At 46.6% G+C, this 144,179-nt stretch overlaps 1 protein-coding gene across 1 annotated transcript; it reads right to left on the reverse strand.

Annotated features, from left to right (window-relative positions):
• Positions 1-15,837: 15,837 nt before the first annotated feature.
• LOC137523127 (protein RoBo-1-like) lies at positions 15,838-89,620 on the reverse strand. The gene is made up of 4 exons (XM_068243361.1): positions 89,471-89,620; positions 88,086-88,241; positions 41,326-41,472; positions 15,838-16,803 (listed from the first exon to the last, which is right to left on the reverse strand). The coding sequence occupies exons 1-4, from the start codon at positions 89,529-89,531 to the stop codon at positions 16,682-16,684; spliced, it is 486 nt and encodes a 161-aa protein (XP_068099462.1). The 5' UTR covers positions 89,532-89,620; the 3' UTR covers positions 15,838-16,681.
• Between the last annotated feature and the right edge of the window lie 54,559 nt (positions 89,621-144,179).

Raw genomic sequence — 144,179 nt, forward strand, 5'->3', positions numbered from 1 at the left:
CAGACACAAAACCTTCACTTTTCTCACCATAATAATTAATAAATCCTTCTCTATCCTTTCTCAGAAAATCAAACAAATCATCAATCAGTTCAGAGTCAAAAATAAAATTAAATTCTTCCTTGCTGGGAGACTGACATTGGAGCTGTTTAACTGCAGTGGACTGGGAGTGAGTGGTATTCAGAGGGTTAACAGAAGGAATATCTAAGGGCAGGATCTCTGAATAGGCAGCAATTAAGGCAGCAGCTGGTTCATGCTTACAACCTTTCTTATGCATTAACTTTTCCACGCTATTCTTACAACCTGAGACAAAATCAGTAGATTGTCTGGAATAGAATTCAAAGAAAGCACTTCTATCCCTCTTCAGATATCTATAGTACATATCTACCTGTTCAGATGTGAAATCAACATTAACTGGGTTTTTAGCAGGTAAAGCAGAAGCTACAGAACATGATGCAGAGACAATTCTCTGCCATGCAGTCAGCAAGAAGGAGGCTTTCCCATACTTGCATATTCCCTGATTGATCAGAGTCTGGAGGGAATCTATGCAAGCTTGAACAGTCTGCTTGTTTTTGTTTGAATAATAATCAAGAAATCCTGCTCGGTCACTCTCAAACAAATTAATCAGAACTGTTATCTTTTTATTGGTAAATGGAGGCAGGTAGTGGTCTCCTGGAGTGGGGAATGCAAGATCATACCACAGTTTGATTATGCATTCAAAATCAGGTGCATAAAAAGCTCCATCTTTAATATAACCATACACTTGGCTAATAAACTTTAGCAACTCTTCTCTGGGGTAGTTTGCAAAGAAATCACGACATTCATCCTCTGCATCCTCAGCCAATAATGCATAATAATCCAGATCTTGCGGACTCATTCTGACAGACAACAGATTCTCAGTATCCTGTATAACTGCAGTGGTCAGTAAATGTATGGCCAGAACTTTCTGTCAGGGGCCTGAATGGAGAAACAGGGTTTGACCACAGTTTGCAGTACACAGACACTGGAACCAGGAATTAAGGTGCAAAAAATAATGATTTATTGCAAATGCAATGGAGCACACATACATGCAAGCGTAATGCAGTATCACACAAACATATGTACAGCACACAATATATACAAATAACCCGGGAAGCAGTGATAAATATGTGTAACACCTAACTATCTATCTATCTAAAGTGCACAATAATATATACAGGAAATATATTCACATCAATCGCAGTACAGACAGGGATCAGGCAGAATATCAGAGTCAAACAGGAGAGCAAAGTCAGCAACAGGTTATCAGAAAGCACATACCAGGGATTAGACAAAAGCAAGGTCTCAGACAGCATAAACAGGTTTGGCAACAGGAAGGCATACATAGGAATCAGGGTAAGGAACAGGAACCAGGGTGTCCAGAACTCAGACCTGGGAACATAAAGTTCTGGCAATTAGCAAGGGGAAAAGGCAGTCCTTAAATAGTCCAAGTGATCAGCAACCACAGGATGCAGCTGGTGGTGAACAGTTTTAATGAGAGCTCCCATGAAGCCATCCAGAGGCCAAACAGGGAACTGCAAGTCTTTGTGAAGGCAGTAACAGGCCACCTGCTGGTGGATGGTGGAGGTTCAGGATAAGGCAAAGTCCTCAGAGCCCTCTGCTGGTGGAATAAAAGGAGTCCAGGACAGTCCTGTTCCATGTTGCCACCAGCAGGCAGAAAGTGACAATACAAGGTTCCTGACAGTGCCGCCGCCTACTGGTTCGCCCCCTCTCCCCGCCCCCTCTCTCCCTCTCTGTTTAGAGCGTGCGGCCGCCGCACGCTAGTTTGTTTACACGCCGCGCCGGCGCCGCCCCTAACTCCGCCCCCCGCCTGTCACACGTGCTTGAAGGCACCGTGTGTGACGCCAGACGGAGGGACCAGTGCTACCGCCGGCTGACACCTGACCTGAGTCAGTGTGCACACAGCGCACAAACTAGCAGAGCCTGAGAGACGACACACACACAGACAGTGAGTGCCAATCCTCAGATCTGACTGCTGCTCTTGATAATTTTTTTATATGCATCCTGGCTGGCTGGCCGGCCCTGATTCCGCCCCCCCGCTCGCCCATATCCCCCCCGCTCGCCCAGTGGCTCCTGGGAATGGATATTAAACACAGGCATATATAGCATCATGCCTGCTGCTGTGTGGGTCTGGGCAGGACTCGGAGGGAGGGAGACACACTTGCTGCGCAGTGTACAGAGCAGCAGAGGGGACACCCTCATAGTGAGTGGCGTGACCCCTCTTGATATTATATGCCCCACTCTCCCCTGGCTGGCCCTGAGATTTGAGTGGGGGGGGGGGGCGCCACAGGTTTTCTTGCCTGGAGTGACAAAGTGGCTAGAAACACCCCTGCTCTGGACCCTCTTCGAGTCTTTCTGAAGATTCCAACAGACTTAAGTAGAATTACTGTTGATTTGTCAGTTGGATAAATATTTCTTGGTTGGTATACAGCGAGAAGTGTCTCTGCTGAATACTGATGTTTACACACTAGAATGGACAAAAGAGACGGCTTTGAGCTGGAGGGACAAGCGGGATTTGTGCATCCTCAGCACTGTGCACAATGCAGAGACTGTCCGTACCACTACCAGGAGTCGACAGGAGGTTGAGAAGCCAAAAGCAATCTTGGATTATAACAAAATGATGGGGAGTGTGGACAGGGCTTTTGGAGCAATGTCTTTTTATCCGGCTGTCCGCAAACAGCAGCGGAAATACTACAAGAAAATGTTCCGCCACCTGCTGGAACAGTGTTTATGGAACTCTTATGTGCTATACAAAGAGTGACAGTCCTGTACCCCAGCACGACTTTATCTGGAAGCTCACAGAAGCCATCTGTGTAAAACACCCCCCATCGGTGTCAGCAGCTAGACCGGGGCGCAGGGCGTCATACGTCGTGAACCAGGCACGACTTTTTGGACGCCACTTTCCTGAACATTTGCCACCGACCGCACTGAAACAAGCCCCTACAAGGAAGTGTGTGGTCTGCTGAGCAAAAAAAGGGCAAAGACGGCAAAAAAAATGCGCAAGGAGACCCGTGTCTATTGCCCGGACTGTGATGTAGCACTTTGTGCAATACCATGCTTCAAAGTGTATCATACAAAGGAGGTGTTTTAGGAGTATCTGTACTGTATTTTTTATTTCTTTCTTAATTATTTATTTCTGCTTATTTCTGCATATTTTTGCATTGATTAAAAATGCAAGCTATTTCTGTTTGTCAAATAAATGTTATTTTATTTTTGACAATAATTTGTGTTTGACACTTTTATTATACTCATGATGTATACTAGACTCTTGCTTGACTCATTTTGGTAAGTTACAGGAAAAAGGTTCTGAAAATTCATTGTACCACTTTTTGCACTGAAATCCTGGGGAATCAGAACGCCGAGGTGGTTAATAAGTATCTTTATGGATGAAAAAATTAAGCAAATGCACTATTTGTACCTTATTAGGTCCTATATTTTTACTTATTTTCACTTATTCCCGTTGTCTCTTCCCTATTCCCAATCCCAACAGATAAAGAAGAACAGATGAAGATTTGTAAAATGAAACATGGATGTCAATGTTGAATTTTACCGTAATAAAAGTTATTTTACCAACTGGTACTGAATTGGACAAAAAATGAGAGGATCAGTGCTGCTGTTATCTAAATATACTGTATCTTGTACAACCCCTCACCCCAGAGGCGTCACTAGGGTTGGTGTCACCCGGTGCGGAAACTCATGGTGTCACCCCTCCTACCCCATGAACCTCCAAACTTCACCAGGTAGTAACGTTGCTTGTTATAGGGGGGTATTAAAATGATCACCACATGGCCCTGTTAGCCTCTGAACTCTGTTATAAGCTCGACAAGGAGCAGCCAGACGTGAGTAGAGCAGGAGAGAAAAGTCTATCAGACAGTAGCCTAGTCAGTATTTACATAGCCTTCTCCACTCTCCCTTAGCCTGGAGCTTGGTGTCACCTCTGCTGGCGACACCTGGTGAAGTCCGCACCTACCGCACCCCCCTAGTGACGCTACTGCCTCACCCCTAAAACTACAACCATATATATGAGCTCAAACACAGGGTCTTTCTGTAGACAGGGTCTCCCTTATCACCAGGCCCGGATTTACTTCACAGAAGCCTATAGGCACTCTAGACTCCGCCCTCCATGAACCTACCATCCCCCACCGAACCGTACTACAAATGTGCTGTCACTCCTCCCTTACTTCCCCTGCCCAGTGTAGGCAGCTACAGGTGCCCCTTAGTATTAAGTAGAGATGAGCGTAATGACGTAATTACGATTTCGCGAAATTTCGCGTAATTAGTGTAATTACGATTATGGACGTAAGTACATAATCGTAATGAAGAAGGATTTCGCGAAATTTCGCGTAAGCGTAATTTTCGCATTGCAGAGGGTATTACGAAATTAATGCGTATGGCCATGCTCCCAAGCGGAAAAGTTGACGCATGTATCAATGTTAGGTAGCCGCCGACTTTAAGGGTTAATAGCAAAGCCCCCTTAAATGCTAAGAGCCTCAAATTTGGAGAATATATTTAGGAGATCAGAAGGAATAAGAGGAAAACATTTTTTTTCAAAAAGACCTTATAGTTTTTGAGAAAATCGATGTTAAATTTCAAAGGAAAAATGTATACATTTAAAAACCCGCCGACTTTAACGGTTAATAGCAAAGCCTGCTTAAAGTTTAGGAACACCAAATTCCCAGGGTATATTAAGGGGATCAGTGGGAATAAGAGGAAATTTTTTTTTTTCAAAAAGACCTTATAGTTTTTGAGAAAATCGATGTTAAAGTTTCAAAGGAAAAATGTCTTTTAAATGCGGAAAATGTCAGTTTTTTTTGCACAGGTAACAATAGTGTATTATTTTCATAGATTCCCCCAAGTGGGAAGAGTTTTACTTACTTCGTTCTGAGTGTGGGAAATATAAAAAAAAAACGACGTGGGGTCCCCCCTCCTAGACCTCTTTAACCCCTTGTCCCCCATGCAGGCTGGGATAGCCAGAATGCGGAGCACCGGCCGCGTGGGGCTCCGCACCCTGTCTATACCAGCCCGCATGGTCCATGGATTGGGGGGTCTCGGAAGGGGAGGGGCAGCCAAGCTTTCCCCTCCCCCTCCAAGCCCTTGTCCAATCCAAGGACAAGGGGCTCTTCTCCACCTCCGATGGGCGGTGGAGGTGGAGGCCGCGATTTCCTGGGGGGGGGGGTTCATGGTGGAATCTGGGAGTCCCCTTTAAAAAGGGGTCCCCCAGATGCCCACCCCCCCTCCCAGGAGAAATGAGTATAGAGGTACTTGTACCCCTTACCCATTTCCTTTAAGAGTTAAAAGTAAATAAACACACAAACACTTAGAAAAAGTATTTTAATTGAACAAAAAACATAACCACGAAAAAAGTCCTTTAATATTCTTAATTAACCATTAATACTTACCTGTCCCTTTAAATAAACGATCCCTCGCAATATCCTCGGAAATGTTCTATCAGTTACAATGTAACAAAGTTATTTACAATGTAACAACTTTGTTACATTGTAACTACGCCGCACCCGACGTCACTCGCCGCTCAGCCGCCGCATACCCGTCTGCGCTGCACAGACCCGACAGAGCTCTGAGCTATATAGCTCAGAGCTCTCTAAGCATCTTTGTATTTGGGCTCCAAGGAGCCCCATTGGTCCTTAGCAGACCAATGGGGTTCCTTTAAATCAGCAGGACGCTAAGTCCCCGCCGGCCCCGCTGCCCTCCCCGCCTCTCCCACATGTCACCCACATGTCACCCACATGTGGGTGACATGTGGGTGACAGATGTGGGCGGGGTGACAGCGGGAGCCGGCGGGGACGTAAGTGTATGCTGCGGCGGCTGAGCGGCGAGTGACGTCGGGTGCGGCGTAGTTACAATGTAACAAAGTTGTTACATTGTAAATAACTTTGTTACATTGTAACTGATAGAACATTTCCGAGGATATTGCGAGGGATCATTTATTTAAAGGGACAGGTAAGTATTAATGGTTAATTAAGAATATTAAAGGACTTTTTTCGTGGTTATGTTTTTTTGTTCAATTAAAATACTTTTTCTAAGTGTTTGTGTGTTTATTTACTTTTAACTCTTAAAGGAAATGGGTAAGGGGTACAAGTACCCCTATACTCATTTCTCCTGGGAGGGGGGGGGGGGGGGGGGCATCTGGGGGACCCCTTTTTAAAGGGGACTCCCAGATGTCACCATGAACCCCCCCCCCAGGAAATTGCGGCCTCCACCTCCACCGCCCATCGGAGGTGGAGAAGAGCCCCTTGTCCTTGGATTGGACAAGGGCTCGGAGGGGGAGGGGAAAGCTTGGCTGCCCCTCCCCTTCCGAGACCCCCCAATCCATGGACCATGCGGGCTGGTATAGTCAGGGTGCGGAGCCCCACGCGGCCGGTGCTCCGCATTCTGGCTATCCCAGCCTGCATGGGGGACAAGGGGTTAAAGAGGTCTGGGAGGGGGGACCCCACGTCGTTTTTTTTTTATATTTCCCACACTCAGAATGAAGTAAGTAAAACTCTTCCCACTTGGGGGAATCTATGAAAATAATACACTATTGCTATCTGTGCAAAAAAAACTGACATTTACCGCATTTAAAAGACATTTTTGCCCTTGAAACTTAAAAATCGATTTTCTCAAAAACTATAAGGTCTTTTTGAAAAAAAAATGTTCCTCTTATTCCCACTGATTCCCTTAATATACCCTGGGAATTTGGTGTTCCTAAATTTTATGAGAAAAATATATATAATACCTGCGCCTTTACATATCAATTATGCAATTTGGAGTTAATAAAATGTAAATTTATTCAAAATACACCAGTAGTCTTAAAAGTTAATCTCAATAGATCCCACACATAAATTCATACCTATTCAATAATTGCACTAATCAATACTGGCCAGTATCAAAGAACTTGCTGTGCACTGCAGTGCTAAAATATGAAAAAATGACTAAAAAATGCCTAAAAAATGCCTAGAAAATGACTGAAGTCTCTTCCCTTGCTGACATACAGCTTCTTCTGAGAGTAATCAGTTTGGTATTATATATTTCGCTGACATACAACTTCTTCTAAAAATGATCAGTTGTTCCAATGGTAGGGTTAAGGAAGATGAAAGATGAAAAAATGACTAAAAAATGCCTAGAAAATGACTAAAAAATGCCTAAAAAATGCCTAGAAAATGACTGAAGTTTCTTCCCTTGCTGGCATACAGCTTCTTCTGAGAGTAATCAGTTTGGTATTATAATTCGCTGACATGCAACTTCTTCTAAAAATGATCAGTTGTTCCAATGGTAGGGTTAAGGCTTTTGATAGCCCACACACTCACGGTTCCGTTGCTTAGCTTGGATACTTCCTTTAGTGTTCGTCCACTCAAGTCTGTAGCAGTTTTCTAGACTGGGGAGGAGTGGGTCAGGCTGCGTTCCCAGCAACTAACGATCGTTGTTACACAGGTCCCGGCCGGAGACCCGCTGCTTGAGGTTCGTGCAGCACACGGGGAGAGCTCCGATATGCGTGTTTGGAGTTGTGGGTGACGTCACCACTCTGCTTCCAATTGCCGACCGGTTTCAGTAGGCACGCCTACCTTCGTCAGGGCTTGCTCTATTGGATACTCCCCCGCTATTTCATAGCCACTGGGACATGCCTCCTCCTTCAACTCCTCACATAGGTACCGCCTTGTTTGCTAAAATGCAAACAATTCTATGTCCAGGTTTAACCCTTTCGGCGCTAGACTGTCTAGTGTGAATATCCATTGTGATTCGGCTCGGGACATTTTTTTAATATAATCTCCTCCTCGCCAGTCCTTCTCTACTTTTTGAAGCGCATAAAACTTCAAGGTATTTAGTGTACCCAAAGGGCAATCTTTAAAATGTTTGCTTAGCGGATGTTTACTTTTACCACCTTTAATGTGGCTAACGTGTTCTCCAATTCTTTCCAATAATTTCCTCTTAGTCCTCCCCACATACTGTTTTTTGCATCCACATTCTATAACGTAAATTACACCAGATGTTTCACAGTTCAAATTTCCGCTTATCTTAAACTCCTCCCCAGTAACATTGGATGTAAAACCACTGATTGGTGCTGCTTTTCTCGTGTTCCTGCACGGAAAACAAAAGCCACATCTCTTAAATGTCCCATCCTTTTTCACCACTGTTGGTTGTATTTCAGTCACCGTTGGGGCAATCATATTCTTTAAATTAGAGGCCCTCTTAAAAATCAACTTCGGTCTCTCTGTCAGTATGCCATTTAAAGTTTTGTCCTGCTGCAATATATGCCAGTGGGTTTCTATTACCTTCCTAATGTCCCTCGATTGATCACTGTACTGCAGTAAAATCCCCAATGGAGGTGTGGATTCAATTTTACTTTTTTCTTTCAATAAATCGTTTCTATTCAGAGTTCTTACATTTCTTATATCATCCTGCAGCCTTTGCTCATCATACTTCTTTTCAGCGAATCTTTGTTTCAATACATCAGCCTGTTCATCAAAAATAGATACATCAGTACAGTTCCTTCTTATTCTAGTGAACTGATTCCTCGGCCGGGACCTGTGTAACAACAGGAGGCATGTCCCAGTGGCTATGAAATAGCGGGGGAGTATCCAATAGAGCAAGCCCTGACGAAGGTAGGCGTGCCTACTGAAACCGGTCGGCAATTGGAAGCAGAGTGGTGACGTCACCCACAACTCCAAACACGCATATCGGAGCTCTCCCCGTGTGCTGCACGAACCTCAAGCAGCGGGTCTCCGGCCGGGACCTGTGTAACAACGATCGTTAGTTGCTGGGAACGCAGCCTGACCCACTCCTCCCCAGTCTAGAAAACTGCTACAGACTTGAGTGGACGAACACTAAAGGAAGTATCCAAGCTAAGCAACGGAACCGTGAGTGTGTGGGCTATCAAAAGCCTTAACCCTACCATTGGAACAACTGATCATTTTTAGAAGAAGTTGCATGTCAGCGAATTATAATACCAAACTGATTACTCTCAGAAGAAGCTGTATGCCAGCAAGGGAAGAAACTTCAGTCATTTTCTAGGCATTTTTTAGGCATTTTTTAGTCATTTTCTAGGCATTTTTTAGTCATTTTTTCATCTTTCATCTTCCTTAACCCTACCATTGGAACAACTGATCATTTTTAGAAGAAGTTGTATGTCAGCGAAATATATAATACCAAACTGATTACTCTCAGAAGAAGCTGTATGTCAGCAAGGGAAGAGACTTCAGTCATTTTCTAGGCATTTTTTAGGCATTTTTTAGTCATTTTTTCATATTTTAGCACTGCAGTGCACAGCAAGTTCTTTGATACTGGCCAGTATTGATTAGTGCAATTATTGAATAGGTATGAATTTATGTGTGGGATCTATTGAGATTAACTTTTAAGACTACTGGTGTATTTTGAATAAATTTACATTTTATTAACTCCAAATTGCATAATTGATATGTAAAGGCGCAGGTATTATATATATTTTTCTCATATATTGCTCGAAGGGGATGAGAGTGTAAAACCCCAATTAATTACCTTGCTGCCAATTAAGTGGAACTGTTTCATATTGAATTACAGCGCGGCGACATAACATTTTTATTTTTATATTTAGTTTGTTCCTAAATTTTAAGCAGGCTTTGCTATTAACCATTAAAGTCGGCGGGTTTTTAAATGTATATATTTTTCCTTTGAAACTTTAACATCGATTTTCTCAAAAACTATAAGGTCTTTTTGAAAAAAAAATGTTTTCCTCTTATTCCTTCTGATCTCCTAAATATATTCTCCAAATTTGAGGCTCTAAGCAATCAAGGGGGCTTTGCTATTAACCCTTAAAGTCGGCGGCTACCTAACATTGATCCATGCGTCAACTTTTCCGCTTAGCAGCATGACCGCATTAATTGCTAGTAGGAATTTACGCGTAAGCCAATAACGTAACAACCTGAATTACGGTATTCTTACGCGTAATTGCGTAAGGGCTATGCGTAATTACAGACATGAAACGTAAATAAGTGTCTACGCCGTAAGCGTAATTCCGTAATGCGTAATAGCGTAAAATTACGCGTAATGATCCGTAAGCGTAGCTTTTTCCATTACACCCAGCACTGCCCTTAATAATAAGCTAGAGGTGCCCCCAAGTATTAGGTAGCTAGAAGTGTCCCTGACTGATGGGAGATCTGGTCAGTGGAATGCCAAATAACCTCTCATTTACATTCTCATAGGTAAGGCAGGAGGGAGGCGCTCGGGGAAGGGATTGAGCTCCCTTTCCATCAGGCGCCTGTAGGTATGTGCCTACACTGCCTTATGGTAAATCCGGCCCTGCTTATCACAAAAATGACCAAGCCGTAAAGTGTGTATATAAATGGAAGTCATTTGATAAAACATGAATTTTAATACATCCTCGTTATAAATGCAACAAAAAATATTTCACAATTCACTATGCATCATACTGCACATATTTCATTTTACAACTAAAGTGTACCTGTAGTGAAAAAAGTGCCCCAAATGGTTACTTATCTAAGCAGAGGGAAGAATGTGGATAATCCAGACTCCTCCCCTGTCCCCCACCTTCTCATCATTCCAGTGCTAGGACCACCCCAGATCCATCCACAAGGGGTGATTGATGAAGCTCGGCTGCCCTGCGCAGGTGCACACGGCTCGCGTCTGGCCAGTATCAGCTCCTTGCTCCTGCACAGCGTGGCCACATTCCTTCCCGTACGGGAGCTTCTCAGGGTCCCAGCGATAGATCTGTGGTCGGGAGGAGGACCTGGGCAGCTTCTGGAGCCTCTACAGAGGTATGCATCATGATTATAGACCTGTGGATTGCACAGGTTTGCCTTAAAAACATACAAATCCAGGAAGTGGTGTAGCTAAGGAGCTATGGGCCCTGTGCAAGTTTTACATGGGGCCCCCCAAGCAGTCTATATATAAAAATTGATACGGCGCACCAAAACCTGCCAATCAGCCATCTGCATTAAAAGGGCTCCTCCATAGACTTCAACGTTATTTCTTCAAATATGGGCTACAAGGTGGTGAAAAGGGCTCCCGAGTTTTCTTTTGGCTACAAGGTTTTTGATTCGGCTACAGAACGGCGCCCCTTTGTAGCCCGTATTTTTGATTCAGCTACAAATAGGTGCCCCTTTGTAGCCCATATTTTTGACTCGATGGCTACAAGGTTTTCGGTTACCAGGTTTTTGATTCTGCCACCAGAGGCGGCCTTAGAGCATGCGGGGCCTGGGGCGAGTGTCATACGCGGGGCCTAGAGCCATAAGTGTAGGTCATGTACCGTACCACCCTGCTCACGGGCTTGTCCACCTCTAATGCACTATGCCTTATTATTGTTTAAAAACAATTACGTTTGTTAAAGGCCACTAAGCCAACCAATATACTAGGGATGGGTACTAAGCTGGCTGGGGAGCTAAGGATAGGTAAAGGCTGGCTGGGGAACTTGTGATAGGTACAGGCTGGCTGGGGAGCTAGGGGTGTGTACCTGACTGGCTGGGGATGGGTACTAGGCTGGCTGGGGAGTGTGTCTGGATAGAGATACAAGATTTGGAGACCAAAGTTTGTATCTCTAGCCAGACATTCTCCACAGCCAGCCTAGTACCCATCCCCAACTCCTCTGTCAGCCTAGTACTGATCCTCAGCTCCCCAGCCAGTCTAGTACTCATCCCCAGCTCCTCAGTCAGCCTAGAAACCATCCCAAGCTCTCCAAGGTAGCCTAGCATCCATCTCCAGCTCAACAAGAAGAACGGGGTTCTCAGTGCGAGCGCAGCAAGGCATGACTGCGGGCAGGGGTGCCTGCCTGAAAATAATTGTAATGCAGATATTATGCCCCTCAGAGGTAAAATGCAGATATCATGTCCCCCACATATCAAATGTAGATATCATGCCCCACACAGATCAAATGCAGATATCATGCCCCTCACAGGTCAAATGCAGATATCATGTCCCCCACATATCAAATGTAGGTATCATGCCCCACACAGATCAAATGTAGATATCATGCCCCACACAGATCAAATGCAGATATCATGCCCCTCACAGGTCAAATGCAGATATCATGTCCCCTACAGATCAAATGCAGATATCATGCCCCACACAGAACCAAATGCAGATATCATGCCCCACACAGAACCAAATGCAGATATCATGCCCCCCACCGAACCAAATGCAGATATCATGCCCCACAGATCAAATGCAGATATCATGCCCCACAGATCAAATGCAGATATCATGCCCCACAGATCAAATGCAGATATCATGCCCCACAGATCAAATGCAGATATCATGCCCCACAGATCAAATGCAGATATCATGCCCCACAGATCAAATGCAGATATCATGCCCCACAGATCAAATTCAGATATCATGCCCCCCACAGAACCAAATGCAGATATCATGCCCCACAGGTCAAATGCAGATATCATGCCCCACACAGATCAAATTCAGATATCATGCCCCCCACAGAACCAAATGCAGATATCATGTCCCCACAGATCAAATGCAGATATCATGTCCCCACAGAACCAAATGCAGATATCATGTCCCCACAGATCAAATACAGATAACGTTATACAGAATATGCTTTTCCACATAACAAGCCTAGAGTGAAAACATCGCACTATGGCTATGATAGTCATTGGACTAATATCCTCTTTAAAGGAATGATCCGCGGTAAAAAAAAAAACCGTTCCACTTACCTGGGGCTTCCTCCAGCCCAGGGCAGCTGTCCTGTGCCTTGCCGCAGCTCCTGCATCTCCCGGTCCTCTTCGCCGGCGGAGCCGACCTCGCCAGGTCGGGTTCCGGGTCGGCTTCTCTACTCCACCACGGGGATCACGTGGTCCGACTGACGTCATCTGGAGGCTACTGCGCAGGAGCAGTAGCATCCAGATGACGTCGGCCGGACCACGTGACCCCCGTGGTGGAGCGCAGTAGAGGCCGACCCGGAACCCGACCTGGCGAGGTCGGCTCCGCCGGCGAAGAGGACCGGGAGATGCAGGAGCTGCGGTGGGGGCACAGGACAGCTGCCCTGGGCTGGAGGAAGCCCCAGGTAAGTGGAGCGTTTTTTGTTTTTTTTTACCGCGGATCATTCCTTTAAAGAAGCTATTAGTCCAATGACTAATATAATGAATAATAACAATATGGTAGGACATTTGACTGTGAAGGGATTAGATTGTGAGTTCCACAGGCACAGTACAGCTGTGTGAAGAGGAGCGGGGTCTGCTCAGATTTCTGACAAGCCCTTGTCGGAAATCTTTAGGTCGGAAATCTTTGGGTGTCCACAGCGACAGGGGACCAAAGGACGCAATGGGAAGCCTCTATAGAAGGCTTCCGTCTTGTTAGGCAAGTACTGTAAATTTTCCACATTCCAACCAGCTGGCTTGAAACTGAAACTAGCAGATTTTCTCAGTGCTGTTTCCTATATACATGAGTGGTCTCAGTGGGGAAGAGGGGATTTCTGGGGCCATAGCATGATATTGATAAGCAGGCAGCTTATCAATATCATGCTGTCAGTCATATTTAGCCCCAGAAATCCCCTCTTTTCCAACACCACACATGTATATAAGGGAAAACCACTCAGAAAACGACTAACTTTATTTTAAAATCATTAAAAAAAACAGCACTCAGAAGCAATGCAGCAGCATCAGTGTGATTGTGCCATGCTCATCATTTATTCCTACTGCTGACGCTGCTGCATCAGACACACAAGCAGTGTGTATGACACTCTGACCCATGTGTTGTCACCTTGTCTATGTCCACCACGGAGCCCTGGTAATGCTGCAGCTGCTGCTGCCTGTGTCCTCAGAGCTGGCAGACTGTGCTTGTCTCTCTCACACACACACACACTCTGGTGTGTGCCTTCCTGCCTGTGTCCACTCACTGCCTGCAGCTCCTGCTCGAGTCTCTCTGTGCCTGGGGGTTCAGGGGGGCACAGCCACGCAGGGGAACAGTCTCTCTGTCGCCCTTATGCCTGGCAGAACGAGCAGGGGGCGGGGTTAGAGGCGGGGCCTCACGAACATAGTAAACCCTACTCTGGAGGCTGTTGGCTGCTGCTATGAGGAGGGGGCGGGTTTAGAGGAGGAGGCTGAAGCAGAGAGCAGTGTTGACTGCCTCTATTGGCCGGGAGCAGAGGGGGGCGTGTATGGAGGCAGCGTTGGGCTCTCCTGAGCTCATAGCAGGGTTGCAGTAAATTAAACAAATGCACGGAAGGTATTTCCTATACTGTCTGACCGCGGGGCCTCCTTCAGATGCGGGGCCTGGGGCGACCGCCCCAGTGGCCCCCACCAAAAGCCGCCTCTGCTGCCACAAAAGGGCACCCCTTTGTAGCCCACAGTGATACCCCCAATCACGATTCAAAAGATCACAAATTCGACTCCATCCACTTTTGAATTGACTCATGATCACCATCACAAATGGAAACAGATATCCGTCTCGAGTTCGGTTTTGAGTTGAATAACAGCATGTAATCAGGAATCACGAGTCGAGATTTGTGATTAAAAACCTGCCGAGTTTAGCAGTTAATAGTAAAGGTCTCTTACATGCTAGAAACACCAAATTTGCAGGAAGATTGCAAGATTAGAGGATATTGGCATGGGAACATTTTTTTAAAAGGTACAGGTAAGTATTTCTGGTTAATTAGGAATATTACATAACTTTTCTCGTTGTTGTTTTTTTATTTCATTTAACCCTTTATGGAAACCCCCCCCCCCCCATGGAGTCATTGCCCCACCTCCTCCTGGGGCACCGGAGGTGGGGAAGAGCCCCTTTTCCATGGATTTAACAAGGGCTCGGGGGAGAGGGGAAGGCTTGGCTTCACCTCCCCCCCCCGGAGCCCCCCCATACTATGGACCATGCAGGCTGGTCTAGTTCGGGGTGCGAAGCCCCACTTGCCCAGGGCTTCGCATTCTGGCTATCCCAGCCTCCATGGGGACAAGGGGTTAAATATGCTTTGTAGGGGGGACCCCATGTCATTTTTTTTTAATGTTTAATTTCTCACATTCTGAACATAAAAAAATGAAAAAAAAAAAAAAGAGAAATAGGAAAATAATATTTTTTCCGACTATCTTTGTAACATATCCAGCAAATTTGGTGTTTCTAGGATGTAAGGGGTTTTTTGCTATTAACTGCTTACGTTTTTTAAGGTTTTGTTTCATTAACAAACTGTCAGTTACCGCATTTAAATGTATACTTTTTTCCTTTGAATTTTTAAAATCGATTTAAGGTCTTTTTGAATTTTTTTTCCTTTTGTTCCCACTGTTCTTCTTACCTTATCAGACAAATTTGGTGTTTATAATATGTAAGGGGCTTTGCTTAAAGGGGAACTGAAGAGAGAGGTATATGGAGGCTGTCATGTTTATTTCCTTTTAGACAATACCAGTTGCCTGGCAGCCCTGCTGATCCTCTGCCTCTAATACTATTAGCCATAGCCCCTGAACAAGCATGCAGCAGATCAGATGTTTCAGTGGTTCAGACTTATAAGTCTGATCTGACAAGACTAGCTGCATGCTTGTTTCTGGTTTTAATCAGATACTACTGCAGAGGAATAGACCAGCAGGGCTGCCAGGCAACTGGTATTGATTAAAAGTAAATAAACATGACAGCCTCCATATACCTCTCTCTTCAGTTCCCCTTTAAGTCGGCGGGTTTTGGCGGTTAAATCACTGCCGAATCCGGATTCGTGATCATGGGTTAACCTGTGATCACGGCCACATTTTTTGTGCAATCACGGGTGCACTCGAATTCGGATCTATGATCACAGATCTGAATTTGAGTGCCTGAATTTGGGGAACCCGGGACACCGGAGCTGAGGGACAGATCGGCTGCCTGGGGCTGGACTAGAAAGCCCCAGGTAAGTAGGTCTTCTTTTTTTTTCTCCTCGAATGGGTCCTTTAAATATCAGACACAGCTCTGGCATTGCAGCCTAGTGGAGAGCAGAGATATTGCAGACAGAATAGCAGAAAATAACAGTGTGAAATCCAGTCTGTTTCATTGTGAAAATCGTGGCTCACTTGTGGTATTCTGACTCTTCTGTGCTTTTATGTTGCTTACTTATCAGTTTTATTGTTTGCTTGCCTTGCAAAGCTCTCTTAAACCAAGTTACTCACAATCCAAGGTTTTACCGTAGTTATCAGTTATCGATTGTATCCCTATTGACCATCATTGCCAATTAAATATAAAATTACTAAAAACAAACAAACACAGTTTTACCTCCTTCTTCCTACCTCATGAACATTCAGTAGCTCCGCCCCAACCACCCCTTTATTCTGAGGCAGACCCCTAATTTAATCTCTGGAGGTGGTCCACCACATCATCACAGTGGTCTCTTCTCCCATGATAATCACTTCAAACCTCGCAAGTTCTCATCACTGCCCTCACTGCTAGAGTCTCCACAGCATGGGAAGGGTTGTAAAGAGTGGGGGTGCAGCGTTAGTTGGGGGGGGGGCTGTTATATTAGTTAGAGAACATTTTAGAATTGAGGTTATAAGGACAAAATATCAATCCAATAAGCACAAAGGGAAACGGGACATATTGCCAAAAATAAGAGATTTACAGGGGAAGAGTGACAAGCCTGGTGTTACGTACTGAAGTGATATGAAATAATGAACATGAAGCTAGGAACATCCACTGTTGGACGGTATTGTTTGTTTCAGCTCCTTCCCAGATAAATGTATGTGAGATGAAACGACGTCCCTCATGGTCTGGTGCAGCTGTAGACGACATTCTTTATCTTCATTCCTGGTAACATGCGGAGATCCACAAGACATGTTCCTCTGGTGGCACAGCCAGAAAAATTATAACTCGTGAAATTTGCACCTGTAACGAGAATGAACATAATCTTCTATAGATATAAAATTGGACATATATGTGTGTGTGTATGTATGTATTTACTGCGATCACTCGAAAACGCCTTGATCGATTTCAATGAAACTTGGTATACAGATCCCTTACCTGGGATGATATGTTCTGGGGGTCTTGTGCCCCTCCCCCTGCACACCTGGGTGGAGCTACAGACAGAAAATTAGATTTTACTCATTCACCTCAATGGAAAAAAATGTAAAAGGCTGCCATTCTCACAGCATTAAAGCCAGAGTCCCCATACTTGGCACAGTTGGTCACTTGGTGACCGAAGTTAAAAATTCAAGAAAAAGTGGGTGGAGCATAAAACAACCGATTAAATTATAGCCATTCATTTTAAATGAGAAAATGTAAACTGCAGCCATTCTTACACTAGCAGTGTTCTCAAACTTGACACAGTTGTTCACTGGGTGACTGGGATTAATATTCAGGAAAGTGGGTGGAGCCTACAGCAATGACCACACCTTGAGCCATGAACCCAGGTTCTGCATATGCATGGTTTTTAATTTAGTTGGAGGGTAGGGTCCCTAGCGCAGAGGATGACCTCATTGTGGTGGGAGGGTCTAGTACTTGTTAATATGCATGCAAAATATTACGCAAATTAACATCTTCCAAAAATGGCAATTTGTTGCATCTGGTTTGAATGCAAGGTGTGCACGCTGCCTATAAGTAGGATCAATACACTCATTCAGCTAGTCATACGAATGTAGCTTGTCCTAAGAAGTGCTGCCTTTTTCTGCTGTGTACAATATGTAAGTATATTCTACTGCCAGCTGCTCCCATTTATATGTGTGCAACTAGTGCATATGCAGAGCTTCTGTTTTGGATTCAAGGTGTGTTTTTAGTATCTGGGGGGCTCAGCACATTTCTGGAGGTACCCAATCAAAGGTGGCCTGCGGTTGCGCAAATTTTTCACTTTATGTAAGTTTTGTTGTTGTTTTTATTCTGTTTGGAAAAAGGAGAAAAATGTTGCAATTTTAGAGAAGAAGTTTCTCACAGGTTGCAACATTTATCCCGATTACAACAAAGAAGAAATGTGTGCATAAAGTTAAAACCTGATAAATCTGGCTTTGCAAATTTGGCCTAATTGGCTTAATCACGAGACATTGCTCATGCAAATATGCATTTGCTTTCCCATGCCAAAACATGCAGGGTCAAAAACTAAGACCGCAAAGCGGTTGCCCTGCAGGGATTAATTCATGCTACGCTTTGCGGTTTTTGGTTTTTGACCCTGCATAATTTGGCATGCGAAAGCAAATGCATATTTGCATGAGCAATGTCTTGTGATTAAAGCAGAGCCGGATTAAGGCTAAATGGGGCCCTAAGTAAAGTAACTGATTTGGGCCCCCCCCACCCCCCCATCATGTCGTAATAGAATCAGAAGATGCAGCACACACCGGGGCAGCCGAGCCACTGGTTGCTATGGGCAACAGCCCGCTTTCCTCTGTGGGTGCACAATGCTGGGAATAGCAGCGGCAAAATGCAGAGTGAGAGATGAATGGCTGGGACATTTGCACTCAGAGGCTGGGGCACCCCTGTGAAGAGGGCGCCAGATATCACAGCAGCAGCACTTTCCCCCTGCATCTCCAGCCTGGCAATAGCAGAAAGCTCTGGACACCGCCAAACCGGAAGCCGTTCCCCAGACAGAATTACATAACCACCCCCACCACCGAACAACCAATTTCCTCCCAAACTAGACAGCCACCATGCAGCCTCCATCCCAGTGAATACGATAGTCCAGCAGAGAAGGCAGCGGGGGAGAATGACAGCACCAGCTGACTCACATTCACCTATTGCGATCCAAACAATAGAGGTCCCGTCATCCGGAGCCCATCTGTCTCCTCTAGAGTGTTGCCGCCCTGTTACTACTACTATTACTACTTCTTACTTCCTGTCTAATCTGAGAATCAGGAAGTTCAGAGTGAGGCCGCTGCACTGTAAAAGAGACAGATGGGTTTCAGATGACGGGATCTCTATTGCTTGGATCATGGATAGGTGAGTGAGCGTTTGCCATCTGCTGCTATCATTCTTGCTGCAGCTGTGATTCTCTGTGGGAAGGGAGGAAGGAGTGGGCAGCGGCAGAGCGCACAGTAGCAGGAGGGGGACCTAGGAGGAGAGCCTGGCTCTGAAGACAATCAGCAGCTCACGGCATCATTTGACAAGACAAGACAAATAACATTTATATCGCGCTTTTCTCCAGACGGACTCAAAGCACCAGAGTTACAACCACTAGGACGTGCCCTATAGGCAGTAGCAGTGTTAGAGAGACTTGCCTAAGGTCTCCTACTGAATAGGAGCTGGCTTACTGAACAGGCAGAGACGAGATTCGAACCCTGGTCTCCTGTGTCAAAGGCAGAGCCTTTAAAGGGACTCCGAGCAGTGCCTGTGGGTATGCCTTTAAGCATACCCACAACTAATTAATTACATCCTCACACCTACCAGCATGATGTTTGTAATTATATCCCCCTGGGTTTCTTATATTTCATTGCATTGTGCTGAATCGAGCTGCCGATTTTGGAGAAAAGTCGTCCTGTGTAATACAATGTAACTATGGAAAGATGCATATCATTTTGAAGCTCTCTTTCTCCTCTTTCCAATGATATATAAACTGCCACCCTACGCCTTCTAGTTTTCGAAATTTTCGCGATCGAAATTGCTGCGGCCGCGATTTCGATCGGGAAAATAACGAAAACTAAAAGGCATAGGGTGGCGGTTTATATATCATTGGAAAGAGGAGAAAGAGAGCTTTAAAATGATATGCATCTTTCCATAGTTACTGCACTGCTCAGAGTCCCTTTAACCACTTGAGGACCTAGGGCTTTCTACCCCTTAAAGAGACTCCGTAACAAAAATTGCATCATGTTTTTTATCATTCTACAAGTTCCAAAAGCTATTCTAATGTGTTCTGGCTTACTGCAGCACTTTGTACTATCACAGTCTCTGTAATAAATCAATGTATCTTTCCCTTGTCAGACTTGTCGGCCTGTGTCTGGAAGGCTGCCAAGTTCTACAGTGTTGTGGTTCTGCTTTGCACTCCCCCCTCAGGGGGGAAAGAAACACACAAATGATCTCTTGAGATTCAAAAGGAATTCTGTATACAGCCTGCTTGTGTATGGATGTATTTTCTATGTGTGGACATACTGTACATCAACCTACTTCCTGTTTTGGTGGCCATTTTGTTTGTTTATAAACAAACTTTTTAAAACTGTTTTTAACCACTTTTAATGCGGCGGGGAGCGGCGAAATTGTGACAGAGGGTAATAGGAGATGTCCCCTAACGCACTGGTATGTTTACTTTTGTGCGATTTTAACAATACGGATTCTCTTTAAGGACCGGCCACTTTTTTTCCATTCAGACCACTGCAGCTTTCACGGTTTATTGCTCGCTCATACAACCTACCACCTAAATGAATTTTGGCTCCTTTTCTTGTCACTAATAAAGCTTTCTTTTGGTGCCATTTGATTGCTCCTGCGATTTTTACTTTTTATTATATTCATCAAAAAAGACATGAATTTTGGCAAAAAAATGATTTTTTTTAACTTTCTGTGCTGACATTTTTCAAATAAAGTAAAATTTCTGTATACATGCAGCGCGAAAAATGTGGACAAACATGTTTTTGATTAAAAAAAAACCCATTCAGTGTATATTTATTGGTTTGGGTAAAAGTTATAGCGTTTACAAACTATGGTGCAAAAAGTGAATTTTCTCATTTTCAAGCATCTATGACTTTTCTGACCCCCTGTCATGTTTCATGAGGGGCTAGAATTCCAGGATAGTATAAATACCCCCCAAATTACCCCATTTTGGAAAGAAGACATCCCAAAGTATTCACTGAGAGGCATAGTGAGTTCATAGAAGATATTATTTTTTGTCACAAGTAAGCGGAAAATGACACTTTGTGAGAAAAAAAAAAAAAAAAAAAAGTTTCCATTTCTTCTAACTTGCGACAAAAAAAAAATGAAATCTGCCACGGACTCACCATGCCCCTCTCTGAATACCTTGAAGGGTCTACTTTCCAAAATGGGGTCATTTGTGGGGTGTGTTTACTGTCCTGACATTTTGGGGGGTGCTAAATTGTAAGCACCCCTGTAAAGCCTAAAGGTGCTCATTGGACTTTGGACCCCTTAGCGCAGTTAGGCTGCAAAAAAGTGCCACACATGTGGTATCGCCGTACTCAGGAGAAGTAGTATAATGTGTTTTGGGGTGTATTTTTACACATACCCATTCTGGGTGGGAGAAATATCTCTGTAAATGACAATTTGTTAATTTTTTTACACACAATTGTCCATTTACAGAGATCTTTCTCCCACTCAGCATGGGTATGTGTAAAAATACACCACAAAACACATTATACTACTTCTCCTGAGTACGGCGATACCACATGTGTGTCACTTTTTTGCACCCTAACTGCGCTAAAGGGCCCAAAGTCCAATGAGTACCTTTAGGATTTCACAGGTCATTTTGAGAAATTTCGTTTCAAGACTACTCCTCACGGTTTAGGGCCCCTAAAATGCCAGGGCAGTATAGGAACCCCACAAATGACCCCATTTTAGAAAGAAGACACCCCAAGGTATTCCGTTAGGAGTATGGTGAGTTCATAGAAGATTTTATTTTTTGTCAAAAGTTAGCGGAAAATGACACTTTGTGAAAGAACACAATTAAAATCAATTTCCGCTAACTTGTGACAAAAAATAAAATCTTCTATGAACTCGCCATACTACTAACGGAATACCTTGGGGTGTCTTCTTTCTAAAATGGGGTCATTTGTGGGGTTCCTATACTGCCCTGGCATTTTAGGGGCCCTAAACCGTGAGGAGTAGTCTTGAAACGAAATTTCTCAAAATGACCTGTGAAATCCTAAAGGTACTCATTGGACTTTGGGCCCTTTAGCGCAGTTAGGGTGCAAAAAAGTGCCACACATGTGGTATCGCCATACTCGGGAGAAGTAGTACAATGTGTTTTGGGGTGTATTTTTACACATACCCATGCTGGGGGGGAGAAATACCTCTGTAAATGGACAATTGTGTGTAAAACAAACAAAAGATTGTCATTTACAGAAGTATTTCTCCCACCCAGCATGGGTATGTGTAAAAATACACCACAAAACACATTATACTACTTCTCCTGAGTACGGCGATACCACATGTGTGTCACTTTTTTGCACCCTAACTGCGCTAAAGGGCCCAAAGTCCAATGAGTACCTTTAGGATTTCACAGGTCATTTTGAGAAATTTCGTTTCAAGACTACTCCTCACGGTTTAGGGCCCCTAAAATGCCAGGGCAGTATAGGAACCCCACAAATGACCCCATTTTAGAAAGAAGACACCCCAAGGTATTCCGTTAGGAGTATGGTGAGTTCATAGAAGATTTTATTTTTTGTCAAAAGTTAGCGGAAAATGACACTTTGTGAAAGAACACAATTAAAATCAATTTCCGCTAACTTGTGACAAAAAATAAAATCTTCTATGAACTCGCCATACTACTAACGGAATACCTTGGGGTGTCTTCTTTCTAAAATGGGGTCATTTGTGGGGTTCCTATACTGCCCTGGCATTTTAGGGGCCCTAAACCGTGAGGAGTAGTCTTGAAACAAAATTTCTCAAAATGACCTGTGAAATCCTAAAGGTACTCATTGGACTTTGGGCCCTTTAGCGCAGTTAGGGTGCAAAAAAGTGCCACACATGTGGTATCGCCATACTCGGGAGAAGTAGTACAATGTGTTTTGGGGTGTATTTTTACACATACCCATGCTGGGGGGGGGGAGAAATACCTCTGTAAATGGACAATTGTGTGTAAAAAAATCAAAAGATTGTCATTTACAGAAGTATTTCTCCCACCCAGCATGGGTATGTGTAAAAATACACCCCAAAACACATTATACTACTTCTCCCGAGTACGGCGATACCACATGTGTGGCACTTTTTTGCACCTTAACTGTACTAAGGGGCCCAAAGTCCAATGAGTACCTTTAGGATTTCACAGGTCATTTTTGTTTCAAGACTACTCCTCACGGTTTAGGGCCCCTAAAATGCCAGGGCAGTATAGGAACCCCACTAATGACCCCATTTTAGAAAGAAGACACCCCAAGGTATTCCGTTAGGAGTATGGTGAGTTCATAGAAGTTTTTATTTTTTTTGTCACAAGTTAGCGGAAATTGATTTTAATTGTTTTTTTTTCACAAAGTGTCATTTTCCGCTAACTTGTGACAAAAAATAAAATCTTCTATGAACTCACCATACTCCGTACGGAATACCTTTGGGTGTCTTCTTTCTAGAATGGGGTCATTTGTGGGGTTCCTATACTGCCCTGGCATTTTAGGGGCCCTAAACCGTGAGGAGTAGTCTTGAAACCAAATGTCGCAAAATGACCTGCAAAATCCTAAAGGTACTCATTGGACTTTGGGCCCCTTAGCGTACTTAGGGTGTAAAAAAAAGTGCCACACATGTGGTACCGCCGTACTCAGGAGAAGTAGTATAATGCGTTTTGGGGTGTATTTTTACACATACCCATGCTAAGTGGGAGAAATATCTCTGTAAATGACAATTGTTTGATTTTTTTACACACAATTGTCCATTTACATAGAAATTTCTCCCACCCAGCATGGGTATGTGTAAAAATACACCCCAAAACACATTATACTACTTTTCCTGAGTACGGCGGTACCACATGTGTGACACTTTTTTGCAGCCTAGGTGCGCTAAGGGGCCCAACGTCCTATTCACAGGTCATTTTGAGGCATTTGTTTTCTAGACTACTCCTCGCGGTTTAGGACCCCTAAAATGCAAGGGCAGTATAGGAACCCCACAAGTGACCCCATTTTAGAAAGAAGACACCCCAAGGTATTCCGTTAGGTGTATGGTGAGTTCATAGAAGATTTTATTTTTGTCACAAGTTAGTGAAAAATGACACTTTGTGAAAAAAAAACAATAAAAATCAATTTCCGCTAACTTTTGACAAAAAATAAAATCTTCTATGAAATCGTCATACACCTAACAGAATACCTTGGGGTGTCTTTTTTTCTAAAATGGGGTCACTTGTGGGGTTCCTATACCGCCCTGGCATTTTACAGGCCCAAAACCGTGAGTAGTCTGGAAACCAAATGTCTCAAAATGACTGTTCAGGGGTATAAGCATCTGCAAGTTTTGATGACAGGTGGTCTATGAGGGGGCGAATTTTGTGGAACCGGTCATAAGCAGGGTGGCCTTTTAGATGACAGGTTGTATTGGGCCTGATCTGATGGATAGGAGTGCTAGGGGGGGGTGACAGGAGGTGATTGATGGGTGTCTCAGGGGGTGGTTAGAGGGGAAAATAGATGCAATCAATGCACTGGGGAGGTGATCGGAAGGGGGTCTGAGGGGGATCTGAGGGTTTGGCCGAGTGATCAGGAGCCCACACGGGGCAAATTGGGGCCTGATCTGATGGGTAGGTGTGCTAGGGGGTTACAGGAGGTGATTTGATGGGTGTCTCAAGGTGTGATTAGAGGGGGGAATAGATGCAAGCAATGCACTGGCGAGGTGATCAGGGCTGGGGTCTGAGGGCATTCTGAGGGTGGTGGGCGGGTGATTGAGTGCCCTAGGGGCAGATAGGGGTCTAATCTGATAGGTCAGCAGTGACAGGGGGTGATTGATGGGTATTTAGTGGGTGTTTAGGGTAGAGAATAGATGTAAACACTGCACTTGGGAGGTGATCGGACGTCGGATCTGCGGGCGATCTATTGGTGTGGGTGATCAGATTGCCCGCAAAGGGGCAGGTTAGGGGCTGATTGATGGGTGTCAGTGACAGCGGGTGATTGATGGGCGGCAGTGACAGGGGGTGATTGATGGGTGGCAGTGACAGGGGGGGATTGATGGGTGATTGATAGGGTGATTGACAGGTAATCAGTGGGTTATTACAGGGGAGAACAGATGTAAATATTGCACTGGTGAATTGATAAGGGGGGGGTCTGAGGGCAATCTGAGCGTGTAGGCGGGCGATTGGGTGCCCGCAAGGGGCAGATTAGGGTCTGATCTGATGGGTAACAGTGACAGGTGGTGATAGGGGCTGATTGATGGGTGATTGATGGGTAATTAGTGGGTGTTTAGAGAGAGAATAGATGGAAACACTGCGCTTGGGTGGTGATCTGATGTCGGATCTGCGGGCGATCTATTGGTGTGGGTGGGTGATCAGTTTGCCCGCAAGGGGCAGGTTAGGGGCTGATTGTTGGGTGGCAGTGACAGGGGGTGATTGATGGGTGATAGGTGATTGGCAGGTGATTGACAGGTGATCAGTGGGTTATTACAGGGAAGGCCAGATGTAATTAATGCACTGGCGAATTTATAAGGGGGGGGGGGGGTCTGAGGGCAATCTGAGCGTGTGGGCGGGTGATTGGGTGCCCGCAAGGGGCAGATTAGGGTCTGATCTGATAGGCAACAGTGACAGTTGGTGATAGGGGGTGATTGATGGGTGATTGATGAGTAATTAGTGGGTGTTTAGAGAAGATAACAGATGTAAACAATACATTTGGGAGGTAATCTGACGGCGGGTTTGCGGGCGATCTAATGGTGTGGTGTGGGTGATCAGATTGTTAGGGGCTGATTGATGGGTGGCAGTGACAGGGGGTGACAGGGGTTGATTGATGGGTGATAGGTGATTGGCAGGTGATTGACAGGTGATCAGTGGGTTATTACAGGGAAGAACAGATGTAATTAATGCACTGGTGAATTGATAAGGGGGGGTCAGAGGGCAATCTGAGCGTGTGGGCGGGTGATTGGGTGCCCGCAAGGGGCAGATTAGGGTCTGATCTGATAGGTAAAAGTGACAGGTGGTGATAGGGGGTGATTGATGGGTGATTGATGGGTAATTAGTGGGTGTTTAGAGGAGAGAATAGATGTAAACAATGGATTTGGGAGGTGATCTGATGTCGGATCTGCGGGCGATCTATTGGTGTGGGGGGGTTGATCAGATTGCCCGCAAGGGGCAGGTTAGAGGGCTGATTGATGGGTGGCAGTGACAGGGGGTGATTGACGGGTGATTGACGGGTGATTGACAGGTGATGGACAGGTGATTGACAGGTGATCAGGGGGGATAGATGCATACAGTACATGGGGGGGGGGGGTCTGGGGAGAATCTGAGGGGTGGGGGTGTGATCAGGAGGGAGCGGGGGGCAGGGGGGGGGATAAAAAAAAATAGCGTTGACAGATAGTGACAGGGAGTGATTGATGGGTGATTAGGGGGGTGATTGGGTGCAAACAGGGGTCTGGGGGGTGGGCAGGGGGGGGTCTGATGGGTGCTGTGGGCTTTCTGGGGCAGGGGGGGGGGGAAATCAGTGTGCTTGGTGCAGACTAGGGTGGCTGCAGCCTGCCCTGGTGGTCCCTCGGACATTGGGACCACCAGGGCAGGAGGCAGCCTGTATAATACACTTTGTAAACATTACAAAGTGTATTATACACTTTGTATGCGGCGATCGTCGGGTTAACATCCCGCCGGCGCTTCCGTATGGCCGGCGGGATGTTGCGGCGGGTGAGCGGCGCCAGGCGGAGGCGGAGGATCGCGTCACGGATGATTATCATAATAAATCTTCCTCTACGCTTCTCTTCAGAGCAATGACGGCGCCCTCCTCCACCAGCATATGTTTACGTTGTGTAGAAACAATCACGCAGCTCAGCACAGTCTCCTTCAGGCTAGGAGTGAGAGAGGGCTCCTCTCAGTAACTCGTGTGCTGCATAACTCACTGCTGTGTGGGGAGCATCGATCAGAATAGAGTAAACTACAGCTATACTCAGCAAGAGGATTCCCCTCTTGCAAAAATGAACTGCCCCAATTCCCCGTCGCCGTCAGTTCTCAGGGGACGCCGACAGTAAGTTAAATAAAGACAAAGACAGGCTGCACAGCAAAAATATATGCTGTGTTTATTCTTACTTTTGTTGGCAAATTGATTTATAAAGCTTACAGAAATAGAGAAAGTTTGATAGAATTCCTTTGAGGCAATTAGGCCAAATTTGCAAAGCCAGATTTATCAGGTGTTACTTGGTTGATGCACACATTTCTCTTGTTGTACTACAGCAACATTTATCTCCCCTCTTCTAGTATAATCAAAACAGGAATTGATGTGAACTCACTGACTAGTCATTTCTGTGCAGGGTTTTCAGCAAAAATGCCAAGCTGGACAACTCTGTCCTGTCAGTCGGGTGTCTTAAATAGTTTCCCTACCGAGAAAACAAGGAACACTACTTTAGACTGTAGAGCCATATTTCACCCTCCCATTGAAATGCATGAGATATTACTCTTCCGTCCACTTTTCATGTATAATCATAGTAACCGGCTGGTTGGGTTCTATAGCTGCTTTTACAAAAGAGATGACAGAACAGAAATTTGTCTCGAAACTCCCCACTATACCAAAATCACCTTAACCCATTCAGGTTCCGTCGTTTTCACGTGAGAAATGTTCACCTCCCATTCATTAGCCTATAACTTTATCACTACTTACCACAATGCACTGATCTATATCTTGTTTTTTCCGCCACCAATTAGGCTTTCTTTGGGGGGTACATTTTGCTAAGAGCCACTTTACTGTAAATGCATTTTAACAGGAAGAATAAAAAAAATGGAAAAATTCATTATTTCTCAGTTTTCAGCCATTATAGTTTTAAAATAATACATGCCTCCATAATTAAAACTCACGTATTGTATATGCCCATATGTCCCGGTTATTACACCGTTAAAATTATGTCCCTATCACAATGTATGGCGACAATATTTTATTTGGAAATAAAGGTGCATTTTTTCCATTTTGCATCTATCACTATTTACAAGTTTAAAATAAAAAAAATATAGAAATATTTCATCTTTACATTCATTCATCTTTACATTCAACAAAAAGTTTAGACCCTTAGGTAAATATTTACATGGTTTTTTTTTTATTGTAATGTTTTTTTTTTTATACTAAACATTTTATTAGGGTACTTTTGGGAGGGTGGGAGGTAAACAATAGATTTATAATGTAAATGTGTGTTAATTCTGTTTTTTTTTTTTTTCAGGTGTAGTATTACTTTTTGGCCACAAGATGGCGGCCATGAGTTTGTTTACATGACGTAACTCTAAGCGTAGCACGCGCTTAGAGTGACGCATCAGGAAGAAGACAGCCAGAAAAAGCTCAGCTTCCGAGAGAAGCTGTTGCTTTTTCAGCGGGGGAGAGGAATCAATGATCGGGCTCCGTAGCCCGATACATTGATTCCTTGGCTACCGAATCCGCGGCCGGGAGTGCGCGTGCACGCGCACGATCGGGCGCGGGGGCGCGCGGTAGCGCACATGGTTCCTGGATGTAGAAACTACGTCCAGGAACCAAAATAGCTTAATGATGTAGTGAGGAGGAAGCTGTGAGGGGGCAGCAGTTACTCTCTCCCAGTTAGCGCTGGAAGGGATAAGCATATCTGATCTGTTGGTTTTTTATATTAAATTGATAACTTTTCTAGGAGTGTTGTTTAAGCTGTGTGTATGCTAAACGGCCACAAGATGGCAGTGTGTTTACATAAGTTCATGCTCTGCATGATCTGCTTGTTTGATCATCATAAGGACCACATTTACACAAGGCTGGATTTATTATTTTAGAGCCCCTAGGCTAACTTTCTTGTTGCTGCCCTTCCATGAGCAGCAGCTCCCCCCCCCCCCCCCATTCCATGTGCAGCCTGTAAAATCCATGAATAGCAACCTCTCTCTTTCATGTACAGCTCTCTTGAGCAGCAGCATTTCCTTTCCATGTGTTGTTCCACGTTTGTAGCTTCCTTTTTCAATTTGCAGCCTCCTCCATTGTATGCAGCAACCCTTCTTCAATGTGCAGCCGCCCCTTCAGTTTATGCCGCCCAAGGCCTGGGCCTTTCCAGGAATCCGGCCCTGTGTTCACACTGAGTGTGCATGTCAGCTTCTCATTCACTATTAGTGAACATCTGCACAGATCTCAACCATAGCGATACAATAAGCTGCAGTCTATAAAACGTCCCCACGGTGGTATATAGCTTCATAAAATCATAAAATACCCAGACACCCAGAGAAAGAGGAGGGGCTTACCAGCTGAAAACAACCCACATTATAAGGTTGTATGTATTGCTTATAGTGGTAAGAAGGGCGGAACACGGCCTTCAAAGAGTCCACGTGTCCCCCACTCCCCAATCCTAGCATGTGTAGCAGTGGTGTACCTAGGGAATTTGACACCCAGTGCTGATTATTTACAGAACCCCCCCCCCCCCCCCCCAAAAAATGATGGGACGGTCGAGGGGTTGGGGTGCTGAGCGTGTCGCTGACTCGCTCCAAATTTGGGTATTTGGGGGGGGGGGGGGAAGTCCTCAGGATCTGGACAGAGCTAACTGTTATGAAACTCTGTACTGTATGCAATGCTGCAGAAGATGTCAGTGGTATATTAATACACAGAAATAATATAGTGGGACATTAGACCATGTCTATGGTCACGGGGGAAGACAACAGGGTGGGAGCTGGGAAAAGCGATAAGATTACCTGCAATCAAGTTCATCTACAATGCCTAGAGCTTGCTTCTCTGCTCACTACAGAAGTCAGCTGTCAGCACCTGTATCAATGACTTCTGCAACAGCAGACTGCCCTGCATTATTGATTAATTACACTGATCAGGATATATAATCAATAGTCCAGGGCACTCTGGTATTACAGCAGCAGCCAGTGCACATGGCTACTAATAACAGGCAACTTCTGAATAACTAAACACATCCTGTCACTGTCACCTCTCCCTGCTAATCTCCCAGCTGCAGCACAGCAATCCTTCTCTCTACTCACCCTGCTGCTCTGCACATTCACTCACTGCAGGCTGTGTGTAGAGAGCGAGGATACACATTGCCCACAGGAGCACTAAACACATCCTGTCGCCTCTCCCTGCTAATGTCCCAGCTGCAGCACAGCAATCCTTCTCTCTACTCACCCTGCTGCTCTGCACATCCACTCACTGTCTGCAGGCTGTGTGTAGAGAGCGAGGATACACATTGCCCACAGGAGCACTAAACACATCCTGTCACCTCTCCCTGCTAATGTCCCAGCTGCAGCACAGCAATCATTCTCTCTACTCACCCTGCTGCACTGCACAGTCACTCACTGCCGGTTGTGTGTAGAGAGCGAGGAGACACATTGCCCACGAGAGCACTAAGCACATCCTGCCACCTCTCCCTGCTAATGTCCCAGCTGCAGCACAGCAATCATTCTCTCTACTCACCCTGCTGTTCTGCACATTCACTCACTGCAGGCTGTGTGTAGATGGTAAGTACACCACTGATGTGTAGCATCCAGAATATAAGCATAAAAATATAAACAAATCGCAAATCTAAGTGTAAACTGTTTATTTAAAATACACAAATGTAGACCTCAAAGGTACAAAAGGATAAAACATAAGACTTACATACAGAACCCAAAGTATGGGGGCCCCGAGAAGAATTAGCGCTTGTGTGTTGATCAATAGTCGATGGGACATTAAAGGTGCCGCCTGTCTCCTTCCCAAAATTCACCTCATTCACTATTAATCTTCCCAAGTGAATCTTAAAGTCCCATACTTACCTTGGTAGAGCCTCTGAATAATCCAAATCGTCCACTAGTGATGGTCAAGTAGATGCAAATAACTTTGAGTTGATGCAAATGTGTGCAAATTTGTATGCAAATGTATGCAGCTTGAAAATTAACCAATCACCTTTTACCTCAGCAGGATCTGATTGGTTCATTTTCAAGCTGCATGGAAATTTGCATACATTTGCATCAGCTCAAAGTTATTTGCATCTACTTGACCGTCACTATCGTCCACCACACTGCTCCACCATCGATCGGACCCCCAAAGTTTGCAGCTTTGCTCCCGTATGAGAATGGACGGGGCTGCACTCAGAACCGGATCATCTACAAGGCAAGACATGAAACAGAACATTTATATGGCGCTTTTCTCTTGGTGGATACAAAGCACCAGAGCTGCTGCCACTAGGGTGTGCTCCATAGGCAGTAGCAGTGTTAGGGAGTCTCGCCCAATGTCTCCTCACTAGTGTTGGGCGAACACCTGGATGTTCGGGTTCGCGAACGTTCACCGAACATGGACGCGATGTTCGGGTGTTCGCGCCGAACTCCAAACATAATGGAAGTCAATGGGGACCCGAACTTTCGTGCTTTGTAAAGCCTCCTTACATGCTACATACCCCAAATTTACAGGGTATGTGCACCTTGGGAGTGGGTACAAGAGGAAAAAAATGTAGCAAAAAGAGCTTATAGTTTTTGAGAAAATCGATTTTAAAGTTTCAAAGGTAAACTGTCTTTTAAATGCGGGAAATGTCTGTTTTCTTTGCACAGGTAACATGCATTTTGTCGGCATGCAGTCATAAATGTAATACAGATAAGAGGTTACGTAAAAAGGGACCGGAAACGCTAACCCAGCAGCAGCACACGTGATGGAACAGGAGGAGGCGCAGGAGGAGAAGGCCACGCTTTGAGACACAACAACCCAGGCCTTGCATGAGGACAAGAAGCGTGCGGATAGCATGCATTTTGCCGCCATGCAGTCATAAATATAATACAGATAAGAGGTTCCAGGAAAAGGGACCGGTAATGCTAACCCAGCAGCAGCACACGTGATGGAACAGGAGGAGGCGCAGGAGGAGAAGGCCACGCTTTGAGACACAACAACCCAGGCCTTGCATGAGGACAAGAAGCGTGCGGATAGCATGCTTTTTGCCGTCATGCAGTCATAAATGTAATACAGATAAGAGGTTCAATAAACAGGGACCGGAAACGCTAACCCAGCAGCAGCACACGTGATGGAACAGGAGGAGGCGCAGGAGGAGAAGGCCACGCTGTGAGACACAACAACCCAGGCCTTGCATGAGGACAAGAAGTGTGCGGATAGCATGATTTTTGCCGGCATGCAGTCATAAATGTAATACAGATAAGAGGTTCAATAAACAGGGACTGGAAACGCTAACCCAGCAGCAGCACACGTGATGGAACAGGAGGAGGCGCAGGAGGAGAAGGCCACGCTTTGAGACACAACAACCCAGGCCTTGCATGAGGACAAGAAGTGTGCGGATAGCATGCTTTTTGCCGCCATGCAGTCATAAATGTAATACAGATAAGAGGCTCCATAAACAGGGACCGGACACGCTAACCCAGCAGCAGCACACGTGATGGAACAGGAGGAGGCGCAGGAGGAGAAGGCCACACTTTGAGACACAACAACCCAGGTCTTGCATGAGGACAAGAAGCGTGCGGATAGCATGCTTTTTGCCGTCATGCAGTCATAAATGTAATACAGATAAGAGGTTCCAGGAAAAGGGACCGGTAACGCTAACCCATCACAGATGGTCATTGTTCATGTTACTTGGTTGGGGTCCGGGAGTGTTGCGTAGTCGTTTCCAATCCAGGATTGATTCATTTTAATTTGAGTCAGACGGTCTGCATTTTCTGTGGAGAGGCGGATACGCCGATCTGTGACGATGCCTCCGGCAGCACTGAAACAGCGTTCCGACATAACACTGGCTGCCGGGCAAGCCAGCACCTCTATTGCGTACATTGCCAATTCGTGCCAGGTGTCTAGCTTCGATACCCAATAGTTGAAGGGTGCAGATGGATTGTTCAACACAGCTACGCCATCTGACATGTAGTCCTTGACTATCTTCTCCAGGCGATCGGTGTTGGAGGTGGATCTGCACGCTTGCTGTTCTGTGGGCTGCTGCATGGGTGTCAGAAAATTTTCCCACTCCAAGCACACTGCCGATACCATTCCCTTTTGGGCACTAGCTGCGGCTTGTGTTGTTTGCTGCCCTCCTGGTTGTCCTGGGTTTGCGGAAGTCAGTCTGTCTGCGTACAACTGGCTAGAGGAGGGGGAGGATGTCAATCTCCTCTCTAAAGTCTCCACAAGGGCCAGCTGGTATTCTTCCATTTTGACCTGTCTGACTCTTTCTTCAAGCAGTTTTGGAACATTGTGTTTGTACCGTGGATCCAGAAGGGTATAAACCCAGTAATTGGTGTTGTCCAGAATGCGCACAATGCGTGGGTCGCGTTCAATGCAGTCTAGCATGAATTGAGCCATGTGTGCCAGAGTCCTGCCAGAATCCTCATCATCCTCTTGTGAGCATTGTGATAGTTGTTGTGATGCATCATAGTCGTCACCTTCTTCCTGGTCTGCTTCTACTGACCATTCGCGCTGAATTGTGGAAGTCCAACGTGCACCGCTCTGGCCCTCGTCAGTGGTGGCATGAAATTCCTGCTCCAACTCCAGCTGTTCCTCCTCCTCTTCTTCGTCATAGCTGCTGGGGCCAGCGTTTCCTGAGGCGGATGGCCTGATGTTGGTACCATCACGCTGATCGTTTTCTCCTTCAGATTCCCCCAGTTGCATCATGACAGCTGTTTCCTTGATTTTCAACATTGACTTCTTCAGTAAACACAGCAGTGGTATGGTAATGCTGACTGAAGAATTGTCACTGCTCACAAGCAACGTGGATTGCTCAAAATTTTGGAGGACTTGGCAGAGGTCCAACATGTTGGCCCAATCGGATCCACAGAAGCTTGGCAGCTGTCCGGATGCGCCTCGGTACTGCGCCGTCATGTACTGGATCACTGCACTCTTCTGCTCGCAAAAGCGGGCTAGCATGTGCAGCGTAGAATTCCAGCGCGTAGGGACATCACACAGCAAGCGATGGTGGGGGAGATTGAAGCGCTCCTGCATCTTGGCGAGTGCCCCCGAAGCAGTACTGGAATTTCTACAATGTTTGGCCACTCGTCGCACCTTCAACAGAAGATCGGCCACGCCTGGGTATGTCCTCAGGAACCGCTGAACTACTAGGTTCATCACGTGCGCCAGGCAAGGGATGTGTGTCAGCTTAGCCAACCTTAAAGCGCGAATGAGATTACTCCCATTATCACACACAACCATGCCCAGTTTCAGGTCCAGCGGTGCCAGCCACAAATCCGTCTGTTTTTTTATTCCCCTCCAAATTTCCTCCCCTGTGTGCTGCTTATCCCCAAGGCAGATCAGCTTCAGCAACGCTTGCTGACGCATGCCAACAACAGCTGTGCTGCACTGCTTCCAGTGCTTTGGGTTATTTTGCTGACCACGTGCTCATGCAACTCAGGCACTGCAGAGCGCGCAAAGTGGTAGCGGCTGGGAACCACGTAACGTGGGATGGCCACTGACATCATGCCCTTGAAGCTGTTTGTCTCCACCACTCGATATGGCAGCATTTCGCAGGCCAGAACTTCAGAAGCTTGGCTATGCTGGCTGTTAGTGCCACGGCCCGGGGGTCATTTGCTGGCAATTTCCTCTTGCGCTCAAGCATCTCCGAGACAGACAACTGAACCGTAGGGCTGCACACTGAACGGCTGTTGGTTGTTGTGTTTGATGACTGGGAGACCTCAAGAGCACTATTCCGGAAAGTGACAGTGTCAGCGTCGTCTGATGTTTGTGAATGTTGTGAACCACGCAATGGCTGGGCTACTGCTGCTGCTGAGTAGGGTCTGGTGGTGAGTCTGGTGACCCCAAGGGAGGCAGTGTTGCTGGTACCCTGTCCTGGCGGCCACAGAGTGGGATGTTTGGATACCATGTGGCGGGTCATGCTGGTGGTGGAGAGGTTGTTAATATGTTTCCCCCTGCTCAGGCGGGTCTTGCACACCTTGCAAATCACCATGGTACCATCCTCACTGCAGTCTTCAAAGAAAGGCCAGACTTTGGAGCACCTGCCTTGCTGGCGATTTCTGTTTGCGCCTCTTTTTTGTCTCACTTGAACTTCCACGCTTGTGGTGCCTGAAATTTCGCGCCGCCTACCTTGTGGCACAAGGCGAACTCGTGCAGCAGTGGGTTCTTCAACAGACTCATCTGTGCTGCTGCTACGACGGCGATGTTCTCCTTCACATACAAAATCTGGGTCTCTGTCAACATTGTCCATACCCTCCTACTCTTCCATCTCCTCAAACTCGTCATATGTGATTGTGGGCCGCTGCCGTGGAGTAGAGCTCCCCACAACAACCTCTGCGCAGCACACTCCAACGTCGTCTTCAAGATCTTCTCGGCCGACCTCCTGCAATTGAAACCCCTCCTGCCCAACTTGCTCTGGGATTTGGGTTTCAAAGTCCTCGGACTCGCCTTGCATTTCAGCGCGCGGTGCATTTCCCACAGTCAATGGTTGTGAATCCGGGCACAACATTTCTGGCTGTTCCATTGACCTTTGAAAGGTGGAAGTTTGTTGGGCTGGGAATAGCTCCTGCGAATACCCCATTGTGTACTGAGGAAATTCTTCGGACTGGTTATTTGGCAGTTGTGTGCGTGGTGTCGCTGCTGGTTGTGTCAGCTTTGTGCCCACTGGCTCCTTGTAACTGGCTGAGGACTCGGACCTCATGCGTAATGTGCTGGTGCTGCTTAACCCACTGCTGGACGCTTGAGAGGTCATCCAATTAATTATCTGGTCCTGTTCTTTTGGATTTGTGAGGGTTGATTTCCTGGACAACATGGGCGGTATTGAGTGGGTTTTCTTCGGTGCTCCACTGTGGCCTGTACGTGAACCGTCAGGGGGAACACCTCTTCCCTTGCCCCTCCCTCTTTCACAGGATTTCTTCTTCATCTCACTTATCCTTAAAGTACACGCTGACTGGCAGCAGTACAGTGGCAGTACAGAAATGCTATACAGTGGCGGGTGAGCGGTGTACTACTGTTCCCAGCAGAGACACAGAGTGGCAGTAAACACAATGCTATGCAGTGGTGGGTGAGCGGTGTACTACTATTCCCAGCAGCGACACAGAGCACAATGCTATACAGTGGTGGGTGAGCGGTGTACTACTGTTCCCAGCAGACACACAGAGTGGCAGTAAACACAATGCTTTATAGTGTGGGTGAGCGGTGTACTACTATTCCCAGCAGCGACACAGAGCACAATGCTATACAGGGTGAGCGGTGTACTACTGTTCCCAGCAGACACACAGAGTGGCAGTAAACACAATGCTATATAGTGTGGGTGAGCGGTGTACTTCTATTCCCAGCAGCGACACAGAGCACAATGCTGTACAGGGTGAGCGGTGTACTACTGTTCCCAGCAGACACACAGAGTGGCAGTAAACACAATTCTATATAGTGTGGGTGAGCGGTGTACTACTATTCCCAGCAGCGACACAGAGCACAATGCTATACAGGGTGAGCGGTGTACTACTGTTCCCACCAGACACACAGAGTGGCAGTAAACACAATGCTATATAGTGTGGGTGAGCGGTGTACTACTGTTCCCAGCAGCGACACAATGACTGAGGGGACCCTGGCTAGCCTGGCTGGAGAGAGAACTACCCTGCCTGCCTACCCAAAGCTAAACCCACAGACAAATGACGGAGAAATGACGTGGATCGGGTATTTATTTACCCGAACCACGTGACCCGTTCGGCCAATCAGAGCGCGTTTGGGTCCGAACCACGTGACCCGTTCGGCCAATCACAGCGCTAGCTGAACGTTCGGGTAACGTTCGGCCATGCGTTCTTAGTTCGGCCATATGGCCGAACGGTTTGGCCGAACACCATCGGGTGTTCGGCCGAACTCGAACATCACCCGAACAGGGTGATGTTTTGCAGAACCCGAACAGTGGCGAACACTGTTCGCCCAACACTACTCCTCACGGATAGGTGCTGGCTTTCTAAACAGGAAGAGCCGAGTTTGGATTGTGATGCACTTACCTCAGTGACGTTCCTGCGGCGACTCCGGGAACTTGTCCGGATGACCATCTCCTTCCTACACTGGCTGTGACTCCCCCAGAGGCCATGTACATCTGCAGGCGGGCACGCACGGCTACACCCCCTTATTATGCACTCCAGCGGCACTATTAGCTGCTGGAGTGCAACGTTCAATTAAAGGGGCATAGTGACTAATGGGTTGCTCTCCCCTTGCGGTGCAGGGACTGCTGGGAATTGTATTTGAGGCATAATTAAGCCTCAGGGTATATAAGCCTGCCCCTCCCAGAGCCCCTCGCTCGTGATAGCGATAGCTGCCTTCCTTGTATGACCTTGCCTTGTCTCTTAACCTTGTTATTGGATTGTACCCTAGACCAACCTTGGAACCATTCTTGACCTGCTTCTGTCTCATCCCTTGGTACCATTATATTCTCATCTACCATGTATGACCCCTGGACTGTTACTGGATTGATTACAATTTGTGATTCTGTACTGTGTTTTTCTGATCACCTGTTGCTGACATGGACTGTCTTACTTCCCCGACTGTAACTGCACAGTGTGGTTGTGTTGGTACCTCTGTCTTGCCCATTTCAGTTACTATACCTTGTGCACATCAAGGCATGGAAGTAACTGGTTGCTGGGACGACACACTTTGTAATTCCTCGGCTGGCCAAGCATGCGCTATACACAAGCTGAAGACTGCGAAGGAAGTTGTGGCATATGAACTGATGTAAGGATCCAGCAGGCCTCACGTTCTCACAAGTCAAAAACAAGATGGAGGATCTTCACCATCAAAATCTATTGCTGACTGGGGCTGTGAATCAACTCATGCAGTTGATTATCACCCAGCAGAATCAACAGCCTCAGTTAGCCAGCCAGTCACTTCCGCTGATGAGATTCCTGTCCTGTCCAAGCTATGGGGTCAGTTGTGGAACCTAAACTGCTCTTTCCAGACAAGTTTTCTGGTTCCAGAAATCACTTCAGCAACTTTATGAACAGTTGTTTGATGTACTTTCAGGCAGAGGCGTATTTAGAGAGGTGCAGGTATGGCTAGTGCCATGGGCGACATAGCACCCATGGGCGCCATGCCTGCCCCATTCTGTGCTGCACGCTATCTCCTTATTGCTGCTCTGATCAGCGCTGCCCGCTGTCCCTTGCTGCCTTCCTATCAGAAGCGTCATTGGCCAGTGAGTGCATTGGGTGCAGGGGACGCACCACTTTTACCTGCACGGAGGGGGGAAGTTGCTACTTGTAAAATTGAATATACTCAAAATTAGATCAGGCTGGAGCCTGATCTACATTACCCTCTTGCTCCGAATTTATAGCTTCAGCTATGCGCATTGCTGAGCTGTTTACACAGAGAGGAACTGGAGAAATGTGAGCCCGTGACCCGTCCACCTCCCCCCTCCCTCGGAACATGAGGAAGCCTGGAGGAGAAGAGATACACAGACACGTGCAGGGGAGACAGCGTGACCGACACAGAGTGCTGTGAGACTGAGGTGCTTCTTTTATGTATGTATTGTGTGTGCTGTCACTGTGTATGTGTGCTGATGTATTTGTGCATATGTATGGATCTGTGTAAATGGCTGCTGGTATGTGTGTGCATGTGTGTGGAGCTGCGTGTAAATGGCTGCTGCAATGTGTGTGCATATGTATGGATCTGTGTAAATGGCTGCTGGTGTGTGTGTGTGCATGTGTATGGATCTGCGTGAAAATGGCTGCTAAAATGTGTGTGCATATCTGCGTGTGTAAATGGCTGCTGCAATGTGTGTGCTCTATTTGTGCATTATGTATGGATCTGTGTAAATGGCTGCTGGTATGTGTGTGCATGTGTATGGATCTGCGTGTAAATGGCTGCTGAAATGTGTGTGCATATCTGCGTGTGTAAATGGCTGCTGCGATGTGTGTGCTGTATTTGTGCATTATGTATGGATCTGTGTAAATGGCTGCTGGTATGTGTGTGCATATGTATGGATCTGTGTAAATGGCTGCTGGTATGCGTGTGCATGTGTATGGATCTGCGTGTAAATGGCTGCTTGTATGTGTGTGCTGTATTTGTGCATTATGTATGGATCTGTGTAAATGGCTGTTTGTATGTGTTTGCTGTATATGTGGAGTATCTGACTGTGCGTAGTATAAATGTATGTTGTGTGTATGTATGTGTGTCTTTGTGATGTGCATGTACACAAATTATATATATTTTATATACTTATAGAGACGTTTTCCCCCTCTATGGGACCCATCCCTTGTATCTAGTGTTGCACCCCTCCTTTACCCCCATATAGCATGGCCAATAAACCCCCTCCTCCCCTTCAAGAGCAAAGTGTGGTTAATATAATCACAGAAGTGGGCTCCCATGTGCCTGTACTGTACTGACAGTAAGCTAGCTGCAGTGTGTGCTGATCTCTGCTACCTCCAGTATGTATTATATAAGCTGTTACTCTGTGCCTGTACTGATAGTAAACTAGCTGCAGCGTGTGCTGATCTCTGCTACCTCCAGTGTGTGCAGTATAATCTGCTACTCTGTGCCTGTACTGATAGTAACCTAGCTGTAGCGTGTGCTGATCTCTGCTACCTCCAGTCTGTATTATATAAGCTGTTACTCTGTGCCTGTACTGATAGTAAACTAGCTGCAGCGTGTGCTGATCTCTGCTACCTCCAGTATGTACAGTATAAGCTGTTACTCTGTGCCTGTACTGATAGTAAACTAGCTGCAGTGTGTGCTGATCTCTGCTACCTCCAGTATGTGCAGTATAAGCTTTTACTTAACCAGACAACAATGAAAGTGAGAAAGGATGCTGTTTTTACAGGGGAAGGGTGCTCTGACCGCGTGTGTGTGGGGGGCGCAATTTCAGTGTTTGCCATAGGCGCTGTTTTGCCCAGATACGCCTCTGCTTTCAGGTGCGGCCTAACACGTCCGGAATAGAAGCTCAGAGCGTCGCCCTAATTATCTGGTTACTCCAAGTGGACTCTCAGTCCAAGAATTTGGTCTACCTCAAGGACATCCAGCACTTTCCTCTGTGGTAAACCCGGTTCCTCATCTACTTCAGTGGAGCCCATGCAAATTGGCTCCTCCAAATTGTCCTCTACACAGAGAAGTTGAGGAGATCTGAAGGGTTATGTCTGTATTACAGTGATAAAGGACACCTGTCCAAGGTCAGTGCCTAAGTGGGGTCTTAAGTCTGAATGGGTATTATTACCAGTAGTAATTTCTTGAGTTTACAAGTGAAATAACTGAAGCTTTTCTTGATAGCAGTGCTGCAGTTGATTTTCTAGATGTTTCTTTGGCCCAGGAATTAGGCATCCCTGTCATGTCATTGTCTGAGAAAGTATGTGTTACAGCAATTGATGGTTCTCCTTTACAATTAGACCAGTTAGTCACGGATGCTCTGGAGGTCTTCCTAAAAGTTGGAGCCATACATGCTGAATTGCAGAAGTTCTCTTTGCTTAAATTGCAGTCGACTACACTGGTTTTGGTTCTCTCTTGGTTAAAAAAAGTAACCTGCAGTTTGATTGGCGGTCTGGTCCCACCTATTGCTTAAAAGTAATTCCTTTATGTGGGGGGGATGTTGTGTTAGAGGGGTTACCTGAGCCATACAGGGAATTTGCTCATGTTTTTTTCTCCTCAGGCCACTGATAAGCTTCCGCCACATAGGTCTTATGATTGTCCCATAGACTTCCTGCCTCGGACCATGCCTCCTAGAGGACAATTTTTTAATCTCTTAGAGCCAGAAGATCAGGCTATAAAATCCCATATAAAGGAAAATTTCGAGAAAGGATTTATCCATACCTCCCTCCCAGCCCTGTATTGATCCCAGAGGGTTAAACAAGATTACGGTGAAGACCGGTATCTGCTGCCACTTATTGATTTGCTTTCCAAGTGGCAGGAACCCAGATTTTTACCAAGTTAGACTTAAGAGGAACTTACAATTTAATATATATCTGGCAAGGAGATGAATGGAAGACAGCCTTTAACACCAAGAACATTACAAGTATCTGGTCAATCCGCCCCTGTCTTGGCACATCCAGACATCCAACAGACCTTTATTGTAGAAGTTGATGCATCAGAACCTGGTGAATAAGTGGTTCTCTCTATTTTCAGGGAATAAAGAGCGATTCCATTATTGTGTTTTGTTTTTTTTTCCCAGGAAAATCTTGCCTGCTGATTGCAATTATGACATAGATAATCGAGAGTTTCTTGGAGTAAAATTGGCCTTTGAAGAATGGAGACCTTGGTTGGAAGGTGTCACTCATCCTGTAATGGTATATACAGCTCATGAAAATCTTGAATATATTGAAAAGGCCGAGAGACTTCATCCTTACCAGGCTTGTTCTTGCCCTATTCTTTTCCCGTTTTAACTTCAGTATCACTTACAAACAGATCAAAGAGAGAAAGAGAGTGGACTGGAGGAGAGGTCTTGGGTTCCCGCCCACCAAGTGCATGCAGATGACCTAATTTCAGAGTTTCACTCCAACCATCCTGACAATGTCACAAACTTACCCCAGCGACATTCCCGTGGTGACTCCGGGGCTGGTCTTGTCGACCGCCTACTTCTTCCGCCGGCCCCAACACCCCCAGAGTAACCGTTTTAAGAAATGATGGATCATAAATAGGATTACATACAGAAATAAATTGGCAATAGATTGAAATTCCGCATTAAAACTTTGTATCATAATTCTGAATTTCACTGTGAAATTACTTGTGTGTAAGTTTCAGCCTATCACTAGTGATGCCTGCAGACCGCCCAATGTAAATCTTAAAAAACGATTTAATAAACATTGACACCCCCGGGGTAGATAAAGGGGATCATTACCTAGTCGAGCTGCTATGCCTTTCAAGAAGAAGCATTCGAACTGGTTGCCGGTACACGGAACATATCTGTAGTCTTTGCACTTCAGGCTTCCTTCAATGAAACAAGATCGACATTGCTTGCCATTCCTTCTGATGTCTCGTTGTGGCACTTGGTAATAAAAGCAGTTTTATTTTCAGTAAAAAATACAGTAAGCAACAAACAAAAATCAGACGGCTCTATATCAATACATTCAGTTAGTCCAGCCAGTACTTACGTATTAGCCCATCAAACTAACAGCTAATAGTATTACATATCGGAGAAGTAGTAGCAGTAGGGTATTGTACCGTGTTAGCCATCAGTAAAAGCAAGACGTTTTAAATCAGGATGATACCATTTATTGGCTAACTAAAAATGAATAAAAATAAGCAAGCTTTTGGCCTTGCAGCCTTCGTCGGGCTTATATCCTGTTAGTTTGCAAACTGGTAGTAAAGACAGCTTATATACATGCAACATCAAAAGGGAAAACAGATATTTTTTCAAGCATAAAAACATGTCATTAAGATGCCTTAATTCACACAGACCATCGACCTGGGGTTAGAGGTTATTAGCTAAGATAAGGATCCTTTTTTACGCCATGCTCACAGACCTGGGATTAGGATTGACCCAGAGGTATCGTAAATTCTTAGTTCACAAGTTCAGCTAGAATGGCTAAGAAAGTTCAAATATCATCAGTCTCATACCAATATAAGAAGTTGTTGTCCTTATTCAAACCGTTCTGCACAGCTTTGAACCAATTTATACATTTTGGTAGGTGAACAGAGGCGCCAGAAGGATAAAAGTACATACAATTTTTAAAAAATTGCTGGGAGGAAGTGGTGGACTCGCCTCCATTAAAGCAGACACCAAGGACTGTAAATGTATAGATATACACATTTATTGAAAATACCCCAAAGATGCAATGCGTTTCGCGCGCACAGCCCACTTCTTCAGGCAATAAGCAGGGGATAAACAACTGTAAACAAAAGACAGAGGCATAGCTATAAATGTTGCCATAAAAAGATACAAATGGATTATTATTTAGTGTAATAAGAATAGTATTTCAAACATAGTGTTTAGTGATATGTTATAGTAGGGGGGTGATTGCAAGGAATGGGTCAGTGTAAACTACATAATGTGTATAGGGGAATGGACTAGATAACAGTGGTAAAAGGTAGTTAGTAAATCAGATTAAGTTGGTATCAAATTGACCGCTTTAGGTATATTTCAGTAGAAGGTAGGGAATGGAATACGTTGTAGCTGGCAAGAGAGAAAAAAAAGCATGTGTAGTGGTTAAAAATAAAGATAAAGACTTACCAGCAATTCAGTTATAGCAAGCAGAGCACCTCTGTACTGTTGTGAGGTCGCTTGCTGCTTTAAATGTGTTAATGCTGGCAGCTCTGGCCTATCCAGAAGCTGCTCCAGTGTGGGTGGGTGGAGTCAGTGGCCATGGTGACAGAGAGTCCTCCAATCAGCTGCTGCCAGCTGTAAGGAGTAGATTGGTGTGCATGTGGTCTTACATAATATGCATGCTTTCTCTGCATGCACAGGGCGGTGTTGTAAGTGGGTGGAGTCAGTGGCCATGGTGACAGAGAATCCTCCAATCAGCAGCTGCCAGCTTTAAGGAGTAGATTGGTGTGCATGTGGTCTTACATAACATGCATGCTTTCTCTGCATGCACAGGGCGGTGTTGTCAGTGGGTGGAGTCAGTGGCCATGGGGACAGAGAGTCATCCAATCAGCTGCTGCCAGCTGTACATAACATGCATGCTTTCTCTGCATGCACAGGGCTGTGTTTAGAAAGGGAACATGGAGCACAGTGGTGTGTTTGCTGCCATCTAGTGGTTCAAAAGAACAAGTACAGTGAAGAGACTTCAAATGTCATTATACATGCTGAAAGATAATGAAGATAAAAGCATGAACAATGTCCGACTTTTTACAATTGGTAAATAAAATAGTGTATACTTCTGAAATAATAATAATAATAATAATAATAATAATAATAATAAAATATATATAAAAAATATGATAAAGATTATAAAAAAAAATAACAAAAATGTATAATAAAAAATAATGTGAATATGACATGAAGATATAAGCATAAAATCGAAGAACACATAAAAAACATAAAAACAATTGTAATATATCCAAAATATGAGGAGGCCATTGGCAAAAATTGTCCAGGCCTGGTAATATATAGTGTATAATCCCGTCTACGGTTTTGATATCGTAGACGAATATATACATACACATACACACACATATACACACACATATACATAAAAAAAATATATATTTTTTTTCCCTTGGGGGGGGGGATAAAAGAGAGCGACCAAGATAAAAGCAAAACTTTTGACAGGGATGGTTAGTGGATTTTTTCTATAACTTCGTTAAGGCCCTCCGGGGATAGGGTTCTTAATGTCTGTATCCAGAACATTTCGTGTTTTTTGAGGAGATCAAATGCATTTGGTTTTCTTGTATCCACTGAGTCATTCAGTGTAATATTGAATAGCAGCGGATTGCTCTTGTGATGGGTGCTGAAGTGACGTGACACGCTGTGAAGGGGAAATTGTTTAATGATATGTCTTTTATGTTGTCCGATTCTGCTGCGTACTAATTGGGTGGTTCTCCTCACATACTGGAGCCGGCACGGACAGGAGATGAGATAGATGACATATTTGGAGTCGCAAGTAAACCGTTTTTTCAAAGGGAAATTGCAGTTGGTACTGGTAGAAGAGAATGATACACTAGTGTTGATGAATTGGCAGGCTGTGCAGCGGGTCTTGTTACATGGAAAGCAGCCTGGTTTGAGTGGTTCTGAATGAGTGGGCAGGGGCTGTGTGGGCGGACGCAGTTTACTGGGTGCAAGAATGTTATTATTATTATTATTTAGTATTTATATAGCGCCGACATATTACGCAGCGCTGTACAGTGTATATATATATATCTTGTCACTAACTGTCCCTCAAAGGAGCTCACAATCTAATCCCTACCATTGCCATATATCTATATTATGTAGTGTAAGTACTGTAGTCTAGGGCCAATTTTTTTTAGGGGGAGCCAATTAACTTATCCGTATGTTTTTGGAATGTGGGAGGAAACCGGAGTGCCCGGAGGAAACCCACGCAGACACGGAGAGAACATACAAACTCTTTGCAGATAGTGCCCTGGCTGGGATTCGAACCAGGGACCCAGCGCTGCAAGGCGAGAGAGCTAACCACTACGCCACCGTGCTGCCCACTACGCCCAATGTTGCGGAGATTGGGAGCTCTCCTATATGTGATGGATGGTACTTTGGGTAATAGCGGTCTTAAGAAGGGGTCCTGCATCAGGATCTCCCATCTGTTGGTTAGAATGTCACGAATGTGCGAATGCTGGGCATTGTATTGAGTAATGAACCTTGGAGGGCCTGTGTTGTTAGTTAGTTTTGCATCAGTTGATAAAAAAATGCTAAATTTAAAGCCAAACGCCCCAACTCCCCGAGTACTGATGCAAAACTAACTAACAACACAGGCCCTCCAAGGTTCATCACTCAATACAATGCCCAGCATTCGCACATTCGTGACATTCTAACCAACAGATGGGAGATCCTGATGCAGGACCCCTTCTTAAGACCGCTATTACCCAAAGCACCATCCATCACATATAGGAGAGCTCCCAATCTCCGCAACATTCTTGCACCCAGTAAACTGCGTCCGCCCACACAGCCCCTGCCCACTCATTCAGAACCACTCAAACCAGGCTGCTTTCCATGTAACAAGACCCGCTGCACAGCCTGCCAATTCATCAACACTAGTGTATCATTCTCTTCTACCAGTACCAACTGCAATTTCCCTTTGAAAAAACGGTTTACTTGCGACTCCAAATATGTCATCTATCTCATCTCCTGTCCGTGCCGGCTCCAGTATGTGGGGAGAACCACCCAATTAGTACGCAGCAGAATCGGACAACATAAAAGAAATATCATTAAACAATTTCCCCTTCACAGTGTGTCACGTCACTTCAGCACCCATCACAACAGCAATCCACTGCTATTTAATATTACACTGATTGACTCAGTGGATACAAGAAAACCAAATGCATTTGATCTCCTCAAAAAACACGAAATGTTCTGGAAACAGACATTAAGAACCCTATCCCCGGAGGGCCTTAACGAAGTTATAGAAAAAATCCACTAACCACCCCTGTCAAAAGTTTTGCTTTTATCTTGGTCGCTCTCTTTTATTTCCCCCCCCCCCCCCCCCCCCCCAAAGGGAAAAAAAAAAATTTTTTTATGTATATGTGTGTGTATGTGTATGTGTGTATATGTATATATGTATGTATGTGTATGTATATATGTATATATATATATATATGTGTATATATATATCTTATCTTCTATTACTGATGTTTATTATTATCTTCATTATGACTATTATTATCATCCTTCTAATACAATGATAATTATTACAGCTGCAAATATTCGTCTACGATATCAAAACCGTAGACGGGATTATACACTATATATTACCAGGCCTGGACAATTTTTGCCAATGGCCTCCTCATATTTTGGATATATTACAATTGTTTTTATGTTTTTTATGTGTTCTTCGATTTTATGCTTATATCTTCATGTCATATTCACATTATTTTTTATTATACATTTTTATTTTATTTTTTTATAATCTTTATCATATTTTTTATATATATTTTATTATTATTATTATTATTATTTCAGAAGTATACACTATTTTATTTACCAATTGTAAAAAGTCGGACATTGTTCATGCTTTTATCTTTCAGCATGTATAATGACATTTGAAGTCTCTTCACTGTACTTGTTCTTTTGAACCACTAGATGGCAGCAAACACACCACTGTGCTCCATGTTCCCTTTCTAAACACTGCCCTGTGCATGCAGAGAAAGCATGCATGTTATGTACAGCTGGCAGCAGCTGATTGGAGGACTCTCTGTCCCCATGGCCACTGACTCCACCCACTGACAACACTGCCCTGTGCATGCAGAGAAAGCATGCATGTTATGTAAGACCACATGCACACCAATCTACTCCTTAAAGCTGGCAGCTGCTGATTGGAGGATTCTCTGTCACCATGGCCACTGACTCCACCCACTTACAACACCGCCCTGTGCATGCAGAGAAAGCATGCATATTATGTAAGACCACATGCACACCAATCTACTCCTTACAGCTGGCAGCAGCTGATTGGAGGACTCTCTGTCACCATGGCCACTGACTCCACCCACCCACACTGGAGCAGCTTCTGGATAGGCCAGAGCAGGGGCGTAGCAATAGGCCCTGCAGTGCCTGCGCACGCGGGGGGGCCCGCCCCCCCCCCCCCCTGGGGCCCGCTCGGGGCCGTTTTTTGGGGGCTGGAGGGGTGGCAGCATGAGGGGAAAGCCTTGCCCACAGTCGGCGGGGAGAGGGGAAGTTCCCCCCTCTCCCTCACCTCGGGGCTCTCCCCTCTGCGCTCCCTCTCCAGCTAGTGAATGTGTGTGGGCAGCGGGCAGCGGCGGCGGGATACATACCTTCTTCCTTGAGTTCTATCGCCACCTTCTGGCTGACGTCACTTCCGGTAGCGGAAGTGACGTCAGCCGCTAGAGCGAGAAGGCGGCGATGGAACGCAAGGAAGAAGGTATGTATCCCGCTGCTGCCCGCTGCCCACACACATTGAAATTCTGCAGGGGGATTTTCAGGTGACTGCTGCCCACATTGTGATTTTCTGGTAACTGCTGCCCACATTACGATTTTCAGGTGCCTGCTGCCCACATTACGATTTTCAGGTGCCTGCTGCCCACATTACGATTTTCAGGTGGCTGCTGCCCACATTACGATTTTCAGGTGTCTGCTGCCCTCATTACGATTTTCTGGTGTCTGCTGCCCACATTGTGATTTTCAGGTGTATGCTGCCCACATTACGATTTTCAGGTGTCTGCTGCCCACATTGTGATTTTCAGGTGTATGCTGCCCACATTACGATTTTCAGGTGTCTGCTGCCCACATTACGATTTTCAGGTGCCTGCTGCCCACATTACGATTTTCAGGTGTCTGCTGCCCACATTATGATTTTCAGGTGTCTGCTGCCCACATTACGATTTTCAGGTGCCTGCTGCCCACATTACGATTTTCAGGTGTCTGCTGCCCACATTACGATTTTCAGGTGTCTGCTGCCCACATTACGATTTTCTGGTGACTGCTGCCCACATTACGATTTTCTGGTGTCTGCTGCCCACATTACGATTTTCTGGTGACTGCTGCCCACATTACGATTTTCAGGTGCCTGCTGCCCACATTACGATTTTCAGGTGCCTGCTGCCCACATTACGATTTTCTGGTGTCTGCTGCCCACATTACGATTTTCTGGTGCCTGCTGCCCACATTACGATTTTCAGGTGCCTGCTGCCCACATTACGATTTTCAGGTGCCTGCTGCCCACATTATGATTTTCAGGTGTCTGCTGCCCACATTACGATTTTCAGGTGTCTGCTGCCCACATTACGATTTTCAGGTGCCTGCTGCCCACATTACGATTTTCAGGTGCCTGCTGCCCACATTACGATTTTCAGGTGCCTGCTGCCCACATTACGATTTTCAGGTGCCTGCTGCCCACATTATGATTTTCAGGTGTCTGCTGCCCACATTACGATTTTCTGGTCACTGCTGCCCACATTGCGATTTTCTGGTCACTGCTGCCCACATTGCGATTTTCTGGTCACTGCTGCCCACATTACGATTTTCAGGTGTCTGCTGCCCACATTGCGATTTTCAGGTGCCTGCTGCCCACATTACGATTTTCAGGTGTCTGCTGCCCACATTACGATTTTCTGGTGACTGCTGCCCACATTACGATTTTCAGGTGCTTGCTGCCCACATTACGATTTTCAGGTGTCTGCTGCCCACATTACGATTTTCTGGTCACTGCTGCCCACATTGCGATTTTCTGGTCACTGCTGCCCACATTGCGATTTTCAGGTGTCTGCTGCCCACATTACGATTTTCAGGTGTCTGCTGCCCACATTACGATTTTCAGGTGTCTGCTGCCCACATTACGATTTTCAGGTGTCTGCTGCCCACATTACGATTTTCAGGTGTCTGCTGCCCACATTGCGATTTTCAGGTGTCTGCTGCCCACATTACGATTTTCAGGTGCCTGCTGCTGCCCACATTACGATTTTCAGGTGTCTGCTGCCCACATTACGATTTTCAGGTGTCTGCTGCCCACATTACGATTTTCAGGTGTCTGCTGCCCACATTACGATTTTCAGGTGCCTGCTGCCCACATTACGATTTTCAGGTGTCTGCTGCCCACATTACGATTTTCTGGTCACTGCTGCCCACATTGCGATTTTCTGGTCACTGCTGCCCACATTACGATTTTCAGGTGTCTGCTGCCCACATTGCGATTTTCAGGTGCCTGCTGCCCACATTACGATTTTTAGCTGCCCACATTACGATTTTCAGGTGCCTGCTGCCCACATTACGATTTTCAGGTGTCTGCTGCCCACATTACGATTTTCTGGTCACTGCTGCCCACATTGCGATTTTCTGGTCACTGCTGCCCACATTACGATTTTCAGGTGTCTGCTGCCCACATTGCGATTTTCTGGTCACTGCTGCCCACATTGCGATTTTCAGGTGTCTGCTGCCCACATTACGATTTTCAGGTGTCTGCTGCCCACATTACGATTTTCAGGTGCCTGCTGCCCACATTACGATTTTCAGGTGTCTGCTGCCCACATTACGATTTTCAGGTGCCTGCTGCCCACATTACGATTTTCAGGTGTCTGCTGCCCACATTACGATTTTCAGGTGCCTGCTGCCCACATTATGATTTTCAGGTGTCTGCTGCCCACATTACGATTTTCAGGTGTCTGCTGCCCACATTACGATTTTCAGGTGCCTGCTGCCCACATTACGATTTTCAGGTGCCTGCTGCCCACATTACGATTTTCAGGTGTCTGCTGCCCACATTACGATTTTCAGGTGCCTGCTGCCCACATTATGATTTTCAGGTGTCTGCTGCCCACATTACGATTTTCAGGTGTCTGCTGCCCACATTACGATTTTCAGGTGTCTGCTGCCCACATTATGATTTTCAGGTGTCTGCTGCCCACATTACGATTTTCAGGTGCCTGCTGCCCACATTACGATTTTCAGGTGCCTGCTGCCCACATTACGATATTCTGGTGTCTGCTGCCCACATTACGATTTTCAGGTGTCTGCTGCCCACATTACAATTTTCAGGTGTCTGCTGCCCACATTACGATTTTCAGGTGTCTGCTGCCCACATTATGATTTTCAGGTGTCTGCTGCCCACATTACGATTTTCAGGTGTCTGCTGCCCACATTGCGATTTTCAGGTGCCTGCTGCCCACATTACGATTTTTAGCTGCCCACATTACGATTTTCAGGTGCCTGCTGCCCACATTACGATTTTCAGGTGTCTGCTGCCCACATTACGATTTTCTGGTCACTGCTGCCCACATTGCGATTTTCTGGTCACTGCTGCCCACATTGCGATTTTCTGGTCACTGCTGCCCACATTGCGATTTTCAGGTGTCTGCTGCCCACATTACGATTTTCAGGTGTCTGCTGCCCACATTACGATTTTCAGGTGTCTGCTGCCCACATTACGATTTTCAGGTGTCTGCTGCCCACATTACGATTTTCAGGTGTCTGCTGCCCACATTACGATTTTCAGGTGACTGCTGCCCACATTACGATTTTCAGGTGCCTGCTGCCCACATTACGATTTTCAGGTGCCTGCTGCCCACATTACGATTTTCAGGTGCCTGCTGCCCACATTACGATTTTCAGGTGCCTGCTGCCCACATTATGATTTTCAGGTGTCTGCTGCCCACATTACGATTTTCAGGTGTCTGCTGCCCACATTACGATTTTCAGGTGTCTGCTGCCCACATTATGATTTTCAGGTGTCTGCTGCCCACATTACGATTTTCAGGTGCCTGCTGCCCACATTACGATTTTCAGGTGCCTGCTGCCCACATTACGATTTTCAGGTGTCTGCTGCCCACATTGCGATTTTCTGGTCACTGCTGCCCACATTACGATTTTCAGGTGCCTGCTGCCCACATTACGATTTTCAGGTGCCTGCTGCCCACATTACGATTTTCAGGTGCCTGCTGCCCACATTATGATTTTCAGGTGTCTGCTGCCCACATTACGATTTTCAGGTGTCTGCTGCCCACATTACGATTTTCAGGTGTCTGCTGCCCACATTATGATTTTCAGGTGTCTGCTGCCCACATTACGATTTTCAGGTGCCTGCTGCCCACATTACGATTTTCAGGTGCCTGCTGCCCACATTACGATTTTCAGGTGCCTGCTGCCCACATTACGATTTTCAGGTGCCTGCTGCCCACATTATGATTTTCAGGTGTCTGCTGCCCACATTACGATTTTCTGGTCACTGCTGCCCACATTGCGATTTTCTGGTCACTGCTGCCCACATTACGATTTTCAGGTGTCTGCTGCCCACATTACGATTTTCTGGTCACTGCTGCCCACATTGCGATTTTCTGGTCACTGCTGCCCACATTACGATTTTCAGGTGTCTGCTGCCCACATTACGATTTTCAGGTGTCTGCTGCCCACATTACGATTTTCTGGTGACTGCTGCCCACATTACGATTTTCAGGTGCCTGCTGCCCACATTACGATTTTCAGGTGTCTGCTGCCCACATTACGATTTTCTGGTCACTGCTGCCCACATTGCGATTTTCTGGTCACTGCTGCCCACATTGCGATTTTCAGGTGTCTGCTGCCCACATTACGATTTTCAGGTGTCTGCTGCCCACATTACGATTTTCAGGTGTCTGCTGCCCACATTACGATTTTCAGGTGTCTGCTGCCCACATTACGATTTTCAGGTGTCTGCTGCCCACATTGCGATTTTCAGGTGTCTGCTGCCCACATTACGATTTTCAGGTGCCTGCTGCTGCCCACATTACGATTTTCAGGTGTCTGCTGCCCACATTACGATTTTCAGGTGTCTGCTGCCCACATTACGATTTTCAGGTGTCTGCTGCCCACATTACGATTTTCAGGTGCCTGCTGCCCACATTACGATTTTCAGGTGTCTGCTGCCCACATTACGATTTTCTGGTCACTGCTGCCCACATTGCGATTTTCTGGTCACTGCTGCCCACATTACGATTTTCAGGTGTCTGCTGCCCACATTGCGATTTTCAGGTGCCTGCTGCCCACATTATGATTTTTAGCTGCCCACATTACGATTTTCTGGTGACTGCTGCCCACATTACGATTTTCAGGTGCCTGCTGCCCACATTACGATTTTCAGGTGTCTGCTGCCCACATTACGATTTTCTGGTCACTGCTGCCCACATTGCGATTTTCTGGTCACTGCTGCCCACATTGCGATTTTCTGGTCACTGCTGCCCACATTGCGATTTTCAGGTGTCTGCTGCCCACATTACGATTTTTCAGGTGTCTGCTGCCCACATTACGATTTTCAGGTGTCTGCTGCCCACATTGCGATTTTCAGGTGCCTGCTGCCCACATTACGATTTTCAGGTGTCTGCTGCCCACATTACGATTTTCAGGTGTCTGCTGCCCACATTACGATTTTCTGGTGTCTGCTGCCCACATTACGATTTTCAGGTGTCTGCTGCCCACATTGCGATTTTCTGGTGTCTGCTGCCCACATTACGATTTTCTGGTGTATGCTGCCCACATTACGATTTTCTGGTGACTGCTGCCCACATTGCGATTTTCTGGTGACTGTTGCCCACATTGCGATTTTCTGGTGACTGCTGCCCACATTGCGATTTTCTGGTGACTGCTGCCCACATAAGGATTTTCTGGTGACTGCTGCCCACATAAGGATTTTCTGGTGACTGCTGCCCACATTAGGATTTTCTGGTGTGTGCTGCCCACATTATGATATTCTGGTGACTGACTGCTGCCCACATTGGGATTTTCTGGTGACTGCTGCCCACATTACGATATTCTGGTGACTGCTGCCCACATTAGGATTTTCTGGTGACTGATGCCCACATTGCGATTTTCTGGTGACTGCTGCCCACATGGCGATTTTCTGGTGACTGCTGCCCACATTGCGATTTTCTGGTGAACTCTGCCCACATTACGATTTTCTGTCCCACATTACGATATTCTGGTGAACGCTGCCCACATTACGATTGTCTGGTGAATGCTGTCCACGTTACAATTTTCTGGTGACTGCTGCTCACGTTACGATTTTCTGGTGAACTCTGCCCACATTATGATTTTCTGGTGAACTCTGCCCACATTATGATTTTCTGGTGAACGCTGCCCACATTACGATTGTCTGGTGAATGCTGTCCAAGTTACAATTTTCTGGTGACTGGTGCCCACATTACGATTTTCTGGTGAACTCTGCCCACATTATGATTTTCTAAAGGCCCACATTACGATTTTCTGGTGAACTCTGCCCACATTACGATTTTCTGGCCCACATTATGATTGTCTGGTAAAATGCTGCCCACTTTACAATTAATTTACAGTGAAACGCTGCCCCATTACGATTATTTGGTACCTATGGGGGGGGGGCCCATCCAAATATTCGCAGGGGGGCCCAGTGATTTCTAGTTACGCCCCTGGGCCAGAGCTGCCAGCATTAACACATTTAAAGCAGCAAGCGACCTCACAACAGTACAGAGGTGCTCTGCTTGCTATAACTGAATTGCTGGTAAGTCTTTATCTTTATTTTTAACCACTACACATGCTTTTTTTTTTCTCTTGCCAGCTACAACGTATTCCATTCCCTACCTTCTACTGAAATATACCTAAAGCGGTCAATTTGATACCAACTTAATCTGATTTACTAACTACCTTTTACCACTGTTATCTAGTCCATTCCCCTATACACATTATGTAGTTGCAGGCCCGCCATCAGGGGGGTACAAGCGTGACTGCCGTCACGGGCCCGGGGCGGGCCTAGGGCCCGCAGCCTCGGGCCCCCCCCCCCAGGCATTAACCTCCTGAGAGGTCTTTTCCCACCTCCCCTCCCCCAGCGGCCGCCGCTGTTAATACCTTAGCAGCAGCCGCTTTCCCCTCTCCGCTGCGCGTACTTTCCAGCAGCATCTCCCGGCTGCTCTGTGTGTGTGAGGCGGCAGGAAGCATGGCTCGGTTCCCATAGTAACGGCGATACAGATCGCCGTTACAGGAAGCCGCTGCCATGCTTCCTGCCGCCTCACACAGAGCAGCCGGGAGATGCTGCTGGAAAGTATGCGCTGGAGAGGGGAGAGCGCCGCTGTTAAGGTAACAACAGCGGCGGGGACGAGCACCACCTACCCATACTGGGGCACTACACTGACTATACTGGGGCACTACACTGACTATACTGGGGCACTACACTGACTATACTGGGGCACTACACTGACTATACTGGGGCACTACACTGACTATACTGGGGCACTATACTGGCTATACTGGGGCACTATACTTGCGCGCTATACTGGGGCACTGTACTGGCTATACTAGGGCACTATACTGGGGCACTATACTGACTATACTGGGGCACTATACTGACTATACTGGGGCACTATACTGACTATACTGGGGCACTATACTGGCTATACTGGGGCACTATACTGGGGTACTGTGCTGGCTATACTGGGCACTGTACTGGCTATACTGGGGCACTATACTAGCTATACTGGGGCACTATACTGGTGCGCTATACTGGGGCACTGTACTGGCGCGCTATACTGACTATACTGGGGCACTATACTAGCGCGCTATACTGGGGCACTATACTGGCTATACTGGGGCACTGTACTGGCTATACTGGGGCACTATACTGGCTATACTGGGGCACTACACTGACTATACTGGGGCACTACACTGACTATACTGGGGCACTACACTGACTATACTGGGGCACTACACTGACTATACTGGGGCACTACACTGACTATACTGGGGCACTACACTGACTATACTGGGGCACTACACTGACTATACTGGGGCACTATACTGGCTATACTGGGGCACTATACTTGCGCGCTATACTGGGGCACTGTACTGGCTATACTGGGGCACTATACTGGGGCACTATACTGACTATACTGGGGCACTATACTGACTATACTGGGGCACTATACTGACTATACTGGGGCACTATACTGGCTATACTGGGGCACTATACTGGGGTACTGTGCTGGCTATACTGGGCACTGTACTGGCTATACTGGGGCACTATACTAGCTATACTGGGGCACTATACTGGTGCGCTATACTGGGGCACTGTACTGGCGCGCTATACTGACTATACTGGGGCACTATACTAGCGCGCTATACTGGGGCACTATACTGGCTATACTGGGGCACTGTACTGGCTATACTGGGGCACTATACTAGGGCACTATACTGGCTATACTGGGGCACTACTGGGGCACTATACTGGCTATACTGGGGCACTATACTAGCTATACTGGGGCGATATACTGGCGCGCTATACTGGGGCACTATACTGGCTATACTGGGGCACTATACTAGCTATACTGGGGCACTATACTGGGGCACTATACTGGCTATACTGGGGCACTATACTGGGGCACTATACTGGGGCACTATACTGACTATACTGGGGCACTATACTGACTATACTGGGGCACTATACTGGCTATACTGGGGCACTATACTGGGGTACTGTGCTGGCTATACTGGGCACTGTACTGGCTATACTGGGGCACTATACTAGCTATACTGGGGCACTATACTGGTGCGCTATACTGGGGCACTGTACTGGCGCGCTATACTGACTATACTGGGGCACTATACTAGCGCGCTATACTGGGGCACTATACTGGCTATACTGGGGCACTGTACTGGCTATACTGGGGCACTATACTAGGGCACTATACTGGCTATACTGGGGCACTACTGGGGCACTATACTGGCTATACTGGGGCACTATACTAGCTATACTGGGGCGATATACTGGCGCGCTATACTGGGGCACTATACTGGCTATACTGGGGCACTATACTAGCTATACTGGGGCACTATACTAGCTATACTGGGGCACTATACTGGGGCACTATACTGGCTATACTGGGGCACTATACTGGGGCACTATACTGGCTATACTGGGGCACTATACTGGCTACACTGGGGCACTATACTAGCTATACTGGGGCACTATACTGGCGCGCTATACTGGGGCACTGTACTGGCTATACTGGGGCACTATACTGGCTATACTGGGGCACTGTACTGGCTATACTGGGGCACTGTACTGGCTATACTGGGGCACTGTACTGGGTGTGCACAGCAGTCTGTAGGGGGGCCCAGGCTTGATGTTGTGTGAGGGGCCCCAAAATTTCTGATGGCGGCCCTGCCGACCCATTCCTTGCAATCACCCACCTACTATAACATATCACTAAACACTATGTTTGAAATACTATTCTTATTACACTAAATAATAATCCATTTGTATCTTTTTATGGCAACATTTATAGCTATGCCTCTGTCTTTTGTTTACAGTTGTTTATCCCCTGCTTATTGCCTGAAGAAGTGGGCTGTGCCCGCGAAACGCGTTGCATCTTTGGGGTATTTTCAATAAATGTGTATATCTATACATTTACAGTCCTTGGTGTCTGCTTTAACGGAGGCGAGTCCACCACTTCCTCCCAGCAATTTTTTTAAAATTTTATGTACTTTTATCCTTCTGGCGCCTCTGTTCACCTACCAATATATTTGAGTCCACCCCAGGTGGAGGGGTGATCTACCCCCTTTCTTCCTATCTACAGAGAGCGACTTCTTAATCCTGAGTGAGGACAGGTCTAATCTCCTCACCTGCCTAATGAGTGGTTACCTAGGTGGTAACCCGTGTTTGTGAGTATTACCATCTCACTGTTTCATTTATCCAATCAATTTTGACATACTACACCATATTGGGCTCTCGATTTCTCTTCAACTTTAATTTATACATTTTGTTTCTGCTATTAATCGATCATTTGACGTTTTGAAGCCACCCTTCAGGGCAGTGACACGAAGATCATCCATGCTGTGTCCGTTGGACCGAAAGTGTGTAGCAACTGGGAGCCCAGATTTGGTATCATAAATATAGTGTGCCTGTGTCCATTCATACGTTTGCGCAGAGTTTGTCCAGTTTCTCCCACGTACATAACATTGGGGCATTTAGCACACATGATCAGATATACCAGATTGGTGGAACCACAGGAAAATGTACCTTGTACTCTGTACTCCTGTTGTGAACCTGGTATCGTTACCCTGTCAGTGGAGTAAATGTGTCTGCAGGTCCCACATATTTTTTGTCGGCAGGGTGATGTTCCGTTTTGTTGAGGCCTATTCAAAGAACTCCTGACAATCAACCGTTTTAGATTGTGTGGTTGCCGATATGACAAGAGTGGAGGTTTAGGAAATATCGTTCTCAGTCTGTGATCCTTGTGTAAAATGGGATGAAGTTCCTTAGCAATCCTCCTTAAGATTTCCAGGTGTGGGTTGTAGGTGACAACCAAAGGGACACGTTCCTCTTTCTGGTTTTGCTTATATTTCAGGAGTTCAGTCCTGGGGATGTTGCTGGCTTTCCTGATTTGGGCCTCAGCCATAGGAGGACTGTAACCTTGTTTAATGAAAGTGTTCTTAAGGTGATCCAGGTGCTTGTCTCTGTCCATCCTGTCAGAACAAATCCGGTTGTACCTTATTGCTTGGCTGTAAATTATAGAGTTCTTAATGTGCTTGGGATGAAAACTGTCATATCTTAGGTATGTGGGACGGTCTGTAGGTTTGCGATACACAGAGGTTTGTATGTTGTTAACCCTGATGTATATGGTGGTGTCCAGAAAGTTAATCTCTGTGTGAGAGTAGGTAAGTTTCAATTTGATTGTAGGGTGGAAGGCATTGAAGTTCCTGTGGAACTGGAGAAGATCATCCTCACTTGCAGACCAGATGATTAAAATATCATCAATGAAGCGGAAGTAGGCCATGGGTTTTATGCCACATGTAATGAGGTATACCTCTTCGATTTTGGCCTGAAGAGATTTGCATACTGTGGTGCGAATCGCGAACCCATTGCCACGCCCATCTGCTGTAAATAGAGGTCCTGTCCAAAAGTGAAATAATTATGAGTGAGAATGAATTTGATCAGTCCAGCAATAGGCTTTACAGGTATGCCCTGACCCTGAAGATATTTACGGCAGGCCGCAATACCATCATCATGGGGAATGTTCGTGTACAGGGACTCCACGTCCATCGTGGCCAGTATGGTTCCCTCAGGTACTGGGCCAAGGGCTGTCAGTTTGTTCAGGAGGTGGGTGGTATCCTGTATGTAGCTGGGTCTTTTACAGACAAGAGGTTTCAAGATGTTTTCCAGCCACCCTGAGATGTTCTCTGTAAGAGTTCCGCTCCCTGAGATTATGGGCCTGCCTGGGTTTCCCTCTTTGTGGATCTTGGGAAGCATGTAAAAGCAGGCTGTTCTAGGCTCTTCAGGGATAAGGGTCCTTACATGTAGTCTGATGTTTGCAGGCAATCTGTTAACCATCCTATTAAGTGCCATCCTGTAGCCTTTTGTGGGGTCCCCCTGTAATTTGGCATAGTGAGCGATGTTGGATAATTGTCTTTGTGCCTCCTGGATGTAGTCACTGGTGTTCATTATGACTATGGCACCACCTTTATCCGCTGGTTTAATAATAATGTCCTTATTCTCCTTAAGGGATCTGATGGCCTGTTGCTCCTGTGGTGTTACGTTCTGGGCCAGTGTCTTTCTTTTACTCAGGATCCTGTCAGAGATTCTGCGTCTGAATTTGTTGATGTATTTATCCAGGGCCGGGTTTTTTCCTTCTTTGGGGGTCCATCTTTTTTTCTTCTTTTTAGATCTGGTGCGTTTTGGTCCATTATCCATTGTATCACAGGTTTCCTTATCATGGTAGTGTTCCTTGAGTCGCAGCTTTCAGAAAAATTCCTCCATATCTCCACAGAGTGCAATCCTGTCTATATGGATCCCGCAGGGCAGAATGACAGGCCTTTGGAGAGTACTGACATTTCAGCTTCAGTAACCTGATAAGTGGAAAGATTCATTACACCTGTGGGTTGCTCTTTTTCTGCTGCTTGTGCATCCAGGCGTCCACTTTTAATTCTAAGTCTCTGAAGTTTTTTCTTTTTGTTGTTAATTAGGAATCTCTGTAGTTTCCTATAGAAAATCTGTAGTTTATCCCATGCTCCAGTGGGGTCATCATTCAGAGACAGTTTCAGGCTCTGTATCTCATCCTTTGTAATCCTCTTACGGTTATAGCAGACTCTTAAAAGGTTATTCCGTATTCTCTCCGAGCTCCTACTGCAGATTTCTTCTGCAAACCTGCTATTGTATGTATGCAGGGTGGGATTCTGTATCCTTAGTCCTTGAGGTATAAGTTTTTCCTTTTTGCATGTAGTCAAGAAAAAGATGTCGCTGTCCAGTTGTGCCAGTTTCTTCAGGTCTTTATTTAGTTCCAGGAAAGTGCGGTACATTGCGGTATCTTCAAGCATAGTAGTAGCAGTAGGGTATTGTACCGTGTTAGCCATCAGTAAAAGCAAGAAGTTTTAAAACAGGATGATACCATTTATTGGCTAACTAAAAAAGAATAAAAATAAGCAAGCTTTCGGCCTTGAAGCCTTCGTCGGGCTTATATCCTGTTAGTTTGCAGGCTGGTGGTACAGACAGCTTATATACATGCAACATCAAAAGGGAAAACAGATATTTTTTCAAGCAAAAATACATGTTATTAAGATGCCTTAATTCACACAGACCATCGACCTGGGGTTAGAGGTTATTAGCTAAGATAAGGATCCTTGTTTACTCCCTGCTCACAGACCTGGGATTAGGATTGACCCAGAGGTATTGTAAATTCTTAGTTCACAAGTTCAGCTAGAATGGCTGAGAAAGTTCAAATATCATCAGTCTCATACCAATATAGAAAGTTGTTGTCCTTATTCAAACCCTTCTGCACAGCTTTGAACCGATTTATAAATTTTGTTTCTGCTATTAATCGATCATTTGACGTTTTGAAGCCACCCTTCAGGGCAGTGACATGAAGATCATACATGCTGTGTCCGTTGGACCGAAAGTGTGTAGCAACTGGGAGTCCAGATTTGGTATCATTAATAGTGTGCCTGTGTCCATTCATACGTTTGCGCAGTGTTTGTCCAGTTTCTCCCACGTACATAACATTGGGGCATTTAGCACACATGATCAGATATACCAGATTGGTGGAACCACAGGAAAATGTACCTTGTACTCTGTACTCCTGTTGTGAACCTGGTATCGTTACCCTGTCAGTGGAGTAAATGTGTCTGCAGGTCCCACATAAGTTAGGCAGAGGAGAGGAGGGGTTAGTGTCAGGCAGAGGAGAGGGGAGGTTAGTGTTAGGCAGAGGAGAGGGGAGGTTAGTGTTAGGCAGAGGAGAGGGGAGGTTAGTGTTAGGCAGAGGAGAGGGGAGGTTAGTGTCAGGCAGAGGAGAGGGGAGGTTAGTGTTAGGCAGAGGAGAGGAGGGGTTATTGTTAGGCAGAGGAGATAGGAGGTTAGTGTTAGGCAGAGGAGAGGGGAGGTTAGTGTTAGGCAGAGGAGAGGGGAGATTAGTGTTAGGCAGAGGAGAGGGAAGGTTAGTGTTAGGCAGAGGAGAGGGAAGGTTAGTGTTAGGCAGAGGAGAGGGGAGGTTAGTGTCAGGCAGAGGAGAGGGGAGGTTAGTGTTAGGCAGAGGAGAGGGGAGGTTAGTGTTAGGCAGAGGAGAGGGGAGGTTAGTGTTAGGCAGAGGAGAGGGGAGGTTAGTGTTAGGCAGAGGAGAGGGGAAGTTAGTGTTAGGCAGAGGAGAGGGAAGGTTAGTGTTAGGCAGAGGAGAGGGAAGGTTAGTGTTAGGCAGAGGAGAGGGGAGGTTAGTGTTAGGCAGAGGAGAGGGGAGATTAGTGTTAGGCAGAGGAGAGGAGAGGTTAGTGTTAGGCAGAGGAGAGGGGAGATTAGTGTTAGGCAGAGGAGATAGGAGGTTAGTGTTAGGCAGAGGAGAGGGGAGGTTAGTGTTAGGCAGAGGAGAGGGGAGATTAGTGTTAGGCAGAGGAGACGGGAGGTTAGTGTTAGGCAGAGGAGAGGGGAGATTAGTGTTAGGCAGAGGAGAGGAGAGATTAGTGTTAGGCAGAGGAGAGGGGAGATTAGTGTTAGGCAGAGGAGAGGGGAGGTTAGTGTTAGGCAGAAGAGAGGGAAGGTTAGTGTTAGGCAGAGGAGAGGGGAGGTTAGTGTCATGCAGAGGAGAGGGGAGGTTAGTGTCATGCAGAGGAGAGGGGAGGTTAGTGTTAGGCAGAGGAGAGGGGAGGTTAGTGTTAGGTAGTGGTGCTCAAATACCCCTTTTCAAAATTCGAGTTAGGTCGAATTCGAATAGTAAATTATTCGAGATCAGTCGAATATTCGAGTCGAATAATTTTTACTATTCGATTCGACCTCGGAATTCGAGCTCACTATTCGAGTCGGTATTCGAGCTCATTATTCGAGCTGACTATTCGAAATGGCCTTAAATAGCTTCCAACACTTGTTTTGAGGGTGAATGATGCAAGAAACCTCTTTTTTTCCAAGTAACAACAGCAAGTGATTATGTGGGGATGTTCCTTTAAAAAAAAAAGTTGAAAAGAGAAGTTGTGTCCAGAAATTTGTTCAGTACTGTATATACTTCTTCTTCTTCTTCTTTATCTTCTATATCTTCTTCTTCTATATCTTCTTCTTCTATATCTTCTTCTTCTATATCTTCTTCTATATCTTCTTCTTTTATATTGTCTTCTTCTTCTTCTTCATCATCTTCTTCATCATCATCTTCTTCTTCTTCATCTTCTTTTTCTTCATCTTCTTCATCTTCTTCTTCATCTTCTTCTTCATCTTCTTCATCTTCTTCTTCATCTTCTTCATCTTCTTCTTCTTCTTCTTCTACATCTACTTCATCTTCAACTTCTTCATCTTCTTCTTCTTCTTCATCTTCTTCATCATCTTCATCTTCTTCATCTTCTTCATCTTCTTCATCTTCTTCTTCTTCATCATCTTCATCTTCTTCTTCATCTTCTTCTTCTTCATCATCTTCATCTTCTTCTTCTTCATCTTCTTCATCTTCATCTTCTTCATCTTCTTCATCTTCTTCTTCATCTTCTTCTTCATCTTCTTCATCTTCTTCTTCATCTTCTTCATCTTCTTCTTCTTCTTCTTCTACATCTACTTCATCTTCAACTTCTTCATCTTCTTCTTCTTCTTCTTCATCTTCTTCATCATCTTCATCTTCTTCATCTTCTTCATCTTCTTCATCTTCTTCTTCTTCATCATCTTCATCTTCTTCTTCATCTTCTTCTTCTTCATCATCTTCATCTTCTTCTTCTTCATCTTCTTCATCTTCTTCATCTTCATCTTCTTCATCTTCTTCTTCTTCTTCTTCATCTTCTTCATCTTCTTCTTCTTCTTCATCATCTTCTTCTTCTTCATCTTCTTCATCTTCATCTTCTTCATCTTCTTCATCTTCTTCTTCTTCATCATCTTCATCTTCTTCTTCATCTTCTTCTTCTTCATCATCTTCATCTTCTTCTTCTTCATCTTCTTCTTCTTCATCATCTTCATCTTCTTCTTCTTCATCTTCTTCATCTTCTTCTATATCGTCTTCTTCTTCACTTATTTCTCTTTTCAAATTTTTTTTTTAAAGAAATGCAGCTATTTTTGAGCGTAACAAATAGCTGGTGGCGCACGCATGTTGGAAGCGCCATTGTATGTGCTCCCTGGCAGTGGAAACACACAGACAGCAGGAGGTAAATTTAGCAGCAGGAGGAGGAGGATGAGTGTGTGGCAGCAGGCAGTCAATGAGGCAGGCAGCGTGACATAATAGCCCTGGTACCTAGCGGTGATACCAGGGCTGTAAATAAACACAGCAGGCAGGAGGTCCCAGACAGCGGTCGTGCAGCCCACATTGTGTCCAATACACAACTGGGACAACACAGTTTTCAACCCGGGCACCTCAGAAAAATTAAACCTTTTTTTTTTTTTTATGGTTTTGTAGTTTTGGTTTTACAACCAATTACACAGATATAGCTATTTTTTGACGTAATAGCTGGTGGCAGAGTGGCAGCAGAAGGTAAATCTGTGTACCCTGGCGTTGGGAAACACAGACAGACAGACAGCAGCAGCAGCAGCAGGAGGAATGGAGGAGTAATGTGAGCAGCTATTGTTTGACGTAATAGCTGGTGGCAGAGTGGCAGCAGAAGGTAAATCTGTGTACCCTGGCGTTGGGAAACACAGACAGACAGCAGCATCAGCAGGAGGAATGGAGGAGTAGTGTGAGTGTGGCAGCAGGCAGGCAGCGTGACATAATAGCCCTGGTACCTAGCGGTGATACCAGGGCTGTAAATAAACACAGCAGGCAGGAGGTCCCAGACAGCGGTCGTGCAGCCCACATTGTGTCCAATACACAACTGGGACAACACAGTTTTCAACCCGGGCACCTCAGAAAAATTAAACCTTTTTTTTTTTTTTTTTATGGTTTTGTAGTTTTGGTTTTACAACAAATTACACAGACAGATATAGCTATTGTTTGACGTAATAGCTGGTGGCAGAGTGGCAGCAGAAGGTAAATCTGTGTACCCTGGCGTTGGGAAACACAGACAGACAGCAGCATCATCAGGAGGAATGGAGGAGTAGTGTGAGTGTGGCAGCAGGCAGGCAGCGTGACATAATAGCCCTGGTACCTAGCGGTGATACCAGGCCGTAAATGAACACAACAGGAGGTCCCAGACAGCAGTCGTGCAGCCCACATCGTGTCCAATACACAACTGGGACAACACAGTTTTCAACCCGGGCACCTCAGAAAAATTAAACCTTTTTTTTTTTTTTATGGTTTTTTGGTTTTGTTTGTAAAACAAATTACACAGATATATAGCTATTGTTTGACGTAATAGCTGGTGGCAGAGTGGCAGCAGAAGGTAAATCTGTGTACCCTGGCAGTGGGAAACACAGACAGACAGCAGAAGGGCAGTACACAGCAGCCCACTGTAGGTGTAAAATGTGTGGCTGCAGGCGACGTAATAGTCAAAGTGAACCAGGCTGGCTTAGTGAGCAGGAGCCAGGAGGTGGTAAAGGGTGGTAAGGCACATTAACGATGGTTCTTAGCCAGTTCATGTCCCCCTCTCGCCGACAACAGGGGCCAGGAACTCGCCTTCCACCCACGCCTGGTTCATCTTGAGAAACGTCAGTCTGTCCACAGACTTGTGAGACAGACGTGAGCGTTTCTCGGTGACCACACCACCAGCTGCACTGAAGCAGCGCTCGGACAGCACGCTGGAAGGGGGGCAGGACAGCACTTCCAGGGCGTACTGCGCCAGCTCGCTCCAGATCTCCAGGCGCTTGACCCAATACTCCATGGGATCAACAGGGGCATCGCTGTCAAGCCCGCTGTACGACCCCATGTAGTCAGCCACCATGCGGGTCAGGCGCTGGCTGTGACCGGTGGAGGATGCTGCTGCATGCACCTCCTCACTAGTCACTGCTGCCGGAGCCTCTACAGTCCTGTAGAGCTCGTGGCTGAGAGACAGCAGGTCTGTGGGGCGCTTGCTGCTGGATGCAGGCACCTGCTGCTGCCTCTGTGCTGGCTGCTGGACAGTGGGGGTGGAAGGCTGGGGGAAGGCTTCCTCCAAGCGCTCAACAAGGGCCTGCTGCAAGCTCCTTATTTGTTGCGCTGGGTCTCCTCCTGCAGGCGGCAGGAACTGGCTCAACTTCCCCTTGAGGCGTGGGTCCAACATCATGCTGATCCAGATGTCCTCCCTCTGCTTCATCTGGATCACCCTGGGGTCTCTGCGCAGGCACGTCAGCATGTGCGCTGCCATTGGGAAGAGGCGGGCCACGTCTGCTGGCACATCGACGGCAGTGCTGCTGTCCTCATCCTCCTCCTCTGCCTCGTCAGCCTCATCCTCTCTCCACCCCCGCACCAACTCAGCTGCACTGTGCTGATCCCCCTCATCAGCAGCAAGGTCAGGGACCTCCACCAAGTCCTCCTCCTCCTCCCCCTCAGAGGTGGACTGTGCAGCTGCTTGCCGCTCCTGCTGGTCCAAGGCTGCCGCTCCCTGTTCCAGCTAAGCATCGAGGGCCCTGTTCAGCAGACAAACCAGGGGCACCCACTCGCAGACCATAGCATGGTCCCTGCTCACCATGTTAGTGGCCTGCAGAAAGGGAGCCAGCACTAAGCACACCTGCTGCATGTGCCTCCAGTCATCATCGGGGACGATGGACGGGATGTTGCTGGTCTTGTCCCTTCTCTGAGCGGCGGAAACAGTGGCCAGGGCAAGGTACTGTTTGACAGCGCACTTCTGTTCAACCAGACGCTCCAACATCGCCAGGGTGGAGTTCCAGTGAGTCGGAACGTCAAGGATCAGCCGATAGCGTGGCAGATCCAGCTCCTTTTGCACGTCTTCCAGGCTCGCACAGGCTGCAGCCGAGCGCCGGAAGTGACGCACAACGTTCCTTGCCGTTTCCAGCAGTTCGCCCATCCCCTGGTAGGTGCGCAAGAACTTCTGCACCACCAGGTTCAGCACGTGGGCAAGACAGGGGATGTGGGTCAGGTTTCCCCTGTCTATTGCGGCAACCAGATTGGCCCCATTGTCGGCCACCACCTCTCCGACTCTGAGGCCTCTGGGGGTCAGCCAAATCCTCTCCTGCTCCTGGAGTTTGGCCAACACATGGGTTGCCGTCAGCTTGGTCTTCCCAAGGCTGACCAAGTGCAGCAGCGCTTGGCAGTGGCGGGCCTTCACGCTGCTGCTGAGGCGGGGGGTTTGGCCAGGTGTGCCGGAGGATGGCAGAGGATCGGAGGAACCTGCTGCAGTTCCCCTGAGCCTGCGGGGTGGCACCACCCACTGTGTTGCTGCTGCTGCTGTGCCCGCTGCTGCTCTCCCATCCTCACCCCCTTCCACCAAGCTGACCCAGTGGACAGTGAAGGACAGGTAGCGGCCTGTCCCGAAGCGGCTGCTCCAGGAGTCCATGGTGACGTGGACCCTTTCACCAACCGCGTGCTCCAGCCCTCGCTCCACATTGGCCATCACAAAGCGGTGCAGTGCAGGAATGGCCTTGCGGGAGAAAAAGTGTCTGCTGGGGAGCTACAAGTCTGGGGCTGCGCAAGCAAGCAGCGCACGAATGTCGCTCCCCTCCTGCACGAGCGTGTACGGCAGGAGTTGGGAGCACATGGCCCGTGCCAGCAAGCCGTTCAGCTGCCGCACGCGACGGCTGCTGGGAGGCAGAGCCCTAACCACCCCCTGGAAGGACTCGCTCAAAAGGCTCTGGCGTGGCCTTTTGCTGGCACGGGAATCAGCAGACACAGCGGAGGAGGCCACTGAGGACTGGCTGCCAGAACAGGCCTCAGTGTCGGCGGCAGGAGTTGCAGAGGGGGGAGGAGCAGTGCGTTTCCGCACTCCTGCTGGTGCTGCTGGAGGAGCAGGAGGGCGGGTGGCTGCTGTTGCTGCTGCTGCTGAAGGCTATGCAGTGATGGGTGTGGTGCCACTGCCAGCACCAGATGCCTTCAGCCTCTGGAACTCCTGATGCTGGTGGAAATGTTTCGCAGCAAGGTGGTTGATGAGCGAGCTGGTGCAGAACTTTAAGGGGTCTGCACCTCTGCTCAACTTCCGCTGACAGTGGTTGCAAGTGGCGTACTTGCTGTACACTGTGGGCATGGTGAAAAAGCGCCAGATTGGTGACAGAAACATCCCCCTACGGCATGGAAGCGCTGCTGCCTGTCTCCCTGTGGTGGTTTGGGGGGGGGGCTTGGGTGCGGCTGGTGGTGGTACTGGCAGATGCTGCTGCTGCTGCTGCTGAGCCTGAGACACCAGCAGGCTGTGGGACCTGCCTACTGCTGCTGCCAATGCTTGCAATGATGCGCCTCCTTGCAAGGTCCACAAGAGCATCCTCCTCCTCCTCCTCAGAGCTGCTGAGGACGACATCCCCTGGAGGTGGTGGCACCCAGTCTCTGTCTGTCACCGGGTCATCAACATCCTCCCCCTCCTGAAACATGTCCTGCTGGGATGAGGACCCCCCAAACTCCTCTCCTGATGCATGGATGGGCTGCTTGACTGTCGCCACAGTCTTGCTGTCCAATCCCTCATCCCCCAAAGTGCCCATCAGCATCTCCTCCTCAAGATCGCCAACAACAGCAGACAATTTACTCATGATGCCTGGGGTCAAAAGACTGCTGAATGACAGGTCGGCGAGTGACGGTGAACTGGCCTCCTCCCCAGACCCTGCTGGGCGGCTGCTGCGAACAGGGGTGGTGGTGGTGGTGGTGAGGGTGGAGGCCTCAGATGCAGAGCTGATGGTGGGCTGCTCATCCTCCGTCATGAGTTGCACCACAGTGTCTGCATGCTTTTCCTCAATGGGACGTTTCCGACCCGGCTGGAGGAAAATCGGAGCAGGTGCTACACGCTGCTGCTGCTGTGTCTCTGCAGCGTGAGTTGCAGATGCTCCTGCTGGGCGGCGCCCAAGGCGTCCACGACCAGTGGCTATGGGAGGAATGTTAGCCACTGACGCTGCTGCTGCTGCTGCGGAACTGTGCATGGTGGCGCGCCCGCGCCCGCGGCTTGCCACAATGCTGCTCCCTCTCCTCCTGATTCCCTTGCTGCCCTTCCCCTTGCCCAAACCGCGCTGGCTGCCACTTCCAGACATCTTCGATGTTTTGGGCGTATAGACAAAAGTTTTTTAAAAGGGCGGGTGAAAAGTGGGGTACTTTAATGGAGTGGGTTGGTGGGTGAGGTGACTGAGTGAGTGTCCCTAGTACAGTAAGTAAGTAGTAACAGTCAGGAAGTACAACTAGCAGTTACAACTTACAATAATCAGTAGTAATCACAAGTAAATTTAGTGTGTGTACACTACAGACAGTGAGTGCACGCACGCGCAAACACGCGCAGGAGCTAGCCTATGAACAGTGACTGAGTGAGTGTCCCTAGTACAGTAAGTAAGTAAGTAGTAACAGTCAGTAAGTACAACTAACTAATTACAATAATCAATCAGTTATCAGAAGGAAATAGAGTGTGTGTAGTGTGTACTAAGACAGTGAGTGCACACACGCAGGAGCTAGTAGCCTATGAACAGTGACTGAGTGTCCTAGACTCCTAGTACAGTAAGTAGTAACAGTAAGTACAACTAACTAATTACAATAATCAATCAGTTATCAGAAGGAAATAGAGTGTGTGTAGTGTGTGTACACAGACAGTGAGTGCACACACGCAGGAGCTAGTAGCCTATGAACAGTGACTGAGTGTCCTAGACTCCTAGTACAGTAAGTAGTAACAGTAAGTACAACTAACTAATTACAATAATGAATCAGTTATCAGAAGGAAATAGAGTGTGTGTAGTGTGTACACAGACAGTGAGTGCACACACGCAGGAGCTAGTAGCCTATGAACAGTGACTGAGTGTCCTAGACTCCTAGTACAGTAAGTAGTAACAGTAAGTACAACTAACTAATTACAATAATCAATCAGTTATCAGAAGGAAATAGAGTGTGTGTAGTGTGTACACAGACAGTGAGTGCACACACGCAGGAGCTAGTAGCCTATGAACAGTGACTGAGTGTCCTAGACTCCTAGTACAGTAAGTAGTAACAGTAAGTACAACTAACTAATTACAATAATCAATCAGTTATCAGAAGGAAATAGAGTGTGTGTAGTGTGTACACAGACAGTGAGTGCACACACGCAGGAGCTAGTAGCCTATGAACAGTGACTGAGTGTCCTAGACTCCTAGTACAGTAAGTAGTAACAGTAAGTACAACTAACTAATTACAATAATGAATCAGTTATCAGAAGGAAATAGAGTGTGTGTAGTGTGTACACAGACAGTGAGTGCACACACGCAGGAGCTAGTAGCCTATGAACAGTGACTGAGTGTCCTAGACTCCTAGTACAGTAAGTAGTAACAGTAAGTACAACTAACTAATTACAATAATCAATCAGTTATCAGAAGGAAATAGAGTGTGTGTAGTGTGTACACAGACAGTGAGTGCACACACGCAGGAGCTAGTAGCCTATGAACAGTGACTGAGTGTCCTAGACTCCTAGTACAGTAAGTAGTAACAGTAAGTACAACTAACTAATTACAATAATCAATCAGTTATCAGAAGGAAATAGAGTGTGTGTAGTGTGTACACAGACAGTGAGTGCACACACGCAGGAGCTAGTAGCCTATGAACAGTGACTGAGTGTCCGAGACTCCTAGTACAGTAAGTAGTAACAGTGAGTACAACTAACTAATTACAATATTCAATTACAATAATCAATCAGTTATCAGAACTTGGAAATAGAGTGTGTGTAGTGTGTACACAGACAGTGAGTGCACACACGCAGGAGCAGCTAGTAGCCTATGAACAGTGACAGTGAGTGTCCTAGTACAGTTACAGTATATAACTACAATACTAATACAATCAGTAGTAAAGGACAGCAGAAATACTGGTATAGATGAGAGAAATAAACAGAGGACAGGAGGACAGCTGCCCACACAGGCAGGCCCTGAGGCCTAAAGCTGTAAACCTGCAGCAGCTGGCCTGTCTCTATGTAACACAAAAGCTACTAACTAAAATACAATGTCTAACTAACTAACAACAATATAGGTGTGTATAGGAGGTGTATGTGAGCAAAAACGCTAGGTAAATGACCACAATAAAGCTCTTGCTAAGCCAAAGCACAAAGGAGCAACTCTCTCTCTATGCAAGTCTCAGGCAAGGACGGAGAAACGTAACATGGCGGCCGCTATTTATAGGGTAGGGGCTGGCCAGGGTCCCCCTCTGTGATTGGCTGCCGTCAGAGGGCCTGGGAGCCCTCTGATTGGCTCTAAGGACATCAATCTGGGCTATGACGCTATTCGAGCTCGGTACCGAGCTCGAATAGCGCCGTTTGCTCGAATAGCTCGAATAGTGAATGGGCTATTCGAGTGTACGCGAATAGCCCATTCGAATAGCTGCAGCTATTCGGAGCTCGAATACCGAGCTCGAATAGCTGAAAAAGAGCTCGAATATTCGAGCTACTCGAATATTCGAGCTCTGCTGAGCACCACTGGTGTTAGGCAGAGGAGAGGGGAGGTTAGTGTTAGGCAGAGGAGAGGGGAGGTTAGTGTTAGGCAGAGGAGAGGGAAGGTTAGTGTTAGGCAGAGGAGAGGGAAGGTTAGTGTGAGGCAGAGGAGAGGGGAGGTTAGTGTTAGGCAGAGGAGAGGGAAGGTTAGTGTTAGGCAGAGGAGAGGGAAGGTTAGTGTTAGGCAGAGGAGAGGGAAGGTTAGTGTTAGGCAGAGGAGAGGGGAGATTAGTGTTAGGCAGAGGAGATAGGAGGTTAGTGTTAGGCAGAGGAGAGGGGAGATTAGTGTTAGGCAGAGGAGAGGAGAGATTAGTGTTAGGCAGAGGAGATAGGAGGTTAGTGTTAGGCAGAGGAGATAGGAGGTTAGTGTTAGGCAGAGGACAGGGGAGGTTAGTGTTAGGCAGAGGAGAGGGGAGGTTAGTGTTAGGCAGAGGAGAGGGGAGGTTAGTGTTAGGCAGAGAAGAGGAGGAGTTAGTGTTCGGCAGAGGAGAGGGAAGGTTAGTGTTAGGCAGAGGAGAGGGGAGGTTAGTGTTAGGCAGAGGAGAGGGGAGATTAGTGTTAGGCAGAGGAGAGGGGAGATTAGTGTTAGGCAGAGGAGAGGGAAGGTTAGTGTTAGGCAGAGGAGAGGGGAGGTTAGTGTTAGGCAGAGGAGACGGGAGGTTAGTGTCAGGCAGAGGAGATGGGAGGTTAGTGTCAGGCAGAGGAGAGGGGAGGTTAGTGTTAGGCAGAGGAGAGGGGAGGTTAGTGTTAGGCAGAGGAGAGAGGAGATTAGTGTTAGGCAGAGGAGAGGGGAGGTTAGTGTTAGGCAGAGGAGAGGGAAGGTTAGTGTTAGGCAGAGGAGAGGGGAGGTTAGTGTCAGGCAGAGGAGAGGGGAGGTTAGTGTTAGGCAGAGGAGAGGGGGGGGTTAGTGTTAGGCAGAGGAGAGGGGAGGTTAGTGTTAGGCAGAGGAGAGGGAAGGTTAGTGTTAGGCAGAGGAGAGGGGAGGTTAGTGTCAGGCAGAGGAGAGGGGTGGATAGTGTCAGGCAGAGGAGAGGGGAGGTTAGTGTTAGGCAGAGGAGAGGGGAGGTTAGTGTTAGGCAGAGGAGAGGGAAGGTTAGTGTTAGGCAGAGGAGAGGGAAGGTTGGTGTTAGGCAGAGGAGAGGGAAGGTTAGTGTTAGGCAGAGGAGAGGGAAGGTTAGTGTTAGGCAGAGGAGAGGGGAGATTAGTGTTAGGCAGAGGAGATAGGAGGTTAGTGTTAGGCAGAGGAGAGGGGAGATTAGTGTTAGGCAGAGGAGAGGGGAGATTAGTGTTAGGCAGAGGAGAGGAGGGGTTAGTGTTAGGCAGAGGAGAGGGAAGGTTAGTGTTAGGCAGAGGAGAGGGGAGGTTAGTGTTAGGCAGAGGAGAGGGGAGATTAGTGTTAGGCAGAGGAGAGGGGAGATTAGTGTTAGGCAGAGGAGAGGGAAGGTTAGTGTTAGGCAGAGGAGAGGGGAGGTTAGTGTTAGGCAGAGGAGACGGGAGGTTAGTGTCAGGCAGAGGAGAGGGGAGGTTAGTGTCAGGCAGAGGAGAGGGGAGGTTAGTGTGAGGCAGAGGAGAGGGGAGGTTAGTGTTAGGCAGAGGAGAGGGGAGGTTAGTGTTAGGCAGAGGAGAGGGGAGGTTAGTGTTAGGCAGAGGAGAGGGGGGGTAAGTGTTAGGCAGAGGAGAGGGGAGGTTAGTGTTAGGCAGAGGAGAGGGAAGGTTAGTGTTAGGCAGAGGAGAGGGGAGGTTAGTGTCAGGCAGAGGAGAGGGGTGGATAGTGTCAGGCAGAGGAGAGGGGAGGTTAGTGTTAGGCAGAGGAGAGGGAAGGTTAGTGTTAGGCAGAGGAGAGGGAAGGTTGGTGTTAGGCAGAGGAGAGGGAAGGTTAGTGTTAGGCAGAGGAGAGGGAAGGTTAGTGTTAGGCAGAGGAGAGGGGAGATTAGTGTTAGGCAGAGGAGATAGGAGGTTAGTGTTAGGCAGAGGAGAGGGGAGATTAGTGTTAGGCAGAGGAGAGGGGAGATTAGTGTTAGGCAGAGGAGAGGAGGGGTTAGTGTTAGGCAGAGGAGAGGGAAGGTTAGTGTTAGGCAGAGGAGAGGGGAGGTTAGTGTTAGGCAGAGGAGAGGGGAGATTAGTGTTAGGCAGAGGAGAGGGAAGGTTAGTGTTAGGCAGAGGAGAGGGAAGGTTAGTGTGAGGCAGAGGAGAGGGGAGGTTAGTGTTAGGCAGAGGAGAGGGGAGATTAGTGTTAGGCAGAGGAGAGGGAAGGTTAGTGTTAGGCAGAGGAGAGGGGAGGTTAGTGTTAGGCAGAGGAGACGGGAGGTTAGTGTCAGGCAGAGGAGATGGGAGGTTAGTGTCAGGCAGAGGAGAGGGGAGGTTAGTGTTAGGCAGAGGAGAGGGGAGGTTAGTGTTAGGCAGAGGAGAGAGGAGATTAGTGTTAGGCAGAGGAGAGGGGAGGTTAGTGTTAGGCAGAGGAGAGGGAAGGTTAGTGTTAGGCAGAGGAGAGGGGAGGTTAGTGTCAGGCAGAGGAGAGGGGAGGTTAGTGTTAGGCAGAGGAGAGGGGGGGGTTAGTGTTAGGCAGAGGAGAGGGGAGGTTAGTGTTAGGCAGAGGAGAGGGAAGGTTAGTGTTAGGCAGAGGAGAGGGGAGGTTAGTGTCAGGCAGAGGAGAGGGGTGGATAGTGTCAGGCAGAGGAGAGGGGAGGTTAGTGTTAGGCAGAGGAGAGGGGAGGTTAGTGTTAGGCAGAGGAGAGGGAAGGTTAGTGTTAGGCAGAGGAGAGGGAAGGTTGGTGTTAGGCAGAGGAGAGGGAAGGTTAGTGTTAGGCAGAGGAGAGGGAAGGTTAGTGTTAGGCAGAGGAGAGGGGAGATTAGTGTTAGGCAGAGGAGATAGGAGGTTAGTGTTAGGCAGAGGAGAGGGGAGATTAGTGTTAGGCAGAGGAGAGGGGAGATTAGTGTTAGGCAGAGGAGAGGAGGGGTTAGTGTTAGGCAGAGGAGAGGGAAGGTTAGTGTTAGGCAGAGGAGAGGGGAGGTTAGTGTTAGGCAGAGGAGAGGGGAGATTAGTGTTAGGCAGAGGAGAGGGGAGATTAGTGTTAGGCAGAGGAGAGGGAAGGTTAGTGTTAGGCAGAGGAGAGGGGAGGTTAGTGTTAGGCAGAGGAGACGGGAGGTTAGTGTCAGGCAGAGGAGAGGGGAGGTTAGTGTCAGGCAGAGGAGAGGGGAGGTTAGTGTGAGGCAGAGGAGAGGGGAGGTTAGTGTTAGGCAGAGGAGAGGGGAGGTTAGTGTTAGGCAGAGGAGAGGGGAGGTTAGTGTTAGGCAGAGGAGAGGGGGGGTAAGTGTTAGGCAGAGGAGAGGGGAGGTTAGTGTTAGGCAGAGGAGAGGGAAGGTTAGTGTTAGGCAGAGGAGAGGGGAGGTTAGTGTCAGGCAGAGGAGAGGGGTGGATAGTGTCAGGCAGAGGAGAGGGGAGGTTAGTGTTAGGCAGAGGAGAGGGAAGGTTAGTGTTAGGCAGAGGAGAGGGAAGGTTGGTGTTAGGCAGAGGAGAGGGAAGGTTAGTGTTAGGCAGAGGAGAGGGAAGGTTAGTGTTAGGCAGAGGAGAGGGGAGATTAGTGTTAGGCAGAGGAGATAGGAGGTTAGTGTTAGGCAGAGGAGAGGGGAGATTAGTGTTAGGCAGAGGAGAGGGGAGATTAGTGTTAGGCAGAGGAGAGGAGGGGTTAGTGTTAGGCAGAGGAGAGGGAAGGTTAGTGTTAGGCAGAGGAGAGGGGAGGTTAGTGTTAGGCAGAGGAGAGGGGAGATTAGTGTTAGGCAGAGGAGAGGGGAGATTAGTGTTAGGCAGAGGAGAGGGAAGGTTAGTGTTAGGCAGAGGAGAGGGGAGGTTAGTGTTAGGCAGAGGAGAGGGGAGGTTAGTGTTAGGCAGAGGAGAGGGGAGGTTAGTGTTAGGCAGAGGAGAGGGAAGGTTAGTGTTAGGCAGAGGAGAGGGGAGGTTAGTGTCAGGCAGAGGAGAGGGGAGGTTAGTGTTAGGCAGAGGAGAGGGGAGGTTAGTGTCAGGCAGAGGAGAGGGGAGGTTAGTGTCAGGCAGAGGAGAGGGGAGGTTAGTGTTAGGCAGAGAAGAGGGAAGGTTAGTGTTAGGCAGAGGAGAGGGAAGGTTAGTGTTAGGCAGAGGAGAGGGAAGGTTAGTGTTAGGCAGAGGAGAGGGGAGATTAGTGTTAGGCAGAGGAGATAGGAGGTTAGTGTTAGGCAGAGGAGAGGGGAGATTAGTGTTAGGCAGAGGAGAGGGGAGATTAGTGTTAGGCAGAGGAGAGGGGAGGTTAGTGTTAGGCAGAGGAGATAGGAGGTTAGTGTTAGGCAGAGGAGAGGGGAGATTAGTGTTAGGCAGAGGAGAGGGGAGATTAGTGTTAGGCAGAGGAGAGGGGAGGTTAGTGTTAGGCAGAGGAGATAGGAGGTTAGTGTTAGGCAGAGGAGAGGGGAGATTAGTGTTAGGCAGAGGAGAGGGGAGATTAGTGTTAGGCAGAGAAGAGGGGAGGTTAGTGTTAGGCAGAGGAGATAGGAGGTTAGTGTTAGGCAGAGGACAGAGGAGAGGGAAGGTTAGGCAGAGTTAGTGTTAGGCAGAGGAGATAGGAGGTTAGTGTTAGGCAGAGGAGAGGGGAGGTTAGTGTTAGGCAGAGGAGAGGGAAGATTAGTGTTAGGCAGAGGAGAGGGGAGATTAGTGTTAGGCAGAGGAGAGGGAAGGTTAGTGTTAGGCAGAGGAGAGGGGAGGTTAGTGTTAGGCAGAGGAGACGGGAGGTTAGTGTCAGGCAGAGGAGAGGGGAGGTTAGTGTCAGGCAGAGGAGAGGGGAGGTTAGTGTTAGGCAGAGGAGAGGGGAGGTTAGTGTTAGGCAGAGGAGAGGGGAGGTTAGTGTTGGGCAGAGGAGAGGGGAGGTTAGTGTTAGGCAGAGGAGAAGGAAGGTTAGTGTTAGGCAGAGGAGAGGGGAGGTTAGTGTCAGGCAGAGGAGAGGGGAGGTTAGTGTTAGGCAGAGGAGAGGGGAGGTTAGTGTCAGGCAGAGGAGAGGGGAGGTTAGTGTCAGGCAGAGGAGAGGGGAGGTTAGTGTTAGGCAGAGGAGAGGGAAGGTTAGTGTTAGGCAGAGGAGAGGGAAGGTTAGTGTTAGGCAGAGGAGAGGGAAGGTTAGTGTTAGGCAGAGGAGAGGGGAGATTAGTGTTAGGCAGAGGAGATAGGAGGTTAGTGTTAGGCAGAGGAGAAGGGAGATTAGTGTTAGGTAGTGTTGGGCGAACAGTGTTCGCCACTGTTCGGGTTCTGCAGAACATCACCCAGTTCGGGTGATGTTCGAGTTCGGCCGAACACCTGATGGTGTTCGGCCAAACCGTTCGGCCACATGGCCGAACTAAGAGCGCATGGCCGAACGTTCCCCGAACGTTCGGCTAGCGCTGTGATTGGCCGAACGGGTCACGTGGTTCGGACCCGAACGCGCTCTGATTGGCCGAACTGTCACGTGGTTCGGGTAAATAAATACCCGAACCACGTCATATCTCCGCCATTTGTCTGTGGGTTTAGCTTTGGGTAGGCAGGCAGGGTAGTTCGCGCTCCAGCCACGCTAGCCAGGGTCCCCCCTGTCATTGTGTCGCTGCTGGGAACAGTAGTACACCGCTCGCTCAGCCACACTATATAGCATTCTGTTTACTGCCACTCTGTGTACCTCGCTCAGCCACATTATATAGCATTCTGTTCACTGTTCTGTGTCTGCTGGGAATAGTGGTACACCGCTCGCTCAGCCACACTATATAGCATTCTGTTTACTGTTCTGTGTCTGCTGGGAATAGTGGTACACCGCTCGCTCAGCCACACTATATAGCATTCTGTTTACTGTTCTGTGTCTGCTGGGAATAGTGGTACACCGCTCGCTCAGCCACACTATATAGCATTCTGTTTACTGTTCTGTGTCTGCTGGGAATAGTGGTACACCGCTCGCTCAGCCACACTATATAGCATTCTGTTTACTGTTCTGTGTCTGCTGGGAATAGTGGTACACCGCTCGCTCAGCCACACTAGGGGCCTGATTCACAAAGCGGTGCTAACAGTTAGCACCCTGGTGAAAAGCCCTTTATCATGCCTAAACTCAGTTTAGGCATGATAAGTTTAGGTGTGATAAGTTTAGGTGTGATAAGTTTAGGCATGATAAGTTTAGGTGTGATAAGTTTAGGCATGCTAAGTTTAAGCGCCAACTGCGTTAGCACCGCAGTGCACAGCTGATCAAAAGTTTTGCGCTAGCAAAGTCTGGTGCACTTCGCATAGAGTTTAATGGCGCTGCTTTGCGTGCGGGACTTTGCAAGCGATCTAAACTTATCTAAACTTAGCATGCCTAAACTTATCACACCTAAACTTATCACACCTAAACTTATCACGCCTAAACTGGCTTTTCACCAGCATGGTGCAATGGTTATCATGCCTAAAGTCTTTTAGGCATGCTAACTGGGTTAGCACCGCTTTGTGAATCGAGCCCCATATAGCATTCTGTTTACTGTTCTGTGTCTGCTGGGAATAGTGGTACACCGCTCGCTCAGCCACATTATATAGCATTCTGTTTACTGTTCTGTGTCTGCTGGGAATAGTGGTACACCGCTCGCTCAGCCACACTATATAGCATTCTGTTTACTGTTCTGTGTCTGCTGGGAATAGTGGTACACCGCTCGCTCAGCCACACTATATAGCATTCTGTTTACTGTTCTGTGTCTGCTGGGAATAGTAGTACACCGCTCACCCGCCACTGTATAGCATTGTGCTCTGTGTCGCTGCTGGGAATAGTGGTACACCGCTCACCCGTCACTGTATAGCATTGTGCTCTGTGTCGCTGCTGGGAATAGTGGTACTGTATAGCATTTCTGTACTGCCACTGTACTGCTGCCAGTCAGCGTGTACTGTAAGGATAAGTGAAATGAGGAAGAAATCCGGTGAAAGAGGGAGGGGCAAGGGAAGAGGTGTTTCCCCTGACGGTTCACGTACAGGCCACAGGGGAGCACCCAAGAAAACCCACTCAATACCGCCCATGTTGTCCAGGACAACAACCCTCACAAATCCAAAAGAACAGGACCAGATAATTACTTGGATGACCTCTCAAGCGTCCAGCAGTGGGTTAAGCAGCACCAGCACATCACGCACGAGGTCCGAGTCCTCAGCCAGTTACAAGGAGCCAGTGGGCACAAAGCTGACACAACCGGCAGCGACACCACGCACACAACTGCCAGATAACCAGTCCGATGAATTACCTCAGGACACAATGGGGTATTCGCAGGAGCTATTCCCAGCCCAACAAACTTCCACCTTTCAAAGGTCAATGGAGGAACAGCCAGAAATGTTGTGCCTGGATTCACAACCGTTAACTGTGGGAAATGCACCGCGCACTGAAATACAAGGCGAGTCCGAGGAGGACTCGGAAACCCAAATCCCAGAGCAATTTGGGCAGGAGGGGTTGCAATTGCAGGAGGTCGGCCGACAAGATCTGGAAGACGACGTTGGAGTGTGCTGCGCAGAGGTTGTTGTGGGGAGCTCTACTCCACGGCGGCGGCCCACAATGACATATGACGAGTTTGAGGAGATGGAAGAGGAGGGTATGGACAATGTGGACAGAGACCCAGATTTTGTTTGTGAACGAGAACATCGCCGTCGTAGCAGCAGCACAGATGAGTCTGTTGAAGAACCCACTGCTGCACGAGTTCGCCTTGTGCCACAAGGTAGGCGGCGCGCTATTTCAGGCACCACAAGCGTGGAAGTTCAAGTGAGAAGCAAAAGAGGAGCAAACAGAAATCGCCAGCAAGGAGGCAGGTGCTCCAAAGTCTGGGCTTTCTTTGAAGACTGCACTGAGGATGTTACCATGGCGATTTGCAAGGTGTGCAAGACCCGCCTGAGCAGGGGGAAAAGTATTAAAAACCTCTCCACCACCAGCATGAGCCGTCACATGCTATCCAAACATCCCACTCTGTGGGCAAACGCGTCAGGACAGGGTACCAGCAACAACACTGCCTCCCTTGGGTTCACCAGACTCACCACCAGACCCGCCTCAGCAGCAGCAGTAGCCCAGCCATTGCGTGGTTCACAACATTCACAAACATCAGACGACGCTGACACTGTCACTTTCCGGAGTAGTGCTCTTGAGGTCTCCCAGTGTTCATCAAACACAACAACCAACAGCCCTTCCGTGTGCAGCGCTACGGTTCAGTTGTCTGTGTCGGAGATGTTTGAGCGCAAGAGGAAATTGCCAGCAAATGACCCCCGGGCCGTGGCAGTAACAGCCAGCATAGCCAAGCTTCTGGCCTGCGAAATGCTGCCATATCGAGTGGTGGAGACAAACAGCTTCAAGGGCATGATGTCAGTGGCCATCCCACGTTACGTGGTTCCCAGCCGCTACCACTTTGCGCGCTCTGCAGTGCCTGAGTTGCATGAGCACGTGGTCAGCAAAATAACCCGAAGCTTGAAGAATGCCGTTGCCTGCAAGGTTCACCTCACCACTGACACCTGGACGAGTGCGTTCGGCCAGGGTCGATACATCTCCCTTACCGCGCACTGGGTGAACCTTGTGGAGCCTGGCAGCGATTCCTCACCTGCTACGGCGCGGGTGTTGCCCACGCCGCAAACAGCTGCACCGCCGTCCCTCCCACTGGATAACAACAGCAGCACCTACCTCTCTGACTCCTTCTCCTCCAACGCATCTCAAAGCTGTACCTCATCCGGAAACGCTAACCCAGCAGCAGTAGGATCGTGGAAGCAGTGCAGCACAGCTGTTGGCATGCGTCAGCAAGCGTTGCTGAAGCTAATCTGCCTTGGGGATAAGCAGCACACAGGGGAGGAAATTTGGAGGGGAATAAAGGAACAGACGGATTTGTGGCTGGCACCGCTGGACCTGAAACCGGGCATGGTTGTGTGTGATAATGGGAGTAATCTCATTCGCGCTTTAAAGGGGAACTGAAGAGAGAGGTATATGGAGGCTGTCATGTTTATTTCCTTTTAGACAACACCAGTTGCCTGGCAGCCCTGCTGATCCTCTGCCTCTAATACTATTAGCCATAGCCCCTGAACAAGCATGCAGCAGATCAGGTGTTTCAGTGGTTCAGACTTATAAGTCTGATCTGACAAGACTAGCTGAATGCTTGTTTCTGGTTTCCATCAGATACTACTGCAGAGAAATAGACCAGCAGGGCTGCCAGGCAACTGGTATTGATTAAAAGGAAATAAACATGACAGCCTCCATATACCTCTCTTTTCAGTTCCCCTTTAAGGTTGGCTAAGCTGACACACATCCCTTGCCTGGCGCACGTGATGAACCTAGTAGTTCAGCGGTTCCTGAGGACATACCCAGGCGTGGCCGATCTTCTGTTGAAGGTGCGTCGAGTGGCCAAACATTGTAGAAATTCCAGTACTGCTTCGGGGGCACTCGCCAAGATGCAGGAGCGATTCAATCTCCCCCACCATCGCTTGCTGTGTGATGTCCCTACGCGCTGGAATTCTACGCTGCACATGCTAGCCCGCTTTTGCGAGCAGAAGAGTGCAGTGGTCCAGTACATGACAGCGCAGTACCGAGGCGCATCCGGCCAGCTGCCAAGCTTCTGTGGATCCGATTGGGCCAACATGTTGGACCTCTGCCAAGTCCTCCAAAATTTTGAGCAATCCACGTTGCTTGTGAGCAGTGACAACTCTTCAGTCAGCATTACCATACCACTGCTGTGTTTACTGAAGAGGTCGATGTTAAAAATCAAGGAAACAGCTGTCATGATGCAACTGGGGGAATCTGAAGGAGAAAACGATCAGCGTGATGGTACCAACATCAGGCCATCCGCCTCAGGGAACGCTGGCCCCTGCAGCTATGACGAAGAAGAGGAGGAGGAACAGCTGGAGTTGGAGCAGGAATTTCATGCCACCACTGACGAGGGCCAGAGCGGTGCACGTTGGACTTCCACAATTCAACGCGAATGGTCAGCAGAAGCAGACCAGGAGGAAGGTGACGACTATGATGCATCACAACAACTATCACAACGCTCACAAGAGGATGATGAGGATTCTGGTAGGACTCTGGCACACATGGCTCAATTCATGCTAGACTGCATTGAACGTGACCCACGCATTGTGCGCATTCTGGACAACACCAATTACTGGGTTTATACCCTTCTGGATCCACGGTACAAACACAATGTTCCAAAACTGCTTGAAGAAAGAGTCAGACAGGTCAAAATGGAAGAATACCAGCAGGCCCTTGTGGAGACTTTAGAGAGGAGATTGACATCCTCCCCCTCCTCTAGCCAGTTGTACGCAGACAGACTGACTTCCGCAAACCCAGGACGACCAGGAGGGCAGCAAACAACGCAAGCCGCAGCTAGTACCCAAAAGGGAACGGTATCGGCAGTGTCCTTGGAGTGGGAAAATTTTCTGACACCCATGCAGCAGCAGCCCACTGAACAGCAAGCGTGCAGATCCACCTCCAACACCGATCGCCTGGAGAAGATGGTCAAGGACTACATGTCAGATGACGTAGCTGTGTCGAACAATCCATCTGCACCCTTCAACTATTGGGTATCGAAGCTAGACACCTGGCACGAACTGGCAATGTACGCAATAGAGGTGCTGGCTTGCCCGGCAGCCAGCGTTATGTCGGAACGCTGTTTCAGTGCTGCCGGAGGCATCGTCACAGATCGGCGTATCCGCCTCTCTACAGAAAATGCAGACCGTCTGACTCAAATTAAAATGAATCAATCCTGGATTGGAAATGACTACGCAACACTCCAGGACCCCAACCAAGTAACATGACCAATGAACATCTGGGATGGTGTAGCGTTTCCGGTCCCTGTTTATTGAACCTCTCATCTGTATTACATTTATGACTGCATGGCGGCAAAAAGCATTGCTGCTATATCCGCACGCTTTTTGTCCTCATGCAAGGCCTGGGTTGTTGTGTCTCAAAAACCGTGGCCTTCTCCTCCTGCGCCTGCTCCTGTTCCATCACGTCTGCTGCTGCTGGGTTAGCGTTGCCGCGTGGTCCCTGTTTATTGAACCACTTATCTTTATTACATTTATGACTGCATGGCGGTACAAAGCATGCTATCCGCACGCTTCTTGCCCTCATGCAAGGCCTGGGTTGTTGTGTATCACAAAGCGTGGCCTTCTCCTCCTGCGCCTCCTCCTGCTCCATCACGTCTGCTGCTGCTGGGTTAGCGTTGCCGCGTGGTCCCTGTTTATTGAACCACTTATCTTTATTACATTTATGACTGCATGGCGGTACAAAGCATGCTATCCGCACGCTTCTTGCCCTCATGCAAGGCCTGGGTTGTTGTGTCTCACAAAGCGTGGCCTTCTCTTCCTGCACCTCCTCCTGTTCCATCACGTCTGCTGCTGCTGGGTTAGCGTTGCCGCGTGGTCCCTGTTTATTGAACCACTTATCTTTATTACATTTATGACTGCATGGCGGTAAAAAGCATGCTATCCGCACGCTTTTTGTCCTCATGCAAGGCCTGGGTTGTTGTGTCTCACAAAGCGTGGCCTTCTCCTCCTGCGCCTCCTCCTGTTCCATCACGTCTGCTGCTGCTGCTGCTGCTGGGTTAGCGTTGCCGGTCCCTGTTTATGGAACCTCTTATCTTTATTACATTTATGACTGCATGGCGGTACAAAGCATGCTATCCGCACGCTTCTTGCCCTCATGCAAGGCCTGGGTTGTTGTGTCTCACAAAGCGTGGCCTTCTCCTCCTGCGCCTCCTCCTGTTCCATCACGTGTGCTGCTGCTGGGTTAGCGTTACCGGTCCCTTTTCCTGGAACCTCTTATATGTATTACATTTATGACTGCATGCCGACAAAAAACATGTTACCTGTGCAAAGAAAACAGACATTTCCCGCATTTAAAAGACAGTTTTCCCTTTGAAACTTTAAAATCGATTTTCTCAAAAACTATAAGCTCTTTTTGCTATTTTTTTTTTCCTCTTGTACCCACTCCCAAGGTGCACATACCCTGTAAATTTGGGGTATGTAGCATGTAAGGAGGCTTTACAAACCACAAAAGTTCGGGTCCCCATTGACTTCCATTATGTTCGGAGTTCGGGTCGAACACCCGAACATCGCGGCCATGTTCGGCCTGTTCGGCCCGAACCCGAACATCTAGATGTTCGCCCAACACTAGTGTTAGGCAGAGGAGAGGGGAGATTAGTGTTAGGCAGAGGAGAGGGGAGGTTAGTGTTAGGCAGAGGAGAGGGGAGATTAGTGTTAGGCAGAGGAGAGGGGAGGTTAGTGTTAGGCAGAGGAGAGGGAAGGTTAGTGTTAGGCAGAGGAGAGGGGAGATTAGTGTTAGGCAGAGGAGAGGGGAGATTAGTGTTAGGCAGAGGAGAGGGGAGGTTAGTGTTAGGCAGAGGAGATAGGAGGTTAGTGTTAGGCAGAGGAGAGGGGAGATTAGTGTTAGGCAGAGGAGAGGGGAGATTAGTGTTAGGCAGAGAAGAGGGGAGGTTAGTGTTAGGCAGAGGAGATAGGAGGTTAGTGTTAGGCAGAGGACAGGGGAGGTTAGTGTTAGGCAGAGGAGAGGGGGGGTTAGTGTTAGGCAGAGGAGATAGGAGGTTAGTGTTAGGCAGAGGACAGGGGAGGTTAGTGTTAGGCAGAGGAGAGGGGAGGTTAGTGTTAGGCAGAGGAGAGGAGGGGTTAGTGTTAGGCAGAGGAGAGGGAAGGTTAGTGTTAGGCAGAGGAGAGAGGAGATTAGTGTTAGGCAGAGGAGAGGGGAGGTTAGTGTTAGGCAGAGGAGAGGGAAGGTTAGTGTTAGGCAGAGGAGAGGGGAGGTTAGTGTTAGGCAGAGGAGATAGGAGGTTAGTGTTAGGCAGAGGACAGGGGAGGTTAGTGTTAGGCAGAGGAGAGGGGAGGTTAGTGTTAGGCAGAGGAGAGGAGGGGTTAGTGTTAGGCAGAGGAGAGGGAAGGTTAGTGTTAGGCAGAGGAGAGAGGAGATTAGTGTTAGGCAGAGGAGAGGGGAGGTTAGTGTTAGGCAGAGGAGGTTCTGCTTACTCCTGGTGAGATTATGACTACAGCCGACAATTTCACTTTAGAGTTGCAGCGCCACCCGGAGGATGGAGGCATAACTGCCGCGCTGGAGCCAGGGAGGTGAGTGATTGAAAAACTGCTGCAGATCTCCCGGGCAGCATGATTTTTTCCAGGTTTTAGGGTCTGAAGGGGTGCAAAAAAATTGCATCGCTTTTAGACCCTAAAATCCGGAAAGAATCATAACGCCACGGGGTTTAAGGTCCCTGTTTACCCATAAATAAGACTTTAATCTTAAAAGGAGACAAATAAGGGGATCACGTCTACATATTTTAGTATGCCAACTTGACTAGACCCATTGGTCAAGTTTCTTTCGGGTCATTTGTATCAGAGAGTGGGAGAGGTCAGGTACGGCAACGTCTCCTACTGAATAGGTGCAGCTTACTGAACAGGCAGAGCCGAGATTCCAACCCTGGTCTCCTGTGTCAGAGGCAGAGCCCTTAAAGGAAACCAGAGACGAGATCAACTAAAAATGTTATACATACCTGGGGCTTCCTCCAGCCCCATAAGCTCGGGTCGCTCCCACGCCGCCATCCTCTGTCTTCTCCTTCTTCTGTACTGGGTTATGCAACTTCAGCCAGTCGCAGCCAGTCTGAGCAAGAGAAGTGCGCCCTCTACGTATCTCAGACCTTCTACTTTTCAGTGAAGTGCTGAAAAGTTATTTTAAAGCGGTATTGTCACCATAAAAATCTAATTTCAACAGCAACTGGTCTGAGTGTATTACGTGATAAAGATGCCAATCCTGCATTCAAAATGTTCAAAACTTTTTCTGCTGTTATGGTTTGTAGTTATCACATACTTTATGAGCACTGGCCCTAGTGCCAAACAGTGCCAAAGAGTTGAATGCTGGGAGTTCTTTTTATCTATAATATATTCTCTCTCTTCCATTTATTTCCCTGCCTAGCTGCTTATCAGAAACACCCTCTGATTACTTGTGTTTACAAGCAAGGCTGAGGTGACTCAGCGATTGGATGTGTAAATAAAAAAAAACAGTGCAGTTGTTAGTATACACCTCAGTGGGAGTGTCTGAAGACTCTGGGAGGAGGGCAGCTAATGAATACACAATGAGCAAGAGAAGGGAGAGGGAAAAACAAGAGTCAGGAAGGATATGATGTCAGCATTAGCTTGGCAAGATGGCCACTGCCTAGAATAGGATTTTCTGCTTTTCCTTTATAAAATTCTCAGGAATCATTACGTGGATAGCACAATACACAGGAGAGGGGAGATTAGTGTTAGGCAGAGGAGATAGGAGGTTAGTGTTAGGCAGAGGAGAGGGGAGATTAGTGTTAGGCAGAGGAGAGGAGAGATTAGTGTTAGGCAGAGGAGATAGGAGGTTAGTGTTAGGCAGAGGAGATAGGAGCTTAGTGTTAGGCAGAGGACAGGGGAGGTTAGTGTTAGGCAGAGGAGAGGGGAGGTTAGTGTTAGGCAGAGGAGAGGGAAGGTTAGTGTTAGGCAGAGGAGAGGGGAGATTAGTGTTAGGCAGAGGAGAGGGAAGGTTAGTGTTAGGCAGAGGAGAGGGGAGGTTAGTGTTAGGCAGAGGAGACGGGAGGTTAGTGTCAGGCAGAGGAGATGGGAGGTTAGTGTCAGGCAGAGGAGAGGGGAGGTTAGTGTTAGGCAGAGGAGAGGGGAGGTTAGTGTTAGGCAGAGGAGAGAGGAGATTAGTGTTAGGCAGAGGAGAGGGGAGGTTAGTGTTAGGCAGAGGAGAGGGGAGATTAGTGTTAGGCAGAGGAGAGGGGAGATTAGTGTTAGGCAGAGGAGAGGAGGGGTTAGTGTTAGGCAGAGGAGAGGGAAGGTTAGTGTTAGGCAGAGGAGAGGGGAGGTTAGTGTTAGGCAGAGGAGAGGGGAGATTAGTGTTAGGCAGAGGAGAGGGGAGATTAGTGTTAGGCAGAGGAGAGGGAAGGTTAGTGTTAGGCAGAGGAGAGGGGAGGTTAGTGTTAGGCAGAGGAGAGGGGAGGTTAGTGTTAGGCAGAGGAGAGGGGAGGTTAGTGTTAGGCAGAGGAGAGGGAAGGTTAGTGTTAGGCAGAGGAGAGGGGAGGTTAGTGTCAGGCAGAGGAGAGGGGAGGTTAGTGTTAGGCAGAGGAGAGGGGAGGTTAGTGTCAGGCAGAGGAGAGGGGAGGTTAGTGTCAGGCAGAGGAGAGGGGAGGTTAGTGTTAGGCAGAGGAGAGGGAAGGTTAGTGTTAGGCAGAGGAGAGGGAAGGTTAGTGTTAGGCAGAGGAGAGGGAAGGTTAGTGTTAGGCAGAGGAGAGGGGAGATTAGTGTTAGGCAGAGGAGATAGGAGGTTAGTGTTAGGCAGAGGAGAGGGGAGATTAGTGTTAGGCAGAGGAGAGGGGAGATTAGTGTTAGGCAGAGGAGAGGGGAGGTTAGTGTTAGGCAGAGGAGATAGGAGGTTAGTGTTAGGCAGAGGAGAGGGGAGATTAGTGTTAGGCAGAGGAGAGGGGAGATTAGTGTTAGGCAGAGGAGAGGGGAGGTTAGTGTTAGGCAGAGGAGATAGGAGGTTAGTGTTAGGCAGAGGAGAGGGGAGATTAGTGTTAGGCAGAGGAGAGGGGAGATTAGTGTTAGGCAGAGAAGAGGGGAGGTTAGTGTTAGGCAGAGGAGATAGGAGGTTAGTGTTAGGCAGAGGACAGAGGAGAGGGAAGGTTAGGCAGAGTTAGTGTTAGGCAGAGGAGATAGGAGGTTAGTGTTAGGCAGAGGAGAGGGGAGGTTAGTGTTAGGCAGAGGAGAGGGGAGATTAGTGTTAGGCAGAGGAGAGGGGAGATTAGTGTTAGGCAGAGGAGAGGGAAGGTTAGTGTTAGGCAGAGGAGAGGGGAGGTTAGTGTTAGGCAGAGGAGACGGGAGGTTAGTGTCAGGCAGAGGAGAGGGGAGGTTAGTGTCAGGCAGAGGAGAGGGGAGGTTAGTGTTAGGCAGAGGAGAGGGGAGGTTAGTGTTAGGCAGAGGAGAGGGGAGGTTAGTGTTAGGCAGAGGAGAGGGGAGGTTAGTGTTAGGCAGAGGAGAGGGGAGATTAGTGTTAGGCAGAGGAGAGGGGAGGTTAGTGTTAGGCAGAGGAGATAGGAGGTTAGTGTTAGGCAGAGGAGAGGGGAGATTAGTGTTAGGCAGAGGAGAGGGGAGATTAGTGTTAGGCAGAGAAGAGGGGAGGTTAGTGTTAGGCAGAGGAGATAGGAGGTTAGTGTTAGGCAGAGGACAGGGGAGGTTAGTGTTAGGCAGAGGAGAGGGGGGTTAGTGTTAGGCAGAGGAGATAGGAGGTTAGTGTTAGGCAGAGGACAGGGGAGGTTAGTGTTAGGCAGAGGAGAGGGGAGGTTAGTGTTAGGCAGAGGAGAGGAGGGGTTAGTGTTAGGCAGAGGAGAGGGAAGGTTAGTGTTAGGCAGAGGAGAGAGGAGATTAGTGTTAGGCAGAGGAGAGGGGAGGTTAGTGTTAGGCAGAGGAGAGGGAAGGTTAGTGTTAGGCAGAGGAGAGGGGAGGTTAGTGTTAGGCAGAGGAGATAGGAGGTTAGTGTTAGGCAGAGGACAGGGGAGGTTAGTGTTAGGCAGAGGAGAGGGGAGGTTAGTGTTAGGCAGAGGAGAGGAGGGGTTAGTGTTAGGCAGAGGAGAGGGAAGGTTAGTGTTAGGCAGAGGAGAGAGGAGATTAGTGTTAGGCAGAGGAGAGGGGAGGTTAGTGTTAGGCAGAGGAGGTTCTGCTTACTCCTGGTGAGATTATGACTACAGCCGACAATTTCACTTTAGAGTTGCAGCGCCACCCGGAGGATGGAGGCATAACTGCCGCGCTGGAGCCAGGGAGGTGAGTGATTGAAAAACTGCTGCAGATCTCCCGGGCAGCATGATTTTTTCCAGGTTTTAGGGTCTGAAGGGGTGCAAAAAAATTGCATCGCTTTTAGACCCTAAAATCCGGAAAGAATCATAACGCCACGGGGTTTAAGGTCCCTGTTTACCCATAAATAAGACTTTAATCTTAAAAGGAGACAAATAAGGGGATCACGTCTACATATTTTAGTATGCCAACTTGACTAGACCCATTGGTCAAGTTTCTTTCGGGTCATTTGTATCAGAGAGTGGGAGAGGTCAGGTACGGCAACGTCTCCTACTGAATAGGTGCAGCTTACTGAACAGGCAGAGCCGAGATTCCAACCCTGGTCTCCTGTGTCAGAGGCAGAGCCCTTAAAGGAAACCAGAGACGAGATCAACTAAAAATGTTATACATACCTGGGGCTTCCTCCAGCCCCATAAGCTCGGGTCGCTCCCACGCCGCCATCCTCTGTCTTCTCCTTCTTCTGTACTGGGTTATGCAACTTCAGCCAGTCGCAGCCAGTCTGAGCAAGAGAAGTGCGCCCTCTACGTATCTCAGACCTTCTACTTTTCAGTGAAGTGCTGAAAAGTTATTTTAAAGCGGTATTGTCACCATAAAAATCTAATTTCAACAGCAACTGGTCTGAGTGTATTACGTGATAAAGATGCCAATCCTGCATTCAAAATGTTCAAAACTTTTTCTGCTGTTATGGTTTGTAGTTATCACATACTTTATGAGCACTGGCCCTAGTGCCAAACAGTGCCAAAGAGTTGAATGCTGGGAGTTCTTTTTATCTATAATATATTCTCTCTCTTCCATTTATTTCCCTGCCTAGCTGCTTATCAGAAACACCCTCTGATTACTTGGGCTTGATTCACAAAGCGGTGCTAACAGTTAGCACGCTGGTGAAAAGCCCTTTATCATGCCTAAACTCAGTTTAGGCATGATAAGTTTAGGTGTGATAAGTTTAGGTGTGATAAGTTTAGGCATGATAAGTTTAGGTGTGATAAGTTTAGGCATGCTAAGTTTAAGCGCCAACTGCGTTAGCACCGCAGTGCACAGCTGATCAAAAGTTTTGCGCTAGCAAAGACTGGTGCACTTCGTATAAAGTTTAATGGCGCTGCTTTGCGTGCGGGACTTTGCAAGCGATCTGAACTTATCTAAACTTAGCATGCCTAAACTTATCACACCTAAACTTATCATGCCTAAACTTATCACGCCTAAACTGGCTTTTCACCAGCATGGTGCAATGGTTATCATGCCTAAAGTCTTTTAGGCATGCTAACTGGGTTAGCACCGCTTTGTGAATCGAGCCCCTTGTGTTTACAAGCAAGGCTGAGGTGACTCAGCGATTGGATGTGTAAATAAAAAAAAACAGTGCAGTTGTTAGTATACACCTCAGTGGGAGTGTCTGAAGACTCTGTGAGGAGGGCAGCTAATGAATACACAATGAGCAAGAGAAGGGAGAGGGAAAAACAAGAGTCAGGAAGGATATGATGTCAGCATTAGCTTGGCAAGATGGCCACTGCCTAGAATAGGATTTTCTGCTTTTCCTTTATAAAATTCTCAGGAATCATTACGTGGATAGCACAATACATCAGTTATGTAAGTAGAAGTAGTATTTATCTACTTATATATGTGTTTTTTATTTCTAGGTTAGCATGGGTGTCGCTTGTTCTTTAAGGAGAAGATGAAATATGATCCCTCAGGAGAAAAAGTTAATTGCATTTGGGCCTTTGAGAGTTGAGGATCCACAGGTTAGATATCAGGAAAACTCTCATCTTAACAGACAGCACTTAGTCAACCGTTGCTTAACGGTCCACCATTTCGATCAAATGTCTATGCATAAACAGACATGTAACAAAAGTATGAGCATACTTACCTCTGATCATGCCACAGTTGCATCTGTTTTTCCAGCAACATTCACTATGAAGGGAATAATTATATCCAGTGGAAGTCAGGGACATTGTCTGTCTACAGATGAAAGATTGCCGGTAAGGAAGACATCCTTTCTTGACTTTAACCCTCAGATCATCTCCTGGGGCAGGAAGACAACACAGCCATGTAAGTATATAAACAAATAGGTCCAAAAGTGTTTTCCTCAAGTCTACTCTTGCTCACTTTGGGATGGTGGTCTACATTCATGCAAATTACGGGTTCCAGAGAAGAACAAATTGATTTAGGAAAAGTTACATTTTGTAACTCAGGTTTATGATCTAATATTGAATTTTGGCCTTGATGGAAACACATTTTTGCAATTTAACAGCTTCCAGACCAGGCTGATTGAAATCTACGGCATGTTTGGGACCTGTTATCCCTGCCAGGACATAGACGTCAATTCCTGCTCCGCTTGCTCCCTTCGCTATCACCGATCACGCCACTCTCCCACCGCTGCAGCCCACTCTCTCTGCTGTCGCTATGACAGCAGAGCTCCGTCAGCCAGTTAGGAGACAATTTCATTGGTTCACAGTGATCACAGGGTCAGGAGCCAATGAAATCTGCTCCTGACCGCTCTATTGCCATAGCGACTTCAGAGAGAGCGGGCTGCAGTGACAGGAGAGAACCGTGAAAATCAAGAGCTGTGGCGGGTCCATGTGGCGTGACGTGGATGAGCCCTGTTTATTGTACCAGAAAGTCTCAGGTCCTCAAGCTGCCAGAGACTTCTGGTATGTAATAATGTATAATAATAATAATGTAATATCTATTAAGTAATGTTCTTGAAATAGCCTATAGCGTTCCATGTGCAGCCTGCGATGGTTTGCTATGTATGCTGACCTAAACCATGGAAGGTAACATACTATTGTTTGGGAATTAGAATGGCCCCAAAGTTTTGTTTTTGTATCCTCATTTTATACAGCAGCCAGAATTGTATTGCATGTAAGCACTGCTCAGTGCTATAATGCCAAATGCCTGCTCACAGCCCACCTCCAGCCTCGGTCAGCTGAGGTCTCCTTCGGACAACGCACAGAGGTATGCGTCTCCAGCATGGATATCCCTCTGTACTTATCTTAGCTAGCTTTACCTCAGGTCAGGGGTCCTTAGAATTCAGACTTTAAACAGCTCTAACATAAACATAAAACAGCAGTAGTGGGTTTATCAGTAGGGGCATTGATGGAGTCCTGATGAAGCAAGGTCTAGGAATCCAGCAAAAATCAACCATCGGCGTACATATATGATAAAAGAGTAAAAAGAATAAAACGCAAGTTGTTGTATCTCCATTACAATCGACGTTTTAGACAAAGGTTGGTGTTTTGGTTTTGGTCTTACCTACTTTGCTGTATTCCATTTGCTTTACACAGGAATCCATTCTACTCGGACACTCTTTCATCGGACCGTAGCAGTCATTCCTTCCAAAGGCTTTGCAATGTCGACAGCACAGGCCATCGCCTAAAAGTGAAACCCTCACTGTAAGACTCCCTGACAATGTAACATACAAGTCAGTAAAGATAAATAAATGGTATGTACCCCTGAAATCAAAGACACAACTTTTAAGGTCTTGTTTTTTATAAAGTATTTGTGTACTTACTCTATAGGGCCTTTTTACACTTAATGCGCTGCGTTTTGGCTAATGGGACGCAATGAGGCGCAGCTCAACACAACGCATTACAGGAATACTATTGATGCCCAAGTGTTCTAAAATAATAGTATACGAATAATGTCTAAGTAGCTGTGTAAACATTTGTTATAAATCACCTTTTGCTCCGGCACCAGCAAACTCTTCAGCAAGAGTTGCAAACACGACTCATCGCAGCAAGCAGGAGATAGGGCTCGATTCACAAAGCGGTGCTAACCCAGTTAGCATGCCTAAAAGACTTTAGGCATGATAACCATTGCACCACTCTGGTGAAAAGCCAGTTTAGGTGTGATAAGTTTAGGCATGATAAGTTTAGGTGTGATAAGTTTAGGCATGCTAAGTTTAGATAAGTTTAGATCGCTTGCAAAGTCCCGCACGCAAAGCAGCGCCATTAAACTTTATACAAAGTGCACCAGTCTTTGCTAGCGTAAAACTTTTGATCAGCTGTGCACTGCGGTGCTAACGCAGTTGGCGCTTAAACTTAGCATGCCTAAACTTATCACACCTAAACTTATCATGCCTAAACTTATCACACCTAAACTTATCACTCCTAAACTTATCATGCCTAAACTGAGTTTAGGCATGATAAAGGGCTTTTCACCAGCGTGCTAACTGTTAGCACCGCTTTGTGAATCAGGCCCCTAGACTTTCTCAGTCGTCTTCAAAGTTTGATGGAGTTTATTAAGTACACAGCTATACAGATATAGTTCATCATATTCTAGCCAAGCAAATCCTCATGTTGCGTTACATGTTGCGTTACAGCAGCGTGATTATCTTCCTGCTGAAGATAATCAGGTCCTCTTATGTCTATTCTAAGTTACATCTTCTAGACTACCTATGTACAGCATACATTATATCAGATTACATAAGGAAAGGAAATAATTAGGTGGTCCAGTCAGCATATAGAGAGCATGAAAGTAGGAATCAGAGTGTGCTCCGTCGGCCCCTCCGGCCCTTTAATACCGACTAGGAAAGAGTTAAATGTGACCTCATCTTAGCCATCCCCCAGACCCGACTATTGGCTTAGACCCCTCGTGGTGTCATAATACCCACCTACTCGATTAATATTTAATGATGCCTTTTGCTTACATACAGGAATGTGGTATTTTGTAAATATGGCCTATGTTGATTGTTCTCGTAGTCCATTTGTCTGGGGCAGTGTAGGCCTGTGGCCTTCCTTCAGGAACATGTTCTCAGTATCTGCTTGTTATCCATCTGCTTCAAGCAGAAACTGAGATGCTTCTGCCTGCATCACAAGAAACTCTATTTTAAAGTTATATTCTGCGAACAAGCCTTTTACCTAAACTCAGTCCAAATAACTGAGGCCTACTTAAATTATAACAATCCCCCCTAAAATTGCTTGATCCGCAGATCCCAGCTTCTGAACCCACCAGTACCTGGTTTCTTTTCTTTATGTTTCACTTTTAGATGTTCGTGCTCAGACAACTTCTCTGCTCTAGGCGGTTATCCCTGGGAGAGAGGGCAAGACCTCTTGGTCTTCCTGTAACCAGGCTCTCTGGGGAGGCCCTACTTCTAAGTCCCTCTATACCACATGCTCAGCATTTGCGTCACTTGCGTATCACTCACAAACTTGCATGACCACAGAAAAGTGAAACTCGTTTGTCTGTTACACAACGGAGCAGTGCCAGGTGCCTTCTAAAAGAGCGCCTTTATACAATCAGCTCCATCACAGGTACTACTACACCTATACACGTAACCCTGTATATCCCTTAATTTGGAAAGATTGGTTCATGAGATTGTTTATGAGGCACCAATCTCTTGACCAGGTTAATTTGTTTTGCGTAGTTTAACACACAACCTCAACTGGATAATGATGCCCAAAGTTGTCATCCCCATCCAGACGACCAGTGGGTGTAGGAAGAACTTTTTAACTGCAGAGGCCCAGTCCTAGTGTCCCTGGAACCTCGCCGGAAACCTTTTCCACCAGGTCAGACTGGAACTCACCTGCTTATTTTTGTGTTCTACCTCATAAAGATCACCTGGATCATGGTGAAATCTTACCTCTAACTTAGTGTTCTGTTTGTTTAACCGTTGTAACAAAGTGTGGTCGTCTTGGGTCAAAACCTGTTCCCCTTTGTCCCATGTCGTGTTATCTTTCAGGATGGGAACTTCCCATGAAACTTTGAACTTTAGAGTTCTCTTAACAATTTGAGAAATAACGTCATCAAACTTGGATGACTTGATCCATATGGGATCTCCGCTCACACAATATGTTCCCCTTGAAAGATTCACCTTCTTGGAACAATTATGAAAATGTACCTTGAATGTGTCATTAGACATTATGTTGAAAAAACAAACCTTTCCTTCAGCGACCGGAACTATCGGTTTGGCTTCAGGGTGGATCTTTTGAATAGTAGCCTCGCATTCTGTGTTATTGAGCCAGCAGGCTTCTTCACTAAATTTGACTTGCCACGGCCAACACAGGTACCTCTGTGAGAATTGCCTGCATGAGGACAACTCTACTTGTTTCCCCACCCCGTCTAGCACCAAAAAAGGTTGACCTCTCAGGTCATGGTGTAAGACATGTGTTGAAGTGGGAACTGAGGAAGTGGTGGTGCCTAAAGAAATGTTGCACCCTTTCCATTTGTTCACCCAAAACTCTCGAAGCTTCCATGCAAAAGATCCTTCTCCAGAAAAATCGATATACCTCCCTTTGTCCAATCTCAGTTGTACAGGATCTTTTAGCATCTCCCTGACAAAATATGTCCCCAACTGTCCTGTTTGGACCTCTTCCCCCCTTATGTCCTGACTGAGGCACAATAAGTACCAGAGGTTGGGAAGACTGTACTCTCTGCAATCTTTTAATTAAGAGTACCTCTTCACTTACCCAACTAGCATGAGGATAAGTGGCTGCATATGGACTGTGTAATATTGTCCCCTGTGGTGACCCGTGTAGTGAGAATGGGGTTCCCTGTGTTGGCTCTCCCTCCCCCGGGATCGCTCTCCCCACCCTCTTTGTCTCCTGGAAATGTGGCTTGATCTCGATTTTTACCAGCCTTTACATGTGTATAGTTGTTTCAGAGACACCCTCTGTTGGTAAACCCAGAGTGTGCTGTTGTCCCCTGCATCTCTCCAATCTGGAACCATCTCACTCTGTATAACTAAGACAAGGTTCCCCTGAATCACACACTCCACCTTTTGCATGTACCCGTTGTACTGCACTGTACCTTTTAACAAACCTTTTGATCGGTGCATCAATTCTGGGGGGGTGACATTCAAGAGCAGATTTACACTGCCGTTAAATTCAAACTTCCAGCACCCCTGACCCTTCAGACCTTTCACCCACATTGTGCCATGAAATTTGTTTGCACCTGGCACTTGTGCTCTTTTCCTCCTTCCCTGCTTGGTCAATCTGTGCCAATCAGAGGGAGGTGTGAAAGGATCAGTACCTTTGTCACCAAACATTAACATGCTTGGGCCTTGTGTTCTCATTAACCCCTTATTATTCATGAGAATGTCCTCTCTTCGTTCTCCTAGGACGAAATGGCAGCCTAGGATCACCATCAGCACAGTACTCTTCATTATAAAAGCACCTCCTTGGGAAAGAAAACCATTAGCACTTTGCATTATGCTTTGCTCAGTCAGTTTTTTTAGTCTCTTTCAGATCTCCGAAATCTCGTTTTTTAGTCTCTTTCCAATTTCAGGAATCTCGCTGTTCTCCAAACTCAGATTGGCATCTGGAACCTTTCGCTTATCTGACTGACATCTCCATCCTTACTGCCAGCACTGCAGCTGTCTCGATTCCATATTGCCAAACTCCTGAAATCGAAATACAAACAAATCAATTCTTATTAATGATTTGGGTTTCACCCTGCGGCTTGTACTCTGTACACTTAAAATTGATCAATATATATATCGTAATTGATCTCGTTACTTTATGGTTCTCATGAACTCTGTTTACACTTTTTGGTAGACTGGAGCTAAACTCCTCTCCCCTACCTAAGTACTATCCTAAGTACTTACCTGTTTAAAATTTTGATCCCGCGGACTTCACCTTTGGAAGCTCTCACCTCATTGCAAGCACAAGCTCTCTCCACACCTCCCCCCCTTTCTGTACATACGCGGCCGTCGCATGCACAGAGTACGGATGCCACACAACTGCAGCTGATTTGCAGGTGAGCCTGCAATGCTCTTAATCATTTTCGCATTGACTTACCTAGAACTTCATCGATCGCAGCCCTCACTGCTCGACGTCCTGTTTAGTGTACCCTCTGACCAATGTTTGCCGTGCCACTACCCCCAGACTACAAAAAAATGGCTGCCTCCCTGTAGGAAGGAGCACTTTGCACTTAAACTACACAGGGTGCAGGGCTTAGCATTCCAGCGTCATCTGCCTGTATGCAGATCCCTGAATGCCCACTTGGTAGGTAGTCACATGGCAAACACTGTACTGATACACTGTCACTCTGTAAATGGCAATTTCTTCATCTTTATAAATGCCCCCTGAACTGCTTCCAGTTCTGTTCTGTGCTAAACGGAATCAGAGCTGGAGAAAAGAAGAGAAAGAAAAAAATATATATATTTGACCAATCGGTGGGTGAGGAAAAACACGCTAACAGCCCAGCAATGACTTCTTTGTCAATCTCTGGTCCTGTCCCTGACACAAAAAAACACCCCGAAAAAAAACACTCTGCAGTCGCAGCAAGTACACCTGGATTGGTCAACTCCTTTCTTTCTCTCTGTTCCTCTATCCCTCTCCAACTCTGCACTGTCCCCCCTATCTCTATTGGGAACACATGCTGCACTGCACTTTAAGGTGCCTCACTTAAAGGAATAATCCCATAAGCAACCCAGTACAGATACCCCCCCTGATCCGCTCTTGCAAATCACTCCCTGGGAAATATCTGACTTCTACGTGTCTCCATGCCCCTGGCTGGGAAACACTTCCTATCCGTGACCCTGCAACTTGCTTGGCTCACATATGCGGACACTCCCTGTGCCAAGACTCCTTCTGAGGAAATCATCTGGAAGCCGAGAAACTCAGTAGAATCTCTCTTCTGTCCCCACTCTGGACCCCCCTCCCACCAGCTGCTTCCATGCACGGCGCCGTGTGCACAGCTGTGACATGGGACGTGGGATCCCCCCCAGCACATCCTCCCCCTGCCATTGGGGCGTGCCTTTCAGTGGGCACTTCCCGCCCCCCCCCCCCTTCCTAATACATCATGAAGGTGGGAGTGGCTTTCTCAAACCTCCAACTCCATTTTGAGTCCTGGCATGTCAGCAAAGATGGCTGCTATGTAATCCCCCATAGCAAACTCTTAATCCTATGCACCTTTAGGAAAAAAAAACAGTTAGAACATACAATGTACGTGCATACTAAACATTCCAGCATATATATCCCTTGGATGCCTGCAAACGAAACACATACCAGACAAATAACCCCGCAGTTTGTGAAGTTTCCTATCTCCTCCTCAGAAAAAAACGCAAATCATCTTGGACATGTAGACGGAGGAGGAAAAAAAAACCCGTGCACTCAAACCTACACTCTGCGATCCGTGAATTTAAAAAAAAAACACATGATACTGAACTGAAACCAGCTCTACTAGAAGTCCTGTACAGCTCTCTCTAAATTCCGCTGTCCACTGACAACTAAGTAGCCTCGCAGCCCAAAAACATAACAGCCTCTCTCTCTCTCTACGCAATCTTCTCTCTCCCTCTCTCCATCTCTCTAGCCTCTCTCACTCCCGTCTATTAACTGAAACCTGCAGACTGTCGCCCTCCCCTTCACTACCATGGGGGCTCACATACCTCTGGCATCCCTCCCAGACTATCACTGTTAAACAAGGGAGAGAGAGAAAAAAAACTGAAACTGCAGCCGCCACTAGCATAACACCAGAGAAAACTAAAGGAAAACGGAGATGAAAAAAAATACAAAAGAAAAACAGCAAGAGTGCGCTGCTCACACTGAAACCGCAGCTGCACATAACACGCAAAATACATTATCAACTCCAAATACAATACCTCACTGTACAACCCGCATAAACAAAACTTTTATACTTGCCAGTTCCTTGAGACGTTCTTCCCGAATGACCATTCGTTACAGCATTGGCCAAGTTTTCCTCGCGAAGTTCTGGACCCCCTCGGGCTACTGATTCCTCTGCTCAGCCGATCGATTCCACTACGGCACTTGCCAAAGCCGCCGCTGGGAAAGCCCACGATCTGTATTTTGGCGTTAGGCGTGTGTACATCACACCTATATTATTCAGTCCACGAGCCTTCGCCGCTGTAATTACTCGAACGTCATTCCGTGTGCCTGGCTTCCTCGCAGCCTGGAAGCACCACTTATCTCTTCTCGATAAGTTTCCAGCGAGCGTCTCAGCATCTCCTCCGCTTGTTACTGTGGAAGTCCTGGAAAAACTAGATAACAGACTGATATCTGGCCCGGTCCTTGCCTGCCTTTTCTGCTAGACAGCGCTGGGTTCTCGGCACCACTGTTATAAATCACCTTTTGCTCCGGCACCAGCAAACTCATCAGCAAGAGTTGCAAACACGACTCATCACAGCAAGCAGGAGATAGACTTTCCCAGTCATCTTCAAAGTATGATGGAGTTTATTAAGTACACAGCTATAGAGATATAGTTCATCATATTCTAGCCAAGCAAATCCTCATGTTGCGTTACATGTTGCGTTACAGCAGCGTGATTATCTTCCTGCTGAAGATAATCAGGTCCTCTTATGTCTATTCTAAGTTACATCTTCTAGACTACCTATGTACAGCATACATTATATCAGATTACATAAGGAAAGGAAATAATTAGGTGGTCCAGTCGGAAACAGTAAAAAAGGGCGCAGGAGGCTAGTGGACAAATCGGGCGCCGCAATTCACTCCCATAATAAATATTGTTTACTGGGCGCCGAACGGGAAAAAAGGGCGCCCGAGAATAATAACATTTTCCAACGGCGCCCGAAGATTTTTAATATTTTATAACTGCTTGTGATGATTTACATTTCCTATTTCAATAAAACATTATTTTAAATGTTGTCCCTTACTGTTTGTAAAACATTATTATGCACAAAATAAAGCGATCAGTACGTAACGTAAATTGTAATATATTTTATCCCTTACTGTTTCTAAAACATTATTCTACACACAATGCAGTGATCACTAAGGAGGGTCTTAGGTTTAGGCACCACCAGGGGGGTCTTAGGTTTAAGCACCACCAGGGGGGTCTTAGGTTTAGGCACCACCAGGGGGGTCTTAGGTTTAGGCACCACCAGGTGGGTCTTAGGTTTAGGCACCACCAGGGGGGTCTTAGGTTTAGGCACCACCAGGGGGGTCTTAGGTTTAGGCACCACCTGGGGGGTCTTAGGTTTAGGCACCAATACGGGGGTCTAGGGGTTAGGGGTAGGTACAGGGAGGGTTACTTACTAATTTTTTTAAACGTTATTATACATTTCACTTTTTAAACGGAAGATTAACGTTTTCACAATTGCCGATTTCATGCACATTATTTAATGATTTATAACTTTATAAAAACAAATATTTAAACAAAATATAGTACATTATATTTGTAAACGTTATCCATGTTTATCGTTTAAAACCCAGCGCCCTTTTTTCCCAGCGATCCTTTTTAACGTACGCGGTCCAGTCAGCATATAGAGAGCATGAAAGTAGGAATCAGAGTGTGCTCCGTCGGCCCCTCCGGCCCTTTAATACCAACTAGGAAAGAGTTAAATGTGACCTCATCTTAGCCATCCCCCAGACTTGACTATTGGCTTAGACCCCTCGTGGTGTCATAATACCCACCTACTCGATTAATATTTAATGATGCCTTTTGCTTACATACAGGAATGTGGTCTTTTGTAAATATGGCCTATGTTAATTGTTCTCGTAGTCCATTTGTCTGGGGCAGTGTAGGCCTGTGGCCTTCCTTCAGGAACATGTTCTCAGTACCTGCTTGTTATCCATCTGCTTCAAGCAGAAACTGAGATGCTTATGCCTGCATCACAAGAACTCTATTTTAAAGTTATATTCTGCGAACAAGCCTTTTACCTAAACTCAGTCCAAATAACTGAGGCCTTAACTTAAATTATAACAACATTTTCCTACTTTTTATGTTAAATATCAGAGGTAAAAGCTGTAATTCACTGTGTGTAGATTTTAGCTGCGTTTGGAATGTCTCATTTGCATAGGTGAATCTCTGCAGTCTGACATGCTAAGAACAGTGTGATATTGAAGCAGAGCTATATTAAAACAAAAGCCTGTCAGGTTTCACACACATGATTACAGATTTTTATGCTGCACATAAGATAGATTTCCTCTGCTCTCTGTGAGAGAAAGCTCTGCCTGTCTCTGACTGAGCTCTCTGCACACACTGGGTTAACAGATGCACTGTGAGGGAATTCCCCCCCCCCCCCCCCCCCCCCCCCATCATGGCTCACTCTGGCAGTCAGTTTACAGCAGACTGCCTTCAGAAAAGTGTGAAAGGAATTAGATAACAGTAAACAAAGATATAAGGTTTCAAATGTATACACCTGTACTTAGCAGCACTTCCCAAACATTTCCCATCTCAATTGAAAAATACATGTTAATCGATAGTGTTCCTTTAAGTGTAATAGGGCCTTAAAGGATAAATTCTGGATGTAATACAAATTATACCAGGCGCTGAAGGGAATCGTCTGTTCCTATAAGCAGCGTGTAGGACTGAGGGGTCCCCTTAAAACCTCACAAAGTGATCAATTTGTAAAAATAAGTCTGTCACGCACTGAATCTAATAAATTTAAATCTCCTCTTTATTGAATAAGATAGAATAAAATTCCTTGATATGCTCTCCAAACCAATTGTAACACACTGCTTCAACCTATCACAAACTCACATTCATACTCAAGAAGGGCCCTTCTAAAAAAAAAAAAAAAAAAGCATACAGTTCAAAAAAAGATCCCTTAATTTCAAATGGATCAAAGAGAAAAACCTGTAAAAGACATCCAAAATTGTCCATAAAAGACCATTAGCACCAATACAAATATTGCCAAAAGACTCAAAAAAGCAAAAAGATTAATGGATCTGCTTTCTCACATACAAAATATTTCTGACTGTCCTCCTTATGGTGTTACCTCAGGAGATGTCCTATGCATGTAGAAAGTCTCTATCGCAACATTAGCTGATTTATCCTCCAGCCCAAAATGTTCCCTCTGATAAATGCAGATTATATACACCACACTCACGGTTTCGTTTGTCTATCTATTCAGGTGTTATTACACACCTCTCCTCGTCCGTTAATATCGCGGGACCCGGACCGTCTGACTTCAGACTCCTCTCATACTGTTTGTCACGCTGGTCTCCAAGCGCCGCCTACGTCACTTCCGCGTATAGACACAGTGGTACGCTCGCAGTGCTTCCAGTCGCTCCTCACTCTTGTTGGGTATATTCAGGTGACGTCACCACCATAGAGTCTGCTGGAACTTGCTCTCAGGATACCGCTGTGTGCTTTGCGGATAATCCTAGTTGCAGCGTTCTCTCCAATATTAGAGTATAATTTAAAAGAGAAAAACCTCAATGCATTTCAGCCACTTCACGGTGGCCTTCCTCAGGAGGATTTTGTTAGTCTAAGGTCCCGATAATCACTGATCCTTGTATATAAATTCGCAGACTATCCCACCCTCTCGTTCATAGGGTTAGAGGTCATGATGGGCTGGACACTCCTATTTGCCAGCCAAAGATCTATTTTGCCATGAAATCTTCTGGTATGAGTCTTTCAGCATATTAGATAATGCAACATTTAGAAGATAAAAAATAAATAAAAAATGATAATTAAAATAAAATGAACAATAAAAAGTGAACACATGTATACATAGGTCTACACCGTCCACACATACAACATTCCTTTACAAGTATGAATCTTCATTATATATTCCAGCCCACAGGCTTACGTCAGTACATATTCAGACCTGCCCCATTACATATACATAAGTCCCTCACCCCTCAGCATTGTCTCCTATATCTATATTCTCAAGATATGTTCTGCATTATACACTCTAACCTAGGGTTTCTAGCCACCTAACTTCAAAATGAGAGAGGTACCAATAAAACTGAAAATATGGGTTATGGGCTACATCAAGTCAAAGAAATGGAGAAGTTATTAGTGAAAGAGACAAAGAATATATGGAAGGTAGCATCCCTTGAGAAATATTAGGAGTGGGAAATAGCACCTGTAGGTTTAGCAGTTTCTAAAACGCTGTCAGAAGATTTGGCGGATGAGGAAACACTGGAAAAGTGGGAGTATATGTTCCACGTATTCTCAATGGAAACAGTCCAGTTCCTAATGGACGCAAGGAAGGCACAGTCCAGAAGTTTAGGGGAGGAAATAGAAGATCTACAAAAATCATTGAGACCGTTTAAGTCAACTAAGGAGTATCAGGCTATGGAGATTAGCATTGTCAATAGATTAGAGGCCTTGGAGAAGGATATAACAAACACAAAATTAAAAAAGTTTGCTAGGGATGAAGTTCCACTGGACGATCTGGGGGATTTAAAGATAATGGTAGAAGAGAGTATTGGGGAGCACAGCGCCCAGGGTATCTCCACAATGGGTACGTTGGAGACAATTGATGAGATTGGGGAAGATCATATAGAGGAGGAAGAGGGAGCTAGGTGCTCAACCCTGCAGGAATTGGAATTGGGTAGTGATGAGGAGGTATTGGAGGATGTCAGTGATGGAGAAGTGGAGGTGAGTATACCCGAATATATCTCCATAAAGTGGAAAGTCGGAAAGAAGGTGTACAATAAAGAGAATAAAACCCCTATTGATGTGAGGAATAAAACTAAAGGTAAAACCCCCCACAAGAGCCCATTGGGACATATCACCCCAATCTCCAATAGATATTCCATCTTGGCAAGTAGTCCCGGTGTTAATGGTGTAAATGGTGTATATGGAGAGGAGGTTCTAAATAGGACCAGGACACCAAAAGGGCTCCCATTAAGGGGAAATAATGAATATAAAAGAAATAGGAGGAGTTTACAAAGATCCACCCCAAATAGAACCGCATATCAGAAACCAGGAACCCCAAGGTTTGGTGTGGGTGGTAGACAGGGGAGTAACTTGGGCAATGTGAGTAATAGGAATAATATAGTAGTGGAAGAACCGAGGAACACAATTAGCCAATATTTTTTTACGGACACCCAGGGTAACAAACGGAAAAGGGGATGTAGGGGGGGTAGAAAAACGGATAAAAAGGTATTGGAAGATAGGACACCTGTAATGGATAAGGGGGGAAAGGGAATATTTAACCTGAGCAAACGAGAGCTAAAGAGGGAAGAACTGAACCTCCTGGCAAAAGGGCTCAAATTTGCCCCGAGTAACAATATCAACAAATTTGAATCATATATTAATATGAAGAAATTTATGAGGAAACTCTGCTTAAAGAAATATTTTCTGAAAAACCCTCCACATAGGGAGGATGAGGACCAGAGGTTTATCCATACCTCTTTAAAGAACCCATCCACCTTTTTTCCGCAAATGGAGTACAGTGATGCGATGACAGCCTTTGAGAATTTAGTAGAGAAGGATATTAGACGGGTGAAAACCAGTAGATTCGGTAGTGATAATTTAACCAGCACCGAAAGGAAAGCAATGAAAGAATTGAGGAATGATCCAGCTATCACTGTACGCCCTGCGGATAAGGGTGGAGGGATCGTAGTACTAGATACAGAGACATACCGGACTGAAGCAAACAGATTGCTAAGCGACCCAGAGACTTATCGCGTCTTGGATCGCGACCCAACAGTCGAGTATGCAAAGGAACTTGGAAAATTACTGGATGAGGGATCAGATTTAGGGATCTTAACCATGCGAGAATACGAGTTTCTGAACGTTAGATTCCCACGCAGACCATTGTTCTACCATCTGCCAAAAATTCATAAGTGCTTGACCAATCCACCCGGTAGGCCTATAGTGTCCGGTGTGGATTCACTAACAGCGAACCTATCTAGATATGTGGACACCTTCTTACAGAAGTCTGTGAAAAATACCAGGGCCTATATTGAGGACACAAAACAAATTTTGAATGTTTTGGGGGGTCTGAAGTGGGAAGAAGGCTGGATTTTGTGCACATTGGATGTAGCGTCCCCTTATACCATAATTGACCATGAGAGGGGATTGAAAGCAGTAGATTTTTATCTAAGCAAAGATGCAACAATGGATGTGACTCAAAGGGAATACATCTTGAAGTTGATCAGATTTATATTGGAGCATAACTATTTCCAATTTGATGAGTGTTGGTACTTACAGGTCGGTGGAATGGCGATGGGGACCAGGTTCGCACCGGCCTATGCAAATTTATTTATGTCACAATGGGAAGAGGACTATGTCTTTGGGGAGTGTGGGCTTGGTGCGAACCTGGTCCAGTTGTTGAACCCTTCCTGGACCTATACTAACAGGCATGGGACAGTTATCCCATCTCCTTCCCACCAAAGATTGGGATAAGCCCCTCAGCCATGGTATGGGGAAGCAATTTTGACAGCGATGGAAAGTTTTTGCTGTCAAAATCTTCATGAAAACTATCATATTTACAAAAAATTTGTGCATGCTCTAAATTACGAAAAATGTAATGTAATTTTTTTTTTGTGATTATAATTTTTCCCTTATGATAATAATCGTAGTAATTCCATTATGATAATAATCATTGTTATGAAAATTACATGACATCTTGCGAAACAGTAATTCGTACATCCCAATCATCACAGGTTAGAAACCGCAAATATAGGCAAGGTAGCTAATAAATATGGATGAATGTCTGGGGTCAGAATGATGTAAACCGATGGGAGACCGTCTGCCCCTCACTCACTACAGCAAGACTGTGCATACCAGACAGTCCCCATGTGCTTTACATCATTCTGACCTCTCTGTAGCATTAGGGAGTCTTGACCAAGGACTCCTTACTGAAGAGATACTGTCCCCAGCCAGGATTTGAACCATGGTTGCTACATCAAAGGCAGTGTCCTTAACCAGTCCACTAGCCAGTCATTATTGCAAGGAATCACTGGGAGTCACAATTCAGGCACACTTTTAAAGGAGTGGTCCAAGGAGATTTAAAAAAAAGAGATTCACGTACCTCGGGCTTCCTCCAGCCCCCGGAAACCGAACTGTGCCCTCGCCGCAGCTCCCGGTCCCCTCCGGTGAAGAGGCCAACCTCGCCAGGTCGGCATCTTCCTCCATCTTGCTGCGTTTCATGGCTCGGCTCACTGAGTCGTGCTGATGTCATCCGGGCTGTTCTGCACAGGCACAGAACTACTACGCCTGCATAGTACAGTCCAGATGATGTCAGCGCGACTCTGAGAGCCACTCGCGCAAGCGCAGTAGGAATCCTACGCCGGAGGGGACCCAGGACCACCAGCGGTGATCAGAGCAGTGGCCGGGGCATGGAATGGCTGGCAGGGGCTGGAGAAAGCCCCAGGTAAGTGGACTTTTTTATTTTTAACAGCTTGGATGTGTCCTTTAACCACTTCCCTACCACGCTATTTTGTGCTGATCGGTGCTGCGTGGGCTCTCCAGCCCACAGCACCGATCAGCTAGCAGCCAGGGCGATCAGACTTCCCCCCTTTTTTCCCCACTAGGGGGATGTCCTCCTGGGGGGGTCTGATCGCCGCCGGCTGCTTGCGCTTGCGGGGGGGGGGCTCTTCAAAGCCCCCCTCCGCAGCGCTTCCTGGCCTCCTTCCCCTTCCCTCCCCCTGTGAGCGGCGCAGGACGGATTTCCGTCCTGCGCCTGATGGGATAGGCTTTAGCCTATCAGATGCCGGCGATCTCCGGCCAATCAGAGGCCGGGGATCACGATCTCCTCTACGGCGCTGCTGCGCAGTAGCGCCGTATACATGTAAACACCGGGGAAGGTCTTCCCCGTTTGTTTACATTTAGCCGATCGGCTCGCAGGGTGTTCACGGAGACACCCTCCGGGAACTGACATGGAACGGCCACTCGTACGAGCGGCCGTTTCCATGGCATACACTTCAGGATTCAGGGGCGTACATATACGCACCGAGAATCCGGAAGTGGTTAAGGTCCACTGTCTGTCCATGTGTATGTATGTATGTCCATACATCCGGTAAGACTACCACCTTTACTATAAAAAGCAGAATAGACTGAATAGACTATACGGCTATATTGAGACAGTAGAGAGGTTCAGAGGACTGACTTACATCGAAAGCACTTTTATTTATATTTACCAGAACAACTCGCAGGTTGAAGGACGCTGGGCTGGGTTCCCGGGAGGGTGGGAGCCATGGGTGGGATCCGCACACATCACAGCTGTTTCAATAGTTCCCAGCTTTGCCATTACTTTGTTATGTGGTTGTTATTTTTCTTATGAGAAACTCCAGGTGGTCGCTGAACAGCGATATTTATGTTCTGACGATTCCACTAATTTTAGGCCGGAATCAGTCGAATGTATCGATCGAGATCGAGCAAGCTGGTAAATCTTATACCATATATTCCACAAAACATCCGTCACTCGCCAACCTTTTGTGGCCTTTAAACGTTCTCAAAAAACACACTTGTTCCGACAAGCAAATGCGCTACCTTAGGCCACTTCCCTTTGTCCTAAGACCAATAGCACTCTGCAAATGGAAAACTACCAAAAGTAGGTGATATAAAATGCCATCAAAATTATTCTGAGTATTTTCTTGCTTGCTGTTAGCTTGAAGGACAAGTTTAACAAGAGAGATACAGAGGCTGCCATATTTCTTTCATTTTAACCACTTGACGACCAGCCCATTTTTCTATGATCTGTGCTGGGTGGGCTCTTAAGCCCCCAGCACAGATCAGGTGGCAGGCAGGGCGATCAGACTTCCTCCCCTTTTCTCCCACTAGGGGGATGTCCTGCTGGGGGGGTCTGATCGCCGCTGGCTATTTGTGCCTAGCAGGGAGGTGCCTCAAAGCCCCCCTCCGCAGCGTTATTCCCCCCTCCCTCTCCCTCCCTCCCCTCCTCACTATGGGCGGTACAGGACAGCGATCCCTCCTGTACCACCTCAGATAGGCTTCAGATGGCGGTGATCCCCAGCCAATCAGAGGCCGGGGATCACCGATCTCCTTTACGGCGCTGCTGCGACAGCAGCGCCGTCACATGTAAACACCGGGGATTGCGTCCCCGGGTGTTTACATTTAGCCTGTGAGCAGCGATCGGAGGCTCGCAGGCTGTTCACGGAGCCCCCCTGTCGTGAACTGGCAGGAAACGGCCGCTCGAACGGCCGTTTCCATAGAAATACAGCCGGGGTTAAACAATACCAGTTTCCTGGCTGTCCTGCAGATCTCTCTGGCTGCAGGAGTGTCTGAATCACACACCTGAAACAAGCATGTTGCTTAATCCGGTCACACTTCAGTCAGAAGCAGCACCTGATTTGCATGCTTGTACAGGGGCTATGGCTAAATGTATAAGAGGCAGAGGATCAGCAGGAGAGCCAATCAACTATAGGCTTCCTGACAGACGCTGTTTTAGTCTAACTGAATGTGTATTTGCATCCAGTGTTATTGTGGGGGGTGCTTGCACAGCCTGCTGCTCGTACCCATCGGCAATTATGTGACAGCAATTGGGGAAGGGGGACAGGGGTCCCCCGATCCAATCACAGTGCCTGGAATGAATGGACATGACGCTGATCAGGGGCCATGTCCATTCATAATAAACGGAAGTAAATTACTGTGTAATAGAAAAACAAAAAGAACTGTAAGGATTAGAAAAAGTGGGCGCAGCCAAAACCAGCTAAATACGTACCTGGGCAACGCTGGGCCATCAGCTAGTTATTTATAAAGCGCCAACATGTTCTGTGGCTCTGTACAAAGTAGGAAACAAACATGGTGTAAATAATAATACAGACAATGGTGTACACCAATATACAAAATACAGAATTGGTAATTACAGTGACAAAGGAAACAAAGGGCCTGATTCACAAAGCGGTGCTAACAGTTAGCACCGTGGTGAAAAGCCCTTTATCACGCCTAAACTCTGTTTAGGCATGATAAGTTTAGGTGTGATAAGTTTAGGTGTGATAAGTTTTTAGGTGTGATAAGTTTAAGTACCAACTGGGCTAGCACCGCAGTGCACAGCTGATCAAAAGTTTTGCGCTAGCAAAGTCTGGTGCACTTTGCATAGAGTTTAATGGCGCTGCTTTGCGTGCGGGACTTTGCGTGCGATCTAAACTTATCTAAACTAAGCATGCCTAAACTTATCATGCCTAAACTTATCATGCCTAAACTGAGTTTAGGCATGATAAAAATGGTTATCACGCCTAAAGTCTTTAACTGGGTTATCACCGCTTTGTGAATCGAGCCCAATGGGCCTGATTCACAAAGCGGTGCTAACAGTTAGCACCGTGGTGAAAAGCCCTTTATCACGCCTAAACTCTGTTTAGGCATGATAAGTTTAGGGGCTTGATTCACAAAGCGGTGCTAACAGTTAGCACGCTGGTGAAATGTCCTTTATCATGCCTAAACTCAGTTTAGGCATGTTAAGTTTAGGTGTGATAAGTTTAGGTGTGATAAGTTTAGGTGTGATAAGTTTAAGCGCCAACTGCGTTAGCACCGCAGTGCACAGCTGATCAAAAGTTTTACGCTAGCAAAGACTGGTGCACTTCGTATAAAGTTTAATGGCGCTGCTTTGCGTGCGGGACTTTGCAAGCGATCTAAACTTATCTAAACTTAGCATGCCTAAACTTATCACACCTAAACTGGCTTTTCACCAGCATGGTGCAATGGTTATCATGCCTAAAGTCTCTAACTAGGTTAGCACCGCTTTGTGAATCGAGCCCTAGGTGTGATAAGTTTAGGTGTGATAAGTTTTTAGGTGTGATAAGTTTAAGCACCAACTGGGCTAGCACCGCAGTGCACAGCTGATCAAAAGTTTTGCGCTAGCAAAGTCTGGTGAACTTTGCATAGAGGTTAATGGCGCTGCTTTGCGTGCGGGACTTTGCGCGCAATCTAAACTTATCTAAACTTATCATGCCTAAACTTACCATGCCTAAACTTATCATGCCTAAACTGAGTTTAGGCATGATAAAATGGTTATCACGCCTTGGGCCTGATTCACAAAGCGGTGCTAACAGTTAGCACGCTGGTGAAAAGCCCTTTATCATGCCTAAACTCAGTTTAGGCATGATAAGTTTAGGTGTGATAAGTTTAGGTGTGATAAGTTTAGGCATGATAAGTTTAGGTGTGATAAGTTTAGGCATGATAAGTTTAAGCACCAACTGCGTTAGCACCGCAGTGCACAGCTGATCAAAAGTTTTGCGCTAGCAAAGTCTGGTGCACATCGCATAGAGTTTAATGGCGCTGCTTTGCGTGCGGGACTTTGCACGCTATCTACACTTATCTAAACTTAGCATGCCTAAACTTATCACACCTAAACTGGCTTTTCACCAGCATGGTGCAATGGTTATCATGCCTAAAGTCTCTAACTGGGTTAGCACCGCTTTGTGAATCGAGCCCCTAAAGTCTTTAACTGGCTTATCACCGCTTTGTGAATCGAGCCCAATGAGTAAAATGTATAACTAATTCCAAAACACAAAAGGGTGAGAGAGCCCTGCCCTTGTGAGCTTACAATCTAAAGGAAGAGGAGGAACAAGAGGTGGGGTCCTCTCTCTCTAACTGAATCTGACCAATGAGAGATCTGTTGGCTGCCCACACACCGCAGGCTGATTCCTGATCAAGTTCAGCGTGAATTTATTCGCGAATCGGTCTTGTGACGCCGCTATCCACAGCCACAAGCAACGAATGCGACAGAACCTCCAGCTGCTGCCCCCCCCCCCCCATCCCTGCATTAAAATATCTCACCTGCCCAGCTTCTTCTTCTTAACTGTTTCACCATCTGGCTGCCACGTATAGCTCTGGTGCATGCGTAACGTCACAAATGTGCAGGTGCGGCAGCCACATGGGAGGAGCATGAGTAAGAAAGAAGGAGCAGCAGGACTGTGGCAGCTGAGCAGTTGAGGTATTATAATGCATGGGGGGGGGCTTAACCTTTGAGGGGACAGTGCCCAGGGATTCCATCATGTTTGTCTGTTGTGACATTGTACTCCATTACCAACACACACCCAATAGACCAGGTAGGTATTATTATTATTATTATTATTATTGATTTATAAAGCGCCAACATATTCCGTGGTGCTGTATCAAGTAAGAAACAAACATGGGGTACATAATACAGACAATGGTGTACACCAATATACAAGATACATAATTAGTGACAAAATACAAAGAATGATACAAAAGCAAATTATAGAATTGGTAATGACAGTGATAAAAGTAACATGATGAATAAAGTGTATAATGGTTACCAGAACACAAAAGGGGGAGAGAGCCCTGCCCTTGTGAGCTTACAATCTAAAGGGAAGGGGGGGGGGGGGGGGGGGGGGACAGGAGGAGGGGTAGTATACAACAAATATATAGAGGCAGTGCGTTTTAGGACACCTAGTAGGAGTGCAATTTGGTCTTAGGACAAAGGGAAGTGGCCTAAGGTAGCGCATTTGCTTGTCGGAACAAGTGTGTTTTTTGAGAACGTTTAAAGGCCACAAAAGGTTGGCGAGTGACGGATGTTTTGTGGAATATATGGTATAAGATTTACCAGCTTGCTCGATCTCGATCGATACATTCGACTGATTCCGGCCTAAAATCAGTGGAATCGTCAGAACATAAATATCGCTGTTCAGCGACCACCTGGAGTTTCTCATAAGAAAAATAACAACCACATAACAAAGTAATGGCAAAGCTGGGAACTATTGAAACAGCTGTGATGTGTGCGGATCCCACCCATGGCTCCCACCCTCCCGGGAACCCAGCCCAGCGTCCTTCAACCTGCGAGTTGTTCTGGTAAATATAAATAAAAGTGCTTTTGATGTAAGTCAGTCCTCTGAACCTCTCTACTGTCTCAATATAGCCATACAGTCTATTCAGTCTATTCTGCTTTTTATAGTAAAGGTGGTAGTCTTACCGGATGTATGGACATACATACATACACATGGACAGACAGTGGACCTTAACCACTTCCGGATTCTCGGTGCGTATATGTACGCCCCTGAATCCTGAAGTGTATTCCATGGAAACGGCCGCTCGTACGAGTGGCCGTTCCATGTCAGTTCCCGGAGGGTGTCTCCGTGAACACCCTGCGAGCCGATCGGCTAAATGTAAACACACGGGGAAGACCTTCCCCGGTGTTTACATGTATACGGCGCTACTGCGCAGCAGCGCCGTAGAGGAGATCGTGATCCCCGGCCTCTGATTGGCCGGAGATCGCCGGCATCTGATAGGCTAAAGCCTATCCCATCAGGCGCAGGACGGAAATCCGTCCTGCGCCGCTCACAGGGGGAGGGAGGGAAGGGGAAGGAGGCCAGGAAGCGCTGCGGAGGGGGGCTTTGAAGAGCCCCCGCAAGCGCAAGCAGCCGGCGGCGATCAGACCCCCCCAGGAGGACATCCCCCTAGTGGGGAAAAAAGGGGGGAAGTCTGATCACCCTGGCTGCTAGCTGATCGGTGCTGTGGGCTGGAGAGCCCACGCAGCACCGATCAGCACAAAATAGCATGGTATAGAAGTGGTTAAAGGACACATCCAAGCTGTTAAAAATAAAAAAGTCCACTTACCTGGGGCTTTCTCCAGCCCCTGCCAGCCATTCCATGCCCCGGCCACTGCTCTGATCACCGCTGGTGGTCCTGGGTCCCCTCCGGCGTAGGATTCCTACTGCGCTTGCGCGAGTGGCTCTCAGAGTCGCGCTGACATCATCTGGACTGTACTATGCAGGCGTAGTAGTTCTGTGCCTGTGCAGAACAGCCCGGATGACATCAGCACGACTCAGTGAGCCGAGCCATGAAACGCAGCAAGATGGAGGAAGATGCCGACCTGGCGAGGTTGGCCTCTTCACCGGAGGGGACCGGGAGCTGCGGCGAGGGCACAGTTCGGTTTCCGGGGGCTGGAGGAAGCCCGAGGTACGTGAATCTCTTTTTTTTAAATCTCCTTGGACCACTCCTTTAAAAGTGTGCCTGCATTGTGACTCCCAGTGATTCCTTGCAATAATGGCTGGCTAGTGGACTGGTTAAGGACACTGCCTTTGATGTAGCAACCATGGTTCAAATCCTGGCTGGGGACAGTATCTCTTCAGTAAGGAGTCCTTGGTCAAGACTCCCTAATGCTACAGAGAGGTCAGAATGATGTAAAGCACATGGGGACTGTCTGGTATGCACAGTCTTGCTGTAGTGAGTGAGGGGCAGACGGTCTCCCATCGGTTTACATCATTCTGACCCCAGACATTCATCCATATTTATTAGCTACCTTGCCTATATTTGCGGTTTTTAACCTGTGATGATTGGGATGTACGAATTACTGTTTCGCAAGATGTCATGTAATTTTCATAACAATGATTATTATCATAATGGAATTACTACGATTATTATCATAAGGGAAAAATTATAATCACAAAAAAAAAATTACATTACATTTTTCGTAATTTAGAGCATGCACAAATTTTTTGTAAATATGATAGTTTTCATGAAGATTTTGACAGCAAAAACTTTCCATCGCTGTCAAAATTGCTTCCCCATACCATGGCTGAGGGGCTTATCCCAATCTTTGGTGGGAAGGAGATGGGATAACTGTCCCATGCCTGTTAGTATAGGTCCAGGAAGGGTTCAACAACTGGACCCCAATATATCTGCCCCCTCAGGTGAAATGGGTATAGGAATACTAATATATCCTTTACCCATTTCCACAGAGAGTGGAAAAACCCAATGCCAATTTCTGCATAAATGGTTCCACACCAATATCCTCTCAGATCTTGTTGGAAGATTGAAGGCTAAAACTAACTGCTGACAAAACTGACATCTCCTGCAGCACAATACAGAGTACATAGTCATGTCACTGACTGTCCTCAGAGGTGCTCACAGTCTAATCCTACCATAGTCATAGTCTGATGTCCTACCATATTATTATTATGTATTTATATAGCACTGACATCTTCTGCAGCACATTACAAAGTACATAGTCATGTCACTGACTGTCCTCAGAGGAGCTCACACTCTAATCCTACCATAGTCATAGTCTAATGTCCTGCCATATTATTATTATTATGTATTTATAAAGCACTGACATCTTCTGCAGCACATTACAGAGTACATAGTCATGTCACTGACTGTCCTCAGAGGTGCTCACAGTCTAATCCTACCATAGTCATAGTGTAATGTCCTACCATATTATTATTATGTATTTATATAGCACTGACATCTCCTGCAGCACATTACAGAGTACATAGTCATGTCACTGACTGTCCTCAGAGGAGCTCACACTCTAATCCTACCATAGTCATAGTCTAATGTCCTGCCATATTATTATTATGTATTTATAAAGCACTGACATCTTCTGCAGCACATTACAGAGTACATAGTCATGTCACTGACTGTCCTCAGAGGTGCTCACAGTCTAATCCTACCATAGTCATAGTGTAATGTCCTACCATATTATTATTATGTATTTATATAGCACTGACATCTCCTGCAGCACATTACAGAGTACACAGTCATGTCACTGATTGTCCTCAGAGGAGCTCACACTCTAATCCTACCATAGTCATAGTCTAATGTCCTGCCATATTATTATTATTATGTATTTATATAGCACTGACATCTTCTGCAGCACATTACAGAGTACATAGTCATGTCACTGACTGTCCTCAGAGGAGCTCACAATGTAATCCTACCATAGTCATAGTCTAATGTCCTACCACATTATTATTATGTATTTATATAGCACTGGCATCTTCTGCAGCACATTACAGAGTACATAGTCATGTCACTGACTGTCCCCAGAGGAGCTCACACTCTAATCCTACCATAGTCATAGTGTAATGTCCTACCATATTATTATTATGTATTTAAACAGCACTGACATCTTCGGCAGCACATTACAGAGCACATAGTCATGTCACTGACTGCCCTCAGTGGAGCTCACACTCTAATCCTACCATAGTCATAGTCTAATGTCCTACCATATTATTATTATTATTATGTATTTATATAGCAATGACATCTCCTGCAGCACATTACAGAGTACATAGTCATGTCACTGACTGTCCTCAGAGGAGATCACAATCTAATCCAACCATAGTCATAGTCTAATGTCCTACCATATTATTATTATGTATTGATATAGCAATGACATCTTCTGCAGCACTTTACAGAGTACATAGTCATGTCACTAACTGTCCTCAGAGGAGCTCACGATCTAATCCTACCATAGTCATAGTCTAATATCCTCCCATAGTATTATTATGTAGTTATACAGCACTGACATCTTCTGTAGCACATTACAGAGTACATAGTCCTGTCACTGACTGTCCTCAGAGGAGCTTACACTCTAATTCCTGCATGCTCATATGTCCATTATAGTCTGGAGGGAGAGAGACTGCAGAGAGGAAAAGTACTTGTAAGAGGAAAGAATCATGTACACTCACTTCTCTCCTGAAAGTTTTGACTCCAAGGAATGTTATTCTATACTTCCAATTTTGAATCTCCTAGAAGTAGACACCAAGGATAAAAGGCACACATTGAAATAAGCAAAACAAATTCAAATCTGCCCTAGATGGACAGATCTCACCGGATTTTAGTGGCTGAGGAAGCTCTCGGATTGCCAGCGTAACAGTGTTTGTCTCTCTTTGGGGAAGAGCTGCAATTGATCTACAAACCCTCTGATTGCAAACTGCAGGAGATGTGCACTTTCTACTAATGACATGTCTCCATCCAGTCTGCTGCACAATGGAGAGGTGTCCAGAGTAAGGTATCAATGCAAGAGCACAAAGCCAGCCCGTGTCAGTAGCGTGCAACGCTACCATCTGTCAGCATTCAGAGCCCAGTCAGCAGGTGAGTATACATCACAGGTGCTCTTCTTTTTGTTACAAGAGTCCAGATTGTATTCTGTCCACATTTCTTGTCCCTGATGCTGCCTACCTACACTGAGACTGGGCCCCCTATGCTGCTGAACCCCATAGCAGCTAAATGGTATGTTGGGGTAATATTTACACAGTTGATGACAGGAATGAAATAATATCCCATAAAGAACCAGTATAAACGTTTATAAGCACTTACTATCCCAATGTACAGTATATATGAGATGCTTGCAGCGCCTCTGTGGTATTCTACTAAACAGCCAGTAGATGGCAGAGACGTATGCTTACAGATGCCTGAGCTAAGGAATAGGATGAATTGCCCTAAAGCGTTTGTGTTATCTGCAAAAGTTTGCAGCTCGGTAATAACAGCACAGTAAAATTGCTAAAGAGTGAATTAAGTAATGACTGTGTGACTGCAGGAGCCTGCATGTCTCTGTTGTGAGAACTTTTTGTAATAAATCCCGAATTTATGACGCCTCTTTCACCATCCGTTTAGTAATCCTTTTCACTTTGATCTGATATGACCCAAATGAGTTTTTTTTAACTTTTGCCATGTGTCAGGTTAGGCAGATTAGTGACGGCTCTTAGTAAGTCTGTGGCAGGTTGTGCACAGCTGTACAAGGAATGTCAGAAAACAAAACATTCCCTCCTAGAAGCTGATGTCCTGGAGAGGAGACTCTCAGCTTCTTCATGGATAAACCAAAGAGGAATGCATCATCAAATAATACAGCGAGAAATCACTGAGTAAATGCAGAGGTCCCTTTCACACCTGCGGCTGGTTCACAAATATTACTTATTGTCCAGCTAATGCATGAGATAAACAAAATGAGAGGTACACCATGAGTTTGGTCATTTAACCACTTGAGCCCCAGAGGTTTATACCCCCCTAGTGACCAGGCCATTTTTTACAATTTGGCACTTCACAGATTTATATACGGTCATACAGCTTAGCACCCAAATGCTAATTTTATCTCCTTTTCTTCTTACAAATAGAGCTTTCTTTTGGTGCTATTTGATTGTTGCTGCTATTTTTAGTTATTTGATAAGTATAGAAAGATAATAATTAAAAAAAAGATAAAAAAAAGACCTAAATAAAAAAAAAAAAACAACATACATAGTTACATATAGTTACGAGTTCAACCAGTATAAAGTACAACTCCAGCCTGCTCCCTCACATATCCCTGTTGATCCAGAGGAAGGCGAAAAAACCCTTACAAGGCATGGTCCAATTAGCCCCTAAAGGGAAAAATCCCTTCCCGACTCCAGATGGCAATCAGATAAAATCCCTGGATCAACATCATTAGGCATTACCTAGTAATTGTAGCCATGGATGTCTTTCAACGCAAGGAAAGCATCTAAGCCCCCTTTAAATGCAGGTATAAAGTTTGCCATAACGACTTCCTGTGGCAATGCATTCCACATCTTAATCACTCTTACTGTAAAGAACCCTTTCCTAAATAAATGGCTAAAACGTTTTTCCTCCATGCGCAGATCATGTCCTCTAGTCCTTTGAGAAGGCCTAGGGACAAAAAGCTCATCCGCCAAGCTATTATATTGCCCTCTGATGTATTTATACATGTTAATTAGATCCCCTCTAAGGCGTCTTTTCTCTAGAAAAGACGCCAATTAACCGATAAGTTAATTGGCTTCCACCTTAACTGGTCCTAGACTACGATACATACATTACACGATACATACATAGACATAGGACTATGGTAGGGATTAGATTGTGAGCCCCTCTGGGGGACAGTTAACCCTCCTGGCGGTTCAATCTTTCTGCCAAATAGGCAGAAATCCTTTTTTTTTTTTTTAAATTTTGTTTCATGTAAAGCTACCAGAGTGGTAGCTACATGAAACACCACTAGAGGGCGCATGTGGCCCTCTAGTGCGATCGTCGCCGGCATCAATAGCAAACAGGGGAACGCATATATAACGCGTTCCACTGTTTGGCTTCTCCTGTCGCCATGGCGACGATCGGAATGACGTCATGGACGTCAGCCGACGTCCTGACGTCAGACGCCTCCGATCCAGCCCATAGCGCTGCCTGGAACTCATTGGTCCGGGCAGCGCAGGGCTCTGGCGGGGGGCGGGGACCTCTTCCGCTGCTGCGTGCAGGCGATCGCCGCAGAGCGGCGGCGATCAAGCTGTACACGCGGCTAGCAAAGTGCTAGCTGCGCGTACAGCACTTTGAATGGTGCAAATCGCCCCACCAGGGGCTGAGATATCCTCCTGCGCGGCATAGCCCGAGCTCAGCTCGGGCTTACCGCCAGGAGCCTATACTCTGTACAGCGCTACTTAAATATTTAAAACATATATATAAACATTTAAATGCAATTTCCTGAAAAAATTATAGAGAGATAAATGGATGGCTTGGAAGGGGGAACCCCACGCTGCCCGTTTTCATAAAATAAGTATGTAGAATACTTCAGCTGTATTTGATTTTCCTGAGTATACGATTCCCCATATTTCCTTTAACCATTCTGGTTTGTGCAAACTTTTTTTTTCAATTGACATAATAAATAATTTGCGACTGCTGCATTTACAGTTTCATGTAACTTGCGGAACTTACAAATGGATTATGTGAAATCTCAGATACATTTCCAAGTCATAATTGTGCGTAATCGTAACTATGAAATTGTATGAGAAACTTGGTATAAAAGAAATTATATCATACTAGCTTATGACCCGGCGTATCCCGGGTGTGTATCTGGCTGGTGGTGGCTGCACCCGCTTTTTCTAACCCTAACACACAATCACTCAATGACCTAGTTTGTGAGCTTTGCGTTATATGGTATCAATAATTTGCATTGAAATGAAACAATTCTGATTGGCTGTTTGTGGCCCCACCCCCTTCTCTGAATTTGAACCCCAGTCACCCAGTAACCAACTGTACCAGGTTTGAGGCTTGTGCCATTACCAGTTCAAGAATGGCAGCAATTAAATATTCCCCTTGAAAATCAATAGGTGAATTTTGATTGGCTTTTATAGGCTCCACCCACTTTTCTGAATATTAATCCCAGTCACCCAGTGACCAACTGTGCAAAGTTTGAGAACCCTGCCATTAACAGTGTAAGGCCCCGTTCACACTGCACGCGTTTCCAGCCGCGTTTTGGAAACGCGTGCAGGTGGCCGACACGCACGACATCAGACATTGCATAGAGTGCAATGTCTGATGTTCACACTGCATGCGTTCCGGACCTGTGCGGTCCGGGAACGCATGCTGCACGCATTTTTTGTAAAAACGCATGGCTGTCCCATTCACTTTTCAGTGATGGGATCAGCCACGCAACGCATACGAACGCGGATGGCGTGCGTTCGTACGCGTTGCGGTCCGCATGCGTTGCGGTCCGCGTTCTGCAGTCTGAACAGGGCCTAAGAATGGCTGCAGTTTACATTTTCCAGTGAAATGTGTATTTGTCTCCGCCCCCTTTTTGGTTATGGGAATAAAAAGTATCCTATACTTTATTCCAGGTAATGTACTGTGTGTGTGCCAAATTTCATTCAAATCCATTGAGCCATTGTTGCGTGATCGAGTAACAAACATCCAAACATCCAAACATCCGAACATCCGAACTTTCCCATTTATATTATTAGTGAGATTACAATCATCATTGGTGACGACGAGGTTTCATGTAAAATGAAGATATCCCACACACTGACAATGCCTTCATGTCAGACTCAGAAACTCCTTATTGTCATTAGAAAATATATGGCACAGATACTGGCTCTTAAAGGGTCACTACAGCGAAAAACTGTAAAATTTAAAATATGTGCAAACATACAAATAAGAAGTACATTTTTTCCAGAGTAAAATGAGCCATAAATTACTTTTCTCCTATGTTGCTGTCACTTACAGTAGGTAGTAGAAATCTGACAGAAGTGACAGGTTTTGGACTAGTCCATCTCTTCATAGGGGATTCTCAGCAAGGCTTTTATTCTTTATAAATATATTCCTGAAAAAGGATTTAAATAATGATGCTTTTGGAAGGTGAAAAACCCCTCCTCCAACCTCCTCCTCCCTGTTCATGGATCTTGTCTTCCAGGGATTTGTAGGATGTCAAAAGCACACTCACATACATCGGCCAGGAATCGAACCCAGGTCAACTGCTTGGAAGGCAGCTATGCTCACCACTATACTGCCACACAGTGAATGCTTTGCTGTAGGAAAAAGTGGTGTTAAACTTCTTGGAGCAGACTTACTTCCTCCCTCCAAAAGACACACATACATCCCCATAAAATCATTTAGCAGCCTCTAAGTGCATAGTCTCTGTGGTGCAATTGGTTAGTGCAATCGGTTGATAACTGAAAGGTTGGTGGTTCAAGCCCACCCAGGGATAGACTTGCCTTTTGTGTTCAACAGTTGTCGAAAGAGAACCCCAGATAGCCATTTAGCAGCAACTGAGTGTCTCTGTGGCACAATTGGTTAGCGCAGTTGGCTGTTAACCGAAAGGTTGGTGGTCAAACCCACCCAGGGACGGCCTTGCCTTTTGTGTGCAACAGTTGTCCGAAGAGAACCCCAGATAGCCAGAGACACTCCCAGATAGCCAGAGACACTCAGTTGCTGCTAAATGATTTTATGGGGATGTATGTGTGTCTTTTGGAGGGAGGAAGTAAGTCTGCTCCAAGGGTGCCAGCGGGCAGAGGAGGAAAAAAAAGATCGAGGCACCAGCCGCTGAAATGTACTAATGCGGCGGGGAGCAGAGCCGACATCACTCATCCCTCCCTCTCCATCATGCCCCCCCCCCTCGTGAGTCCCCCAGGAAATGCAGAGAACGTGCACAGCGGGCGTTTAGTTTACCTTAACATTCTGGTGGCCGGCTTCCAACTTTCTGTTTTGCGTCATGGGAAACAGGAAGTAGAAAGAAGCCGGTCACCGAACGGTAAGGTAAACTAAACGCCCACTGCGCACGATCTCTGCATTTCCTGGGGGCAGGGGCGTTTCTAGGGTCCTTGGAGATCAGTGGCACCTGTGGGCACCAGGCGGGGAGGTACATAAATGGGCGTGGCCATGCGGTGAGTGGGCGTGGCCATGGGTGGGGCCAAATGTACATGAACTTAGCAGCGGTGTAAGCTACGGATAACGGGCCTGCCCATCGAAATATTGGACGGAGCCCCCTGTCCTTTATTTCGATCATTTACAATCAGTATAGGCATAGATCAAAGATGTATACGCACATACAATTTTTATTGGTCAATCACTGACCCCCAATTTCCCACCCCCGTGCAGTAAGTGGGCCAACAGACAATGAATTTTATGAACAGAGCTAAAATTGGCTAATCAAAATTGTATGTGTGTACCAGGCTTTACAGCTAATACTGTACATACTGAAAGTAGCAGGGATCAGCATACAATACGGGTCCATCTAAAAATGGCGCAGGGAGAAAAATGGCGCACCGTTCTGCCGATAAATGTATCATAAAACGCTATTTACCGAAAATACATTAAAACGGTAAATAGCGTTTTATGCTACATTTATTTCAGCACGGTACGCCAGGGGGCTGCGGGTCGCTAGTATAGGCAGCGGGGGTTGGGGGAGAGAGGCAGCGGACACTGAAGGGCATAGGCAGCGGACACTGAAGGGCATAGGCAGCGGACGAAGATGTGTGCAATATGCATACATTACCTTGTCCCGGGCCGCCGATCGCTCCTTCCCTCCGCTCCTTCACTTCCTAGTTTGTTTGCTGTAGTCCTGCAGCCGGCCAATCACCATGCGGAGAATGAAACCGCATGGTGATTGGCCGGCTGCAGGACTACAGTAAACGAATGGAGGAAGTGAAGGAGCGGAGGGAAGGAGCGATCGGCGGCCCGGGACAAGGTAATGTATGCATATTGCACACATCTTCGTCCGCTGCCTATGCCCTCCAGTGTCCGCTGCCTCTCTCTTCCCCCCGACCCCTCTGTCCTCAGAAATTTTGAAGCTTTATAACGCTATTTAGCGTTATAAGTGTAAGGCACACTGCCTGCGCCATTTTTTAACACTTATAACGCTAAATAGCGTTATATAATGCAAGTCTATGGGGCGCCCTTCTTATTCATCTGGCGCTGTGCGCCATTTTTAACTGTCCCGTACAATACAGCTGGTTTACAATCAATAAAGGCACAGAGTAACACCTTACACTGTACACACTGGAGGTAAATCAGCACACAGTGCAGGCACTAGAGAACAGCGTATACTGTACATACTGTAGGCAGCAGAATTCAGCACACTGCAGCTAGTTTACTATCAGTACAGGCACAGAGTAACACCTTACACTGTACACACTGGAGGTAAATCAGCACACAGTGCAAGCACTAGAGAACAGCGTATACTGTACATACTGAAAGTAGCAGGGATCAGCATACAATACAGCTGGTTTACAATCAGTAAAGGCACAGAGTAACACCTTACACTGTACACACTGGAGGTAAATCAGCACACAGTGCAGGCACTAGAGAACAGCGTATACTGTACATACTGTAGGCAGCAGAATTCAGCACACTGCAGCTAGCGTGCCAAAAATATGAGGATCACGTTGTGCGGCGTGCTTATCGCGCCGCACCAAAAAATGGGTGGGCCATGGACCAGAATATAGGTGTGGTAACGGGTGGAGACAAATTTACATGAACCTAGCAATGGTGGGACATTAGATTAGGACAGTGGTGGCGAACCTTTTGGAGGCCGAGTGCCCAAACTGCAACCCAAAAGTCACTTACCGGTATCTATCGCAAAGTGGCAACAGCAATTTAAACTAAATACTGTACAAACGTTTTAACTCATACATGAACATTATGGAAAATCCAAGTTGAAAATAAACTGTGAAGATAAACAATTTCATCCATCCTACTCCTGAAAAATGTATTCAGTTTTTTAGAACCTCCCAGTTTTATTTTCTGTTTTAAAACGCTAAAAAAGTAGGTTTAATGCTATTGTCTCATATGATAAGGATTCAGCTTTTCCCATAGTCTCGCAGTTAGCAATCATGTCACCCCCAACAAGACATATTCAGCAATCATGAGGCCCCCAACAAATCATGAGGCCCCCAACAAGACAAATTCAGCAATCATGAGGCCTCCAACAAATCATGAGGCCCCCAACAAGACAAATTCAGCAATCATGAGGCCCCCAACAAATCAGGAGGCTCCCAACAAGACAAATTCAGCAATCATGAGGCCTCCAACAAATCATGAGGCCCCCAACAAGACAAATTCAGCAATCATGAGGCCCCCAACAAGACAAATTCAGCAATCATGAGGCCCCCAACAAATCATGAGGCCCCCAACAAGACAAATTCAGCAATCATGAGGCCCCCAACAAATCATGAGGCCCCCAACAAGACACATTCAGCAGTCATGAGGCACATAAATAGACAGCATTTCACATAAATAGGCAGAATGCCCCCTTAATATGGTAGCCCCCCCCAAGTTAGGTAGTGAGTGACAGGGACCCCCAGGTTAGCTAGTGAGTGACAGGCGCCTCTAGTTAGGTTGTGACAGGGACCCCGATAGTGAGTGACAGGGAGCACCTTTAGGTAGTGAGTGAGTGCCAGGGAGTCCCTTTAGGCAGTGAGTGAGTGACAGGAAGCCCCTTTAGGCAGTGAGTGAGTGCCAGGGAGCCCCTTTAGGCAGTGAGTGAGTGACAGGGAGCCCCTTTAGGCAGTGAGTGAGTGACAGGGAGCCCCTTTAGGGAGTGAGTGAGTGACAGGGAGCCCCTTTAGGGAGTGAGTGAGTGACAGGGAGGCCCTTTAGGGAGTGAGTGAGTGAGTGAGTGAGTGACAGGGAGGCCCTTTAGGGAGTGAGTGAGTGCCAGGGAGCCCCTTTAGGAAGTGAGTGAGTGCCAGGGAGCCCCTTTAGTGAGTGAGTGCGTGCCAGGGAGCCCCTTTAGGGAGTGGGTGCGTGCCAGGGAGCCCCTTTAGGGAGTGGGTGCGTGCCAGGGAGCCCCTTTAGGGAGTGGGTGCGTGCCAGGGAGCCCCTTTAGGGAGTGGGTGCGTGCCAGGGAGCCCCTTTAGGGAGTGGGTGCGTGCCAGGGAGCCCCTTTAGGGAGTGAGTGAGTGACAGGGAGCCCCTTTAGGGAGTGAGCGCGTGCCAGGGAGCCCCTTTAGGGAGTGGGTGCGTGCCAGGGAGCCCCTTTAGGGAGTGAGTGAGTGACAGGGAGCCCCTTTAGGGAGTGAGTGAGTGCCAGGGAGCCCCTTTAGGGAGTGAGTGCGTGCCAGGGAGCCCCTTTAGGGAGTGAGTAAGTGCCAGGGAGCCCCTTTAGGGAGTGAGTGAGTGCCAGGGGAGCCCCTTTAGGGAGTGAGTGAGTGAGTGACAGGGAGGCCCTTTAGGTAGTGAGTGAGTGACAGGGAGCCCCTTTAGGAAGTGAGTGAGTGACATGGAGCCCCTTTAGGCAGTGAGTGAGTGCCAGGGAGCCCCTTTAGGGAGTGAGTGCGTGCCAGGGAGCCCCTTTAGGGAGTGAGTGAGTGACAGGGAGGCCCTTTAGGGAGTGAGTGAGTGAGTGACAGGGAGGCCCTTTAGGGAGTGAGTGATAGGGAGCCCCTTTAGGGAGTGAGTGAGTGACAGGGAGCCCCTTTAGTGAGTGAGTGAGTGACAGGGAGCCCCTTTAGGGAGTGAGTGTGTGCCAGGGAGCCCCTTTAGTGAGTGAGTGAGTGAGTGACAGGGAGGCCCCCCCTCTAGCCGCCGCCGCTCCCCCCCTACCTCTCAGCAGACCTCAGGATCAGCGGTGACCCGACCAGATGTACGAGCGGGCGCTGGACGCACCCGCTCGATATGCGGAAGTGATGTCACTTCCGCATATCAGTGCGGGCGCTTGGTCCTAGCGCCCGCACGATTGGTCGCCGGCTCGCCGCCTGATCCTGAGGTCTGAGACTGTCAGTGACGCGGCGGCTGGAGGGAGCCACTGAGTCTTGACAGAGGGGGCGGCCGGGCGGAGATCCGTGGCACCCCAGGAAAGATTGGGGGCACGTGCCCCCCTAAAACAGGGCTAGCGACGCCCCTGCCTGGGGGACTCACAAGGGGGGGCCATGATGGAGAGGGAGGGAGGGAGGAGGGTTGTCGGTTCTGCTTCCCGCCGCATTAGTACACTTCAGCGGCCGTCCGCGGCTGGTGCCTTGATCTTTTTTTTTCCTCTCCTCTGCCTGCCGGGATACAAGAGGGGTGGGGGGGGACCCCTCCCCCAACCCGGGACCGTCCCGACAAATCCAGGATGGTTAGGGGCTATGCTATCACCACTACAGGGTCACCTATGTAAATCTGATATTGCACAGGCTATCATGAGGCGCTACAGGGTCACCTATGTGAATCTGTTATTGTACAGGCTATCATCAGGGACTACAGGGTCACCTATGTGAATCTGTTATTGTACAGGCTATCATCAGGGACTACAGGGTCACCTATGTAAATCTGTTATTGCACAGGCTATCATCAGGCACTACAGGGTCACCTATATAAATCTGTTATTGCACAGGCTATCATCAGGGACTACAGGGTCACCTATGTAAATCTGATATTGCACAGGCTATCATCAGGCACTACAGGGTCACCAATGTGAAACTGTTATTGCACAGGCTATCATCAGGCACTACAGGGTCACGTATGTAAATCTGATATTGCACAGGCTATCATCAGGCACTACAGGGTCACCAATGTGAAGCTGTTATTGTACAGGCTATCATCAGGGACTACAGGGTCACCTATGTAAATCTGATATTGCACAGGCTATCATCAGGCACTACAGGGTCACCTATATAAATCTGTTATTGCACAGGCTATCATCAGGCACCACAGGGTCACCTATGTAAATCTGTTATTGCACAGGCTATCATCAGGCACCACAGGGTCACCTATGTAAATCTGTTATTGCACAGGCTATCATCAGGCACCACAGGGTCACCTATGTAAATATGTTATTGCACAGGCTATCATCAGGCACTACAGGGTCACCTATGTAAATATGTTATTGCACAGGCTATCATCAGGCACTACAGGGTCACCTATGTAAATCTGTTATTGCACAGGCTATCATCAGGCACTACAGGGCCACCTATGTGAAGCTGTTATTGCGCTGGCTATCATCAGGCACTACAGGGCCACCTATGTAAATCTGTTATTGCACAGGCTATCATCAGGCACTACAGGGCCACCTATGTAAATCTGTTATTGCACAGGCTATCAGGCAGTACAGGGTGACCTATGTAAATCTGTTACTGCACAGGCTATCATGAGGCGCTACAGGATCACCTATGTAAATCTGTTATTGCACAGGCTATCACCAGGGACTACAGGGTCACCAATGTGAATCTGTTATTGCACAGGCTATCAGGCATACAGGCACTACAGGGCCACCTATGTGAAGCTGTTATTGCACAGGCTATCATCAGGCACTACAGGGTCACCTATATAAATCTGTTATTGCACAGGTTATCATCAGGCACTACAGGGTCACCTATGTAAATCTGTTATTGCACAGGCTATCATCAGGCACTACAGGGTCACCTATGTAAATCTGTTATTGTACAGGCTATCATCAGGCACTACAGGGTCACCTATATAAATCTGTTATTGCACAGGCTATCATCAGGCACTACAGGGTCACCTATGTAAATCTGATATTGCACAGGCTATCATGAGGCACTACAGGGTCACCTATGTGAATCTGTTATTGTACAGGCTATCATCAGGGACTACAGGGTCACCTATGTGAATCTGTTATTGTACAGGCTATCATCAGGGACTACAGGGTCACCTATGTAAATCTGTTATTGCACAGGCTATCATCAGGCACTACAGGGTCACCTATATAAATCTGTTATTGCACAGGCTATCATCAGGGACTACAGGGTCACCTATGTAAATCTGATATTGCACAGGCTATCATCAGGCACTACAGGGTCACCAATGTGAAACTGTTATTGCACAGGCTATCATCAGGCACTACAGGGTCACGTATGTAAATCTGATATTGCACAGGCTATCATCAGGCACTACAGGGTCACCAATGTGAAGCTGTTATTGTACAGGCTATCATCAGGGACTACAGGGTCACCTATGTAAATCTGATATTGCACAGGCTATCATCAGGCACTACAGGGTCACCTATATAAATCTGTTATTGCACAGGCTATAATCAGGCACCACAGGGTCACCTATGTAAATCTGTTATTGCACAGGCTATCATCAGGCACCACAGGGTCACCTATGTAAATCTGTTATTGCACAGGCTATCATCAGGCACCACAGGGTCACCTATGTAAATATGTTATTGCACAGGCTATCATCAGGCACTACAGGGTCACCTATGTAAATATGTTATTGCACAGGCTATCATCAGGCACTACAGGGTCACCTATGTAAATCTGTTATTGCACAGGCTATCATCAGGCACTACAGGGCCACCTATGTGAAGCTGTTATTGCGCAGGCTATCATCAGGCACTACAGGGCCACCTATGTAAATCTGTTATTGCACAGGCTATCATCAGGCACTACAGGGCCACCTATGTAAATCTGTTATTGCACAGGCTATCAGGCAGTACAGGGTGACCTATGTAAATCTGTTACTGCACAGGCTATCATGAGGCGCTACAGGATCACCTATGTAAATCTGTTATTGCACAGGCTATCACCAGGGACTACAGGGTCACCAATGTGAATCTGTTATTGCACAGGCTATCAGGCATACAGGCACTACAGGGCCACCTATGTGAAGCTGTTATTGCACAGGCTATCATCAGGCACTACAGGGTCACCTATATAAATCTGTTATTGCACAGGCTATCATCAGGCACTACAGGGTCACCTATGTAAATCTGTTATTGCACAGGCTATCATCAGGCACTACAGGGTCACCTATGTAAATCTGTTATTGTACAGGCTATCATCAGGCACTACAGGGTCACCAATGTAAATCTGTTACTGCACAGGCTATCATGAGGCGCTACAGGGTCACCTATGTAAATCTGATATTGCACAGGCTATCATGAGGCGCTACAGGGTCACCTATGTGAATCTGTTATTGTACAGGCTATCATCAGGGACTACAGGGTCACCTATGTAAATCTGATATTGCACAGGCTATCATCAGGCACTACAGGGTCACCTATGTAAATCTGATATTGCACAGGCTATCATCAGGCACTACAGGGTCACCAATGTGAAGCTGTTATTGCATAGGCTATCATCAGGCACTACAGGGTCACCTATGTAAATCTGATATTGCACAGGCTATCATCAGGCACTACAGGGTCATCAATGTGAAGCTGTTATTGTACAGGCTATCATCAGGGACTACAGGGTCACCTATGTAAATCTGATATTGCACAGGCTATCATCAGGCACTACAGGGTCATCAATGTGAAACTGTTATTGTACAGGCTATCATCAGGGACTACAGGGTCACATATGTAAATCTGTTATTGCACAGGCTATCATCAGGCACTACAGGGTCACCTATATAAATCTGTTATTGCACAGGCTATCATCAGGCACCACAGGGTCACCTATGTAAATCTGTTATTGTACAGGCTATCATCAGGCACTATAGGGTCACCTATGTAAATATGTTATTGCACAGGCTATCATCAGGCACTACAGGGTCACCTATATAAATATGTTATTGCACAGGCTATCATCAGGCACTACAGGGTCACCTATATAAATCTGTTATTGCACAGGCTGTCATCAGGCACTACAGGGTCACCTATGTAAATCTGTTATTGCACAGGCTATCCGGCAGACAGGCACTACAGGGTCACTTATGTAAATCTGTTATTGCACAGGCTATCATCAGGCACTACAGGGTCACCTATGTAAATCTGTTACTGCACAGGCTATCATCGGGCACTACAGGGTCACCTATGTGAATCTGTTATTGCACAGGCTATCATCAGGCACTACAGGGTCACCTATGTGAATCTGTTATTGCACAGGCTATCATCAGGCACCACAGGGTCACCTATGTAAATCTGTTATTGTACAGGCTATCATCAGGCACTACAGGGTCACCTATGTAAATCTGTTATTGCACAGGCTATCCGGCAGACAGGCACTTCAGGGTCACCTATGTAAATCTGTTATTGCACAGGCTATCATCAGGCACTACAGGGTCACCTATGTAAATCTGTTACTGCACAGGCTATCATCGGGCACTACAGGGTCACCTATGTGAATCTGTTATTGCACAGGCTATCATCAGGCACTACAGGGTCACCTATGTGAATCTGTTATTGCACAGGCTATCATCAGGCACCACAGGGTCACCTATGTGAATCTGTTATTGTACAGGCTATCATCAGGCACTACAGGGTCACCAATGTGAAGCTGTTATTGTACAGGCTATCATCGGGCACTACAGGGTCACCTATGTAAATCTGTTATTGCACAGGCTGTCATCAGGCACTACAGGGTCACCTATGTAAATCTGTTATTGTACAGGCTATCATCAGGGACTACAGGGTCACCTATGTAAATCTGATATTGCACAGGCTATCACCAGGCACTACAGGGTCACCAATGTGAAGCTGTTATTGCACAGGCTATCATCAGGCACTACAGGGTCACCTATGTAAATCTGATATTGCACAGGCTATCATCAGGCACTACAGGGTCACCTATGTAAATCTGATATTGCACAGGCTGTCATCAGGCACTACAGGGTCACCTATGTAAATCTGATATTGCACAGGCTGTCATCAGGCACTACAGGGTCACCTATGTAAATCTGATATTGCACAGGCTGTCATAAGGCACTACAGGGTCACCTATGTAAATCTGATATTGCACAGGCTATCATCAGGGACAACAGGGTCACCTATGTAAATATGTTATTGCACAGGCTGTCATCAGGGACTACAGGGTCACCTATGTAAATCTGATATTGCACAGGCTATCATCAGGCACTACAGGGTCACCAATGTGAAGCTGTTATTGCACAGGCTATCATCAGGCACTACAGGGTCACCTATGTAAATCTGATATTGCACAGGCTATCATCAGGCACTACAGGGTCACCTATGTAAATCTGTTATTGCACAGGCTGTCATCAGGCACTACAGGGTCACCTATGTAAATCTGATATTGCACAGGCTGTCATCAGGCACTACAGGGTAACCTATGTAAATCTGTTATTGTACAGGCTATCAGGCATACAGGCACTACAGGGTCACCTATGTAAATCTGTTATTGCACAGGCTATCAGGCACTACCGGGTCACCTATATAAATCTGTTATTGCACAGGCTATCATCAGGCACCACAGGGTCACCTATGTAAATCTGTTATTGCACAGGCTATCATCAGGCACCACAGGGTCACCTATGTAAATCTGTTATTGCACAGGCTATCATCAGGCACTACAGGGTCACCTATGTAAATATGTTATTGCACAGGCTATCATCAGGCACTACAGGGTCACCTATATAAATCTGTTATTGCACAGGCTATCATCGGGCACTACAGGGTCACCTATGTAAATCTGTTATTGCACAGGCTATCATCAGGCACTACAGGGCCACCTATGTGAAGCTGTTATTGCGCAGGCTATCATCAGGCACTACAGGGCCACCTATGTAAATCTGTTATTGCACAGGCTATCATCAGGCACTACAGGGCCACCTATGTAAATCTGTTACTGCACAGGCTATCATGAGGCGCTACAGGATCACCTATGTAAATCTGTTATTGCACAGGCTATCACCAGGGACTACAGGGTCACCAATGTGAATCTGTTATTGCACAGGCTATCAGGCATACAGGCACTACAGGGCCACCTATGTGAAGCTGTTATTGCACAGGCTATCATCAGGCACTACAGGGTCACCTATATAAATCTGTTATTGCACAGGCTATCATCAGGCACTACAGGGTCACCTATATAAATCTGTTATTGCACAGGCTATCATCAGGCACTACAGGGTCACCTATGTAAATATGTTATTGCACAGGCTATCATCAGGCACTACAGGGTCACCTATGTAAATCTGTTATTGTACAGGCTATCATCAGGCACTACAGGGTCACCAATGTAAATCTGTTACTGCACAGGCTATCATGAGGCGCTACAGGGTCACCTATGTAAATCTGATATTGCACAGGCTATCATGAGGCGCTACAGGGTCACCTATGTGAATCTGTTATTGTACAGGCTATCATCAGGGACTACAGGGTCACCTATGTAAATCTGATATTGCACAGGCTATCATCAGGCACTACAGGGTCACCTATGTAAATCTGATATTGCACAGGCTATCATCAGGCACTACAGGGTCACCAATGTGAAGCTGTTATTGCACAGGCTATCATCAGGCACTACAGGGTCACCTATGTAAATCTGATATTGCACAGGCTATCATCAGGCACTACAGGGTCATCAATGTGAAGCTGTTATTGTACAGGCTATCCTCAGGGACTACAGGGTCACCTATGTAAATCTGATATTGCACAGGCTATCATCAGGCACTACAGGGTCATCAATGTGAAGCTGTTATTGTACAGGCTATCATCAGGGACTACAGGGTCACCTATGTAAATCTGTTATTGCACAGGCTATCATCAGGCACTACAGGGTCACCTATATAAATCTGTTATTGCACAGGCTATCATCAGGCACCACAGGGTCACCTATGTAAATCTGTTATTGTACAGGCTATCATCAGGCACTACAGGGTCACCTATATAAATCTGTTATTGCACAGGCTATCATCAGGCACTACAGAGTCACCTATATAAATCTGTTATTGCACAGGCTATCATCAGGCACTACAGGGTCACCTATATAAATCTGATATGCACAGGCTATCATCAGGCACTACAGGGTCACCTATATAAATCTGTTATTGCACAGGCTATCATCAGGCACTACAGGGTCACCTATGTAAATCTGTTATTGCACAGGCTATCATCAGGCACTACAGGGCCACCTATGTGAAGCTGTTATTGCACAGGCTATCATCAGGCACTACAGGGCCACCTATGTAAATCTGTTATTGCACAGGCTATCATGAGGCGCTACAGGATCACCTATGTAAATCTGTTATTGCACAGGCTATCACCAGGGACTACAGGGTCACCTATGTAAATCTGTTATTGCACAGGCTATCATCAGGCACTATAGGGTCACCTATGTAAATATGTTATTGCACAGGCTATCATCAGGCACTACAGGGTCACCTATATAAATCTGTTATTGCACAGGCTATCATCAGGCACTACAGGGTCACCTATATAAATCTGTTATTGCACAGGCTGTCATCAGGCACTACAGCGTCACCTATGTAAATCTGTTATTGCACAGGCTATCCGGCAGACAGGCACTACAGGGTCACCTATGTAATTCTGTTATTGCACAGGCTATCATCAGGCACTACAGGGTCACCTATGTAAATCTGTTACTGCACAGGCTGTCATCAGGCACTACAGGGTCACCTATGTGAATCTGTTATTGCACAGGCTATCATCAGGCACTACAGGGTCACCTATGTGAATCTGTTATTGCACAGGCTATAATCAGGCACCACAGGGTCACCTATGTAAATCTGTTATTGTACAGGCTATCATCAGGCACTACAGGGTCACCTACGTGTATCTGTTATTGCACAGGCTATCATCAGGCACTACAGGGTCACCTAAGTAAATCTGTTATTGCACAGGCTATCATCAGGCACTACAGGGTCACCTATATAAATCTGTTATTGCACAGGCTGTCATCAGGCACTACAGCGTCACCTATGTAAATCTGTTATTGCACAGGCTATCCGGCAGACAGGCACTACAGGGTCACCTATGTAATTCTGTTATTGCACAGGCTATCATCAGGCACTACAGGGTCACCTATGTAAATCTGTTACTGCACAGGCTGTCATCAGGCACTACAGGGTCACCTATGTGAAACTGTTATTGCACAGGCTATCATCAGGCACTACAGGGTCACCTATGTGAATCTGTTATTGCACAGGCTATAATCAGGCACCACAGGGTCACCTATGTAAATCTGTTATTGTACAGGCTATCATCAGGCACTACTTGGTCACCTATGTAAATCTGATATTGCACAGGCTATCATCAGGCACTACAGGGTCACCTATGTGAATCTCTTATTGTACAGGCTATCATCAGGCACTACAGGGTCACCTATGTAAATCTGTTATTGCACAGGCTGTCATCAGGCACTACAGGGTCACCTATGTAAATCTGTTATTGCACAGGCTATCATCAGGCACTACAGGGTCACCTATGTAAATCTGTTATTGCACAGGCTATCATCAGGCACTACAGGGTCACCTATGTGAATCTGTTATTGCACAGGCTATCATCAGGCACTACAGGGTCACCTATGTAAATCTGTTATTGTACAGGCTATCATCAGGCACTACAGGGTCACCTACGTGTATCTGTTATTGCACAGGCTATCATCAGGCACTACAGGGTCACCTAAGTAAATCTGTTATTGCACAGGCTATCATCAGGCACTACAGGGTCACCTATGTAACTCTGATATTGCACAGGCTATTATCAGGCACTACAGGGTCACCCATGTGAATCTGTTATTGCACAGGCTATCATCAGGCACTACAGGGTCACCTATGTAAATCTGTTATTGTACAGGCTATCATCAGGCACTACAGGGTCACCTATGTGAATCTGTTATTGTACAGGCTATCATCAGGCACTACAGGGTCACCAATGTGAAGCTGTTATTGTACAGGCTATCATCAGGGACTACAGGGTCACCTATGTAAATCTGATATTGCACAGGCTATCATCAGGCACTACAGGGTCATCAATGTGAAACTGTTATTGTACAGGCTATCATCAGGGACTACAGGGTCACATATGTAAATCTGTTATTGCACAGGCTATCATCAGGCACTACAGGGTCACCTATATAAATCTGTTATTGCACAGGCTATCATCAGGCACCACAGGGTCACCTATGTAAATCTGTTATTGTACAGGCTATCATCAGGCACTATAGGGTCACCTATGTAAATATGTTATTGCACAGGCTATCATCAGGCACTACAGGGTCACCTATATAAATATGTTATTGCACAGGCTATCATCAGGCACTACAGGGTCACCTATATAAATCTGTTATTGCACAGGCTGTCATCAGGCACTACAGGGTCACCTATGTAAATCTGTTATTGCACAGGCTATCCGGCAGACAGGCACTACAGGGTCACTTATGTAAATCTGTTATTGCACAGGCTATCATCAGGCACTACAGGGTCACCTATGTAAATCTGTTACTGCACAGGCTATCATCGGGCACTACAGGGTCACCTATGTGAATCTGTTATTGCACAGGCTATCATCAGGCACTACAGGGTCACCTATGTGAATCTGTTATTGCACAGGCTATCATCAGGCACCACAGGGTCACCTATGTAAATCTGTTATTGTACAGGCTATCATCAGGCACTACAGGGTCACCTATGTAAATCTGTTATTGCACAGGCTATCCGGCAGACAGGCACTTCAGGGTCACCTATGTAAATCTGTTATTGCACAGGCTATCATCAGGCACTACAGGGTCACCTATGTAAATCTGTTACTGCACAGGCTATCATCGGGCACTACAGGGTCACCTATGTGAATCTGTTATTGCACAGGCTATCATCAGGCACTACAGGGTCACCTATGTGAATCTGTTATTGCACAGGCTATCATCAGGCACCACAGGGTCACCTATGTGAATCTGTTATTGTACAGGCTATCATCAGGCACTACAGGGTCACCAATGTGAAGCTGTTATTGTACAGGCTATCATCGGGCACTACAGGGTCACCTATGTAAATCTGTTATTGCACAGGCTGTCATCAGGCACTACAGGGTCACCTATGTAAATCTGTTATTGTACAGGCTATCATCAGGGACTACAGGGTCACCTATGTAAATCTGATATTGCACAGGCTATCATCAGGCACTACAGGGTCACCAATGTGAAGCTGTTATTGCACAGGCTATCATCAGGCACTACAGGGTCACCTATGTAAATCTGATATTGCACAGGCTATCATCAGGCACTACAGGGTCACCTATGTAAATCTGATATTGCACAGGCTGTCATCAGGCACTACAGGGTCACCTATGTAAATCTGATATTGCACAGGCTGTCATCAGGCACTACAGGGTCACCTATGTAAATCTGATATTGCACAGGCTGTCATAAGGCACTACAGGGTCACCTATGTAAATCTGATATTGCACAGGCTATCATCAGGGACAACAGGGTCACCTATGTAAATATGTTATTGCACAGGCTGTCATCAGGGACTACAGGGTCACCTATGTAAATCTGATATTGCACAGGCTATCATCAGGCACTACAGGGTCACCAATGTGAAGCTGTTATTGCACAGGCTATCATCAGGCACTACAGGGTCACCTATGTAAATCTGATATTGCACAGGCTATCATCAGGCACTACAGGGTCACCTATGTAAATCTGTTATTGCACAGGCTGTCATCAGGCACTACAGGGTCACCTATGTAAATCTGATATTGCACAGGCTGTCATCAGGCACTACAGGGTAACCTATGTAAATCTGTTATTGTACAGGCTATCAGGCATACAGGCACTACAGGGTCACCTATGTAAATCTGTTATTGCACAGGCTATCAGGCACTACCGGGTCACCTATATAAATCTGTTATTGCACAGGCTATCATCAGGCACCACAGGGTCACCTATGTAAATCTGTTATTGCACAGGCTATCATCAGGCACCACAGGGTCACCTATGTAAATCTGTTATTGCACAGGCTATCATCAGGCACTACAGGGTCACCTATGTAAATATGTTATTGCACAGGCTATCATCAGGCACTACAGGGTCACCTATATAAATCTGTTATTGCACAGGCTATCATCGGGCACTACAGGGTCACCTATGTAAATCTGTTATTGCACAGGCTATCATCAGGCACTACAGGGCCACCTATGTGAAGCTGTTGTTGCGCAGGCTATCATCAGGCACTACAGGGCCACCTATGTAAATCTGTTATTGCACAGGCTATCATCAGGCACTACAGGGCCACCTATGTAAATCTGTTACTGCACAGGCTATCATGAGGCGCTACAGGATCACCTATGTAAATCTGTTATTGCACAGGCTATCACCAGGGACTACAGGGTCACCAATGTGAATCTGTTATTGCACAGGCTATCAGGCATACAGGCACTACAGGGCCACCTATGTGAAGCTGTTATTGCACAGGCTATCATCAGGCACTACAGGGTCACCTATATAAATCTGTTATTGCACAGGCTATCATCAGGCACTACAGGGTCACCTATATAAATCTGTTATTGCACAGGCTATCATCAGGCACTACAGGGTCACCTATGTAAATCTGTTATTGCACAGGCTATCATCAGGCACTACAGGGTCACCTATGTAAATCTGTTATTGTACAGGCTATCATCAGGCACTACAGGGTCACCAATGTAAATCTGTTACTGCACAGGCTATCATGAGGCGCTACAGGGTCACCTATGTAAATCTGATATTGCACAGGCTATCATGAGGCGCTACAGGGTCACCTATGTGAATCTGTTATTGTACAGGCTATCATCAGGGACTACAGGGTCACCTATGTAAATCTGATATTGCACAGGCTATCATCAGGCACTACAGGGTCACCTATGTAAATCTGATATTGCACAGGCTATCATCAGGCACTACAGGGTCACCAATGTGAAGCTGTTATTGCACAGGCTATCATCAGGCACTACAGGGTCACCTATGTAAATCTGATATTGCACAGGCTATCATCAGGCACTACAGGGTCATCAATGTGAAGCTGTTATTGTACAGGCTATCCTCAGGGACTACAGGGTCACCTATGTAAATCTGATATTGCACAGGCTATCATCAGGCACTACAGGGTCATCAATGTGAAGCTGTTATTGTACAGGCTATCATCAGGGACTACAGGGTCACCTATGTAAATCTGTTATTGCACAGGCTATCATCAGGCACTACAGGGTCACCTATATAAATCTGTTATTGCACAGGCTATCATCAGGCACCACAGGGTCACCTATGTAAATCTGTTATTGTACAGGCTATCATCAGGCACTACAGGGTCACCTATATAAATCTGTTATTGCACAGGCTATCATCAGGCACTACAGAGTCACCTATATAAATCTGTTATTGCACAGGCTATCATCAGGCACTACAGGGTCACCTATATAAATCTGATATGCACAGGCTATCATCAGGCACTACAGGGTCACCTATATAAATCTGTTATTGCACAGGCTATCATCAGGCACTACAGGGTCACCTATGTAAATCTGTTATTGCACAGGCTATCATCAGGCACTACAGGGCCACCTATGTGAAGCTGTTATTGCACAGGCTATAATCAGGCACTACAGGGCCACCTATGTAAATCTGTTATTGCACAGGCTATCATGAGGCGCTACAGGATCACCTATGTAAATCTGTTATTGCACAGGCTATCACCAGGGACTACAGGGTCACCTATGTAAATCTGTTATTGCACAGGCTATCATCAGGCACTATAGGGTCACCTATGTAAATATGTTATTGCACAGGCTATCATCAGGCACTACAGGGTCACCTATATAAATCTGTTATTGCACAGGCTATCATCAGGCACTACAGGGTCACCTATATAAATCTGTTATTGCACAGGCTGTCATCAGGCACTACAGCGTCACCTATGTAAATCTGTTATTGCACAGGCTATCCGGCAGACAGGCACTACAGGGTCACCTATGTAATTCTGTTATTGCACAGGCTATCATCAGGCACTACAGGGTCACCTATGTAAATCTGTTACTGCACAGGCTGTCATCAGGCACTACAGGGTCACCTATGTGAATCTGTTATTGCACAGGCTATCATCAGGCACTACAGGGTCACCTATGTGAATCTGTTATTGCACAGGCTATAATCAGGCACCACAGGGTCACCTATGTAAATCTGTTATTGTACAGGCTATCATCAGGCACTACTTGGTCACCTATGTAAATCTGATATTGCACAGGCTATCATCAGGCACTACAGGGTCACCTATGTGAATCTCTTATTGTACAGGCTATCATCAGGCACTACAGGGTCACCTATGTAAATCTGTTATTGCACAGGCTGTCATCAGGCACTACAGGGTCACCTATGTAAATCTGTTATTGCACAGGCTATCATCAGGCACTACAGGGTCACCTATGTAAATCTGTTATTGCACAGGCTATCATCAGGCACTACAGGGTCACCTATGTGAATCTGTTATTGCACAGGCTATCATCAGGCACTACAGGGTCACCTATGTAAATCTGTTATTGTACAGGCTATCATCAGGCACTACAGGGTCACCTACGTGTATCTGTTATTGCACAGGCTATCATCAGGCACTACAGGGTCACCTAAGTAAATCTGTTATTGCACAGGCTATCATCAGGCACTACAGGGTCACCTATGTAACTCTGATATTGCACAGGCTATTATCAGGCACTACAGGGTCACCCATGTGAATCTGTTATTGCACAGGCTATCATCAGGCACTACAGGGTCACCTATGTAAATCTGTTATTGTACAGGCTATCATCAGGCACTACAGGGTCACCTATGTGAATCTGTTATTGTACAGGCTATCATCAGGCACTACAGGGTCACCAATGTGAAGCTGTTATTGTACAGGCTATCATCAGGCACTACAGGGTCACCTATGTAAATCTGATATTGCACAGGCTGTCATCAGGCACTACAGGGTCACCTATGTAAATCTGTTAGTGTACAGGCTATCATCGGGCACTACAGGGTCACCTATGTAAATCTGTTATTGCACAGGCTGTCATCAGGCACTACAGGGTCACCTATGTAAATCTGTTATTGCACAGGCTATCAGGCATACAGGCACTACAGGGTCACCTATGTAAATCTGTTATTGTACAGGCTATCATCAGGGACTACAGGGTCACCTATGTAAATCTGATATTGCACAGGCTATCATCAGGCACTACAGGGTCACCAATGTGAAGCTGTTATTGCACAGGCTATCATCAGGCACTACAGGGTCACCTATGTAAATCTGATATTGCACAGGCTATCATCAGGCACTACAGGGTCACCTATGTAAATCTGATATTGCACAGGCTGTCATCAGGCACTACAGGGTCACCTATGTAAATCTGATATTGCACAGGCTGTCATCAGGCACTACAGGGTCACCTATGTAAATCTGATATTGCACAGGCTGTCATCAGGCACTACAGGGTCACCTATGTAAATCTGATATTGCACAGGCTATCATCAGGGACAACAGGGTCACCTATGTAAATATGTTATTGCACAGGCTGGCATCAGGGACTACAGGGTCACCTATGTAAATCTGATATTGCACAGGCTATCATCAGGCACTACAGGGTCACCAATGTGAAGCTGTTATTGCACAGGCTATCATCAGGCACTACAGGGTCACCTATGTAAATCTGATATTGCACAGGCTATCATCAGGCAATACAGGGTCACCTATGTAAATCTGTTATTGCACAGGTTGTCATCAGGCACTACAGGGTCACCTATGTAAATCTGATATTGCACAGGCTGTCATCAGGCACTACAGGGTCACCTATGTAAATCTGTTATTGTACAGGCTATCAGGCATACAGGCACTACAGGGTCACCTATGTAAATCTGTTATTGCACAGGCTATCAGGCACTACAGGGTCACCTATATAAATCTGTTATTGCACAGGCTATCATCAGGCACTACAGGGTCACCTATGTTAATCTTTTATGGCACAGGCTATCATCAGGCACTACATGGTCACCAATGTGAAGCTGTTATTGCGCAGGCTATCATCAGGCACTACAGGGTCACCTATGTGAATCTGTTATTGCATATGCTATCGGGCACTACAGGCAGGGCCGACGCTACCATAGAGGCAAAGGAGGCAGCTGCCCCAGGGCCCCAGAGCTTGTAGGGGCCCCCAGTGGCTACAAGAGGAAAAAAATTCAAATCGTCCTTATAGTTTTTGAGAAAATCGATTTTAAAGTTTCAAAGGAAAAAAAAACACATTTAAAAACCAGCCGACTTTAATGGTTAATAGCAAATCCACTTTAAATTCTAGAAACCCTAAATTTGCAGGATATGTTAAGGAGGTCATTGGGAATAAGAGGAAAAAACAATTTTTCAAAAAGACCTTATAGTTTTTGAAAAAAAATCGAAAGTTTCGAAGGAAAAAAGTATACTTTTAAATGCAATAAATGTCACTTTTAGTACCTAACGGTAGTGTAATTTTGCATGTATCAAAAGAAAGAGCAATAAATTTCCTGACGGGGTTTCCAGGGGGTCTATACGCAGCCGCAACGCTTTGGCCAGGGATCGCTATACAGCCGCAATATGGCTGTATGAAGATCCCTGGCATTTTTTTCCAATTTTCCCATTTTTTTTTATGTTTAGAGTGTGGGATTTTTTTTTTTTTTTACTTAGGGGTCCCCCCTCCTGAAACTTTTTAACCCCTTGTCCCCCATGCAGGCAGGGGTAGCCAGAATGTGGAGCTCCGACCGATTGGGGCTTCAAACCCTGACTATACCAGCTGCAAAAAAGGTCCCTTAATGCCGATTTTTGCTCCGGGGTATCTGTTGGGGGGGGGGCCCCAGGTTTATTTTGCCCTGGGGCCCCATTGTTGCTTAAACCGGCCCTGACTCACTGGCGAACTGAGGGGGCTATTCCGGGTGTCTGGAACCTTCCCCCTGCACTGAGCTGTGTATTCAGCCAGGGAAGCCCGCATAATATAAACAGCCTCATTCTCCCTCCCTTCTTACTTCTGGTGCCTCCCTCCAGATAATAGAATGAGAGAGGCAGCCAAGCTTCCACCACAAGAAGATGCAGTCTGCAGTGAGAGAATGTTGATTCTGGAGTCCCAGACTCTCCACAGCACAGAAGTGTCAGACATGATGCAATTAGAGGGCAGGCAAGCTGGTAATGGTAAATATACACAGCATGATGCAGAGCTTGCCTGGACTCAGGGTCCATGGGCAAACATCTGTCTGGTCTCTCCTCATTGTTATAATGACTGCATGTGTGGATAAGGTGTTAAACAAGTTGAAAAGTTTTTGACAGTCCCTAGACTCCAGGAGGGCTTTTTTCTGACTTGTGTGAGAGACTGACAGGGACAGGAGTCCGATTACAGGCAACTAGCCTCTGTGTAATGTGGGACTGCAATACAGATAAGTTCTCTGCTCCATCTCAGGCTATTCTCAATTTCTCCACTCCTCTCTCTGGGCTAGTGCAACGCCAAAATGACAATAGCAATCGCTAGCAATTTGTGAGTGTGAATTGTGAAGCGATTTTCACAGCGATTTTTTTTGAATGAATAGCTCAAAAACATGCTACATGCAGTATACCTGCGATTTTGAAAAAATCACAACGCTGCTGTGGGAACACCCACATAGGGTAACATTAGCCAAGAGCTTTTCAAATCACTGTTGATTTGAAAAACGCTCAGAAGCACTCTTGGTGTGCACCAGCCTCCCTCATTCACCTTTGTTTCCCTCTTCCCCTAGAGCTGGCTGTGTGTTCTTGTCTTACAGGAAAGCTAAATAAAAGTGCAATCCTGGTGAGGCAAAATATTATTATTTAGTATTTATATAGCGCCGCCATCTTCCGCAGATGCATATATCCCTGCATCATATGGCTATCGCTTGCGCTATGTGACACTATGTAGCATATTCCACTGAATTGTCCAAACTAAGTCTATCTCCTGTTCCTCTCTTGGGGAGTTGTTCCAGCGCTGTACCCCGTTCACATTTGCTGCTACCAGAAGCCCTCAGATACACTTGTGTCCTTAAATACTTCCAACGATAGGCAGCTCCGTAATACGCCAGCGCACTTTTGTGCATGGGCAGTATGGAGCCACCTGTATTCGGAAGCACTCGGGGACATACGTGCTTCTGGACCTTTCAGGAACCCCCCCCCCCCCTAAAAATCCTGCGTTTGCCCCTGTGACTACAGGGTCAACTATATGAATCTGTGAATCAGAAAAATGACAGTTTGAAAACCATCTTTACTTTGCATTTTTAAAATACATTTTCACAAAAAATACAATGGCCTCAATTCACTAAACTTATCTCCTGTCTTTAATAACTCTTCTAGAGTTGTTACCATGGTGATAAGGCATGTAGTATTCAGGAAACATTTTACCTCAGGCAAACCTAAAGTTAACTCTTCTGTCTTTAAGTTAACTCTTTAATCCTTAAAATAACTCCAGAGTTAAAGACAGGCTGTTCATTAACTGCGTGTGAAAATATCTACAGAGGAGGTAACGTAAGGAATGAAGAGATAAAATAACTCTCTTACTGTGTGGAGGTAAATTTTCTCTTGCCTTATTATCTCCAGCATGATCTTAGTGAATTGAGGCCAAAGTCTTTTTTGAAAAATTTAAATTAGGTAAATTATATTTAAAAAAAAAGGTCTTGTTCTCATGATTCCCTAGCAGTTTTGGTGATGATAGCATGTATGGCAAAATTACATGAAAATGAAGTAAAATTGCTAAATTATGGATCCTGATGAAGTTTACAAACAAAATAAATTAGGATTTAACCAGAATTTTTCATTATGATTTTGCATCATAAGTGCAAATTACGTTGCTAAATGATGATTATGTGAAAGTTCTGCTTATCACTGCTCTGTAGCACTTGGCGCTGTATAGATGAGCGCACGCCATCCTTCCCAATTCCCTGTGTTGCAGCTGAAGCCTTCTACTGTATACTCCTTCCGGCCCTCCGTGAATTCTGATCTGTGTACTGTGAGAATACAACAGGCTGCTTTATGGGCTGGTGCAAACCTACAGCACTTCTGAACGCTAACGCTTTGAAAAGCGCTTGGCTAACATCTTTGTATGGATCACACCAGAGCCATGTGTTTTTTCCTAAATGCAAACACTGGTCCTGCAGCATTTCTGAGGCGATTTAGCCTCAATGTTAAGTATAGGGAAATGGAAAATCGCTCTTAAAAGTGCTAGATCAGACCGATTTTCAGTGTTTTTTTTTTTTTTTTTTTAACAGAAGCTGTCTGTTATAATTTAAGTAGGCCTCAGTTACTTGGCCTGAGTTTTATGTAAAAGGCTTGTCCGCAGTGTATGCCTTTAAAATAGATAGAGGTTTGGTGATGCAGGCAGAGGCATCTCAGGGTCTGTGTGTAGCAGAAGATACACGCAGATACTGAGAACATGTTCCTAAAAGAAGGCCATCGGTTTACTCTGACCTCCACTTACAGGACAGGAACAGTAAACATTGGCCATATTTACTAAACATTTACATGCCTGCATCTGGGTCAAGTGCCTCATTGATTATTAATCGAGTAGGCGGGTATGATGACACCACGAGTGGGTCCACCAATAGACTGATATAGGGGGTGGCGAAGATGATGTCATATTTAACTCTTTCCTAGTCGGTATTAAATCTGGAGCGAGCGATGGAGAACTCACTTCTGCTTCTTCCTTCTGCACTAGCTCGCAAGGCCGACTTGGACCTCTAAGCATGTTATTCCTTTATGTAAGCTGATATAATGTATGCTATGTACATAGGTAGTTTAGTGTAACGTAGGTAGGAAGAAGGTACCTGATAGACTTCGGTAGGGAGTCTAATCAAGAGCTTGTAATGCAACATGAAGATTTGCATAGCTAGGATATGATGACTGTATCTATCTGTCTTTCTGTGACTTGAATAAACAACGGAAACATTGGAGAAGCCTGAGAAAGTCTATTTCCTGTTTGCTGTGTGGAGAGTCAAGTGATCTCACAGTCTGTGAGACGATGGTGTCGAAGCAAGGTGATAAGAACAGTTTATAACACTGTCCAGCTCTACTGTACAAAAAAATGAAAATCTGCTACCCCAAAACACTCCAAAAATCATTAGGCATAAATAAAAAATCGCTAGGCACATGCGTAAAATCACTTCTAAGGGCCCTTTTTCATTAGCAATTGCTAAACGCTAGCGATTGCGCCTTGTCAAATTTTTGGGTAAAAATCGCTCCCAAACGAGATCGCACTTTTGTAACAATAAAATCGCGGTAGTGGAAAATACCTACCGCGATTCCTGTTAAAGTTGCAAATTTAACTAGCGATTTGCGATTTTGCATTCAGCATCGCAATCGCTGCAAATGTAAAAGGGCCCTTACAGCCCTGAGTGTTTGCGATTACACTAGCCCTTTTAGGTGTGCACCGGCCCTTAGGGCCCATTCACACTAGAAGAGTTTTTCTAAGAGTTTTGCGATTGATTAGCATTTTTTAAAAACTCTCCCATTCACGTTCATTAAAATCGCTGTAAAAATTGCTGAAAAATCACAGCGATTTTCGCGATCACGTTTGCGAAAGTCGCTGCAATGTTTCCGCAATTTTAATGAAAGTGAATGGGATCGATTTTAAAAACGCTAATCTATCGCAAATCGCTTAGAAAAACGCTTCTAGTGTGAATGGGGCCTTACTGAGGTTTTCCAGGACTAACAAGTAAATGAAAACAGAAGAGATCCAGCAAGTCGGGAGATGATTTATTTAAAAAACATTTATTTTTTTTATTACAAAAGTTTTACTGAAATTTCAAAAGAATTCACAAACATACAATCAAACAATCAGCTGTATCATAAAAATACTATGGCCTCAATTCACTAAGCTTATCTCCTGTCTTTAACCTGCCTGGCGGTCTGATTCCCGCGGCCCTGTGGTCGTGGGAAGGTTTTTTTTGCAATTTTTTTTTTCTATCATGTAGCTAGCCTAGCACTAGCTACATGATGCCCCCTCCCTGCGGTGTCCCTCCCACCCTTCTGATCGCCGCCGGCGTGCTTGCCCATAAGGAAATCCCGTTCTGAACGGGATTTCCTTTAGGGCTTCCCCCGTCGCCATGGCGACGATCGCAATGACGTCATCGACGTTGTGACGTCAGAGGGAGTCCTGATCCACCCCTCAGCGCTACCTGGCACTGATTGGCCGGGCTGCGCACGGGGTCTGGGGGGGCCCTCTAACGCGGCGAGTAGCGGCGAATCGGCGGCGAGCTGCGGCGAACGCGGAATACAAGCAGCTAGCAAAGTGCTAGCTGTGTGTAATACAAAAAAAATTATCCAAATTGGCCCAGCAGGGCCGGAGAATTCCTCCTGCGCAGCATAGCCCGAGCTCAGCTCGGGCTTAACGCCAGGAAGGTTAATAACGTTTCTAGAGTTATTATCATGGTGATAAGGCATGTCGTTTTCAGGAAACATTTTACCTTAGGCAAACCTAAAGTTAATTTTTCTGTCTTTAAAATAACTCCAGAATTCTTAAAGAGACTCTGTAACATTAAAAAGATCCCCTGGGGGGTACTCACCTCGGGTGGGGGAAGCCTCCGGATCCTAATGAGGCTTCCCACGCCGTCCTCTGTCCCACGGGGGTCTCGCCGCAGCCCTCCGAACAGCCGGCGACTGTGCCGACTGTCAGTTCAATATTTACCTTTGCTGGCTCCAGCGGGGGCGCTGTGGCGACTTTCGGCACGGAAATAGACGGAAATACCCGATCTCCGTCGGGTCCGCTCTACTGCGCAGGCGCCGGAAACTTGCGCCTGCGCAGTAGAACAGACCCGACGGCGATCGGGTATTTCCGCCTACTTCGGCGCCGACAGCCGTCAGAGCGCCTGCGCAGGAGCCAGGAAGGTAAATATTGCGTCACGGCTGTACGGAGGGCTACAGCGAGACCCCCGAGGGACGCAGGACGGCGTTGGAAGCCTCATTAGGATCCTGAGGCTTCCCCCACCCGAGGTGAGTACCCCCCAGGGGACGTTTTGTCGTTACAGTTCCTCTTTAAGTTAAAGACAGGCTGTTTATTAACTATTCTAATCTATTAACGTGTGAAAATAACTACAGAGGAGATAACTTAACTACAGAGGAGATAACTTAACTACAGAGGAGATAACTTAAGGCCTCTTTCATACCAAGACGTTGCGTTTTAGGGGACGTTAAGGTCGCATATTGTGCCCCTAACGCAACGCTAGGTGGTTTTGAAGTTGGACGTCAGATTGAGCCGCGTTATGCGGCTCTTGGTGCGCCGCAGAAGAGATGGGAAGTCCGGATCTTTTCATTGATTCGGATAATTCGAATGGATCATTGAAAAGATCCGGATCTTTGAATCATTTTACTAGGGAAGCAGGAATTAGGGGTGCAGCAGAGTGAGAGGTGCAGGAGAATGAGGGCACATTGAGGGTGCTAATGGGGAAGGGAGAGATGCAGCAGGAAGATTGTGCTTGTGCACAGAAGCTGCAGTCCCTGTTTCTTCCAGACATCCACTGTGAACCGAATCCATCATTGTGATGATCCGGATGATTCGACTCATAAAAAAAATCCAGGTCAAAGATTCGAATGTTCCTGATCTGGACACTACAGTGCAGTGAATATTAATTAGCCATGTGGCTAGTCACAATAGACATTACTGAGCATGTGCAAGCAGTGTAACGCAGCAAAGTACCAGTATAACGCACAGCATGCTGCACTTTCCTTAAACGTGCAGCGTTATACTGTAACACAACGTGTGCACTGTGAACAGCACATTGATTTTACCGTGCTGTGAGTTGGGCTGCGTTACTGGCTGCTGTAACGTGGGAATGTGAATCCAGCCTGAAGAGATAAGATAACTCTCTCACTGTGTGGGGGTAAGTTTTCTCTTGCCTTATTATCTCCAGCTGAATTGAGGCCATATATATATTACAAAGAGAGAGCCCATGCATATGATCCTGTGTCCGACAGAAGAGGACCTGTCTGTGCGATCTTCTTACGTCACTTTGCACTCCCCGCCCTGCACTCTCTGTACTCGCGCTGTGAGTCCTGTAAACACTGGAGCAAGCAGCATTGAATGCCGGTCTGAAAGCAGCATTGTCCAGACTTGATAGCCTTGGATCTGAATCACCCGAGGGCTACACAGTCAGATTTCATTACATGGGATTAAACTTCTTATCGCAAACTGCCTCATTTACAGTCAGCAAACAGTAATTAAAAGTTCTACGGGGATTTTTTTTTACGTCATGAAGCTGCAGTGTGGAACTTGCTGGCCTGGGCATAAGCTTCATAAGTGCCATGCAGATGACACCCAGATCTACCTCCACACCCCTGACATATCCACCAGTACCATGGACAAGGTCTCCTCCTGCCTATCTGCCATCTCCTCATGTCCGCTAGGTTCCTAAAACTAAATCTAGACAAAACGGAATTTATGATCTTCCCACCCCGGTCATCCCTGGACCTCCCAGATGTGCAGGTCACTGTTAACCACACTACCATTCGCCCTACCTCTCAAGCCCGCTGTCTGGGTGTCACCCTGGACTCCGCACTCTCCTTCACTTCCCACATCCAAAACCTCACAGAGTCCTGTAACTTCCACCTTCGTAACATCTGTAAGATTCGCCCTTTCCTGACCTCTGCCACCACCAAACTTCTCATCCATGCCCTAATTATTTCCCGCCTTGACTACTGCAATGCCCTGCTGTCTGGTCTCCCTATGACCCGAACAGCCCCACTGCAGTCCATCATGAATGCAGCAGCCAGAATTATCCACTCCTCCCATCGCTCCACCAGG

Source organism: Hyperolius riggenbachi, chromosome 6 (assembly GCF_040937935.1).
Source record: "Hyperolius riggenbachi isolate aHypRig1 chromosome 6, aHypRig1.pri, whole genome shotgun sequence".
Taxonomy (NCBI): Eukaryota; Metazoa; Chordata; class Amphibia; order Anura; family Hyperoliidae; genus Hyperolius; species Hyperolius riggenbachi.

What these genes read in the sequence shown, in the direction of transcription:
- LOC137523127 (XM_068243361.1), bottom strand. Translation starts at nt 89,531, where the DNA reads ATGAAAGAGTGTCCGAGTAGAATGGATTCCTGTGTAAAGCAAATGGAA. An exon ending in CAACTGTGGCATGATCAGAG is followed by an intron (nt 41,473 to 88,085) that starts GTAAGTATGCTC and finishes TTTATTACCAAG; the next exon opens with TGCCACAACGAGACATCAGA. An exon ending in AGGCATAGCAGCTCGACTAG is followed by an intron (nt 16,804 to 41,325) that starts GTAATGATCCCC and finishes TTCTCGTTACAG; the next exon opens with GTGCAAATTTCACGAGTTAT.